This window comes from Maylandia zebra, linkage group LG19 (assembly GCF_041146795.1).
Source record: "Maylandia zebra isolate NMK-2024a linkage group LG19, Mzebra_GT3a, whole genome shotgun sequence".
NCBI classification, from domain to species: domain Eukaryota; kingdom Metazoa; phylum Chordata; class Actinopteri; order Cichliformes; family Cichlidae; genus Maylandia; species Maylandia zebra.
In genome coordinates this window covers 7,108,998-7,253,176 of record NC_135185.1, presented here as the reverse complement: position 1 = coordinate 7,253,176, position 144,179 = coordinate 7,108,998, and the positions used below count along the sequence as shown (strand labels likewise).

The window sequence follows — 144,179 nt, the reverse complement described above, 5'->3', positions numbered from 1 at the left end:
AAAACTACTGGAACTATGTCTTTTTCAGATTATGAAAACCAAAGCAGAAAGTCCAAGAGGTCATAGATTATAATTACTCTTGACCACAACAGGAATACATTATTTATGAGTTTTTTGGGTTTTTTAAATCATGCTTACGCTTTGTTTGATGCAACTGTTCATATGTTTGAATTTTAGTCATCTAAACCTGTCCACTCAACCTGTTCGTGAGTGGCTGCTGGAGATTGCTAGCAGTTGCTGTGGATTTGATTGCTAAACCACAGCCACACAAGGCTAGAGACTAGTCAGTGACCAACTGGTAACCACTGGTTGCTAGTGAAAAATGCATATTGCTCAGTTGGTGAGTGGTTATGGGAGGTTACTTGGTGTCTTTAAGTAAAATTTATGGCAAAGAGGTCTAAAGGGCTGCACTGAAATCTCCTTGCTATTATTTAGTTCCCTAACCGATTGCTACTGCCATCTTTAGTTTGCATGGAAGGCTCTTACTCTTCTCCAAGCACTCGTCAATTACTCGCTAAGCGGTAATAAAATTAGCTTCACCGCTTTACCATGTTTCAGCATTAAAGCACAACTTTTATTTTGAAAGGGAACATTCTAGTTGCACTAATTTGAACTTTTAATACAGTTTGGAGATAAAATGGCGAGCGTGCATACAAGTTGGCGTCATTCATGCACACTGTTTGCCAACCTGGCGACCAAGCTATCTGCTATCAACCAAATATTTTTGTGCTACACCCTCTTTGGCAACAGCCAGCAAACTCCAGCAAGCATTCACCAACCAGTCGGGGTATCCACATTTTGCAGAGAAAGGCCTATAAAGTGATTTAACATAAGTGACATTGGTTCCAAGTGAAACTGGATACAATACCAGTAGTAATGCAGTTCTGTTCAACTCGCAGAGCTTCATGTTGTGGCGCTGACACACAGTTTGGCTCACTCCCCCAGCCTGGCTGGCGGTGTGTATCCCTGTCTGAACAAGAAAGACTGGGTCCAACATTAGTCACTGATTCAACAGAGATTAGCGTGTACCAGAAGTGTTTATACAAAGAAACACTGTATATGAATTGAAAAGTTGAGAGTGTAGCTGTCTGTGACCGACAATGAAGCAGACACAAAAACCTGTGGTTAACTCACCGTGTAAACAAATGACATATTCACAGCTACTAGTGGAGCGCTTTCTCTGTGTAATGAGAGCTCACAGTTCACCGAGGCCCAAAACCTCGGGCAGAGGCTCTGCCAGGCAGTGTAAATATTTAGGGTCACCTGTCGCACAATGGAAAATATAAGCCATGACTTTCACTGCGCGTGTGTACGTGTGTTTGAGTGTGTGTCCAACAGAGATAGAGAGCCCTTAGCATGTGTGTGTTTCTCTGTTAGCGTATATACTAGAATCCACGTCTGTCTGAATTGCGTGTACGTGCGCGCATGCACGTGTGCGTTAGGTCTCTGTGGACAGAAACCAACAGCAGACACTTGCACATGTTCGACTAAAAACTTTGATTCCCCCTTTTTTAAACTTTTCAGCTCTTCCCTCCTGCTGGTACTTTGACAGGAGGCAGAAAACAGTTTGTGTGTGATGTGGAAGCCGTGACATTTGGGGCACCACATCAATCACTGCTCGAGAAATGCCTCTCCGCTTAACATAAACACCATCCTCCAGAAACAGATCATGACACATCGTAGTGCTGAATGCAACAATGCTCACTTTTGTTTCGTCACTCAGCAGCTTCCGTCCTTTGGCTCTCGTTTGAACTGGGAATTTTTACCTTGTATCTTTTTCTTGTGCATCTTATCATTTATTAGTCCTCTGGCGGAATTAAAGTGCCTTTTAGGTGTTATTAGTTAAAGCTGTAAGGCTCATTTTTTTATTTCTGTTTTTTATTGTTTGATCTGTTATTCATAAGTAGATGCAGCACATGATTATGTTTTACCAATAAAACACCTTACAGCTATGCTCAGATACATATGCACATAACCAGCTCTAATAGCTCTGCCATAATAACTGCCTTAGCTTAGTCAACAATTTTATTTGCAGATCATTTGGTTTGTGATTCCTGAGTCTTTTCCTCCTTTATGATTGTCTGTCTTGCCATCATCGGCTCCACTTCATTAGCTTTATGTATTTATACTCCTCCATTTCTCCTTGGTTCAGCGTGTCAGTTTTCTCTTTTGTTTTCCTGGCTGGTTAGCTATATGTGCTCCTTGCATCTTCTTTTATCTATGCTTCTTGTGTCGTTTGGACTGTTCTGGATAATTACTCAAAAGCCCACATTTTCAACTTTTCTGCCTCCAGGGCCCTGCGCTTGGGTCTTTATCTTTGTAACCCATGACAAAAAAAGAGGGTGAAATTGAATTGATTAGCTCATCCTTCACTGATGCTTTCACCCTTCAACCCCCAGAAGATCCCAGCATGGTGGGCAGCAGAACTAGATTTCTAATAAATCCTGCATATATGCAGCAGCTTTCTCACAGAGCAGATTTAAGAGCAGAAGGTTAAGTGAACAAACTGGGGGAAAAAACTGCAACTAAAGTTGAAAAAGGCTTGACATATTAGAGCACATAATACAGAAGCACTGTTAGTTGGAGGCGACGGCTGTGATTTGGGAGGACGGGGGCGACTTTCAGAATAAAAATCCAGTGTTGTCAGGGAACAGGGTTACACTAGGAGCATTTATAGGTGCTTTGAAAAGAGCCTCACAGCCCTTGCGACGAAAGAAAAACTAGCTGGAGACATGGGGGGATAAATATAACTTTGTGTGTGTGGCCTGCGGTGGATACCCTGCTCCTGTTTAACACCGAGCCCACAGGGCTCATTCGCTCGCCGAGAACAGACAGCTTTGACCCCACAAGGAGTCACGGCAACTCTGAAACCAGCAAGTCATAATGTTATCGTCACTCTGCCGTTTTACAGGGGACAGAACAAGGTTTCAGTCTCACATCTGCAACAAATTGAACTTGATAAATAAACTGCAGAATCAACACATGTGTTTGTTGCCTGTGTAACTATCCTGAATGGTCCATATTCAGTTTATACCTTAACAGGTCTGCCTTGTTCTGCGCTGTGCCCGACACTCCCAGAGACATTCACCCGGTTGTGATCCTCTCAGTCATAAGCAGAGGTGGAAAGTGCCTGATACTGGGAAGTTCTTTAGTTAGTCATCCTCCAGGATGGAAGTAAAGTGTATTTATATAGCACCTTTCTACTGTATATAAGGGTTACAAATTAATTCCCAAAAACAAACAGCAAATAAAACACAAGTAATTAATACAACAATCAAGCAGTATCCACAAGTTATTAGTTCTGTTTAATACTGCTCAAGTTCAATACAGGTAATTTCAACTAACTCAAAATAGCATTAATCAGTATTTTGGCAAAAAATGTAGTTTTTGGCTAAATGTTACAATATTATATTTAAGTAGCTGCTGCTCAGACTACAGCTACACTAATCTGGATAAATCTGAAATTTTTTCAAATTTTCTATCGTTTTCATCCACTCTGAAAACACCTACGTTCCTGTACTGTGCATGCGTGAATGTAAGACAATTTGACCTGCATCATTTCTGTCTGCCGTTTATTTACTTTCCAGTTCTTTGAAACGTCACGGCAAAATGTCGAGGAAAAGTGCCGAGTTTTTTAAATGGACTAACAATGAGGTGAAGTTGTTGCTGTGAGTAACACAAGAGTGGAAAGCTGCAAAAGCGAGCGAGAATATAGACTTGCTCTCTCTCTCTATATGTATATATATATATATAACAAAGCAACTGCTGTACAGTGCCGTCCGCCATCTTAGTTGAATTGGTCACGACTGCCTCATATGACTAAAATGCGTATCGTTTTCGAAAGCCTCCGTTTTCACAGTCCACACTGCGAAGCGGAAAAATGTATCCACTTTGAAGAGCTCAAAAGGAGAGAAAAAGATGCATTTTCAAACAAAAACGTCTTAGTGTGGACATGGCCTTAGTTAACATCACACCTTAGTTATAAACAGGAAGTTTGGGGGTTGCCTGAATTTCTTTATTCTGATTATTTGCATCCAAACTGAGATCATCCCCCAACAAGTCACGGCAGATGGCTTCTGGAGCTTTCTTCCTGTTAAAAAGGAATTTTGCATTCAGGCGACTGTTGTTGTGACTCTGCAATATACAAATGAAACTGAATTGAATTGAATGACTTACTTTCTTGATCATCCCCACTCCATAAACTCCATAAACAATCCCCATCAAATTGACAAAAAGTTGAAAATATAAATCATTCACCTCTGGAAATATCAAAGTTGTCATTCATTTCCAGTGCCTGGCATCTTTCAGGCTTCTCACAAGGAGTTTTAAGCAACTGTGACATAAAATATATTATCTGCAAAAGCTAAATTAGACTCGGGTGGAGATGCAGAGATACATTTTTCATGAGTTTCAGCAGACTCAGCTGTAATTTAGGTCATCCCACATCATTCTAACTGATTGGAGGCGAAATGCAGCCTCTGTGTCTTTGTCAGCAGCTTTCTTGCTGTAGCTGAAAATGAGAAGAAGCCTGGCAGCTTTGATGACTGATCAGGTTAAAGAGTCTGGAAGTGTTAAGAGCAGCACTGATGCGGAAAGTGAAAACTGTTTGACGTCATCGGACTTAAATACTGATGTTGAAGCAATGATGTAATCTTTTTTCCATTGTCATTTTGAGAATGTGACATTTAACACATTAATACGAAATATATATCTGAAATATCATCAGTTAGAAGTTTGAAACTTACCTTTAGCCTCTGGATTTGAGCAATGTTCGCATGAGAGATTTCAATTTTTTTCTGGTTAGTCTCAGTAACCCTGATTAGTGTTACCAATTTTTGGTATCGTTTAAAAAGATATATCTATAGATATATGGATTACCTTCCTTTACTAATTAATTCAACTAATTCAGAACTAGTTAGGGTAAACACCACTTTTGTAATCATAAAATTCTGGACCTGTACCCGTACTGGTAATCGCCAGTGCCACCCTTAAGAGTCCTAATAGACACACCTATGGTATCGATTTCAAAATCCTACGTTGCTTTGTTCTGAAGTTATCGCATTCACAAGAGTTTCAGAAAATTTACTTTGACCTTGAGGTCAGTGAGATTCAAACTCATCCAAGATTTTTAGCAGATTCACATCCGATGCGATCAATTTCAAGTCCAACGTCGCCGTGTTCTCGAAGTGTCACAGTTGCAAAATTTTCAGAAAATTCGACACCCGACCCTATCCTGGATGTCCTCTTCTGGCCAGTTGTGTTTCTGCCGTCCACCATGGATCTCTTGCACTTGTCAAAATAGCGACCGTAGAGCTGGAATTTCATTTAGTCAAAAAATGCTTTTCAGGAGTCACTGAACTTTCTGATTGAACCTCACAGCTCTCCTTTATCAACTCACCAGGTGTTAGGCTCTAAATAAGTCTGTGAGGAGTGGAGAGCCGAAACACTTTTGGAGGGGGGCAAATCTAATCAGCTCTTACGCCAGGGGAGATTGATGAGTCCTCGCAAAAGGAACAGATCTATTTCAAATACTAATAGCGGTTCAGCCTGGATTTGTCCATTAGACAGTGCCGAGCTCAAGTCTTCTATTAGTTTTTAGAGAGAAAATGTAAAGAGTCTGCAATATGGATTCACTTTAAAGAAACAGGCTAATATATCAGTCAGCCATTTAACAGGGGTGTGAATCAACATTAGTGACTCAAAGATTACTTTGGCATGTTGAAACGTCTGGCTTTAAAAATTCTAATCTGTTCTGCAACAAATGCTCCACGCCTGTTTTGATTTTTGACACGTAACTCAACAGCAACGCCACCCAGCCTTTTGACTGGTGATTTAACTGGCTGTGCACAAAAAAATAGCCAGCTCATGTCTCTCTCAGTAAGTGTCGTATAGGTTTAAAAGAGGAAACGTGCGAGGTGAGAAGAAAAGGCACCAGTCTAGTGGTGAGGACTTTATGTGCAACAAATAGATCTGCTGATGGATTTCAGTATGAAGCATTACTCAGAGCATGAATGAATGAATGATTGAATCAAAGTAAATGAGCACAAGATGACAACTGAGGGGGTTTTTGTACATTAACGCGATAAATCAACTGTCATTACAAAAATCACCAAAGTCAAATTTATTTATCACATGTGAAACAACAAAGATTACCAAAGTGCTGCACATTAAAAGTATATAGCCCCAAGAAAAATGACACACAATCCAGAAAAATTCAAAGACAATAAATAAAATAAGATAAAAAATAAAATCAGCCAAAAGGATGTCACACTAGACCCAAATGCCAAGAAAAGTAAATGTGTTTTTAATAAAGATTTGCGTGTACCACATGCACTGTGTGGATATGGAAAGGTCGCCTTGATCGCCTCTCTGCTTTGAGCACCACTGCAAACAGCAGGTAAAAACCTCTGCAGTCCCTTCAGTCCGTATGTTGTCTATTTATAAAATAATGTTTTTCAAGATGGACTCTAATTTTATCCTTTTATTTTCATCCACTTATCCAGGGGTCGCGTGGCACCTATCCACTATGTCACCATAGAGTGAAAGGACTGGTCGCCAATTTGTCAGAGGGTAGCACGGGGAGACAGACATAGCTTTAAACCTAATGCCAATTTCAAATCACTTAACCAGTTAAAATGCACGTTTTTGGACTGTTGGATGAAGCTGGAGTACCTGGTGAGAACCAACGCAGTGCTAACCAGTGTAGTTCCAGTTAACGACAAATTCAGATTCATAACAAACCGTGTATGACAGCTTTTTCATGTCTCTAAATAAATGTTGGTTTTTCAAATGGAACTGTTCCTTTCTAATGTGTCCTTTCCTCTTTGTTTTTTTTTTTGTTTTATTTTATGCCAACTGTCTACAAGTCGGTACATCTGCTGTAGTGGCCTCGCAGTGACTAAAGTTAGAGTGTTTTCCTTTTCTCCAGCAGCAGAGGTCTTTCACCCTCTCTAAGTTTTACTTTCTGGAGCCACACTATATAATTTTCTCTAAGCCAGCTGAGTCTCTATTTTTTTCCAACCACTAATTAATTATAATTCAGCGCAGTTTGATGCAGTCAGGCCAAAGGAATGCCGGAGCCTGCAAGTCGAGTTGGAGAAGAGGAGGCGGCTGACAGAGGGATGGATAGAGAGTGGGAGGGGAGGGAGGGAGTTTGTGGTTTCTATCTAGCTTGAATGCCCGGCCCATTGAAGGGAATTAATTACTTATATGACCAAAGACTCAGAGGCAAGGACATAACATACTGCTGTCTGCAGAGGTGTGACTATCGCGCCACAGACGATTACCGAGCCTTGTCTAACCTCGAGCGCTTAATTGCTCTAGTCCCGAGCTGGTGTTTGGATAAACCAGAAGAGCTGAGGAACAGACACTTAGCAACAGGTCTGAACTCTGACAAAGCCACTTAGCTGCCACAATACACTGTGTATGAGATTCATGTTTCCAAGCAATTATGGTGGAATCAACACATGTAAATGGACAATATACATATACATATGTATATATATGTACACAATTAATCCAAAACTGGGGAAATTTACTTGTAAATTTGAGACAGAAGAATAAATAAATAGAAAAATAGACACAAAAAAGCAAAAATATTGTACAAGACAAATTAGAGTTACAAAGTTACTATACACAGTAAAGTCCACTAGAATACATGTCACAGAGATTTTTATATGGACATAAAGTGCAGTGGATTAAATACACTTTTTTTTTTAGCAGGTGTTTATCAGATATGGTATTTTACAGTCTGACTGCTGTTGGTTCTACATCATCTGTTGAACCTTTAATCTAATGTGACGTCCCATGCCATGGATCAAACATAATTTACACAGTGATACCAGAAGAGAAAAGGTAAGAGTTTGTGTGTTCTTTGGCAAACCTTAACATTGCAATTTTTTTTCAGGTGTATTTCTCTCTGCTGACTTGACAAAACTGACGAGACTGCAGTTATTTCACTCATGTTACTTAGGACATCAGCTCCAGGTATGCAAACAACCCACCTGAATGTCAGGCAAGAACATCAATATTGACAAAAAAAACACCAATAAGAACTCCACATTACAGCATATGATTGCATTTTGTATGACCAAGGGCCTGCTACTCTTTTTTAAAGTAAAATATAGTCTGCAGCACTTGTGTGTTGAGAAAAATGATAGATTTGCTTCTTAGAACAGTGGATCAGTGTGTGATTGCAGAAAATATGAAAAGCATGAACAATGTGCAGCTGAATTGTGGAGTTAGACAATTCAAGTGTATTAAACAGTTTTGTTTGAAGAACTTTTTGGGCTGAGCAGAATCGGTCCACGATAACGTCCCAGGGTTGTTTCTCTGGCATGACCCGCCCCTTAAAACTATAACGTTATAAATACCAGAGCGCATTGGCACCAGTGGCTCCCGCTCCCAGCTCGACTACACGTATCGTTTACACGTCTAAATGTTAGCATTGGTTGACAATCATCAGGTGCCAAATCGCCCACTGAACTTTAATTCCTATGAATTATAGGCTGGATATACTAGTCGCAGTGACACTGCCAGTATTTCATTTCCAAGAGCAAAATAATGAGTGAGGAATACGATGTAAAAAATGGTGCGATGACCCACAGCAGAAAACAGATGTTGTCAGCTATATGTTCTGACACATTGATTTTGAGTTTATTTCCAACAAGATCTGAGTCAGTATGATTTGGGGAAAAAACATTTGCTATAGGTTTAAAGAGCAAGCATCCTTTAATACAAAAAACATATGTCCATTTTTGCAGTGCTTAAAGTGGTAATTTATGGATTTGATTTACTGGAAGACGATATTAATGAAATGGGCCGCTTGCACTGAGGTGTGAAACCACAGCGTGGACTGTTGCACATTCTAACTGCTCACCCTGAGAGTGCAGTCAGAGAGGACGTGAAAAGGGAGAGACGCAGTCCACGTGAGCTCTTTTCTCCTCGTCAGAAACAAAAAAAAATTGCATCTCCAAGAACCTACAGTAGCAAATTTTCTGTGATTTCTTTTCTCTGCACAGCCACGGAATCAGCAGTTTGCCAGATCTTTCACCAAGCACACGTGTCCTGTTCTGCTCAGTAAAAGCTCTGGCTGCTGTTTGTGCACGGTAGCAAGAAGTACTAGCTAAATAATAAATATTCAAACCCATTTAAGGACCCTCAAAGCTGATGATTGAAATTCAGATGTCTGAAGGATGTGCTCATGTGTTATTCAGAAATATGGCCAAAGAAGGTATTCCTGCATGATGGAATTAGTGCTGTCAAAATTAACATTATTGTTTTATGTACTTTTATTTGTATCACTATATTTTATTTATTTGCCAGTGTTGATGTCTAAAGTTATTTTCTTTTAAGAATTAAAACACAACTGTGAGTACTGCCTGGAGGACCTATATAATCTTTTAAAGAGGATGAAAATAATTTCTCTTTTTAAATGTTTTTGAAAACGTATCACTGAGGGTGTCAAAGAACAATTTTTAGATTTTGGGAGTTGCTGATGGAAGAGTTTTGGTTTTTTTTAACACCTCTGTGTTCCCACAAAGCAAATATCAACAGAAAGTCTTGATGTTCCAGAGCAGTTAATGATACATTAAATTTCACTTTGTCATTTTCGTGCAGTCCATTAGAGAACCAAAAATGCCCCCATTTCCCATGTTCTACATTTCTGCGGTAAGTCTTTGTGCGTGCACTTACACAGCCTCAATAAAAATTTCCTCATTGATTTAGCAGACGGATCTCAGCTTCAGCCTGCTAAATCAGTGAATTTGCTGATGTAGGCCCGTGTGGGTGGTCTGGCTATTCTGTCTTACATTACGACTTGTTCTACGGGGCCGACGATGTCATCACTGCCTTGTCTGCATTGAGTTCACACAGTCATCACACACTTAGGGGTTGAGGAATATGATGAGGAGGGGGGGAGGATGATTTATGAACACTTTCAGTGTGTTCCAGTTTGCTTTCACACTGTCACTGACTGTAGTGCATTCAAGCTTGAGATACACATTATTCATCTTTCGCTCTGTGTTCATGAGAAGAGCAGCAACCAAAGCAGAACTTAGCTGCAGGGCACTTTGGTCAAAGCAGACTTTAAATTGAGCAGAAGATTCTGCTTTGCAAATATTTTGTGAAGCTGAAGTGAAGTTTAATGAGACGCCTGCAGATCTTTGCTTTGTTTAACTGTATGTCAGGTGGGAAAAAAGAGAAATCAGCGCCACCGCAGACGTGGACCAGAATCCCTGTAGGAGAGCTGGGTGCAGAGAATGGGAGTGGATGAGATGGAGCCTCCTGCTGAAAGATCAATATTCTGAGCTAGAGTTGTCACGATAGTCACAGTTATTGTGACCAAAAGAATTCACAGAAATTCACAACTCACAAAAAAAGTCAAAATTATGCTTATTTTTTAGTTTCTTTGTCTTTATTAATTCACTATCCGGTCTTGAAGTGATGACGTGATGAATCCTGCTTCCAGGTCCAAACTCTACTCTGCGTTTATTAAGGCTGTTGTGTTGTTAACATGTTTTAATGCTTTGTACCTTGGTCTATTTAATCTGAACAAGTCCCTAAAAAAGGCAGTGATCACTGTCGGCCTCTCTCGGTTTTTATTACAACTGTTCATTTTAAAGCTCAGTTTTTAAAACCTTACGATCTAACTACAGCCCAGCCCATGCATAAATAAAAAAAATTATAGCCTGGTATTGTGGATGGATTATCTCAGTTGATCTCCTGACTGAAGTTTGGTCCGTTTACAGCATCCTGCCATACAACTGCATTTGTACCTACCACTGGGAACCCTCACGCTAACTTTTATCAAGTGGGAAAAAGTTAGCGTTCATCCTCCAGCTTCACTGTGCAATGTGTTTATATTATGCTAACCATAGCTGTGTAGCTAGCCACCACGTAGCACATCATTATATACAAGCTAGCCCAACTTCAGTAACCCTACAAACGTCACTGCTGTTTAGTTTCAAGTCTTCATTTATGTCAGAAGTGATAGCAGAGCTGTATGTTTTAATTTTCTCAGAAATCTCTCGGTCAGAACATGCTATATTATGTTTAGGTGGAAACTAGCGAGCTAACTCCCTGCTAACTCCGTTAAATTTCATTGTTTCTCATGGATGTTTGGATTTTAAACTTAATTGTTACACCTGGTGGAGCAGTAACAAGGTGAATTAACATGTCTGTTTTTTAATATGTGAACAAAGCAAACAAGCCCCACAAGGCAGTTTTTGCTATTACTACCCGTAAACTTTGTTATTTTTCGTTTTTGTCTCTTGTTCATGCAGGTTATTTCCTGAATAATTTGCTTACTTGAAATGACTTGAAAAGAATCGATATGATTGAAATCCTTGATCTACAGGAGGCCCTTCACTTCACAGAATTAATAACGTGTCTGACCTTTCTAACTTTACAGCAGGGCATCGGTAACAGTGGGTTGAATCCAGTAAAGTAGAGCCAGTGTTTTGGTCAGAGGTTACGGTAAGAAGCTCCCCGAATTGCCGTCCAGTTATAGCTCAGCAGTCTGAATAACATGCTGCCCAAATAACCCAACATACACACATAACACTCATAGAAAATACATGGTTAGCATCCTGAAAAACAGCAATATACTTTCACGCAAGAACCAATGCAGCTGTTTTACTCTCCCATTTTGGGGAAAGGCAGCTGTGCCGTGGGCATCTTCACCACAGGGTGGTTGTTTGCAGAGACCAGTTTAGACCTGTTTGTCTCACATCCATCCCTCCGGGCCCTCGGGTGGAAAAATTTCAGCCCCGTCCTATTACTGTTCAGCACCACAAAACCTGTACCCAAGTACTTGATCGTAACTTCTTTCAAAATGAGCCCAACAAGAGAAATGCTTGGACGCGGAAGTTTGAGATCTCTGACTCAGGCTGGGTCTTCATAAACACAGAGCTGTATGTTAGAGAAAGACTTTATCCGGGATTATTTTAAACTTGAGTTTACCAGAAATTTCCGTTGCTGGACTGTAAAACTTGCCGTTATCCTCGGCTCTGTCAGACAGGGCATTTAAGGGTACTGATTTGTTTCTGGCAGTGTACAGAGAGGACTTTATTTGAACACCTTCATTCACACTTGTCCACATTTCTCTGACGTACAAAATGTGCACGCTCCCCCCCATTTCTTTCTAATTTTTTAATAGATATAAATACACACCCAGTTAGTCTGTTGTAAACCAGCTTTTATTGGGACATAAAACTTTTTTCCATCAACACCACGCAACTGCTGCTGCACACAGGAGCATTTAGGAGGTTTATACTTAAATACCTCCACTCAGGCTCCAGAGGAATTTGTCCATCACAAATTCACAAGAATTCCTGCATCACAATCTTCTCATTGTTTTCCTGACTGGCTCCTCTGTGCTTAAACTCTCCTGGAGCTCCAGCCTCACTTTCCCTGCACAAATTACGCATTTAACCTATGAGAAGCGTGTCCTAAGGAAAGAAGGGAGAAAATAGAAGTTTGGCAAGGAATCAAGGAATGTCAGTGCAAACAGTGGTGTTGCTCTAGGCGAAACAAGGTGTGGCAATACAAGTTTCAGATTAAGATGATACTATAAATAGATCTAGCTTTAACTCTGATTGCTAATGCCAATCATGTGGGAAACCTTCAAAAGACATTTCCCACCAGAAATGGATTTTTTTTTCAAGTGATCAGACTGTTCTGAGCCTTTTTTAACTGACGATACGTGGACTCTGTGGAATTGCTTTTGCAGGATAATTCAAGAAACCCTCGCAGAACTGTTTAGTACTGAATCACCAGTAAATGCATTTTTAAAAGGATGTTAAAGGGAATCTTGAGTTGCATACAACTTGATCAGTTTTAATTATGAGTGGCAATTGGGGAAAGAGCTATATCGTGTCTTTCAAGGTTACCGAGGAGCGTCAAAAAACTGACCTTGATGTATATTACCAGACCCCCGTCATCAACGAGTGCCCAGTGGAGAGAGTGGACAGCTTCAAATACCTCGGAGTTCACATCACGCAGGACCTGTCATGGTCCTGTCACATCAACACCGTGGTGAAAAAGGCCCGACAGCGTCTCTACCACCTCAGACGCTTGAGAGACTTCCAACTGCCCTCCAAGGTGCTCAGGAACTTTTACTCGTGCACCATAGAGAGCATCCTGGCGGGAAACATCTTAACCTGGTTCGGGAACAGCACCATGCAGGACAGACGAGCTCTACAGAGGGTTGTGCGGTCAGCTGAGCGCACCATCCGCTCCGAGCTCCCTGACCTGCACTCAATCTACAGCAGGCGGTGCTGGACCAAGGCCAGGAAGATCGTGAAGGACCTCAGCCATCCCAACAACAGACTGTTCTCTCTGTTGAGGTCAGGAAAGCGATTCCGCTCCCTGAAGACCAACACAGAGAGACTGAGGAGGAGCTTCTTCCCGCAGGCGATACGGTCTCTCAATCACACCACCACACAGTACTGACCCACACATACAGTTCTTACACACACACTGGACTTTCTGGACTTTGGTTTTGCACAACACTGGTCACTATATTCTTCATTTCCGGTTAATACTTGTACAGCTGCTGTTATTGTGTATATATTTATTTATATTTAGATTCCTTCATACATTCTTATATAGTTCTATATTGTGTATGGTGTATTTTGTTGTACAGTTATTTTATTTTCAACTTTAATTTATATATTTATCTTTATCTTATTCTTCCCAGTTAAATTTACCCTTCATTCTAATTTGTGTTGTACAGTTATTTCATTTTTAACCTTAATTTATATTTTATTCCTTCCTAGTTAAATTTACCCTTTTTAATTTTTCATATTTATTTCCTATCTTATTCATAGCCTTTTCCTTTTTTCTTTTCTTTAGGTCACGAGCAGTTGTCCAAGCATTTCACTACATATCGTACTGTGTATGACTGTGTACGTGACAAATAAAATTTGAATTTGAATTTGAATATTCGCCATACCCAGTTTAAAACCAAAACCAAGCTCAATGGTTAATGACTTTTGAAGTCAAAAATTGTAAAGCGGTGAATTTATTAATCACTGACTTTTGATTAAGTCATTATTCAACGAGCACTCCTGTGAAATGCATCAGGAAAATGTTTACTGAGGTCACAGAGAAACAGAGCCGAGGGCTGTTAGACCTCCACACAACCCAAAGTGTGCTTGCTGCTGGAGGAGTTGCCCTCACGTCTGCCCATTAAAAATAATCCAGGTTTAAGGCGCTTTATTGTTGGCTTCTCTTTACTGACCCAGAAAGCTACATTATATTGCTATTCAACTAGTCGCGCACATCCCCAGTTTATAATATCTTGAACCATGGCTTTGTAAGTAGCCACAGGATAGCACCTAGCCCAATTTCAACAACCCTAAAACATTAAAACATTCAGTAACCCTAATGGAGTTTTCTGTGACAGAGTCAGTCAGAACATGGCAATTTATCTTTAGGTGTAAATTGGCAAGCTAACTTCCTAACAACTTCTTACACCATTTAACATGGTAAATCTTCTTTTTTGCGGATGCCTGGATGTTCAACTGTATTGTAATACCTGGGAGAGCAGCCACACTGGTCGTTCTCTTACAGATGAAAAAATTTGGACTGTTTTTATCTCTCATTGATGAACTCTGTTGCAAAAAGCATGTGTTTGATTGTGGAAACCAAAGAAGAGTTTGGACTCGAAAATGGCTGATGAAGTCAGACTTAAAAATCAGACACTTCAGTATCTCGGCCCCTCCTGTACCAGATTTGTCCAACATGTTGTTGTTGGTTTTTTTTTAAAGAAATGTATCCTGTGTCCTGTTCCGTTGTTTTATCCATACTGTTACTTTGTCATTTTAATCCAGTTGACGATAGCTTTTTAAAAGTAAAAAATAAATGAAGGCTAGTCTTAAACAAAAGGTTTGATAGCTGTCATCAGGATGTAGTGACCAAAATATTAGAAAGTATAAGAGAATTGCCTGAAACATAATGACTACAGGTGATGATTACATATTCAGCACAGTAGATGTTCATTTCCATATGACGCGGCATGCACTGCACCGACCGCTAGCTAGAGCGAATGACCAATAATCTGTGTTGCGCTGGTCGCTGCGCTCTGCTTGTATGTCGTTGTTTTTGTGCCTGCCCTATGTGTACTAGATGTCTCGTAAAGAAGAAAGCTGTGTAACTATCGCTTTCCACTATCAGCAAAGCGATAGGAATGAATGGGTTTTACAGTGCGTGGCCATGTGTGCTGCATCCTTCGTGAAAGGGGCTTTACAGATGTTTTCAGTCAGTCAGTTGCTGTTCCCTTGCGTAATTCTCACTGATGGCTAGACTAAAATAAACACCCACTCTTACTGTAGAAGCGGCCATTACTACAAAGGTCAGAAGTCACAACAACAACCCTCGGATTTACTGAGATAGCAGCTAATAAACATGTCTGTGTTTCGTCATTTATACTACACTTTTTTTTTCTTGTAAGACATGACTGATTACAGCAGTCTGAGAGCTGTTTGTGTTCAGCAGTAGTATAGTGTTACTGCTGAATTGTTCATTTGGCACCGTTAGTGAGGATCTGCAATATGAGTCACACCGTCAGTGAATCATGTTTTGCCATTTCCAGGGATTATCTAAGACTGGCACATGAAAAAGATAAATGTTTCCTTTTTCACCTTTCCCTCCTTTGTTTCGGTCTTTCGTTCACTGCCTCTACTGTGTTTTAAATTGTTTCTGTCACTTTTATGCCTTTTTTTTAACTTCACGCTCCATAGATGCCTCTCCCACTCACACTTGCCTCTTTCATCCTCCCCTTGTGGCCTTCTTCTCATCACATCTTTTTCTTTTTGCTGTTTCCTCTTTAGTCTCTTTTCTTCAACCTTCTCTTCTTCCACCCTTCTCCTTCATGTTTCTTCTGTCCTCCGTCCCCGCTCAAATCCTTCTCCAGCGTTATTTGTCGTGCTCCTCGCCCCATCAGCTGCTGCTGTGGTGGCTAGGAGGTAGACAGACAGCCTCAGGAGATATTTGTGGTGCCAGGAAGACATAATAAAAAATAAAACCGGAGGGACGGATAGGAAAATCTATTAAAGGCACTTATTCACGTATAATGTGGCAAATATTGCTTTTGGTATCCCTGAATAATATTGTTATTATCCAGCAAAAAAACATCAGCCAAAGACTGTCTAACAGGCGGGAAACAAGAAGAGGCATTTAACTGCTGAATGTCATTCCCAGCTTAAATGAGTCTCTCTGAAATAAGGCGTACAAACAGATGACTTATTCACACCATACAATGCTTAACGAAATATCTGTTAAGTTTGTAGATTGTGTAACTGATGGTGTTTGTTTGTATTTACCAGGAGAAGTTAGGACCTCATGGTTAAAATATGAGGCTTCTTCTGAAGTGTTTAGTGTCTTTTAATTTGAAATTGCACACTTTCTTGTAAAATCTAAAATAGGCAAAAACTTAGAATCGGACTTTCCACATGTAATAAAATCACTAAAACTATACTGTGATGTAATAGGAATCTAAGAGTCCAATAACTGACAAGCACAGTAACTGCCACACACCATTACCACAATAGCTTCCTGTTCAGTGCTGACCCAGAAAGCTCAGTGAATAATGTTTTAAAGAGTAAAGGAAACTAGTATTCCTTACAGGGTATTAGCTTTATCTGATATGAGATAAAGTTGACATCACACTGAACAACCTAGCTCTGTTTGTGCGCCTTTAGGCACGGGAGTCTTTTAAGCTAAGTGTTACTGTTAGCATGCTAACATGCTTGTAGAATGCTAACATGCTACTGTTAGGGGTGGGTTTGATAATCGATTTATCAATTAAAATCGATTCTAGCTTGGATAACGTGATATCGATTCATTAGAATCCTGAATCGATTTTTTAATATAAATTTATTTTGCCCGAAACACCAGAATCTCAGGTTAAACCTCACAAATTTTCAACAACCACCAAACAGCTAAAACAGTAAATGAGAGCACGTACACGGATTCTGCGCAGAGATGTAAACACAAAGCGCGGACCCGACGGATCAGAATCAGTGAGATGTCGCCTTTCTCACACGACGGCACGGACACGGTCGGGGCTGAAAGCCGACAGCTCGCTGATTCTGATGTTTCGGCGGGTCCGCGCTTTGTGTTTACGTCCTTTTTGCGCTAGATTCAGAAGTTGTAGCTTTTATCTCTCTCCAAACAATATTCACTGAACCAGCAGCAAAAGAAGATCCAAACTACGCTTCACATAAACATCGTCATGAATCCCCTCTTCCTTTTGCTGTTTTGTTTCCACCATGATAAAATCACACTTCATGCACAGCTCTCTCTCTCTCTCAGTATACTTCAGGAACAGTTTCCCATCTAAAAATCTGTTTTCTGCATTATTCGCTTGCTTGTTATGCACAAGTCTACCGTTGTTTACAGCGCTGTCGGCCGCCGTTTTTTCCTTTTACTTACTTCCGAAAAGAAATCCTCATTTCTGCTGTTCAATACTGAATAAAATTTAAACTTTAAATTATGCAAAATTACCAGGAAAATCACCTTCATGTTTTTCTGTGTTTTATCCTCGGCTACTTTGACACAAAGGCATCTGCTGTGATGCTTGCACCTTTGATAAACTCTCGCAAGTGTTAGCTTTCTTTTTATAGATATAAAAATATAGTAATGTACTGATGCATGATCTCAATTATAATATTTCGGACTGTCTGAGGCAAAATTTCCCCGATTCGAATCGAATTGAATGAAATCGTGGGTCGAATAGATTTGGGACCTTGTGAATCGGAATCGAATCGGTTCTACAAATCAGTGACGATACCCGGCCCTAGCTAGCGTGTACATATTTAGTAAAAACAAAACACCAATTATAGCCGAGGCTGATGAAGATGTGAGAATGTTGTATTATCCAGTTTATACTTTGCAATTTTGTTTAGTGATGATGTATAGTCTCCTATGGGGTGTGTATGACGAGTGTACTAACTGATTTAATATCTTTACTCAGCATGTTTTATCTCTTTGCATCAAGTTGTAACATATAGCTTCATGCTACATGCCTTCATGTTATTATTTACCTAGAGTGCAGCATCTGAAGCCTGTAAGTTCTTTGTATTCCCATGACTGTATGAAAGTGGTGACAGCACCAGTGGTGGCCGCCAAGGTGACGGGATTTTAATTTGTCTCGCTCAGCCTGCTGTCTGGCAGCGTATGTTAATCGCCGAGATGCCACTCTAACGGTTTAACAATAATAACGGACCTGTTTAATAGAAATGAATTACCATCATTATACAGCGAGGGCCTGCCGATCCCAGCAACTGTGAGCGCTGACACAGTCGGGGGGGTAGACAGTAAGCTGGAGCTCACTTCTCTCCTCTGCAGTAAAGTGATAAATGAGGCTGGTGGAATACTGAAGACCTGGCTGCATAGATAGGCAGCTGTCAGGGTGAAAATATAGCTATACGGTTGCTCTCTTCACCACTTTACTTTTCTTGTTATTTAGCAGGTAATTGCACCAATCAAAGTAATCTCTACTATTTAGTTGATATGATAAAAGTGACTGAATACGATCTAGTCACGGTCACTTTTAGGATTACTGGGGAAATAAAGTTAGCCAGTATTGATTTCTTTCATAGCGTGAAATGGTCCTTTGACAGGCAACACACAAGAGCAGGGCTCAAAATGCATGATGCAGAACAACAAGGGTAGAGGACAAAAGGCAGCTTTTTAATGCGCAAAGAGGGTTCAGTAAACAGGACATCAATCCAAATCAAGCAAAGAAATCCAACACAAAGTACAAGGACAGTCAGAAGACAGACGAAATACAAAGAGGGAAGGACAACTAAACACAGATGGCACACTTTAGAGAAGGGCAGTTAATCACACAGGTGGGAGAACACAAGGACAAGGAGTGGACAGTCTAAAACAAGATAAAGTTCCAAATTAAAACATGGAGCTGACAAACACGAACAGAGACAACACATGACTAAAGGTGGCAGTTTTCTTAATTAATTTCAAGTAACTAAAAATTCCTCTTGGACAACGAAAAGTTATAGCACACCTAAATCCTGATGAAGTTCACATTTCAGGGTTTTATCCTTGCTCTGCCCTACATGGATATAAAAGATCAAATTAAAACACTAAAGCTGTGTGCATTTAAAACCACAGTTGGCAGCTCATGGTGCTTAATGACAGCTTTTGGAAAAATCATCTTTTGTTGCTGTCTGTCAAAACAGCCCGGTGACGGGTGTTTGAAATGCTTCTGTTCAGGCAACATTTCATGACAGACAATAAAATTAAATTAAGTTCAAACCACAGATCAACAAAGCCAAAGACACAAGCGATACATTTAAAGAAGCCAGAGCACTGATATGACAAAGAAAGAGGATGTGGCACAAATTTGCAGGTAAACATTTATTTTTACCCTAATATGCTGGATAACAATGACTGGAAGACCTCCAGCTCGTTCCCCCAACACGCAGCGAGCAGGTTCGTGTGCCTGCACATTTATGGCACGCCACCCAGCCAAAGAACCATTGTTTTATTGTAGCTTTACACAATGCGAGTTGTTAAGCCTGAAAATGAACTCACATTGAATCAACAGCAGCTTGGGCTCGGTTCACTTTCTACGATTGCTGTTGCAGGGGAAGAATGCGTCCACTTTAACAGACTATCAGGAGCTTAAAATGCACCTGCAGAAGAGCTGGTTTAATATTTTTACATGTTTTTAGAAACTCTCCAAGGTAATTTTTCAAGATATCATGTCTAAAAAAACTATAATTTGGTGTCCTTTTGTGTTGGCAGCTACTTTGTCTTCATTGTCTCATTTGTAAAAGAACACTTTGCACTCCTCCCACATACCCTCATTTATTTTGCTGAAACTGAACCACTCTTTTTAAAAAAAACCAAAAAAAAAAAACCCAAGAGGATCATCTTTCATCATAAATTCCTGATGAGTGGAGCTGAAATTATCTCACATGTAATGTGGTCATTGTTATGTTCTTACTCCTACAACATTTCAGAACGCTTCCACTTGTCAAAAGCAGAAAGCAGAAGGAAACAAACCGCGAGAGGCTGATTCACAGATCCCACCGCTGCAGACCTGTCTGATTCCATAAAGTTGTATATGCAAACAACGTCCCGTGCAGCCAAACTTTTTTAGGTAACAGGGTTGAGTGATTTTATTTTTGTCACCTCTCGGGTATGTATCTAGGTTGTCGGAACAGGTTTGTGCTCTAGCGCTTGGCGGCCTGGCTCTTTCGGCTCAGCTGCTGGTGATTAATGAGCTGTCAGTGTGGAGGGAGGCTTTAAAAGACAGCCTTCCCCTGGTCAGAAAAGATAATTACTGTTGATCACTCGCGCCGTAAGAGTAATAACTGTCTGCCTGTCTCTCTGCACATCTGCCTCTGCCTACGTGACTGTGTGCCTGCTTTTCCAGACTTTACCTCCTACCTGTCTGACTGTTTAGCTGTCTGCCTGTCTGAATTCGTGCCAGGGGTGTTACCAAACGGGTCTTATTGAAATTTTGTTTCCCATCATTTATGATTAAGCATAACAAAGCCTGGATAATAGATCTGGTTGAATTCTCTCACTGAGCTTTAACACAGAATGCGGGGGCACTAGTGGAAAAGGCTAATCAGAGGAAACTCAGTCAGAACTTTTGTTTATTTCCACATACAAAAATAGAAAGGTTAATAATTTTGAAAAGTTTCAAAGTTACTAAAAATGCAAAAATTTTCAATGTTTTCATTTCAGCATTAAAGGAAATCTGTACATCAATCCGTATCAATACATTGCAATCTTTACACATTTTAAATTAGAGTAGCAGTGTGAAGATTAACCTCAGAGAAAGTTTCAGGCTAAGGTCCAAACTCAGACTCAGACAGGATGAGACAGAGAGAGAACGGTTTATTGGTACATATTCAAAGGGAGACACAGTCCAGACTTACAATTAGATGCAGAACACTTGCAAAAGCAAAATGCAGAAAAAATCGTTTAAAGGTTCAAACGCAGCAGGTATGTCAAAACAGACGAGGGTGAGGACGGGGAAGCAGGGGAGTCAGCTACTGAACTCGCACTCATGCTTTCTGCATCATCAATAATAAGTAATATCAGGTGAAAACAGTGACAGTCTTTTATAGTTTCAATCCAAAAGAAAAAACAGCTTCAGTCTTAGAGAGCATATTGCAACTGAGTTATATAAGGATATAATAAAAAAGGGTGTCTGCAACTCTGCTATTTATAAAATCTGTCTTTTCTGCTGATGCTGTAGGTTTAAAGCTTCAGGAAGCCTTCAGTCTCTCAGACTTTGTTCACAGTCTTTGTTCTAACTAGAAAAACTGAGAGCTTGCACATTGCACTGCAAAATATGTGCTATATTTTAGCTAATGCAGCTGTGCCTAATGAATTACTGAGCTATACTGTTAACTATTAGGTGACACCAGCAGCATACAAAGTGGTTTCAAACTAAAAATGCCATTGATTTAAAGAAAATAGCACAACTTAGCCTGAAAGTTTCCATTTTTCTATGTTTTCTAGAATTGCAACTATAGTCCAGTTATTGCGTTTCTGTCTGAACCCAGGCTACAGCCACACTCTGTGTGAACATACAGGCTTATGTGTGGCTGTAGCCTGTTTTTCCTCCTGATCCTGACTTTGAGATATTCTTACACTGTAAAACAGACAAATGTGGCAGATCTTGCCCGAGAAAGCATTTGTGTGTCTGATTGCCCTGACAGTGAACAAACGTAAAAGGACCCAGTTCCTTCCTGTGTTTCTGCTTCCAAACTATGTGACAACAGGTTCTTTTTTGTAAGCAAAAATCAGCTATGCAGTGCACGCTGCACACCTGGTGGCTGCTTTGAGCTGCTTAGTTCTGCACACACATTTGTCGGGAAAATATACTGAGCAAGTGTTTGTGAAGAGCTGCAAATGTGTAAATATATTATAAATTGATCCTCTGCAAACCAGAGGAGAGGTTTTGCCAGAAAAAAAGAGGCTGCTTTAAGGGTATGAAGCTCACAGACATGCAGTAATGGTCTTCATCTTAAAATATCATGTGCTGTAAATTTTGAAAATCCTAAATTTCAAGTTCAAAAATGTTATTCTTAAATCATTGATGATTGTCCGATGAGCCCCTCATCCTCTCTGGATGCCCTTTTTATAGCACTGATACTGGCACTGACCTTTATTAGTATTATTATTAAGCTTAGTGCCACTCTCCAAATTTTAAAAATGTTTTAGTTGCATCAAATTCAAAATAAGAACATGGACTTCTAAAGACAATAAAAAGACACAACTGATATCCTGTCTTTATACAATTTTAATTAAATATTTGCAGATCTTTTTTTTGGAAAGAGGATTGTGAAAATCAGTTTCATTTGAAGTAGTTGCTCACTGTCCCACTTTGTGCTTCTGCTTTTTCTTAGATTTTTCTTTTCCCTAAATCTTTTTATGTCCTCCCATTCAAACAGTGCCACTGTGCTTCATTTCCATTCTGCTCAGAAATATAAATATAGAGAGACAAAGATAAAGACCTTATTTGGAAAAGTGCCATTTATTCATTTTTGCACAACTGAGGCTTCACGCATCAAAATCCAAAGACTGCAAAGATAAAACTTTGGTTTAAAAGCACAAGTTGGTATTCCTCTTGAACTTTCAGTAAACATGCTTCCATGTGGCTTTTCTTCTTTGTCATCATTTCTCTGCAATCTTCCTTACCACAGTGCATATAGTAAGTTTACATATAGCTCTATGTTATGAAGCTTTCCATATATTAGCCCATATAAATCATCGCTCTGACAGCAAACTGCTCCAGCGTAATGACCCCTCTTTATGTGGGTTCTTCAGAGCCAGCCCTCGGTGCACATACAGATGCAATTACTTGAAGGATGACATGGCTTTCATGTGGTGCAAGCTTTCCCTCTATTGATTCACTTCATCTTTCAACTTGACTATTATCAGTTTGGATGTTTGTTTTTTTAAATCGTGTGCTCCTTGGAGAGCTCAATTCCTAAATGTATCGCCCTTTTGAATGCACTTTCTATAGCTGATATATAAGTTCAAGTTCAAAATGGCACAACGCTCTCTCTGGTTTAGGGAGAGAAGCCACCTCCAGTGGGGGATTTCACGGTCTCATTCATGTGTGATGGGAAGGCAGGGCATGAGTTGGACTGAGTTGGTGCAACGTCAGCAGTAATGCAGTACAGCAGAGTATTAGATGTTGCAGTGAAAGATTTACCAGTCCAGCTGCATTCCAACCCTCACCTATGGTCATGAGATTTGGACAATGACCGGAAGCTTAAACTTGCAAATACAAGCGGATGAAATTAGTTTCTTCTTTTAGATTGAGGAATTTGGACGGCCAGAGCAATCTCTGAGTTCAGATAATAATAATGGATTGGATTTATATAGCGCTTTTCAAGGCACCCAAAGCGCTTTACAATGCCACAATTCATTCACTCTCACATTCACACACTGGTGGAGGCAAGCTACGGTTGTAGCCACAGCTGCCCTGGGGCAGGCTGACAGAAGCGAGGCTGCCATATCGCACCATCGGCCCCTCTGGCCAACACCAGTAGGCGGTAGGTAAAGTGTCTTGCCCAAGGACACAACGACCAGGACAGAGAGCCCGGGGATCGAACCGGCGACCTTCCGGTTACAGATACGCTTCCCAACCCCCTAGATGAGTTATTTCGATCTGTAGTAGGCTACTGGTGTGAAGTCTTTGACCAAAGAATCAAAAACAGATTTTATGAGGGTCGCCTGAGAGACATGTGCTATCTGTCTGGCACTGTGGAGCCATAGAGTATCAGAATTGGCAGATCCATCACTGGCACCCTGTGCTTTTCACAGATGAGGGCAGGTTCACCCTGAGCACAAGTGACACACATGAAAGGGTCTGGAGAAGCTGGGGAGAACGTTATGCTGCCTGTAACGTTGTTCAACATGACCGTTTTGGTGATGGGTCACTGATGGTCTGTGGAAGCATATCCATAGAGGTACACCCAGACCCAGGCAACGGCACCCAGGTATCAGGATGTCCTTGTTCCCAATGTCAGACCCTACGCTGGTTCAGTGGGTCCTGATTTCCTCCTGGTGGAAGACAATGCCAAGCCTCATGTGGTGAGATTGTGCAGGCAGTTCCTGGAGGATGAAGGAATTGATACCATTAATTGGTTCCCACGCTCGCCTGACCTAAATCCAATACCACACCTTGGGGATATTATGTTTTGCTCCATCAGATGCAACCAGGCTGCACCTCAGAGTGTCCAGGAGCTCAGTGATGCCCTGGTCCAGATCTGGCTGGAGATCCCCAGGAAACCATACATCGTCTCATTAAGAGCATGCCAATCAGTGAAGTATCTATCTACCACACATCATTCCTTGTATTTTACTTAACACTGTAAATGATTGCAGCATGCCCCCTTCTCAAACAGCCTGAAGAGTTTTCATGTTTTCACTAAAGAGACTAATCAAAGTTTCCCATTAGGATCTAAAGTGCATGGCAGCTGCCAAACATAACATTAAGTCAAGCTGACAGGAATGCAGAAATTTTCTATATATCCAATATCTCAAAAATACTTGTTTTTCTTCTTGATTTCACTCTCACTGTGACCTCAAAGTATTCCTTTTTGAACATCAGGTCATCAGTTCAACACATGCCTCTGAAATTGGCTCCTGGCACCGTCCTGCATTATTAAGTTTAGGGTGGGAAGCAATATTCCTCCTGCCCAAGAGCACTACAGCTTACTGGGACATCCTCAGCTGCTGGAGCCATATTGGTTCATTTAATTAAGGGTGGCAATGAAAGTGCAGAGTAATTAGTCACTGCTCGAGTCTGGGGGAAGAATGCAGCTACACCTCCACGAAGACGGAAAGATTTAAAGCTGCAGACCTCCAATAAGATGTGTTTATCTTTGATTATGTACGGTTCTCCCTTTTCTTTGTTTTGGCATTTAAATTTCTTGATGCGTGAAAATGAGCACTAATTACCCACAGTCGATATGATAGATGTAGACAAAAGAGGTCACATTTTTAAAGACTATCTGCCTGCCTACATTAAAACGGCATTGAAGTAGCATTAAAACTTGATTACTGATGACCTGAAGGCTAGGGATTAACCTCCAGTCTTTGGAGCTGATAATAGTTCATTAATAGAACCTGATATTAATAGCCTCAGTTGCTGCTGCTGCCAACCCACATGCATGTGCAAGCAACAGTTTTGGCTTCTTACAGAGAAAGTAGTTGTCTCTGAGATATGCAGCCAAGAGACATGGATGAGTGTGGGTTGCTGGGTGTTGTCTGAGATGGTATATTAGTGTGTGGGTGTGTATATTGTACTGTATATTAGTGGTAGCAATGTGCACTTTTAGACATCTGTAGTGTTATGTTTGGGGTTCAAAAACCGAACCAGCCACTGCCTAAGGACTTGGCATCGTCTTGCTTTTAGGTGCAACAGGCATGGACTTGCAAAGTATGTAATTACAAAATTGGATGTCTTACCAGCAACACAGCGATTTTGGTCTACTGCAGGTCTGATTAGCGCTCAAAGTGATTTCTGGGATACCAGGATTTACAGATGCAAACAAGCAAAAAGCTGTATCCTGAAATGAGATTTGCTCACCTAAAAACTCTAATAGTCTGCCAACACCCATTAACCCCACAGATTTTTTTCATTAACATCCCAAGTTCATCTGCACTATTAAAAAAAAACATCTTAAAAAAACAGTAATGTTCCAGCAGCTGGGGCGCCAAAATAATACCGCAAAATAACAGAAAATAACTTCCTCATAAAAACACGGTTATTTTCAGTAATGACAATACAATTTGTTGCCCTAATTTTACATGGGATTTTGCCTTTTCCAAGTGCTTTTAAACATTAAATTTGGAACATTTTAATGTGATTAAACAATGAAATTACCTATAAACAAGGTCAATGAATGTGTCAATATGAATAATAATGCTTAAATTCACAGAAATATACAGTTAACAGTTGGGTTAAATAACATTATTTGATGTAAAAAAAAGTTGTATATTCAATTATATTTGATGTAATACTACATTATACAGCACAAAATAATTTGATTTATCTTTCAAAACATGTCAAAAAACTAGATATTGGCTTTAAAATTACAATTCACTGTTAATTTTACATAATATCACACGTAAATTTAGATTTGAAGCGTAATTTAGCATAAATTTCCTGAATATTTACTGGACTTTCAGTTTGAATTAAGTGTGCTCCCTGTAAGATTGTGGGTTTTATCTGTCACAAAACACCCAAAGAACCCTTATTAAACAAAACCCCTGATTATAATTACATCAAGATTATGTTAATTCTTTTTTTTTTTGAAACGATGATTTATTGATTTTGTCAGAACAACACGAACAGCAACAAGTCAGCACAGCCAAGCACAAAAAAAAAAAAGAAACAAAGCAAATGCAGGTATATGAGTTACCAGTACACACGCCTGGGACAAAATATGTAAAGCGTTTCACATTCGAAGTCAAGGGAAACAATAAATAAAAATAAAAAAAAAAGGGGGGGGGGGAAACACAGACATTAATCAGTGTGTTTAAAAACAAACTGCGAGTCCCCTTTATGTAATAGCACAGTAAGGTCATGAGGTAGGTGATCAAGCAGAGGCTGCCATATGCTACAGAATGCATTACAATTGCCCTTTATGATGGCACTGAGGCGCTCCATCGGCAGCACCCTGAGCAGTTCTCTGTACCACTGTGTAACAGTAGGGGGCCGTCTCTGAATCCATTGAAACAGTACACATCACCTCGCCAAATGTAAAAGTTTACTTAACAAAAGCATCTGTACAGAAGACAGAGAGAGCCCTTCTATAGATAAACCCAGAACGAACAGCATAGGGTTCAGTGGGATCGTTCGGTGGAAAATAGAGCAAAGCTCTATAGCAATATTCTTCCAAAATCTAGTAATCAAAGGACATTGCCATATGCAGTGGTAATAGGTCCCTACAGCCGTATTGCACTTCACACAAAGAGCAGAGATCTGAGGGTGAATTTTATTTAGGAACTCCGGCGTACGCTGTAGTCTATGTAAGATTCTGTACTGGCTTTCCTTTAGTCTGTTACAGGGAAACAATTTCATGGCAGATCTGAAAGTTTTGGACCATGCTTCCGCACCAACCTGAGCTTCGAGGTCGGTTTCCCACCGAACCCTGGCCTTATCAGTGGTTATAAAGTTCAAAGACAACAATTTCCCATAACAAAGAGAAATAAATTTCTTTTTTGTAGTCATTTCCTCGTTAACTTTGAGAAGAAAGCTTTCAACAGGGTTCAAAACTGGTTGATTGGCTGGAAATTTAAGGGAGTTCACATAATGCCTTACTTGCAGGAATCCAAAGAAGTGTTTCTGTGGTAAATTATACTTAACTTGAACTTGATTAAAGGCCATAAAACTACCCCTTTCGAACAGATCACAAATAAATCTTATACTTTTAGAATACCAATCATCAAATATATTAATGCCAATACCCGGGGGGAAAGCTTTATTCCTAGTTAGAGGCTGCAGTGCACTAGAGAAACCTCTTCTTCCGACGTGGGCAGTAATATTACGCCAAACCTTTAAAGTGGGCATCAAGACGGAATTAGTTCTGACACCAAGAGGGAGGTCCGCCAGGTCAGTGGATAAGAGACTAAGAGGTGAGAGAGGGTCACAGCACCAGGCATCTACCGATGGTTCGCCCCGGTGAAGGAAGGAATGTAACCACCCTGAGATTATTTGTGCATGACAAGCCCAGTAGTAATATAAAAAGTTAGGCAGTGCCTGACCCCCCTCATCCGTGGGCAGTTGTAAAATCTGTATCTTTAGTCTAGATTTCTTCCCACGCCATATGAATTTAGAAAGACATCCCTCAATCTCTATGAATGTTTTTCTGTTGATCCTGAGAGGCAACATTTGAATGGGGTATAATATTCTGGGTAGCACATTCATCTTGATTAAACTTATTCTACCCGTCCAAGACAGGGGGAGGTCAAACCACCTATTGAGGTCATTCTTGATTGAGGCCACAATCGGCTTGAAGTTCAACTTGTACAACTCCGCTGTGTCTGCGGACACCCTGATACCTAAATATGTGAAACCTGTGGTCGACCACCTGAAAGGGAAATTAGGAGGAGCGTCCCACCTCCCCCCGTCACCCAGTGGCAAAGCTTCAGATTTATCATAATTTATCTTATACCCTGAGAAGAGGCCAAATTGGTTGATGATATGTGTCAGTGCAGGAATAGAAGTTTCTGGCTTAGTGAGAAAGAGCAGCACGTCATCTGCATAAAGGGAAATCCTGTATTCAGTATTCGACAAGGTCACCCCACAGATCTCAGGATCAGTTCTTATAGCCTCTGCCAGTGGCTCCAAAGCAAGTGCAAACAACAGGGGAGAGAGGGGGCATCCTTGCCGCGTTCCCCTACCCAGTGGGAAGACATCCGAGACCGAGCCATTAACCAAGACCCTTGCAGCTGGGGCCCCATACAGCAGTTTGACCCACTTGACAAATTCAGATCCCAAACCAAACCTGTCCAAAACATCAAATAGATACTCCCACTCCACCCGATCAAATGCTTTCTCAGCATCCAAAGAGATCGCAAGAGCCCTATAATTGGTGTTCTGAGAGAACTGCGCAACATTTATGAGTCGGTGGACATTGGAGCGGGAGTATCTATTCTTGACGAATCCCGTCTGGTCAGGCTTTATCAGAACCGGCAGAACCTCCTCCAAACGTCTGGATAAAATTTTGGACAGAATCTTACAATCCACACTAAGTAGACTTATAGGTCTGTAGGATGTACACAGATCCGCGGGTTTATCCTTCTTTAAGATCAGGGATATATGGGCAAGGTTTAGGGTGGGTGGAAGCACGCCCCTCTCAAGAGATTCTGTATACATTCCCAACAAAGGACCCGCCACATGTTTGGCCATTTTTTTATAAAACTCTGGCCCAAACCCATCAGGGCCCGGAGCCTTCCCACTCTGTAAGGATTTAATTGCATCCAAGACCTCCTGCACCCTGATAGGGCTGCATAGATCCAATCGACTTTCCTCTGACAGTATAGGGAGGTTAACAGTGTCAAGAAACAGTTTCCTGGCGTCTACAGTATTTTGACACTCAGGGGAATATAAGTCGTGATAGAACTCTTTCATTATTTTGCTGATAAGTTTAGCCTCAAACTGTAAGACACCTGCCTCATCTTTTAGAGAGGGTATTGCATAAGAGCCCCGTTTCCCTTGGGCAAGTCGGGCGAGCAAGCGTCCAGGTTTGTTGCCTGATTCAAATAATCTATGCTTCGCATAGAATATTGCAGTTTCCGCTTTCTGAGTTAACAGTTGGTCCAGGGCCGATCTAGCTGCATCCAACTTCCGAAGCACAGAAATAGACGAGGATTTCTTAAACTCCCTCTCCAAGTCAGTGATATCGCGTTCAAGCACTAATTGTTTGGCTAAGCTGCTCTTCTTTTTTGCCGAGGTAAAAGAGATAACGGAGCCCCTGAGAAATGCCTTACCCGCCTCCCATAGAGTAGAAGCACTAACCCCCGGTAAGTCATTTGTAGAAAGATAGAGTTCCCACTGATCTTCTAAATACTTTACAAATTTAGGGTCACTAAGGAGAGCTGGGTTTAGCCGCCAATGTCTAGACGAAGGGTCATAATAAGGTGGTGATAGCTCCATTGAAACTGATGAGTGGTCCGAAAGCGCACATGTGCGGATCAAACAGCCCCGGGTTCTGTCAAGGACAGATCCAGAAACAAACATGTAGTCAATTCTGGAAAAGGAAAAATGGGGGCGTGAGAAAAATGTGAAGTCCTTCACATGTGGATTACAAACTCTCCAAGCATCAAAGAGACCAAGATCTGAGCAGAGGTCCGTTGTAGCCTTTGCCATTTTTGAAGATGGTTGAGATTTTGGTGGATTATAATCAGTTTCAGGATTCAAGCCACAATTAAAATCCCCACCAATTATTACGTGGTTCCGACACACAGGGGAGGTTTTTGCCAGAAAATTTGAATAGAACGATCTATCAAAAGTATTTGGTGCATAAACACTTCCCAATAGAATTAATTCCCCATATAGAAGCCCAGTAATCAAAATAAATCGTCCGTCCGTATCCCTTACAATAGTATGTAGCGTGAATGGTAGATTTTTATGGACCAATATTGCGACGCCTCTACTTTTAGAGTTAAAGGAGGAATAATAAATTTGTCCCACCCAATCACGTTTGAGTTTTAGGTGTTCGGAATCTGTGAGGTGAGTCTCTTGCAGTAATGCAATCTGCACTCTATCTTTTTTGAGTAAGGAAATTATCTTGCGCCTCTTAATGACGTGGTTAATTCCCTTGACATTAAGAGTAATAATTTTAGTGTTATTCATTACAAAAGTAATCTGTCATTGGACAAGAATCGTCAACCCAAGGCAAACAGAAAGAGCCATCATAATAAAAGACATGTGAAAGACTTAACCCATGGCCTGAACCGGCCGTGCTGACATGAACAAAACCATCACAAAAAGATGGCAACGGAACCTTCACCCACACAACAAATTGCATACAATAACAGAATCAAGATAAACGTCAAGGTATCACGGACCAAAAACAGACAAACAAGAAACAAACAAAAATGAAAATGCCACCCACCGGGTGGTGTCACAAGCCCAGTGCAGCCAAAAGAAGTTTCACTCCACGGGAGAGAAGGAGAGAGAAGACAAGAAAAAGAAAAAAAAAAAAACAAAGCAAAACCCCGCCCCCGCTCCCCAAACCTGAATGGAGTCGGGTTACTGTCAGTTGTGAATCAAAATTAGAGACTGAGTAAACAATTAGGCTATTTTCCCCGTTAAACCGTCTCTGCCTCCTCAAACTGCGTTAAACGCTGCGGACTCAGGCGTCCAATGACACGGTCCCAGTTAAGTCCGGCAGTGCCACAGTTTGTACGGGGCAAGCATCTATTAATCCAGCGCATTGATGAAACTTTGTGCATCTTTAGGCGATTCAAACTTGTGCTCATTGCCATTGTAAGTCAGCACAAGCGTCGCTGGATAGCGCATCCTAAAGCGGATGCCCTTGTCGATTAAGGCACGGCAAGAAGCATTAAATCCCCGTCGTTTCTCACGGATCGCGTAGGAGAAATCCTGATGTATGAAGATCCGCTGCCCGTCGTGGTGGAGTTCGGGGGCCGCTTTCACTGCAGCCATAATCCGCTGTTTATCTCCGGAGTTGTGGAGCTTGATGATCACCGGCCTGGGGTGAGCACCCCGCGGGCCGAGGCCCCGGTGTGCGCGGTCAATTTTAATGCGGGCTTTACCCGCGGAGCTGTGTCCCAGCCCGAGTGTGTCAGGCAGCCAAGCCTCAAAAAACTGAGTAGGGCTCTCACCCTCCGCACCTTCTTTCAGGTTAATGATGCGAATATTATCGCGCCTGCTGCGGTTCTCTAAGTCGTCCAAACCTTTTGCCATAACCTTAATCCTCCCCTCGGCTTCAGCCAGCCTCCCCGCGAGGTCAGTCACCCCATCTTCCATATCTGAGATTCTCTGCTCTGCCTCCGTGACGCGTTTGGAGACGTTTTCCAGCGAGGACGAGATTTTCTCCAGTGTCCCCGACAGTGCAGACAGTTTTTGGTCAATTACCTCACTGATGCTATCGGTCACCTCACGGACGAGAGTTGCGGTGTCCACCGGGGGCGAGGGCTGGTCGCCCATTGCTACTAGCATGTCAGTTTGGCTAGCATTGTTCATCACGACGGCCGTGGTCTTTCGAGATTGTATCTTCGTCTGCTTCGACATTATTTAACTTCCAAAAAGCGTATTTAGGACTGCTGAGTATTCCCAAAGCTCTCAGTCACTAGTTTAGGTAAAAATATAGACAGTAGTGCGCATTACACTGTGATAAGTACAGGTGGGAGCGGGAGCACAGTGAAAGCACGTCTTCTAGCCTACCATATTCACCGGAACTCCCAAGATTATGTTAATTCTTGATCATATGTTGTGTATGAGCAGTTTGTAGATGTTTATTTTACTTATAAGACATGAGACATTGTTTCAATCATTAACATGGATTTTACTGACAAAAGGATAACCCTTCTTGGAACAATCCAAGAACAACTAACACTTATGCATAAACAAAGGCACGTAGAAAAAAGAATGTAATGCAAACGCACATTTGAGCCCCAAAGAAGGGGACGATGCCACCTCGAACGTTCATCTGCCTCCCCACATCTGGAGCAACGAAAAGGGGTATATTTGAGGCACATAACCTGCAGGTTTAGAAGTAGCTCTAGCTTTCTGAAAGTCTCACATTCAGGGCTGCTGCTGGCCATTTGGGTTCCCTTGGAGAAATTTGCAAAGTAATCATATGCAAAGAACAACTCGAGTAAAACAAAAGCCTCATTGTTATGCTGATTATACTTAACTGATAAGTATTGATATGTTGTAAGTTGTCACTTTAACACAAACTTTTACCAAAATAACTGAACGAATGGGACTGTGTTTGCAGAGCAAGCACCACAAGTGTCAATGCCTGTTACAATGAACTGAGATGAAGATGATATTTAAGACAATGCTACACCTAAAGCAGGACAGAGTGACAGAGAGCCTGTCAGCAGACAGTAACATACCAACTGGCTAGCACTAATGCTAGCTAAATGTGAATAGGATTTGCAGCCTATATTTCACTTTTCCTCTCTCAAGCAGGCCACCCGTGCTGTTGACATTGACCATGAACCAGAGACCAGTGTTACTGAACAACAGATATAGTTATCCTCAGGATAAAAATAAGAACTTTTTATGCTCTCCACTCATAGTCTGCAATCAACGTCAGAACCTTTGGATTGACTGCAAGGTTTTTCTTAGACGTGTTCCACTCCACTTTGGATCCCTTGTCGGGGTTTATCATAAGGCATCTGTCGAATGAAAAACAACAACTTCTTTAAGAAACTGAGGACTGGACTGTATGTGTTTTTTTACATTTGGGCTACTGGATAAGAAATGTTCGTGCAGTAGTAAGAGCCAAACATCAGGATAAGTGCGTCGCTAAAGATAGTGATATGGCCATTCACAATTGCCTGGTCCACAGATAACATGAAGTTCTCGGCTGCCAAAGTAGAGTTTCCTGTTGTGTACATGAACAAGAGACAAGGGGACAAAAAAAACAAGTCCACACATGACTCAAACAACTAACTGCAATGTTACAACTGATGTATATCAATTACGTACACTGGCATGCAGTTTGGGCCCTACGATCAACTACAAGGTGTCTAAACTTTTGCTGAGGGCCTTTTCCTTTTCTGTTTAAAAAAGTATGAAAATGATTTTATTTAAAATTAAATGTCATCTATAACTTTAAGCCATTTGGAGATTATTTCATCTTCTACTTGCTTAACTGTTCACATGAACTTAAATGTTGACCATGGGTGCCCAAACATTTACATTAAAGCACCACAACTGCGACAGGTGTAATCTTTTGACATCCTTAAATGCAGCACAATACTCACCTTTACAGCTTACTGAATAAATTTGAGAACTCACGCTACTAATCTGCAGGGGAAGAAAAAAAACCTTATGAATCATGAAACCTGCCAAAATCCAAATACATGTATGCAATGTACGTTTAAATGTAGTCAAATAATTCGCCTCAGCTGCTTTAGCCCTACTTCCTTTCCACAAAATAGAAGGAAATACCTGGCTTACATGTTCATTTTATTTTACAGGGCAAAGCTAGCACAGTGGGCTACTTCTATTTCCTATTTCTCTCACTTCCTCTCACTTCATCACGCAGCACATCTTGGCACGCACGAGCTCTCTACAAGAGTGCAGGTGCGTTGCTAGAGTGGAACAGGTCGCCTCTTAGCTCTTAAGTTGCATACTTACTTTCACATTAAGACAAATGCATCAGTGGCAGCTGTCATCATGGGCCCCCTAACGGGTATTAGCGGTGTAGGAACTATCCACATAGCAACTGCTGTGTTTACACGGTCACAGAAAGCTGGCAGCTAACAAATTAGCGAACAACAACTCTGCTAGCTAGCAAGATAGCGGCTGGTCTAGCTGTATACTAACTGCACCTACACCTTTGCCTTCAAAGCTAGGGATTCCATGCTCAGTAAACTACGAGCCATAGTGGTCAAGCAATGCCAAGTTAATTCTACTAAGCTGAGTTTGATATACTTGCCTTGCAGCACTGCATGGATGATCTTTCAATCTCTCTCTTCCACCGCGCTTTCCACAGCCATACCCGCGACCTTGTGGTTGTCAGTTCTAATTCATTGGCCGATGTTTATGGTCATGTCGTTATGTGTCCGAACATCCAATGGCATGTCACATTGTTTTCATGACCGCGCCCTCACCCCAGGTGCAATGTATTTTCACAATCTAACTATGCATATGTACAGAGAAATATATTTGGGTAACAAGGAGATTATGTTTTATTACATTTACAGTGATTTTATGTTATTTTACATTTTACATGTGAAATCACAGTCGATTTATGTAAATTTGATGATATTGTGGAAAAACAGTACACAACTGTAAAATACACAGTAAAATAATTTGACATTACTATTTTTTGGAACAGTGTGGCTCATTGAATTGAGAATTAGGATTCATCGGTTACAACCATTTTAAAACCAGACATCTGCCCACTCATAAAGCATGGTAATAACTCGCAAATGTGATGGCAAACTCTAATCTGTTACTGAATAATGACTAACCAGCCCTGAAGTCTTAGTGGCTTTTATTCATACAAATATATTACATGATGTATGCACTTTTAGTAGATGTGTATTTTATCAGCTTTAAAATAATATTATCTGTAATCTGAGCAATTCTTAAAATTATTCAGCTGCTTTCAGATCTTTTCATGCCAAATGCACTGATGGCAGTGAAACTGTTACTTGGCGGCTCAGTAGCCAAAACTTTATACGACTGCAAACACATTTTTATGATTAATGATGCTTCTTGACTTAAAAATAAGTGAAAGTGCAAACAGTTACGTAAAGGAGTTTTACATTCAATCTTTTTTTCCCTATGTGATTCATGTACAGCAGAATGGACAATGCTGATACTGAACACTGTAAAAGTTTGATAATGAGATCCGCTTATGTGCAAATAATCTGAGTGTGTTAAAAACTCAGACTGACCAGCTTCAGACAGTTTTTTCTTACTCTTGGATGTGTTTGATGCCATAAAAAGGAAGCATCCTTAATATAGTCATCCAGGTCAAAGCCATAGCTATGAATGTAGAGGCCCCGCCCACCTGCTTTTTAAACCCACTGTTTATAAGGGGCAACCAATAGGAAGAAGCTGCTTATAAAAGTGGTTCTCAGACTTTTTTAGCGCACACCACTTCAGAAGCTTAAAAAAAAGAGTTCAACCTCTATCAAGATTAACTTTTAGTCCAATTTCTAAAATTAAAATTTCAGTTCATTTTCTCACCAAAAATAATGCTAACAGCTAACGTTTTCCTTGGGTTTATGATAGTTGTCTTGATGTATGCTCCAAGTAAGAAAATCCCAGAATTTTGATACGGTTCATCTGGACGTTGCAATCTAAGCAATTATGCATTTTAAATTTTCTGGGATTAATGTAGGTAATCCCCTGGTCACCAACACCCTGACTACAGTGGCTCTATGCCCCACCCGGTGGGACCCACCCTATCGTTTGAGGAGCACTGGCTTAACATGGCTTATTTCAGGCACTTCCTGAAGAGGCTACTTCAAATATAAGAAAATAAAGGATTATTTTGAACTGACTCATCCAACACCACTCTAGTAGAGTCCATAAATACAAATTTGGAACATAATAGCCACCTATTATGTTTTAAAAACCCAGCCAGTCACATGATCTACCTTATTGATGGGAATTTGCTCACTTGATGTGGAGATAACTTGAATTTTATTAGATGATATACTATCAGATAACAGGCATGTGAAACGACATATAATTGGTACCAACAGTGAAGACATTAATGTGTTCTTCGTTTCCAAACTATACACCAAACTAAAGCTGTTTAAATTAAACCAAGCAGCCAATGGACAAAGAGTCTTGAAAATTCAGCTTGTACTGTGCACAAACCCATCAGAGGTCACCATGCATCACTGCTCTGTTAATTGTTTCTCACCTCTGGTATTTCACACCTGCCGGGAAATGTCGGCACAGACCCAGCAGCCAGCAGCTGAGCCAGGGCATGATTGATATCTGTGGTTATTTCACTCGGTCCCTTCACCCGAAGGCGTGGCTGCACTGCGAGCCTCTTCGGCTGCTGTTGTCTCCCACGCGTGTTGCTATAATTCTTCACCGTTGATTGTTCTGGCACACCTTGAATGCTTTGAGGAAAGACAGATTGATTGCACATTTAAGTGCAAGAGTTCCCGAGCAGATATTCGGAGACACGCTGCATGCACAAACATACATGTGCTGCACGTGACCTAGCTGACACACTCACAGAAGGACTTCTTTGCCCTCTTAAATCTGCTTCAGTCATGAAAGGGCGGTGCAGGAGAGAAGGGTGTTTAAATGATTATTAATCTAGGACACAGTTCAGCCAACAACCTGATACATGGCTGCAAGCCAGCACTGGGAGCTGTAATGGTTTGTGTCTTGTAGAAAGTCGACTAGTGATATCCCAGTAAGAAAACAGGTTAGTCAGAGAATATTTTTCTAGTTTCCTGAGCTTCCAATACTCCCGACAGCTGTTTCAGTGGTAATCAGGTGTACACGTTGTACAGACAGGCTGTACTGAACACACCTTAATGAGTGGCGAAACCAGACTATGAATACACAATCTGCCATTAAAATACATATTTGTGTAACAAAATGAAACAACAACAGATGAAAGAGATTTTTTGAAGTGCATTTAACATAACATTTAACCTTAAACGGTCATGTGGCCACTTGTGCTGAATGAATCATGTTACGATTTTGTTTTGTCATGCAGTTCTTTCATTAAAAGAACATTGTGGTGGGCCTGAGAGGTCAAATACAGCAACTTAAGAAAACCCCAGCAAATAGAAACTGGAACAGAAGCACATAAAACACAGCGGTTTTTGTGTGTTTTGTAATTGAACAGCTAAAACATTCACAAACTACTTTCTTGTGTTTAGTGAGGGTCTTTTTGTGAGATTTACGGCACTGTTTGTTTTTATATTTCCGTTGTGTTTGATCCAGCGTCCATTGTGCTTTGTGTGCTTTTACAGCTATTCACTATTGGGTGTTTTCTTAAACCTGTAATGCCAAGTGTATCATATTTGATATATGAGTTTCTGTGAATCTGTGAGACCTATACATCTAAATTCTAGAATTTTTTTATATTTGGGAGAAGGTTCAATAAACACTCCATTTTCAAAAAATTTTAATTTCCTGGAAATTATTTCACGGTTCAAGCTTTACACACTTGTTTTAAGGTGGATTATATACAGGGGCGTAATTTCCAGGGGGGTTATGACCCCCCCCCCCCCCCCCCCCCCCAATAATCAGACCAAACCAATATAACACCCCCAATAAAATTATGAACTATCTTGCATAAATAGGCTGTTGATTTTCTTAACTCATTTCAGGTATTACCAGCAAAATAGTTGCATGTTTAATCATCTGGGAATTTACCCAGATGTATTTATTTAGAGATCTTGACGCCCCCCCACCCCCCCAATGTTCAGCACAAAGTTACGCTGATGATTATGTAACATGAAAAACTGGTGTCAATGTATTTTGCTTTTCTACATCCAGAGAAATACTTACTCCGCTAACCTGCACCCTTTGTCTCCACGATAACCCACTTCACTGTGATGCATTTTTCTTGGGGAACTGGTATATTCAGCAGGTTAGACAAAGATTATGCGACCACAGGGAGAACATCTGTCAGAGAAATGAGACTAATGTACCACTTATTGCCAAGACACTTTTGATTAAGGCTCATTTGCATTGAAACAGTGAAGGCGCATAGCTGAATTCAGGAGCTACCACAGCTGTTTACTGAAGTGTACTGACATGCATAGCTGCAAATTCATATTTATGAAAGACTGCACATTAGGAACACTTAACTTAAAGAAGACAAGGAGTTTGAAGGTACAGGGATGGAGACAAACATCCCTTTCTAAAAATAAAAAATACATAAACCTGTAAATTGCTACATTCCCCTTTGTGTTTTCTTCACGTTAAAGAGAGAGTCGAGTGTCTTGTTGCCCTTAACTCTTAATTGCTCTCTGACTCTGGCAGTGGTGTTGTTGTTAACAAAGCAGGAGAAATCTTCTCCTCCTGAAACAAAGATGGAGAAAATTCAAACAAGAAATTTTGCTCAAATGAATGTTTTTTTTTTATCCAGATATTACAAAGGCTCATTATAATCCTTCACTGATGCTCTTCTTGTGTTTTTCTTTCAATAGTTTGAATACAGTTCAGTCATAAGTGGCTAATTTATTTACTTAGAAGTAACATGAGTGAATCTGTCCAGTATGTACCTTAAATTTTAACCAGTTATTATTTAATTAATTAGGTGTTTGTAGTAAATAGTTTCATTAAACTTTTGAGCATTTTATCACACAAACAACATCAACTTGCACTGATTTCTGCTTTCTTTGTATCATTTTTAACAAAACCTCCCCTTGCGGTTTGAGAAATTGGAATTTACTACAAATTTACTCACTAATACAACCTTAAGTCACGACAAAAATACATGCATGCTCATTAGTTGCAGGTGTCTCAAAATCCCTGTCACTGTCTGTAGTATTGGATGTTAAGTTGCATATTGGATGAATGACAGAGAGTGTATTCTCAGCCTGCATGAATTCTTTCTAATAAAGGTACAGACGAGGAGAGACAGGTTAAAGATTCAGTGCAGATTCAGAGTCAGACCGGGCTTTATCTTTGAACAACAGTAGTCAACCGTTTCAGTAAATCCACCAGGAATGAAACATAATACTTTTGGGGTTTATTCTGGGAGGACTGACCAGCACTAACACCCTTTCCTCAAAGATCCTTTTTGTCTTAAGTGTTCAGTGGTGGACAGAGCAGAGCTAACAGGCGCTCCTAGCGCTTAGGCAAGCAGTTGTGAAAACACATGAACCCCGGCGCCAGGGATCTAACTGTGCTTTTTTGACCAAAAGCGAGAAGCTCTGGTTGAGATCACGGGGCTTGGAGGGGGCAGTGGGAAGGCCAGAGTGAAGATGAGGGGCTTGAAATTGTGGAAGATTATTGTCCGAGGCCTTAATCGGGTTTTTGAGGCAAGGCTCAGCGCCTTTAAAGGGGGCGGTTTGGAGTCAAATAATACTCACTCCGTCTGGAGTGTGGAACTCCTGTCAAAACAAGCTATCGTGAGAATGCAAGGCCTGGCTATTAGAGGGCACAGGGGAGGGGAAAAATCCTACCCACAAGACCAACAAAGGTGATTTATATGAAATAAAAGAGTGGAAGAGTGAATTCAAAACGGTTATGCAACGAAAAAGAAAAAATTATGGAGTGATACTTTATACTGGCAGTATTCAAACACTATCTATCATGGTAATATATGAAAAGGTATAAAATCTGCAAAAGAAATAATTGCAAAAAATGTGTTAGTACTTTACTGCTTCACAGTCTTCTCCATTAAACTGCTCAACAGAGAAATATAGTTTCATTAGAAAACAGTAGAAAACAAATACAACAAATTTACTTTGCAGACTAATCATGATCTCATTGCCCCATCCTTTTAGTTTAATTCATTTCAATTTTATTCATATAGTGCCAAATCACAACAACCCTCACCTCAAGGTGCTTTATACTGTAAGGTAAAGACCCTACAATGATAGAGAGAAGGACCCCTACAATCACAACCCCCTATTAGCAACCACTCGGCGACAGTGGGAAGAAAAAACTACCTTTTAACAGGAATAAACTTGAGCTATCAGCTACCTGCCACAACTGGTTTGTGGTGAGCGGAAATACAAGACGGGACAGGAAGATGTGCTGTAGAAGAGAGGCACAGAGGTGGTTGTAGCTTAGGAGGTAAAGCAGGTCATGTACTAATCAGAAGGGATGTGGTTCAAACCTTGGTTGCTCCAGTCTGCTTCCCAAATATCCAAATTCTTCTACTCTGCACCTACTGGAGTCTGAATTAAGATTAAAAAGCATTTTTTTTAAAGTGCTTGTGTGAGTATAGGTGAATGCTCAGGTAGAGTAGAAAAGCATGTCATTGGCTGGGTCTTTTGATCCGGCATTTTGAGTTTCATACCTTTTTGTATAATGATGTCCTTGCTTGTATAGTTGAGGCTGTAGTTAGTTCTGTTTCCCTATTTAGTTCTTGTCTGCCGAGGTTCCTCTCATTCTGTCTTCCCCACTATGTTAGTTATAGTGTTGTGTCTTCAGTGTGCAAGTCTGTCATGTCCCCTGTGTCAGTTAGACGCCCTTTGTGTGTCTCAGTGTGCCTTGGTCCTCTGTGTCCCTTTCTGTGTGTCTGTGTTTATGTGCACATGTCCCTTCTCAGTTTATGTCTCCATGTTTCTTGTTTTATTTTGAAAGCCTTGCGTTTCATGTTCAGTGTGTTTAGTTTTGCTTCCCCTGTGGCGTCATGTTCGTTTGTATCGGCTGTGTTTCCCGTGCGTTTCCACTTCCCTCATTACCCTGGTGTGTGTTTCTGTGGTTGGTTCACCCAGTTTATGTTGTTGTTTAGTTTCGCCTTGCCTCTTGTTGTGTATGTTTCTTATTCAGGCATCAATGAATCGCTCGCCCTTTGTTAAATCATAGTTTTGTTACAAGTGTCTGCATTTGGGTCCACCTCCTCTCTCCGCTGTATAAGAACCAGTCCATCTACCATTAATGTGCCGGACAAAGTGCATATCATGAGGTCTGTTTTATTTATTAGTCCTGAATATGTTTAAATTAATCTTCCTTTTTTCTATTGAAGTTCAATAAAATGCCTTTAACTTCAGTATGGAGAGAAAATATTTCTTTGGAATCACGGCATGTATTTATATCCAGACTCAAGATTATTCAAATGGCAAGCTTGGATGGTATGCACTCCTACTGCATTCCAGTGCTTAGCTCGAGTTGCTGTTTTACAGGTGTAGCATGTGTGAGCGAGCATTTCAGCTATACACAGACCTTAATGACTTTACTTATGATTGTATGAAATATTACTTTGCAGCATTAAACCGGCCAAACTAACAATAGAGTGAAACGTGAGGCTTTTAGATCAGAATTTGCGCCCTATCTGAAGCACTCTGCTGCTAGTGTTGTTCACGCTGAAGTGCTCTCAGAGCTCTTTCTATTACCATGTGTCATTTGCGGTCTTCTATTTTGGATGCGACCTATTTAAGAGTGATGTGTGTGTGTTTATGCAGTCCTTTCGCCCCCACAGAAACACTAAGGTTACTATGCTGCAGTAATTGCGCTCCCTGCTTTTAGCTGTCATAACACAAAATGTTTAGGCTCAGGGAGAACAGGCGAGGTTGTCAAACTGAACAAAACCGCTAACCAGACATAGTAACCCACGTTTAACTGCAGGGGATGGCTGGGCTGCTATATAGCATCACTTAAAGAGGGAGGGAGCATAAAAGTGGGCAACTGTCCACTCATACCAGACAATAAAAGAAGAAAAAGGGGAGGGAGACATATATATATATATATATATATATATATATATATATATATATATATATATATATATATATATATATATATATACACTGTATGAGAAGAGGCAGAAAGGAGGGAGGGCTGACTGACCGACTTTGAACTTACTCCCAAAGAATGCTTTTGAATGTTGTTTAGCACATTTTAGATTTTGAGAGGCAGACAAAGGAAGTCAGATAGACACAAAAGCAGATGAAGTCTGGTAGACACGCAAGCTGAAATAGATACAGACAGTTAAAAAACGATAGAGCTAGCAAGGTCAAACAGAGTGATAGAATTCCCGATCAGCATGAGCTACAGTTCAGCTGTAACCTTTTTTTATTCAGGCTATCAAGCCTGGTCCACTCTGGTGTTATTACTTTGCCAGACTGGGGCTTTTCAGATGATGAGTGATACTGAGGACTCCTGGCTTTGAGTTAGCTTTGACCAATTTTTTGTGCTCAAACAAAATTTTTAAATGAACCACAAAAGAGAAAATGGTATGAGCTTGGTAGCTGAGAAATTACCATTTCAGTTGAATATGATGGTACAAAATTCCATTTTGCTCATTAAAAAAGTAACAACATCCACTAATGTGTTACTTTTTTGCCTCTGACTCTCTGGCTTTCTGGCTGTATAAATAAATAAAGTTTTAGGGACATGATGTAGTCATCAGTGGATGTGTTCACATCCTTGGCCACAATCTTTCCATAACCTTGTTAAAAAAGTTTATTTATTTGCTTCATCCCAGCTTTATTCATTGACTTCGAGCAGCTCAGAGAACTGCCATGTGCCCCCCCACCACACACACACACACACACACTATCTATTAGAAAAATTTCTGGGGGGTTTTGTTTTGTTTCTTTTTTCTTTTTTTTTTACAATGGTTTGTTTGTTTGTTTGTTTGTTTGTTTGTTTGTTTGTTTGTTTGTTTGTTTGTTTGTTTGTTTGTTTAAAAAAACTATAAATTAACATAAAATTTCTGTTTTATGGTTACAGGACAAACTGTATTTTTTCACATTACAGGTGAGTCACGCTGACAAATTTCTTTAATTCATTACATCAGCATTTCTTGAAATTAAATGTCTTTTTATTATTTTAAATATTTTATTATAAATGGTCCTGGGTTCAGTTCTTGTTGTGAACTGGTGCTATAGAAATAAAACTGAACTGAACGTTATGATATCTCAGGAAATAAGTGTGTAATGAAACTTCTTTACACTGACAAAAACAGGCAGTTTCATTGGTCCTGCCCATTTAAGATTAAAGTAGGCCTATGTGGCCCACAATGTAAAATTAGCTTAAGAGGTTTTGATAATATTAGTGTACTATTAAACCCCTTGTTTCAGCTATTAAGGCCTCAGTCACACAGGTCTAGAGACCTGTCAGCGACCATCAGACATGAGGGAAAAGATGTATTCTCTATCTGGTGGGAAAGTAATTGGCAGGGCTAGAGAACAGTCAAAGGCCCCCTGGTAAGCACAGGTCTACAAGGAAAATTGTGTAATCTGCAACCAGTTGGCAAGTGGTTGTTGGAGGTTTCTTGCAGTTTGTAATAGCAGGTCACTGGTAGTTGGTTGCATACTGTAAACACTTGCAAGTATTTACAGTATCAGTATTGTTATGAAACCTAATATGGTCAGTTTTTTGGATTAAATATATAAGTGTAACTCTCTTGTAACATTGTGCAATGTTTTAAATGTAATTTAAAGTGGCTCTAAACATAAAACATTTCACGAGCACTAACATAGGTGACTGAAACCATCCATCCATCCATCCATCTTCATCCGCTTATCCGAGGTCGGGTCGCGGGGGTAGCAGCCTAAGCAAAGAGGTCCAGACCTCCCTCTCCCCGGCCACCTCCTCCAGCTTGTCCGGGGGAATACCAAGGCGTTCCCAGGCCAGCCGAGAGATATAATCTCTCCAGCGTGTCCTGGGTCTGCCCCGGGGCCTCCTCCCGGTGGGACATGCCTGGAACACCTCGCCCAGGAGGCGCCCAGGGGGCATCCTTACCAGATGCCCGAACCACCTCAGCTGGCTCCTTTCGATGTGGAGCAGCAGCTGCTCTACTCTAAGCCCCTCCCGGATGGCCGAACTTCTCACCCTATCTCTAAGGGAGAGGCCAGCCACCCTTCGGAGGAAGCTCATTTCCGCCGCTTGTATCCGCGATCTCGTTCTTTCGGTCACTACCCACAGCTCGTGGCCATAGGTGAGGGTAGGGACGTAGATCGACCGGTAAATTGAGAGCTTCGCTTTTACACTCAGCTCCCTCTTCACCACGACTGACCGGTGCAGCGTCCGCATTACTGCAGCCGCAGCCCCAATCCGTCTGTCGATCTCCAGCTCCCTTCTCCCATCACTCGCGAACAAGACCCCGAGATACTTGAACTCCTCCACTTGGGGCAGGAACTCATCCCCGACCCGGAGTGGGCACTCCACCCTTTTCCGGCTGAGAACCATGGCCTCAGATTTGGAGGTGCTGATCCTCATTCCCGCTGCGTTACACTCGGCTGCGAACCGCTCCAGTGCGAGCTGGAGGCCCTCACCCGATGAAGCCAACAGAACCACATCATCCGCAAAAATCAGAGATGAGATTCTGAGGCCACCAAAGCGAAAGCCCTCCGCCACTTGGCTGCGCCTAGAAATCCTGTCCATAAAAATTATGAACAGAACCGGAGACAAAGGGCAGCCTTGGCGGAGCCCATCACCCACCGGGAACGAGTCCGACTTATTGCCGGCAATGCGAACCAAGCTCTTGCAACGGTTGTATAGGGATTGAATGGCCCGTAGCAATGGGCCAGACACCCCATACTCGCGCAACACCTCCCACAGGACGCCCCGAGGGACACGGTCGAATGCCTTCTCCAGGTCCACAAAACACATGTAGACTGGTTGGGCAAACTCCCATGCACCCTCAAGTATCCTCGAGAGGACAAAGAGCTGGTCCAGTGTTCCGCGACCAGGACGAAAACCGCATTGTTCCTCCTGTATCCGAGGTTCGACTAGCGGACGAACCCTCCTCTCCAGCACCCTGGCATAGACTTTCCCGGGGAGGCTGAGGAGTGTGATCCCCCTGTAGTTGGAACACACCCTCCGGTCCCCCTTCTTGAAGATGGGGACCACCACCCCGGTCTGCCAGTCCACAGGTACTGCCCCTGATCTCCACGCAACATTGCAGAGACGTGTCAACCAAGACAGCCCTACAACGTCCAGAGCCTTCAGGAACTCGGGGCGGACCTCATCGACACCAGGGGCTCTGCCACCAAGGAGTTGTTTAACTGCCTCAGTGACCTCGCCCCCGGAAATCGGTGGGTCACACCCCTCATCCCCAGACTCTGCTTCCTCCCCGGAAGACGTGTCAGTGGGATTAAGGAGGTCCTCGAAGTATTCCTTCCACCGCCCGACAATTTTCTCAGTCGACGTCAACAGCGCTCCGCCAGCACTATACACAGTGCAGGTAGAGCACCGCTTTCCCCTCCTGAGACGCCTGACGGTTTGCCAGAATCTCTTCGAGGCAGTCCGAAAGTCTTTTTCCATGGCCTCTCCGAACTCCTCCCACACCCGAGTTTTTGCTTCAGCCACTGCCCGAGCCGCATTCCGCTTGGCCTGTCGATACCTGTCGGCTGCCTCCGGAGTCCCACAGGCTAACCAAGCCCGATAGGCCTCCTTCTTCAGCCTGGTGGCTCCCTTCACCTCTGGTGTCCACCATTTGGTTCGGGGATTACCACCACGGCAGGCACCAACCACCTTGCGGCCGCAGCTCAATGCAGCAGCTTCGGCAATGGAGACGCTGAACATGGTCCATTCGGACTCAATGTCCCCAGTCTCCCTCGGAATGCTGTTGAAGCTCTGCCGGAGGTGTGCGTTGAAGATCTCGCGGACTGGGGCCTCTGCTAGACGTTCCCAGCACACCCTCACTACGCGTTTAGGTGCACCAGGTCTGTCCAGCGTCCTCCCCCGCCACCTGATCCAACTCACCACCAGGTGGTGATCAGTTGACAGCTCAGCCCCTCTCTTTACCCGAGTGTCCAGAACATATGGTTGCAGGTCTGGTGATACGATTACAAAATCGATCATCGACCTACGGCCTAGAGCATCCTGGTGCCACGTGCACTTATGGACACTCTTATGTTCGAACAGGGTGTTCGTTATGGCCAAACTGTGGTTAGCACAGAAGTCCAATAACAAAGCACCGCTCGGGTTCAGATCAGGGAGGCCGTTCCTCCCAATCACGCCCCTCCAGGTCTCGCTGTCGTTACCCACGTGAGCATTGAAGTCTCCCAGCAGGACAACAGAGTCTCCAGGTGGAGCACCTTCCAGCACCCCCCCCAGGGACTCTAAGAAGGCTGGGTACTCCGAACTGCCACTCGGCGCATAAGCGCAGATGACAGTCAGGACCCGTTCCCCGACCCTAAGGCGCAGGGAACAAACCCTCTCGTCCACCGGGAAAAACCCCAACGTACCGGCAGCAAGCCGAGGGGATATAAGAATACCCACCCCAGCCCGCCGCCTCTCACCAGGGGCAACTCCAGACTGAGACAGAGTCCAGCCCCTCTCCAGGAGACTGGTTCCAGAGCCCAGACAATGCGTAGAGGTGAGCCCAACTATATCTAGCCGGTACCTCTCAACCTCACGCACCAACTCAGGCTCCTTCCCCACCAGAGAGGTGACATTCCATGTCCCTATTGCCAGTCTTGGCAGCCGGGGGTCGGTCCGCCAGGGCCTCCGCTCCTGGCCGCCACCCGGCTCACAATGCACCCGACCCCTATGGCGCCTCCTGCGGGTGGTGGGCCTGCGGGAGGATGGGCCCATGTCTCCTCTTCGGGCTGTGCCCGGCCGGGCCCCATGGACTAAGGCCCGGCCACCAGACGCTCGCCCTCGGGCACCCTCCCCGGGCCTGGCTCCAGGGCGGGGCCCCGGTAACCCTATCCCGGGCAGGGTAAACTGTTCCCTCGATATTCTTTTCATGGGGGTCTTCTGAATCGCTCTTTGTCTGGTCCCTCACCCAGGACCAGTTTGCCATGGGAGACCCTACCAGGGGGCAAAAGCCCCCAGACAACATAGCCCCTGGGATCCCTGGGACACACAAACCCCTCCACCACGATAAGGTAGCGATTCAAGGAGGACTGAAACCAAACAATTTATAATGCAGCCCTTTTATTTAATTAACAAGTTAATTAAATGCATTCATTATATTTAATTAATTGCTTTTAAAAGGAGCATGGATGGCTTATTTTGTTAAATGCCACGACTCCTCTCTCCTCGTACCCCTGTCTTACCTCCTTTGCTCACATCTCTGGTAGGAAGGACTAAGATGCCAAGAAAGGAGTCAAGGAGTCGAGGAGAGCTGTGCACCTTGAGAAATGAGAAAGTGGGTTACGGTGCAATCGATCTGAAGCGAGAAGTCAGAGATTTCAGGTTAAACGTCCCACTCAGAAGTTGGAGAAGCCACACCAAAACAGACTTCAGAGATGACAGCAGTGCATCTAAACTTATCAGTGGTGTTTTAAGTGTTTGAATCATTTCAATCAAAATCATTCGTGGATTGCATCCCACGTTATTCCATTATTGCACAGAAGCAGACAAAAACATCAGCGAGAGCCAAACATTCCTAGAAAAAGTGAATACTGCACTGAGGTATCTTAATCTATTTTCTTTGTTTCTAACTGCATTAGAGCCCAGTATCTACTCTCTTAAAGGACCATCCTCTTTTGTTTCCAAGGTAACCACCAACTGGCATCCTACTGAACCTCACCTACTATGCAACGTTAAAGTCCTTGCATGCTTTTGTATGGATTTCCAATTAAGGCTACTCGCCATTGTTAATCACACAATTACCCCCGGGACTGCAGAGAGCCTGTGAAATTGATTTTAAATCTTATAATCATGATTTTTAAATTTAGCCTCTTTGTACAATCAACAAATGAAGAATCTTTGTTGAAATAAAATTAACACTTGAGTTATTTGTGTTTGGTTTTGCGGACTGGTTAAGCACTACTAATTAGTCACTCTGCTGCGAGTTTGTTTTAAACATTTGAACAGTCTAATCATTCTTTACAATTACAGAAAGTTTTTAATCACCTGCCGTTTGCTGAAGAATTTAATTTGATCCACAAATTAAGAAAATGTTTCTGACGTGATTACTTTCTTTGTTTCCAAGTTCTTGTCACTGGAACGCAGGCTGAGTGGGTGTGTTGAAGGCAGTAGCTTATCCCCAAGGGAGGAAAGACAGGTACACAAAGAATGTAAAGACTGTGCCATATCAGATCTAAGCGTTGAGCTGTTACCTACCTCCTCTATGCTATACATATCGAGGATTCGGTTGCTTCGGAGTTTTGAAGAAAATGTACATATTTACATTGACAGGCTTCAAGAAGACCTAGATTCTCCCACAAACGTCAGCTGTCTGGAGTGACACTTTGACACCGCATTATTTTTAGCATGAGGTTTTGCATAATGTAAACATGTAGCCATACTTGTCAATGTGAATGCATATAAAATAGTACGTGTAAGCATGCTAGAAGTAGTTTAAGAACCATTTCTCCTGACTAGGTTTTTAGCGAGTTTTGGGGATCACATTTTTGTATATAATTTGTTTTTAACATTACAGATACAAATGCAAGTCCTGTTTGGCAAATATTTGTTTGATTGATAAGTCTGGATGGCACTGACATAGCAACATAGTTGAGGAAAAAGGGAAGGTAGTGATGTTTGCTATCTTGCTGTTAACTTCACTGTGAGATATTAGTTTCACAAAAAGGATCACCTAAAAGTTACAGTGCATAAATTCTCACTATAGATGTTGGTAGATTCCAGATTGTTTTTTACTTATGGCTCCCATTTCAAGTCCATTATCCTCGCTACAGTGACCACCGTAGAGCAAACAACTATAGCCTTTGCTGTAAATATGTCTACAGTGTCAATATGCCAGGTGTCTATATCTATTCTGTGAAATTTAGTGATATTTAGAAAACTCTGATGCAAGTCGATGAGCCAGTGAACATCCCTTCTGACCAAAGACAGTGATACTGAGGTCAGTTGTTGAGGATTCTGTCAGTAAGGACTGCTGTTTTTGCAGTTAGCTACTGTTAGCTGCTGTTAGCGGCTAACAGCAGCTAACAACATCCATTTCCTTTGAAGTAAATGTAACTTTATTTGACTGTGATGCTTAGTGAATAAACTCACATTTAAAATGAGAAAGTAATGAAACTGCTTATCAGATGAAAAGTGGGATTTTTAGGACCTTTAAGCCTAAAAATTATGCCTGTGGGCTGGCATAATGTTAGCTTATAACCAGTTGTTATTGTTGTTTAGCCAGCTTGTTGTCTGCAGTTTGGAGATGGAAGGATGCCATGTCCAGTCTTCTGACAATAAGTAACTGTGACAATATCTATAACAAATAATCCTTTTTATGCATGTTTTTGTATGTTAGGGACCTGACTCTAAATTCAGAAGCTCGGGCTTGAGGTGAGCAGGAAGAAGATAAAGTTTTAGTCAGATGTTAGTTGTGCTTTGTCTTTCCTTGACCTTTTCACTTCTTTGGTGAAGGGAACGCCATCTCAGATAATAAAATATAGGTACAATCCTTCAGTGTATCTTTTTGAGCACGTTAAACATTGTTTTTTGTTTCCAGTAACATTAAAAAAATGACTGATGAAATTATGTTGCTTTAGTCCGAGATAATTTGAAGATCCAGCTGATTAACTTCACTGACCAGAAGATTTTTGACATCTTGGTGAAGGCACTTGTTAGCATACACACATTCAAGACAAAACTGATCGCACAGTAATTGTGTATGCAGTAAATCTGAGACAGTAATTTCACATGTTTTCCAGGGAGTTCAAGTGTGAAGCCCACCAAAAATTGACCACACATATCACACGTCAACCCAGGCTGCATTTCATCTTCATCTGAAACATGCATAATGTATAACATTGATTTCCATCAAGCTTTGAAGGTTGCACATAAAAGGTTATATGTTACATAAATGCAGATCTAAAAGTGTTTTATAGAGAAATCTGTCTTTTTATTGCTCCCTGCTGCAATAATCATTGCACTGCACAATCATTATTCAGCTTCTCATGTGGTCCCTGGTGGTCTAATTTACTTGTCTCAATTGCACATGCTTGTTTTAATGCAGGCTTAAAAAAGACATGTCAGGCGTTGTGACCATAGCACAAGCTTCACAGGGTTAACAAAGAACTTAATACAGTTCTAATAAAGCCAGTGTTAAGTGTTAGAGTTACACTTACACCTGCCTTCTGTGTTACATGAAACCTGGTGTGAAAATAGACTTACTAAAGAAGCCATACATGTGTACATTTGTGTTGCACATCTACTGTTAACAAATCATGTTTGTCTTCTGGTCACTCACACTGAACGGCACATACGTGTGCATAGAGCATGTAAACGCTATCTATGAAAGACGAAGGAAAAACTTCGGTTGATGATGCATGCATTCACTTTGAACTCAACAAAAATAAACAATGTTACCGCAGCATGTTTTTCCTTCACAACCTCTTAACAACGTCTTTAAACTGTTTAAAGTTTTGTATTTGTTGTGTCACCAGACTAAGTAGGTCTGCATATAAAACACAGCAGGAAGCTTAAGTTGAGCCATTAAGTTATTCTTAGTTTAAGCAACACAATATAGTCTTTATGTCATTCAAGTTATTGTCTTTCTGATACCTTCCATGCGAGGCTCAATCCAGCTCATGGCGAATTACATTTGATTCTGTAAACTCTTTGCATATTTACTTAAGAAAAACTTAGGGTTACAAAGAAAGTGGTGTAACTGGCTAAGAAACAAAACAGACTCTCAAACCTGATTTATATAGAAACTGAAGGACAGAACTTTACTGTACAGCTCACTTTGTGTGATTGACAAGTTAACAAAGCAAAGAAAGGGCACGCGGATTAGCTCTTAGCAACAGCACGGTGACAAAACAAAGTCAGAAGAATACACAGTAACGCTTGGAAATGAATAGATGGCATTACGTGGAGAAATGTCTATTATTGCACATAAAATACGGTAAGGGCCCTACAGGTATTTTTATTCATATTTACACTATTTGGACAAAAGTATTGGATCGCACCTCTTAATCTCTGAATTCTGGTGTTTATTTTCATTGCCAAATGTGTATGAAATCAAGCATTCAGCCATGCAGTCTGTTTTACAGACGTTTGTCAAAGAATCTGTCTTTCTAAGGAGCTCACTGAATCCAAGCGTGGTGTTGTAATAGGATACCGCTTTTGCAATAAGTAAGTTCATGAAGTTTCTTCCTTCCCAGATATTAGATAATCAACGGCAAGTGGTATTCTTGGAAAGTGAAAGTATTTAGGAACCAAAGCAGCTCAGCCATGAAGTGGCAGACCACGTGACATTACAGAGTGGGATTGTCATGTGAATTGAGCCCAGTGGGAATTCTGGGTCCCACAGACAGGCTGTATGTCCATGTGGCACGCAGATTACAATCAATCAATCAATTATTGATACTCTGCATCTCAACCTGTTATGTACATAAAGCAAACCTGTCTACCTGTTATCTATTCCAGCATCTCCACCACCATGGGCAAGACCAAAGAGCTTGTCAGGGAACTTGTTAATGATCTGAAGGCGTTTGGGATGACGGTCACCAGGAACATTACTGGTAACACACACTGTTGTAATGGACGACCCCCTGCTCAAGAAGGCACGTTTACAACCCAGTCTTAAGTTTGCCAGTGAACATCTAAACGGTTCAGAGAAGGTTTGGGAAGAACAGGACAGAAACGAACAGGACAGGACGACTTCACTACATTGAGGGGCCAACAGACTGGGCTATGTACTGTAAAATTTTGTACAAGAGCTTCACTCCATCAGGCCATGTCCCACTAATATGTTTTTGTTTGAAAACGCATCTTTTCGTCTACGTTTTGGCCTTCCATCCACGTTTTCAGACGAAAACGCCGTTTTCAAATCTATCCAGGCTAGTGTGGACGTAGCCTCAGCCAGAACACTAAAGGTGGGTCATGGATAGGTCTAGGAGTGGCTAAATAAGACGCACATTAAGGTCATCGAGTGCCCTTGCCAGTCGCCTGACAGAAAATTTGTGGAGAGAGCTGAAGCTTCAAGTTGCCACGCAGCAGCCAAGAAGTCTAGAGGAGTTTCTCTGAAGAGGAGTGGGTCAAAATCCCTCCTAAGATGTCTGCAAACCTGATGACCAACTACAAAAAACGTCTTACTGCTGTGCTCGCCTAAGTCATGTTTTGGTTGAGGATCAAATACTTATTTCACTCAGTGACATGAAGATCAATTTATCACTTTTATATCATGTGTTTTTTGTATTTGGTCTCTCTGAATTAAAATAAAACTACCATCAAAAAGAGACTGTTTATCTCTTTTATATATATATATATGTGTGTGTGTGTGTGTGTGTGTGTGTGTGTGTGTGTGTGTAGTTGCTTTTTTTTTAACAATTTGGAATATTCCATTATAGTCCTGCACTTTCCCACAAGTTAGCCCATAACGTGGAGAATATGCTTAATCCCATGCAAAGTTATGACATATGGTCAGCGGCTTAAGTGATCTGGAGCCATCTTAAGATGTTAGTGGAATGCTATTCCCAAAGGTAAATAATGGAGACAATGCTCAGAAGATATGGGAAAATATTGACATGGCTGACCTCGCTACTTAACTGATTATGGCCGGTAACATGCCACAGCTGTTTATCTAATAGCTAGCAGTGTTTTGTTTTGTTTTTTAAATGTCAAAATCTCTGCTCACATTTTGGGGGGAAATCACAATTTTAAATTTGAAAACCAAGTTATGTGTTGCTGGTTTTGTGGGGACTATGTGGTTGTTAAAATCATTTTAACAACCACATAGCGTCGTTGTATTTATACACTTTAAATGCAGAAATACACCAACAAAATGAAAGAGGACAAACAGCCGGTGTAAACAGCGTAGATCTCAAAAGATTTTAGGTTTAGGTTTACATTGGTAATATAAATATAAATTAGCCTGTTTAAATGCTCTAAACTGGTACACACATCAATCAACACTCTTTATTCTCCCTCCTTTTCCCTCCGTGTAATCTTTGATAAAGGAACAGACAAACATCAGGAGACTTTTCACTTCACAAGTTACACTTCTGCACAAATAACTCAAACACAGTCAGAGGGCTAATCCTGCAGCCACAGGGCAAGAACTTAGCACAGCCTGCACAGGTCACCACAGAGACACAGATAACCATTCATACTCACATTCACACTTACAGGTTAGAATCACCAATTAACCTAACTTCACTAACCTTGTCTTTGGACTGTGGGAGACCAATATGACCCAGTATTGGACTGGTTTTAGCTGTCAGACAAAAGGTCTCGCGGTTGAGTCTAAAATACTTTGGTATGCTCAGGTCCTGTGGCTGCAAAAAACAAACCAAAATCATCACCCGTCCACCACTGTGCTAGACAACTGGTATGAGACGTTTATTCGGATATTCTGTTCTTGGTATTTCCCAAACGAACAGACATCTCTACCTTGGTGTCATCTGTCCCAAGGACATTATTCCAGAGGTGGTTTGTTCAGATGCAGCTTTGCAAACCTAAGCATGTTTTTTTAGAGAGAAGAGGATTTTACCAGACAACCCTTCCAAACTAGGAGAGGTTGGTTTTTCACACTGCTTTTGCATTTTGGCTTAGTTTTGTTACACAGATAATGATGCTGTATATTTATCTAAATTTAAGACCTGCTGGTGATCAGGTCATTTTTATCATGTGCAAAACCTTAGAACTGAAAATACTTTCTCTCACAACGACTGGCGGTCTGTTTAACTGAGATGGGTGCAGCTGTGTAAAGCACATGCTAAATTCTGATCGTATTATTTGTTCTTGTTCATACGTTCTTACTCATCTTTCTAACCAAAACTGGTCCAAGGCTGCTTCCAAGGCTTCCAATTACTGATTACCTGTGTGTTTCTCCTGACCCCACAACCCACACCATTACCGGGTTCCTCTAGTCATCAATGACGATCAATAGTCAATAACTCTGAAGGACACTCAGAATGTGCATGAGAATTAGGATTCAGGGTTTTATTTCAACAGCTATTCAGAACCAGATTTTAAGTGTTGATACAATAGAAAAACAATTATTCCGTTTTTTTGATTGGCATTTATCAGATAATTATGCTTGGCAACAGTTCTGCTAATTTAAATATGGGCTGCTGTGACAGTTCTTTGTTAGGCAGACATTGCTAAACTCTACTGTCTACATTTTGTCCTTTCTCTTAGTTTAATAGCGGCTGTGTGTTGTTTGGTAAGTTAACAACTGCAAACTGTAAAGAGGTGAGCACTGCAGGGCCCCCCTTTGTACCTTAGCAGAGCTGAATGGGAATTTGTCATCATCTGAATGAAGACAAACGACAAACAGTGAATAAAACCAGCCTGCAGCATGGCCACCTTCTCTAGAGCGTCATAATGTGCGACTGCAGATGTAACTACACATTTTTAAAGAACTATTGGGGGAAAATGATGGTGGTGGAGGTTTAAATTGTCTAAAAGCGAGAGAATAGCAGAAACTGAGCTGCACTGCGGTTTTAAATGAGACGTCTCTAATTGACAGCCTGCTCCTCCTCAGTGTTTCAGACGGCATCTTGTTGAGGGTTCTTCTCCGTTACGCCTGTTTTCTTTGCTGGCCTGTGAGTGATAACAAAACCCCCTCTTTAAAACACTCCTCAACACAACACCCCGCACCCACACCCCCTCATAAACACACAAACACTCTTGGTTTCACATGCCTGCGCACAGCGTGAGATGCAAGCAACACAAACCCCCCACATACATCATATCACACTGAGAAACGAGTGCAAGTGTGCACACGTTCACGTGCACGCACATGGACACACACAGCCGCATAATTTGCCATGCACACGCTCACACTATCTCACACACATGCACACACTCACTTACTCACATGCAGGGAGGGAGGAGTCAGCGCTAAAAGACTTGTAATTTGTGTTTTGCCAACAAAGGCTGGCTAATCCTGCAGTGGGCTTTGTCGCAGCTGCTATTTTGTGTGTGTGTGTGTGTGTGTGTGTGTGTGTGTGTGTGTGTGTGTGTGTGTGAAAGAGAAAGAGAGTTAGGGACAGAGCGAGAGAAAGACAACGTGGGGGTTAAAGAGAAGACAAATTTAAGTGAGGGATGAAGAGAAAACTCGAGGGAAAAAGTGTGAAAGAGAAAGCCAGTGTGAGAGTGTGTGCGTGTTACTCTTTGTCCCAGCTGTGTGTGCATATCTGTGGGGGGTGGCAGTGTGTATTTGTCGCCTCCTCCTCCTGCAGTTTTCTGCATGACAGAGCTCATTTCGGCTCATCTCCTTCTTATTCCCATGGCCAATCCTCCTCGCCCTAGCCCAGACCTCTGCTCCTCTGGCGGCCCATGGTGCCGAGGGGTCGTGGGGGTCATGGGGGGAGAGGAATGGAAGAGCGCAACGCTTGTTGGAGTAGTTTAGCTTAAGATGGAGATGATCTCTCTGATATCTGCAAGGGGGCCTCAGCCGAGTCCAAATAAAGTCACCAATGTGTGACAGGTGGAAAGAGAGGGAGCTAATAGCTTTGGAGAAGTGAGGGGGTTTTCCTCCTCCAGCCTCCTGCCCATCCGACTCCATTCACAGGCTTAAAGAAACCACTGAATCAGAGTTATCCAAAGAAAGGCAAACCAGCGGGAGACTAATCAGATTTAGCCAAATTCATCAGCTGCCACAAAGTGTCTTCAAGGGGCACAGGTATCCTAGTTTTCGCTAGTTTTTATACTTCGGTTTTTTCCCGTTTTAGTTCCACAACATTTTGTTGTGTCAGGTTTGGGTTTTTTTTGTTTTTTAAGAACTTGCTGACAGGCTTGTGCACTCGATCCAGTGGCCTGAGGGAACCAACTGACGTGCAATCTGTAAATGCTGCTCTTTTCAACGAGCGGCGAAGTTGCGAGCCGCTCTTGGCAAATTCCCTCCATGTTGGAGCAGAGATTGTAATCTGCGTGAGGGTTTTTAGTGTTTGTGCGCTGGTATGAGTGACAGAGTACACAGGTGCAGCTCTGTAACAGTTTTTAATCTTTAAAAAACTGACATGCAGCAATAAAGAGGAAGATGGGTAGACTCTAGCTCAGCGGTCCCCAACCCCCGGGCCTCAGACCGGTACCGGTCCGTGAGTCGTTTGGTACCGGGCCGCGAGAGTTGAGGCTCAGGTGTGAAATGTATGGTTTTCAGGGTTTTTATCGGTTTTCAGCGTTATTTTGTTATCGTTTTTATCGTTAACTCGGTTTTCCTGGGTCTTTTCACGTGTGTTATGAATAAATCTTCTTTTTTCGGTACCGGTACTAGTTTTATTTTGTTGTATTTATCCGCGACACCTTAAAGGCCGGTCCATGAAAATATTGTCGGGCATAAACCGGTCCGTGGCGCAAAAAAGGTTGGGGATTGCCATCTCAGCCACGTCATCACTTTTCTATGTGTTTTTTTTTGGGGGTTGTTTGTTCCTTTAGACCAATTTGAACCAGCGATCCCAAAAATATTCAAGCATATGTTGTGGCTCTGACAAATGCACACAGCACAATTTCACAGCAGTTTCCTCTGTGTGTTGCTGGGCATATCTACTTGTTACCAAAGTGAAGACAGAGGTAAGTGTACGTAGGTAAGTTATTTTTCTTGGCTTGTTACACTACGACATGAACTACCCTGGAATTTGTTCAAGAGTTCTGATAGGTTGAACCAGAAATCATGTTGTCACTCTTGATTGAAGGGTTAACAAAGTTGTGATGTTGTGAAATGTCACACACGTGGGGAGGAATAAAGCTTCGGAAACCTGATTGTAAGGCATCATACGTTTTAAGTGGTTTCTGTCAGCTGACTGTCTCTCCTCATTTACTTAAACCTAATGATCCTGACCATTGCCTTTATGCTCCAAAATCATAACCATGAAAGAAAAGGAAAGAGAAAGTATAGACATTAAAAGCATCATGACACTAAAACAGTAAGAAGGAAAGGTCGGCTGCAGTGATAAGGTTTCAGAAGCTCTGCTATATCAGCTCTGTCCACGTAGAGCGTTACTTGTTAGTAACTGAATTTTAAACTCCATTCTGAATTTCCCTGGAAGCCATTGAAGGGACACGAGAAGAAGTGTGACATGTGACTGGCAGCTTGTTTTTGTTAGCAGGATTTCTGCTGCACTCTGCAGTAACTGGAGACGAGCTATGGACAATGCGCGTGAAAAGTGAATTGCAATAATCAAGGTGGGAAAATACTAAGGTGTGAGCTAGAATTTCCACATGACTGAATGACAACAAAGGATTAATACTGAAATATTTCTGGTGTGAAGGAAACAAGGCCTTCAAGAGTGAGCGCGAATCACCTAACCAGCAAACTGAAAGGAGGTGAGCACAGAAATAGAAGGTCTGTGGGCTGGTTGTTTGCTTTGTCAACTTTATGTTTATATGTAAAAACTACAAGAAAGATCATATGTGTGTCCTGATTAGGAAAGGGATTTATGTTGGTGTGTGGGTGGTGAGTTTCACATCATTTTATGGGGTAACAAGAAAGTAATGTAACAAGTAGTATAAGGCGATTCATAAAGTAACGCACTGCACGTGTGTAACAAAGTACTTCTCTTAGGTAACGATGGCAACGCTGGTCATAGAGACAAAGTTTCAGTATAAAGCTGCACCTTCACCTACAACATACAACCGTGACGTGTTCGGTGTTTCTTTGCCTCTAAGTGACAGATCGGGGACGGGTGAAAAGCACTGATGATTGATAAACGCCGTGACATACCTCCTGTCTGCCAGCAGCACTCCTTCACAGGCTCGTGCACTGCTGTTTCACAGGAATGCAGCTAAAACCAACGACCAGCAGTCGTCTATATGCAGACGCAAGGCTTTATGAATCATCAAATGCTCTTTGTTACACACATCAGAGACAGATAAAGCTTTAACTGACAGTTGCATGGAGTCTCGTCTGGACATATTGTTGAGTTCATCAGTATTATGCAGTGGCACAAGTTCATATAAACTATTGTTGCCACATAGATATGTCTGGACAATAGTGCCAGTTTTCAAAGTCGCACTGGTTTTCTTTTATGGATCAGTAAAAGAGAAGAAAAGACTGCGATTGTGGTCGTGGTTCAAAGAAATCTGAATTTCCCAGATGTTATTTTTCCTTGGGAAGCTTATTCCTAGTACAGTCCCTTTGTAAGTTTTCCCACGTTTGCTTTTGCACAAATTCTGTGCAGCCCGAAATCATAAAGTTCAAGTGTGACGCACAAGTAAATCGGTAGCATCGAAACAGTTGATGGAGTACACGTGAAGTCACCGTTGATGTGCTCATTCTGTGTTTAAACAGATTAAAGAATAAGTGCAGAGCAAAGCATGTGTGCACACCTGTTTGGAGGGTGATGAGGTAACAAGGCCTAGTTTCACTGCACAGCAGATGAGATAACATCTAGCTTGACTGGCGGATTGTAAATCAAATCTGTCTAAAGTCAGTCATCAAGGCACTCTGTATGCCTGCTTTCACCGGGGCTTTACAAACAGGTCTGACAAGCAGTGTGAGTCTCTCCTCCACCTTCACCTCTCCTCCCACGCTGCTGCGCTTGCTGTACTGCAATCCAGTGGACGAGCCCAGTTCAGTGCGTAAAAACGAGAAACCCGGGGCACAGTTCCGCCTCTCCGCCCTCCCACTCAGTCATTAAAACAAGCCACATGCAGCCAGCGGAAAGAGAGAGAAACTATCTCGCTCCCGTCAGATGAAGGCAGCACGGATGTGCTCGTGTGATGAGAACATCTGAACAGATACCACACTGTATCACAACAAAATTATGAGGGAAGGCGGTGCCATTGTGTGTGCAGCCAGTATTGTTTTCACTGTTAAGCTTCATTAAGATCGCAATACCCACAAAAATTTCTACCCCTCCCCCAGCTCTGTGGTCATCCCTGCAACACTGCCACTCCTGTGTCGGTGTAATAGCATGGATGTGCACTGGATGCATATTCTGCTGCTCTGCGAAAACCCATCTCCTTTCCCAAATGTATCTTTCTTCCAAGGCTCTTGGTTGGAGCGGAGGCTTTTTGATGTTAGTAAAAAAAACAACTGAAGGAGCGCCTAAGAAGAAAATAGCGGGCTAAAAATAGCCTTTGGATGAGGCGCAGGCGGAAAATAGCCTTTCATCTGTCTTTGCAGCGTGCATTTTTATTTTTGCTGCTGTCCTCTTTGTCAATCACAGGGAAGGAAACCCTGATAATCTGCATGATAAATGATTTTTTTAGTACAGGTGAGATCAGTGAAAAGAGGTTCCAGCTGGACAGAATGACACTTTTTCTTTTGCAGCTGTTAAAATAAGTTGTTTTGTCAAACTGTGTTAGAGATTGTCTTTTTAATTGAAACTGAAAATGCCAATTTTACACCACGTTCCATGAATAATTGAAAATACTACTCGATTTATTTGGATGAAACAAAAGCAGCAACCCCTGAAGCTGCAAAAAATTGCAGTTCCCCAATTGGCCACTTGAGGCCTTGTCCAAAATATCGACTTCCATGTTAAAATGCCCAACTTTAAAGCATTTAAAAGCATTTCACATTCCAGTAAAAGAAAAAAAAGCAGCAGCCTATTCCAGCGTATCAAATTGTAACATTGTAAATGTAACCAGTAATGTAACCAGTATGTCTTTATGGCATTTTGGCTCTTGCTGGTAAGCCGAAGAATGGAAGTGCAGCATCTAATAAGGTTATTATTATGAAAAGGTCTGTTTTATCCACACAAAAACTTTTAAATAGAATAGAAACAGTAATTATTTTTTTAAACCAACTTAAAACTGAAGTTTTGCTGTTTGTGGCCCTGTTTTCTAACCATTTGTAGTCTTTCTCGCACAACAAAAATGATGTCAAATCTGTGGTGCTCAAATATGTGCACAGTATATCACAATGTGTTTCCCCCAGCTGTTATGCTGCTTAATTATTTTTATAAGAGGACCTTAAGCAGTTCCTGTACTTGATTCTGGCCTATTTCATCATCAGTTTCCACAATGACAGACTTGAAATGATTTCTCCTCCTATTACTGCACAGCAGAGAAAGTTACTCAGTCTTTGTTTTAGGGTGAGTGACACAAAACCAAACAAATTGGCATACAACAATGGTGCTGCTGATGTAGTTTCCTATCATACTTGCGCCATTCAAGCTCATCTCTCGCTATGATGCCATGATCCTCTTGCTTATTATCCTCGCTGCACGACCTCCACCTCCTTTCCACTTCTGTGTCACTGTATCAGCAGCAGCCTCAGTGAACATGCGACCAGATGCCTCTGTGCCTTTTAAAATGTAGCAACGGTGTGGCGTGATCAGAGCGCTGCCAAGGTAGAACTCAGATGCTCTGATAATGTGAAACTTTAAGGAGAGACAGCCAAGTTTATATAACCTCAATAGCAAAATGTACACACTGTTTTGGCTTTGTGCCCGCTCACCACTGTGCAGTGCATGTTTGAGTAGTGAAATGTATAGTCTGCTGTCTGATGTGTGTCTTGGACTGTCCTTTGGAGCCGAACGTGGAGTCGTTTTGAATTTTCATCAGCTTCGGAGACAAAAAAAACCCTCCAAGTTGTCACTTTAGTAAAAGTAAATAACTCACAGTGGGAAATGACTGCAGTGCAAGAAAGAGAACGATACAGGATAGCATGCATTCTGATAAGCATAGGTAGGTCAAAGAGGGGAACACATATGAAATAATGAAGGGACAGACTGTGCAGCAGTGAAAAGAAAAAGAATAATGGAAGGATATACGAGAAAGGCTCAAAGGATAAAAGAAAGGACAACATAACAGTGATGTGAGCCCATAAAATCCTTAAGAATTCAACAAAAGGTTAAAATCTGCCATCAGTCAGTCTCATTTCACTAACTGATTTAAGGAGATTGGGTTTGTTAAACTGTTGTACTTCCTGCTGTATTTCGGCTGCTGTGTGAGTGTGGAGACATACAACAAAATGTTTCTCTGTAATCCAAACACACAGCAGCGCGTCTGCCATCTCCACCTTGATACGCTGAAGATCAGTAAAGCTTTTTGTCACACTGGCTGGCTGGCAGCAATGCAGCTGGCAAACTTTAAAACACTCTACAGCTGATACACAGCAGGCAGGGGTGATTTTTCCATACTCTATTTTCTTCTACTCTCTGCTTCTTGCCAAGAACTTCCAACTGCCTACTTAACCGAGATATTACTTGACATACAAGGCTAACCATCGGATAACGTTACTTCCTTTGATCAGTTTGAAATGTTTAAGTGTGTGCTGGAACTTGAGAGAAGACTACATATCAATATGTAGAAAAAGATGCCTTCCTGGAAATTATTTTCATTTGTCTGATTTTGCTTTCTTTTCTCACTCCTACAAATCTACAAAATATATATTTTGCCATGCAAGCACGGTGAGAAACTCATGCTCTGCGTCACACTCTGGCCTCACATAGAGCATTCTCTGTTGTTTGAGTTTGCTTTAAATATAAATGAATATGTGTGGCGTAGCATTTCTTTTTGTTTGCTCCTTGTAAACAGCAGATTTTCTCTGAGTTTTCTTGGATGAGAGGTAGAAATTAAGCAACCTGCTTTTTGACTCTAAGAGGTTTTGGGGGGTGAGTAGAAATACAAACACAGCTGAGGGCTTGCTTTGTTTGATCTGTTGACTCTCTGTTTTACACCTCAGCTCGTAATCAGAGCAGAAGGGAGGTAAAGCCGAATTTGGAAATGGAGACACGCGGAGTGTGCCAAGTACCCGGCATGGAACAACCAGGCCACTGTACACTGGGATAACAGAGAGATTTAGTATCTCAGTGCTTCTGTGCCAAACTAGCATTGAATAGCAGTCATCAAGGAACTTATTTTAATTCACTCAGAGGGCTGTTTTTATCCACATAAGAACATTTGCAACCTCGCACCCTCAGCCTCAGGAAGCTCCACTGTCACGCAGAGGGAAATAATCAAACTCAGATTACAAATCATAAATTTGGCCATTAAAATATGCAGATTACAAAAAGTAGCAAACATCTATACTGAGAATCTGTGTGCTAAAAGTTCAACCAAGAGATGCGTTCCTCATAAATGATGTATTCATATATTCCATCTAAAACTAAACTACAGGAAAACAGTCCGCCAGATACAAACTGAATGTTCATTAGTTTTTCGACATAAGCATAGATGAGGGAGGAAAGTGAGAGTAGTGCTGACAGCAGGAGTTTCCACACTACTGTAAAACTTGTATTTTAAAAAAAAGTGCTTTAAAGATATTCTTTTCTAAATATTGAATAATAAGCAGCTTAATAAGTAAAATACAAAATTAATGTGGGTATTGTAAGACGAGGCAACAGAGATGAATCAGACGTTAGAGAAATGTGGTGCAGTTTCTGCACCATCTGATATTTGTGCAGAGGATAGTCAGGACCTGTTTAGGGCCAAATTTATTAAATGGGACAAAATACTATGTGAGTGAAATCTCCGAGCAGCGTTCATAGGTGTGGTTAGCTTTACAGGTTATTTACAAAAGATGCAATGTTTTTAACATCAAGCACAAGAAATAAGACTTTCTCTCTGGTTTTAAATATTGGTGCAATGAGCAGCAAGCAGAATGACACAAACAGGATTTAAATATTCTCCTAAGTAAGACAGGAACTCCCATGAAGTAATGATAGTACTTTTTCTATGCCATTAGTAAATCTGGCTCTTAACATCCATAAATGTGACATCAAGTCAGCTGATAGAGGAATCCACACAGTGTGATGCTTCAAGCTAATTTCAACCAGCAGTGATGGAAGAAAATTCTCTCAGCAAGTAATACGAACATATTTCACAGCTAGCCGTTGAATATCTGTGCCACAGAAATGTTCCTTTACAGTAACATGCTTGCAACTTATTAATTACAGCTATTGCAACCCATCCACATTTCTTCCTACTGCTACGATTAATGTCACTGTCCACCCTGAAGGTCCTGAAGCCAAGTATGGTCACACTGTGGTCAAGCAAGTTCCTTCCTTCGTAGCTCCCCAAAGGAAAGTCGACCAACAGAGCTAGCATAAAAATGGCTTGTTGTATTAAAAGATTCTGCATCTGCAGGACTCTACAGAAAAAATGCCCTTTTATAATGCTGTTTTCTACCTAAATAACACAACAGTAGCTCAGCTTATAAGGCATGAGTATGTCTTTGATGTAATTAAAACCAAGAAAAAAACCTTTAAACTAATTCTGTAGCCAACAGGTAGTCAGTGTGCTATAGCAAAGATGAAAGTGATACGTTTCATTTAGCTTGTCAAAAGTCTGGCAGAGAAGTTTGGAACAAGTTGGAACTGAGGGCGTAGTTTTGGCTGAGCCCCAGTGGAATTACAATAATCCAGACATGACAAGACAAAAGCACAGATGATGTTTTTTCAAGGTTCACTTAAGATTAAAAAAATATCAACTACAATAATACATTATTCAAGATCAATATAATTTTTTAGAGTTTGGTTAAATATAGATTTATTATAAATTTATTATAAATAAATAATAGATTAGTATAGATTTATTTAAACGATTTAACTTTCTTTGATATTCGTATGTCAGAACAAGGTTTAAAGTTAATTATTACATCTAAATCTAAGATCACAGGTTATATCAAGTCATAAAATAACAAAACATCTCTCCATTACTAACACTCAGGGGAACACATAGTTGAATATCATCTGCATAACAATGAACATTGATCCTATAGATTATTTCTCCCAAGGAAACTATAAATAGAGTATAAAATGGGGGTAAAAATGGGGAAATGATTTCTACTAAAATTACAAAAAGGAATGAAACTAGACAACAGCAATATGATTTATAACAACATCACAATCAGTTATATCAAATGCAGAACTCGTTCAAAAGAACATGATCTGATATCAGAATCTTCCTGTTTCTGTGCTGTGGGTTTGGAATCTGGATTGCTACTGCCCAAAAACATTTTACTTCAATAAATGTGTAAGTTTAAAATTGGTTCGTTCAGAAAAGGTTAAACTCCTGCAAAGGTTATAAGCAATAAAAAATATATTAATAAAAAGATTTTAATGGCCAAAGGTCGGGTAGGGTAAATTTTTAGTAATCAAAGTGGAAAAATGTGAATTCTCTGCTTTTTAATCAGGACAGTGAAAGGTCAAAATCAAGCAGATGTCTGGAGAAATATTAATTTTGACTATTCCATTTATGATTATCTCAATTATTCTGTACAGCATGCTTTACTGTTTTACTTTTTCTCTGTAAAATTGTGTTTTTAATTGTGTTTTTGGGTTTTGCACAGAGGAAGTTTACAAAATGCAGCAGTACCGAGCAACCACATTAAAGCCATTCACTTGCCATTAACAAGGCAACTTAATTTCTTTCTCAGCTGCTCATTTTGCACAAGTGACTAAACAAGAATTTTATGCCCATCCCAATCTTTAGCCCTCCTGCTGTCAATAACTTAAACATTGCCTGTTTGCTCTGATCTGTTTGCAAATGTGCAATAGGCACCCAGGGGAACGGAAGCTCAGTATGTCCAAAGTTTGTCTTGACGGGGCAATGAGTATAATCAAAAAGGAGATTTCATTTTTAATTGAAATTTGCAACTTCCAGCATAGTTCTGAAGTATCATATACTGCGTTGCCATCACAAATTTCCCAATTTCCTAGTTTTTGCATATTTTTCACACTTGAACGTTTCAAATCATCAAATAAGTTTTAATATTAGACAAAGATAACCTGAGTAAATACAGAATGGAGCTTTTAAATGAGGATTTCATTTACTAAGGGGAAAAATTATCCAACCCTGCCTGGCCCTATGTGAAAAAGTAACTACACCTCCCTTTAAATCGTAAATTAACTGTGAGTAACCATATTTTTTTAAAGCTGAGTTCAATTTCACTAGACACACCCGGGCCTAATTACTGTCAGACCTGTTGACTCAAGACATTCAAAATCATTTCTAAGGCTTTGGCATGATGACAGCCCTTATCTACAAATGGAGAAAAGGCGGTGAATGTTCCCAGGAATGCAGGTGTGACGTCACTCAGTCAAGGTCAGCGTTCATCATGAGACAATAAGAAAGAGACCAGGGCTGAAACCACTGCGGACCAAAGCGCACAAAGCCTCGTCTAACTGTTGCCAAAAAACATCCTGATGGGCCTCAAGAAGTTTAAGAAAATGTTTTGTGGACTGACAAGACAAAAGTAGCAGGTTTGAGTCCTGTTACATCTGTCGTAAAACCACAGCACTTCAAAAAAGAACATCATACCACCAGTCAAACATGGTGGTGGTAGTGTGATGGTCTGGGATCTTTACCGGCACAACCACCTACTAGGTTTCGGGGTAATTACTTTTTCACACGGGGTCAGCTACGTTAGAATAATAGTTTTTCCCTTAATAAATAAAATATTTTTTTAAAACAGCCTTTTGTATTTACTTGGGTCATATTTGTCTATTTTTGGGGGGGAATTTTCTAAAACATGCAACAAAAATGTAAGACTAAGGAATTAGAAAGGGGGAAAACTTTTCTCAAGGCATTCTACTATTAATTGTCAACCATATTCTTATATTATTTAGAGAAAGTGACAATCGAGGAGTTCGTCAAAGAGACCACAGAGTCCTTGTGCGGCTCAATGCCACATTGAGAGCACAGTTATGTTGTGATTTACTCTTTTCGGTCTTTAGATGCATTGCTCTGCACAAACGTCCAGGGGCTCAGACTCAAGCTGTCTGTTTTGCAACTTCACCAACAAGCTCTCCACTCTCACAGTGACGAAAACACTAGCCCATAGAGCGAAAATGACTTGCAGCTCAGTGGTCTTCTAGAGAGGTGTAATGGCAGTGACTGTGCCAAACAGGTGGACTGGCTGTGCTCTATAACCTTTTCTCTAAAAAGCTCCCATTACGCCCAGCAGAGGAGAGACAATACAAAACTGTGTGCTGGAACCCCACTGAGCCTCAGGAGAGTGTTCAGCTCACCTCACACTGCGCCTCAAACCTGTCAGCCTCATTTCGCTTTGAGGTGTGGGCACCCATCGCAATTTGTGGTTACAAGGGAGTCGCTGCACGCATGCACTCGCATCGACTGTTTCCCTGTGTTCTTGGGTTTGGTCACACAACTACTCGATTGCCAATAAGCTTGCTCTAAAAGATGCTGGGGGAAAAACGCCATACTAGCAATGCCCCAAATTATTTTGTGATCTAAAAAATAGTATTAGTATTATATTGTTGCAGGTGAAGCCCTATTGGTTGCACTGATCATGGTACATAGTAAATAGGTTGTGCTTATTATGAACCTGGCAAGCCTGTTTGTTTTATTAGCCTGGATTAATAGTCACCCATACTTCTTGAACTAATGTAAATTATGCAAATGCACCGACGTGTGATTTTGCTGCAAGCTGTCCTGTTTGCACTGAGATCTGAGGAAACAGAGCCTGATGACAAGCTGTCATGTTAGCAGCATAGCACCACTGTTTTCAATACACATAAATGGCCTCAAAAAACTCTGGCACGGTTTGCAGCTAGTGATAAAACCGAAGTGAAATCTACAAGTTCCAACAAGTCAAACAGATATCCAACAGTCGGGGCTGTGTATAAAATGTAAATAAAATTAAGAGCCAGTTTGTTTTATTGTATAACCTCGCTTCCAGATAATTGACCTTTTTGGATTGCGCCTGCTTGGGCGCGCTTGTCTCTGGTTTCACATACTTTGTGTCTGGGAACGTTTTCTCTCAGAATAAAACTGTTTTTTCTCGTTTCCAATCCCATCATTCATCTCACAGCCCCTGTGAGTCATATAGTGTCTCGCTGGAGTGGTCTCAACCCCCTTGTTGAGAGCCGCTGATATACAGTATGTTAGCGGGTGCGTGTGACGACAGCAGTTGGTCACTAGCGTATGTGCAGGACCAAGAAAGCACTGCCAAGTGGAGTGCGAAGTGACCTCGGAGATCGACTCCCTCCCATTGTGCTGCATCTTTGTCTGGCCCGAAACTCCGGTGTTAATGATTAGCCCTGCTGCTTTTGTGCACCTCTTACAGACAAAACCAGTGCGAGTCAATTGGCTGTTGCCCACACAGGCAGTGTGCTGCGACGAGGCCCAAAGAGAAAACAATCAGGGCTGCCTGCTACTCGGGGTTATCAGTGAAAATATGTGCCGTGATAAGCTGAATAATGTAATGGGTGAAAAAGAAAAAAAAGAGAAAAACACAGAATTTATTAAAGCTGTCAGTTTCTTCTGGGCATGCCAGGCTTCGGATAATCAAGTTAAACTCTACGGACTCAGCGTTGTTGTTGTTGTTGTTTAATTTTTAACTCCATTTTAAATGAAAAGGCCTCACCTTTCATCTCCTGCTGATCTATTCCCTCGAGGGGTTGGGTGGGGGGTGGGGTGTAAGTGTCTGTATGTGTATGTGTTTGGGTGGAGGGGGTGTGTTATGTGTGTGAATACATATGTTTGTGTGAGTTCATTAGAAGTTAGAGTGTCGTGGGGGAGCTGGGAGGAGTTTTGTTTACGTGTGTGCGTGTGAGTGTGTGTGTGTGTGTGTGTGTGTGTGTGTGTGTGTGTGTGTGTGTGTGTGTGTGTGTGTGTGCACAAAGAGGTCATTTGGTCAGTTTGCCCATCAGTACTTGAGCTGTCTGACTGAGCATTCTCACCATCTGTATGACCTCTCCTCCCGACCGACTGGCTTTTGTTCCCGAGCTTGCCTGCCTCCCACCAGCGTTTCTCACAGAGCTCTGTAGTACGAAGGGTCACCGGGACTGGCCTTCATCATTAGTCTGCGCTCTTCGTCTTCACCAACATTAATGGGGACCTCTTTGTTCTTTCACCATTTGACTTTCCCATGAGGTCGGGCACGGGTACAGTATCACCTGTATGCATGACGTATGTAGAAAAATACAAAATAAAGCAGAATTCTTTGTCTATTAAAGCCAATGAGCAAATATTAAAGCACCCAAACATCTATATCATGTATGTAATTTAGATCCATGTCTAAAAACCTTCATTCACTCTCACACGTATGTCAGTTCGTGCACGTCTGACACATATTGTCACAAATCACTGCCGAGGAGCCCACCTCTGCTGAACAAATAGCGGCACACTCCTCAACCTTCCTCGCAGCCACTTAGCAGAGGTCTGCTGCGCTTTATGGTGTCATAAAGTTGCCTTCTCAAAACACAGTTTAAGAGATGTCGGTAATTGGTGTGTTGTTTGACGCAGAGTCGGGTGCTATCGCCTCTGTCCTGACTGCGGTAATTAGCCAAAGGCTGCAGTATATGGCAGATTAAATGGGTGGTTAATGGTAATTTGCTCTTCACTCAGCACACTTTGGGGTCTGAATGGTCAAACGTTTGCATTGGCTGGTCTCAATCTTGAATGACAGTTCTGACAGATTATCGCATGACTTACAGTTTCCACAGTAAGCTGTAATTATTAGACAGCAATAAACCTACTTAAGGGAAAAGTACATATTTAATAATGTTTAACAGTGGAAAATAGAGGCGGTAAATTTTGAATCAGCAGATGCAAGACAAAGATCAGCAAAGCTTACTGAAAATGCATTGCTTTTGGCATGTATCCCTCAGCTTTAATGGTGCTTACACAGAGCTACGCTGTATGCACCATGCACCCCGAAAACCACTGGCTGCAACATTCTTTGATATTGAGAATCATAGAGAACAGTCAGGGAGACGAGCAAAAGAAGTGATGGCAGCCATCAGTATTACTTAGAAGCTTTTTGAACATTGGCTACACCAGAAGCTCACAAAGGTGGGTGTTTTAGGAGAGTGTGTTTTATTTAGTTCCTTTTTAAAAAAAAAAAAAAAAGATAAATAAGTTAAAAATATTTTACAGTGGGGGTTTTCTCATATTTGTTATATCCAGGACTTCAGATGGACAAAATATAAATTCAACAAACTTCTGATCCAAAGACGTTTTCTGGTGTAAGTTTTTTCAGTGAACGGAACTGGTTGAGATCCCCCTCACTCTTATAGATAACTAAAAGTCTGCGGTCAGTCACCATGTGCGGACACTGTATTCATTTCCATACAGCACGCTTGTCTTCATTACATCTCAGAGCCATCTACTGGTGCCTCTGTACCCACGCTGAGTGTCAGACTAAAAATTCGGGGCTCATAAAGCAGCTCAGGATTCTCAAGTTTGAAAGAAAGAGATGGGAGGCGCTTGGACCATCCATCACTGGCTGCCTCTAGCGGACCCCGGAGGGGCGGCGCGCCGAAATCTGATCGCCCTTCCCCCGCTGCTGCTGTTTGTCCCAGCGGCGCGCAGGCTGGCAGAGGGAGGCATCGTGGACTCAAGAGGAGTGATGAGCGTCACACAATCGTACACGCGATGGTTCCGCCTTCAAAATAAAAGCTTGATATCTAATCGCCTTATTGAATAGGACTCTTTTTGATGACTCAATTGAGTCCGCCAGGCTGATTTAATTGAGTTTGCTGCTAACGACAGCTAGCTGTGCTTCACTTATTTGTCTCCTCAGATGGCTCTGTTGGTATATCATTTTAACATATTTTAAATTTAAATTTACATATTCATTTATTGAAGAATGCATTCAGATTTTCATCAAATACACTGATTCACAACTTAACAATGATGACAGGATGTGAGCAATTAAGCAAAAAATACAATTAAAAACAGAAAAACATAATAAAGACTCTTATTTAAGTACACAGAAGTACTAAAGTGCATGAAACGATACGATATAACCATTGCTGCATTACAGAGTTCCTTTGTAGATGGCTCATAGGCTGGCGAGTGCTTTTTTTCCCTTACCTTTCCTGCATTTTCATAATTGAACGAGTGCCTCGGAGCAAAGCATGCGTCATCGGATCCGAGCCAAGGATTTTATTTTGAAAGTAAACCTGGAACTCCTCGTGTTTCCCAGCGGTGCACGGTTGACGGCAGCACCTTGCAACTCCTACTTCACAGACAGCGAGAGGAGAAGAGTCACCACTCTGCGTTGGTTGATCAGAAGCGACGAAACGCACCGAAACTGGCATCTGCGCCGGAGGAGACGCAAAGGAACCGCGCATCCCGCGTCCCCGTCCGCCTCGTCCACTCTGCCCCCTCGCAGGACAGGATGAAAGGACTTTGGAGGACTGGACACTTTGGACAACGCGGACAGCAGCGCGCGGCGGAGGACGGGATTTAGTGGAGAGAAGTTGGCGAAGACACTCGCCTTCAAGTCGTGAGGGGGGGATTTGTGACTCTTTTTTTCCGCTGTCGCTAAACTGCTCTCCAAGCGCTGGAACGTGAGGATTTAAAAGTAGTTTTGTGGGTTTTTGTGAAGTTTACCGGAGACTAGAGGCTATTTCACCAAAGGAAAGCTTGGTGCCATCTAAACTCTGAAGGCTGATCTTTTCTGTCAAAACGGGATACTGTGGGTAAATATTATTATTATTATTATTATTATTATTATTATTTACAAGCAGGTTGCGCAGACTCAGACACATAAGTCTCACAGCTTCACTTCCTTGTAGATGAGGACAGGTTAGAGCTTTGAGCACTGTGTACACTGCGTGAGTCGTGAAGCAGCCCCGCGGCTGTGCCACAGCACAGGTGGCGTGGAGGTCCCTGTTTGTGCGCAATTGGCGCATCTTGGCCAGTGTCAGCAGACTCTGGAGGAATCAACAGTCAGTGCGCAAATCTATTGCCACGGGTTCGGAGCAGGAGCGCAAAGCGGCTTCTGTTGTAGCTTGTGGAGGTGTGTGTGTGTGTTGCTGAAATTACGCACGCTGTAAGAAAAAAACGAGTGGAAAAAATACTGTAAAACATATTTGGGTTGGGAAACGTGTATGCTTTTTCCAGCAGTTGATTGAGTTTGGTTGATTTTTCAGTGAGGGGAAAAAAGTAATTTGCGCTAAAGCGTTCTCTCCACATCCAAAGTCATTCCCTTCATCCTTTCCAGTTTTTCAGTATTTACAGAAAAATCCACGAATGAGGGAAACTGTGAAACTGAGTGTTTTAGAAAGAAAGAGGCCAAATGAAATCACGCACGCTTATCCTTACACAAAGGGTGGTTTGTGGTGATACCTGCCAGATTTCGTTTGAGGTGAGCTCGCTCTTCATTCAGAAAGAATCGAACCTATCCTGATTTTATCTTGTTTTTTTTTTTTTTTTAAATAAATAAATAAATAAAATCCAGCCATCCCCGTGCTCGTTAGGATGGGCACGCCGTTTCTCCTCACCGCAGTAGTGACGTCTTCTCAGGTTTGGCGCTGAAATATGAATTGCACATCTCTTTCACAGAGCCGCACTCCCCCAAATCCTCTGATCATCTCTGAAGTTAGAAAGCGGCGGATTGTCCCCCCTCCTCTCCCTCTCAGTGAATGAACTGTGCGGTTCTCTCCCCTCAGCAGCAGATCACTCATCCCCTCTTCAAACACATGCGCATCAATGGGATTCAGATGGTGATTTTTTCTTCTCCTTCTTCTCCTTTTTGGCCACTCAGCTCGGCTTTGACTCCCACCATGTCAACTCCCAACCCGAAGAAAATTATTAGATTATTGCGTCCTGCGAGAGAGACGCTGAAAATGAGATTTGGGCTCTGTTGCTTTAGCTTATTAAAAAAAAAGAAGAAAAAAAAATGCTGTCATAAACAAGCGTGCGGCCGATAATAGTTGTGCTAATGCTCCAAATTAATTGTATCTATTGACCCGAGAAATAATGCGTGCCAGTGTGCAGCTTTTTCAATCAGAGGCGAGCCTCAGACACTTTCGGTTCCAAATGAGACTCTGATTGCCTCTTTTCATTAGTGAAATTGGCCCGAGACCATCGCTCTGCTCCTGGTTTAGTGCCTTTACGTTTTCCTTCTCGTTCATAAAGAGAAGGGTTCATTAATCTGCTTCAGCTTGTCTAATTTGACAGAGAAAAAGGATCATTACTTTCATGCACAAACACTCATTTATTATTTAAAGAAAACAAACTTATGTGACCTTATCTGAGCTTTACACTATACCTCTGATATAAAATTTGTGCCTATATATGTAAGGACTTCTAGTCTTTCTGTTCCCCTGTAATTAGGATTCTCACATGTCTGAGGTAGTAAAAGCTGAGTTTATACCAACCTTAGTACGATTTATAACATTTTAATGTCCCCCAGTGTCTGCTAGCAGCACTTCATGTAGTCTTTATAATTTCAAAAAGGACTTCGCTGTCCATCTGTATCTTCTGCTTTAACACAGAGGACAAAGCCCTGGCGTTCGGATCTTTTTCCATGTGCAGGCTGAGTCTCAGACGAGACGCCGCCCGTCTGAGTGTCAGCCCGAGGTGAGCTGAGCCCGGAGTCACCCCTGAACCTCTGACAGCTCTGAAGTGCCGAGCTCTCCTCTGCCTCTCAGCTGATCAATATCTCTTCTCACCCGAGGACTCGTTCGAGCGAGCTCTCTGAAGAGAGGGTGGCTCAGCTATGAAGGCAGGCAAGAAGTCGTGAAGGGACAGGCAGAAGGGAGATGGTGGGTGTGAGACATGCATTGCATTGCAAAAGAAAAAAGCTGGAGTGGAGAAAGGCGTGCTGCAAAGGAAGATGACCCACTTGTGTGTCTCTTTATTACCCATCTAACCTCCACTTGGCTCCACTCTCCAAAAAAAACCTCTAATCTCCCTTTTTTCCCCACCAGGAACACAAAGCTGATCCGGCCCCAGCCGCTGATTATCCGACTTAATTATTAAAGATTGCTGACACTCCATGGAGGTGTGACTAGCATGTGACTTCCTCACGTCGCTCCTCACTGAGGATAGAGGGGTGGCAGGGATTTGAACCCGGGTTGAAGCGTTTTTCCGCCCCTGAGCTATTACAATGTGAAGATAGTCCTGCATGATTAATGCTCATGCCTTATTCATTGCCGTAGTTGTGTTTCCCTGCCATGCTTTAAGAAAATATTAGCATGAAAATTTGAGGCTTTGAACTCCTCTCTCGGTCTTTGGGATCCATATTACCTCATGTTCTTCTTCTACTCAGCTATTTGAGGTTGTTAAGTGATATCAAAGTGTTTTTAGCTGGTTGTGCTGTATATGAGGGTTTCATTTTCAGTGAGGATATCAGGTAGTTGTGTGTAATAAGGGGCACACATTAATTACTGCTCTTGCACATGGCTGTCATTTATTTCACCCAAATGCATCAATTACACTGCAGCACTTTGCTGCTCTTCAGATTCAAACACTCGCCGTGGACTCTGGCCTAGTCTAAACCCCTACCTGACACCAGATAAGTCAATGCTGCTATTGTATTAGATCTTCTTCTCACATGGTTTGAGAGGCTGTCATGCTACTTGTCTAAACAGATCTACGGGTTGATATGAACCAACTCTGAAGCCCTGTCAGCTCTCCAAGTGTACTGCCTTGTAAAAAGCTACTATTTTATATATATATGTATGTATATATTTATTTCTGTGTGTGTGTGTGTGTGTGTTTCTGTGCCTGCCAGAGAAAACAAAAGTTTAGATTTAGAGAGGCCTGTAATCAGCAACCTCCACGGCCTGAGAGCGAAGGCCTTATTGTGCTATATAAACAAACCTCAGCAGCATGTAGGCGTCTCGTGTTGTAAGAAGGTGAGGATGGGCTGAGACGGGAATAGAAGGACTCCTGGGAGTTCATAAGGAGAACATTAAAGGCTGAAGTATGTTGACGGGTAAAAGGTGCGGTGGCACTGTTTAAATTAGGACACCGTGTGTGTGTGTGCTGCTTTATTTATCCACGTGTGTCTTGTGAAGTGTCCCCAGTCTGTGTTTTTCTTTACTGAAGCTCGATAACGTGCAAATGCGTCCTCGCACTTGTGCCAAGCGAGGAGTGGGTCACAGGTCCTGCAAGGGAAAGAAAACAGTACTGTTAAGACTTAAGACAACACAACCTTTCTTTTGACTGTGTGTCTGTGTGCAATACACCTCAGTGTGTGCAAGTGAAGCTCGTTCTGTAATGTTAGCATGTGTATTCAATAAACGTCTCCGTAGGAGTGTGTGTGTTAAGGTAGACGTCCCACAACCAAAGGTATTCAGAAGATTCACAGACCCTCTGACGTTTAGGTTAATAGTGGTACCATGTGTGTTTACGTGTGCTCGTGTGGGAAGATTTTTCTTTTACTTTTCTGGGCATTTCACTCACATCTCACTGGGCATTCCAACTTTTCCTTTCTCGGGAAAACTTAGGGGCTGAACACTCTGCTATCCCTTTCTGTAGCCACCATGCTGCAGTCTGATAATGGAGGGTGACTTTGTCGAGAAGAGTCCCCGGGAAAAGAGCGTCAGGCTGTTTAGCTCTGTAACAATGAGCAAGTTAACTGATTGATTGTTGAGCTTGTGATCTGAACTCACGGTAGGGTACTGAAGTTTTCACTTTGAGCTGTTCGTGTGTTGGAATTTCTGTTTTCCCATCCTAAGAACCAGGTGCTCAGAGAAAGTTTCTAAGAAAAAACTTTGAAGAGGGATTTCCCGTCTAATCTTTAAAATCTGTGTGGACTCTCAGGTCAAAACACGTTAGCATATGCACAGACCCCAAGGCGCTTTGTTGCACTGCGTTCAATGTACAGCCATTTGATGTTGGTTTTTTTTAAGTTTCAGACTGTGTTGATTTCTGTGTTTATAGTCTCAATGGACATCCTGGCTTCTCTTTGACAGATTCTGCTGCTTGTTTCAGGTCCGTGGTGGGGAGCTGTCGGACAGATTCTTGCGGCATCTGCGGCCGCCCTTCTGCTGGACAGTATGCGAACGGAGGATGTTGTCTAAGTTGGAGTCGGGCCTCGCTGCTCTGCGTCTGACCTCTTCGCCCAGAGGAATGACTGCTCTGTGGTGCTCACTCTGGCTTTCTCTCCTCCTTCCTCTCACCGTCGTTCCAGCCGGGCTGCCCACTGCTCAGCCCACAGGTAGGAGACAGACATCCAACCCCACACTGCTGATGCCACATTATTAATTGTCCTAAGTCTGCTTAAGACGCTGAGAAAACTCATTTTGAATTTTGTGCCTCAAACTTATTGCAACATAATTTTAGAGAACAATTTGAGCAAAGATGCCCTTTAATGCGTTGTGATTTATATTATTAGCTAAAAATACCAAACTCTGAGTGGTTCCAGCTCCTTTTTTTAATCGTGATTTGAATAATCCACATGTTGGCTTTACATTGAAAGGGTAGAAAAGGTCATTAAACAGTGCTTCTTGTGCACTCTTGTTCATTGCTTTCTTTTCCATGTTCTTTGAAAGACATTAATTTTTCTGTGTTCATCACTTCAAATAATGGTATTTAAAAGTCCCATTTACTGTTTATGCGAATGGAGTCCTTTCTCTTTTTCAACAAAAAATTTTTATGACGTTTTTTGTCCGAGGAGGATTTAATTGGCCTCTTCTCGGTTCGCTGAGCTTAGCGAGATTTTCCCTCTTTGTTCTCGAGGCAGGGAAATACCCAAAGATCAATCCAAAATAAACTTTGACTGCGTTTGCTTTAATCTCTCCATATTGCTATTAAAAAAAAAAACAACAACACAGAGTAATCTTTATTCGTAGGTGTTAGCCAACACTTCTTTCTCTCCCCTCCCTTTTTTTTCCTTTTTATGTGAGGGTTATTTAAAATGAGTCTTTGACACTCTTTACACGGTACAGCGCATTAAGAAAGACGAGGAGCCGGGGCGCCTGCTGGAGAGGGCCCAGCTGTCTTACGCAAGCTGAGACACTTTGTGCATGAGTGTAAAAGATTGTGGTATTACAGCTTTTCTAACTGCTGCTTTTGTGTGTACAGTTTGTTTTGGCTGTCGCCCAAATAACTGAGGTCAGAGCAGAGATGCAGACTTTGAGATTCAAGACTTGGACTTAAGTCACTAAAGTGGAGACTTGTGTTTGTGGGACTTAATCTGCTGATCAGTGATAATGAACACAGCTTTGAGAGATAACAGCTAAATAGCCACATTATCCTCTGCATCCAGCGACTTAAAAAGAGACTTGTCCCCCGCCCTCTCTCGTGTAAAACGCATAATGTAAGGAAAGACAATGTGTGATTCTGTCTGCCTGATTGCCTTCCCTGCTGGAAGCCATCACAGTCTCTCATGTGATTGGTCAGTTTGAATGTTGATCCCAGACCAACATTACTATGAAGATGCAGAAATACCAACAAGGGAATATCAGACACACCCTTACTTTGGCTAAGAGGACTACTCTGCATTCGAGGGTTGAAGCTACATTTTTATTTTATGTGAAACTATTAAAAATCCCCAAATTTCAGGTTCAAATTGATTTTTAAAAAAGTAAGAATCTCAAGTGTTGACAATTCATTGCTGTCCAGTTGGGACTGCTCCTCGTAGGCATCTCTGGCCTGCGTCTTGTCTCCCCCGTGGCCCTCTGGCCTCCAGGAGAGTTCTCCACATCCACAGATGGACGAGCAGTAGGGGTAAAATGAGTGTTGTTTAATGGCAGATGGCACAATTTCCCCTCAGCAACCGCAACACCGGGCTGCAAAGTTGTCACTTAGGTTTTGTGTTTTCCGTGTGTGGCACTGTGTGACTTTGGGGGGAAGTGTGTGGATTAGTGTGTGTCAGGATCAGCAGGTGTTAAGGACAAATATGCCCTTGAAGGTTTACAGCTGGCCTCTAAATATCAATTCAGATCTTTTTCAGTATGTTTAAAGTGTGTAGTTGTTTTGGTTGAACTCTGGTTGTGATCACTGACCTCTGTTGGCTGCTGGATAGAAGTTATAGAAGGAAACCGCTTTATTTTTAAGCATAAACATTTTCCACAATGCCTTCTTAACAAGTAACAGTAATAGATCATAGTAGAAAAAAAGGTCGTAATTACCCTTTAAAAAGTCATCTAATGGTAATATAGTGGGTCTTTAAAAATCCTGTTTAAAGTCAAGCTGTTTTCTGGGTGTTTATTTATGTGTGTGTGAGGTAAGCAGGCCTTATGGTGTGTGTTAAGTTGTGTCGGTGCGCAGCATTGTTTATTTCTCCAAGAGCTGGTGTCATTTGCTGTGACAAAAAAAAAAGTTTGAGAGGCCAAGTTGACTGATGTGAGAGACTGATGACATAGAACAGAGACTGTGTGTGTGTGTGTCATTCGTAACCTTCCCTGAGTATTTACTGACCACACACACCCCCTGCTGATATCCCCGCGGAGCTCTGATGGAAGTATACGGCACATGTGAATCAGCAGACATGCACATTCAGTTTTGCCATTGCATCGCTGTGTGCGCACATTTGTGTTTACGCGTGAGCAGAGTCTGCAGTTAATGCGACATTATAAATAAAAGAAGGCAGAAGAAGAAAATGTGTGTCCGCATGAGCGAGAGGAAGACGCACCGTGGTTGTGTGGTCACCGTGTCCTTCAACTAGAGAAGAAAGCAAGTTGTTTGTCCCGTTTAGAGACTGAAAATGTGTGCGTGTGAGCGTGTGTGTGTGTGGTCACGCCACCCCATCGGCAAGGACTGTAAATGTCAGCAGGAGGTGTTTGGGTGATTAGGCGACTCGTTAAAACCTCAGCATTTGCCGATTTACGCTCATGCTCTACAGTTCACACACACATCAGTACACAAACAAGCATGAGTGCACACACACACACACACTCTCGTTCTCTGCCTCTCCTTGTTTCTTACTTTTTTTCTACACACGCTCACTTCTACACACTTTCGAAAAACTTTGATGTGTGCTGTTAGTCTTTGATGGTGACAGCATCTTCCTGAAGGTAACAGATCTATACCTGCGTGCATGCATGCATGCGTGTGTGTGTGTGTGTGTGTGTGTGTGTGGACAGAGATAGTTTCCAGTCAGCATTTATGGTGTGGTCAGCTGTTTCCCATCTCATGTCTGGAGGAAGAGTTCTATGTAATCTTTGTAATGGATGTATTGATGTGTTTAATCAGGATGTTGCTACTGTCACAGCAGAAGCGCTTTACTGTGCTGCTGTAGTGCACGTTAGTTTCTTCTATATCCACCTCTAAGCCCTTCTTCGCACTCTGAGTTTGCGTCAAGCAAGCACCCCTCTAGTCAGATGTTTATTTTTATTATTATTATCATTATTAATACCCACCCACAGCAGCTCTTTCCTTTCCAGTATCCCTGAGTGTCCCTGAGACTTCTGGTCAGTCCGAGTTTCCCCTCTTTCTTGCTCAGATGTCCCTGTGGAGAATCCAGTTGGCTCTATCATTCTAGCACCATCAAGTCCTTTCCTTGTCACCTCTTACATGAGCTGTAAGTGATCTTACAGCTCATGTAAGAGGATTGTTAGTTGCCTTTGTGTTTACCTACTTAGCTCAAACGCTCTTATGTTCATAGGTCTGCACATGTTGCCAGCTGTGCAAAGTTTTCCTTAAACCTTCTTGTTTTTAACTCTTATTTTTTAGTCCTATTTCTTTATAGAGAGTGACTAAAAATAAATCATCTGATCTTTAACAAGCATCTATTTTAAATCACACCACAATGACACTGATCGTGTTGACGATTAGTCATCCGATGCACTTTCTTTCTTTTTTTAAGCCCTAAAGCAATACTCGTGTACCTTCTTGGTCTTATTTTGCATATTATTAGTATTTTTATTTCTAATTGTTTATGGTGGAGCAGTCTCCACATCGCTAGCCTGTAATTAGCCAGTTCTGTACATGTGTGGGCTCAGCGTGGCTGCCTGTTCATCACAACTTCAGCGTAAAAAGTTCCTCCGTTGTGTTGTGTTTTGGTTTTCACAGTGTCTGCGCGAAGGCTCATTTCCCCGGCAACATTATCGAGAAATCTTTCTGGCAAGTGGAGTAAATGTTCAGGCCAAACAAGCTTTGAATGATGATTTGTTAAACAATGGCACTTCTGTCCTCAGTCTGTCAGGCATTTAATCCAGTAGGCATTTCAGACACGTTTGTGGATGGGAATTAATCATTACAAATAAACTCACAAGGGATCATAGCGGGGTATTTCTCCTAGACTCTCTGCAGTTGTACAAACACTGGCACCAGTGTTCAGTTTTTACATCTGTAAACCTACACATGTTACTGTATTCACACAGTTTTTTAACAAAGAGTAATAAATGGTAGTTGATCATTTAAATCAACATTAAAACATGTTGTGTTGTCTCGTCCTTCTAAGCACGTTATGCATTAGGCGGCACTGTCTAGACGCAGTGTTTTTCCAAGGATAACACACAGCTGAGCATTAGTGGAAAAAGCCTGTTGCTTAGCAAAATGTTATTAAAGGTTTTCATATCAGATCACAGACTGAAGTGAAAATGCTCAGATTGAACTGTGCTATACTGTGAAACAAAAACCGGCTTGTATGTTGGGACCTCTGCTGTGTGAAAGAAAACCCGTCTTTGTCAGGTACGAGTTGGATGCACACCTTGGTGCACCTTCACTAGGTAGGCAAAAAAGAAACACAAAAAATTAGCAGACAGCTGTAGATCAGTAGGTCATTGTCTGCCCGCGGCCTTCGTACGAGCCGTGTCTGCAGGCCACAGCTATGCATGTATTATTACACCTCATTAATGCCCTTTGAAATCCTCTCTGCACACCGTTCAATGAATTATGGATGAAAAAGGCCCGTCTGTGTGTTCTGGTCACGTCTAACTCCCCGCCACCTTTTCTGCATTCTTCTTTGCCATATTTGAATGCATACATATATTATACAACATTTTAAGCCTTAAAGCCTCCTGTGTATCTGCTCATTTTTCTCCTCTCTGGCAAGTTTTCAAATCTCCATCAGTTTCTAAGCTCTGATTCCTGCATCCACTGCCTGCTTTTTTTGTTTCTGTTTTTTTTTTCTCCACCAGCACGTACGCACACTCGCCTGCCTCGTACACACCTGTGCATGCCCTTTGCTCTACCCCTGGCTGCGGTTCAGGGCGGTTCTTAGCCCGCTGGCTGACAGTGGCGTTGACATATGGTCGGACTTTTAATTACAAAGCTTCCCCTTAAGGAAATTGTTGAGATACTTAACAGATAAGGCAGACATGGAGCAGAACAAAAAGGCTCATTGTATCACATCAGGAAGACCGCTCTCGGAGGGCGCACGGGGAAAAGAGAGTTGGCGATTAGTCAACTGGAGCCACAGTTGAAGCTGACAAAATATTTTTGCACTGTGAAGTGATGGGTTGACAGGATTTTTTTTTAAGTTAGGTGTCTCACTCTTTCTGTTTTGCCTTCTGTCCTGCTGACATGTGGATTTATTGCCACCGTTGGTTCAATTGCATAATCTCACCTGAATCTTCAAGATGGATGATGATTGCAAAATGTACCCAATATACACCGTGCATGTCTAAACGTGTTTGTATGTGAACAACCTGACTGTAAGCGTGTGTGTGTGCGCGCGGTTTGAGCCAACCCCATTGGAAGAGGTAATTTTGTTGCTGGCAGAGTCAAACAGATGGCAGGTTGAGCGCTGGGCTGTTAGAAATCCAGCACACACAGACACACACAAGTACCAAGAGAGTCACAGTCCTGGCTTCATGTCCCACCCATCATTAAATAGTAGCTTACGTCTGTCTTTCCACTTTCTTGTTCTTCTATTTGCACCAATTACCATTTTTAATTGCATTTACTCCACCGTTCTCACTCATACTCATCCTTACAGTGATATGAACAGCACTCATGTCTTTATTTCCTCTATACAGAAACTCAACTCAGTGGTACTTCATTTGTCTTACAGGTCTCCGCTGTATCAGAGGACACGCTGTCTAACTTATAATAAAGGATCTCGTTAGCGGGAGTCAAAAGCATATTGAGTCATTAATAACGTGTATTTTCAAGATAATTAGACTAATAAAAGTCACATGGTGAGCAAGTTTACTCCAGGCCTCCCACGTGCACTGATCACTCTCCTCCTAACAGGTCCATCTCTCTCTTTCTTTCTTTCTTTCTCACTGACCACTAACCAGAAGCAGAGCTGTCTGGCTCTGCTGCACCCCATTTACATTTCTGTGAATGGAACCAGAGAGCCAACAGACAGTGTTTAATGCCGTGTGTGTCGGGGAGCGAGGGAGGGAAGCAGTTACTGCGCAGTATGAGATTACCTCCTTGCTTGTGATTGTGTGTGCGTGTGTGTGTGATTGTGTGTGTGTGCATCTCTTTCATATTCTTCTGTCCTCTGTCTTCCTTCCCCTTCATCCCTCCTTTCCCTGTCCCGGTCTTTGTGTCTTTCCTCTTCTTCTGTGTCTTTCCCTCTGCTCTTTTATTTCGTCTCCTTTACTTTAACAGGTGACTGTGATGCAGTAAGACTGAAAAAGGTTATACATGAGCAGTAGTTTCTTTCTTTCGTTCTTTCTTGGTTGAATCATCTATTTCCTGCCTTGATCCCCCCCAAAAAAACCAAAAATAAAAGACCTGGGGTCTCCACTCACACCCTTGCATGCGCTTCTGTTTAATGCTCCCTCGCATCCAAGGCAGCTGACACATCTAATATTGAAACCAAACTCCCTCCCACGTCTCGCTCTCTCACCCCTCTCCCCCCTCTCCCCCCCTTTATGTTATTTTGCCAGGAGAGCTAAAATAATAAAGCCTTGTGCCCTCTGCAGAGCGTAAGGGAAGCCTTTTTCCTCCCTGGAAAGAAGAGAGCGAGAGCGCTCGGTGTGCTGGCTAGCAGCAGAGCAGTGACAGAAGAGCTGACTCCAGATTTGTTTTTATGTTGGTTTTTTTCTAAACCATCAGATTTTTTTTCCTTTTTCAGAACTCCCATGAAATGTTAGTTTTGAGCGCGGTGGATGTGTTAATTGGCCGTCTTTTCGCCTTGTGCGCCGTCTTTCTCCCCGTCGCCCGTGCACCATGCAGTCAGTGGTTTATCTGCTGGCTGCCGTCACAATCAAACCAGGAAACAGCCTCACTTCATTTTTTATATTATTGATTCTTTGTTTTTCCAAATGTGTCTGCTCGCTGCATTTTGGGGCGTCACCCTGCATCAGACTTCGTTAGGAGCTATGATGTCATCGGTGACCTTTATCGACTTCCTCGGCTGACAAGGAGTAACTTCAACAACGCTGATAGAACTGAACCCGATCTTTACTTTTCTGACACCCTGCTGATTCGGTGGCCTCTAACTGACAGAATCTGTAAAGTCAGACTTCCACAAAGGAGAGCACAGCTCCAGCTGATAAAGAGGCAACACGGAGCACGGCTAAATACCAGCAACCTACAGCAGCGCTCCAAAAACTGTACAGCAACATGCTTCGCTCATATGACGATGCTTTGAAATACATTTTTTTATAAAGGCTGGAAGAGCAGTTAATTTGTAATTTTATAAACTGTTGAGGCATTTCTCTCATTTTTATTTTCGCAGATAAAAGCCGCCTTCAACCCGCCACCAGCAGCAGCTTTTAGCTATCATCCGTCTCTAGCTGTTTAACTGTAAAAATCAAGTTTGAATTCTTTGCTCAGTGACAAGTTGGTGCTGGTCGAACAAGAATGCAACTGAAATTTTTCATGTGTATGCAGTGCTGTGGAAACACCAATGGATGCTAAAGGAGCGTAGGCGATCACATGCAGGTTTCAGCCATCCTGATAACTGATTTGGTTACCGCAAGTAAATCAAGCTGTCTGGGCAACTGCTAAGTAGTTAGTAATATTAGCTGCCCATGTCTTGTACTTAGAATTATTAATAAAATCAATTTTTTCATTAGTGAGTTTAAAATGAAATCCAGGCTTTTTAAAATCATCCCTGGCTCTAAAAGCCTTTTTGCACGGTGGTAACAATGTAACAGTGTAGATGTCTTCAGACAACTGTGCTCCAGTTGTTCTTCGCCCCAAACAGAGGCTCCTCTCTACGGTCAGCCTGTGCTGTGAGTGGAGGCAGGACCTGGAGGGAAGCAGGAGGCAGGGATGATGGGATTAAAGGGCTTTTCCTGCCCCTGCCCTGCTCTCATAAGCTAACATACTCTAACAGTACTTCATTCAAGGCTTTCACCGCGCTCAGACAACGACCCGCAGGGAGCTGTAATCTTGATACGTCCTCTGTGACATGTTCCTCATTTTTCCTTGTCAGGTTAGAGTGAGAACAAAAAAACGACTATAGGGAGAGCAAGACGAGAAGAAGAAGAGAGAGACGAAGTGATGAAGTGGTCGGTTGCCCAGAAAGCTTGGGATGTTTTTGACCGTGTGCCAGGTGATCTGAACCATGTGGCTGAGCCCAGCAGCAGGTTTCAGAGGAGGCAGGTTGGAACCAGGCTGAGGGAGAGACCCGCACGGTCCCGCCGCACTAATAAACCGCATCATAAACAGAGCAGTAAACGCTTTCACGTCCTGCTGATCCCAACCCCAGGTCTCATGCAAACATACACCGCAAACCCCCCCAACCACCCTGGGACACGAGTTAACAAAGGTAGACCAAATAATGCTGATGTATGCGCTGCTTGATATCAGTTGAGTTTCAATTAAATTCCCCAAAGGAACACAAAAGACATCAATCTAAAGTTTACTTAGGACACATTTATCTCCTGCAACATGTTTCTGGTTCCAACTGTGCTTACTTGAATTCACCTAAACACGGTTAATGCTTGATAGGCTAATTACCAAAACCCCAGTTGAGGTTTTAATTTTCAGCTCTTTGTTAAGTGAGAGAGAGAGTAAATACGATTACTGTAGGTTTCTTCACCAGATGAATGCACAACGCCGCCATCAAAGTTTGCACCGTTGCCAAGGGGAACAGACTAGACACGGAGCGATCCAGGATTTAGGCTTGTTTTGTAAATGTGTGTCTGAGTGCTCGAGTTGAGTACTGTGATCAGTGTTAAGGCACACTTTCCTTTTTAACACACACGCACACACATCGCTATCATTGTCGAGCCAGAGATTTTGCGGGGGAGGGTCGTCGCCGCTGGAGAGTATCAGAAGTACACTTGCCACACTGGGAGGTCAGAGTAGGGTCCTGGTCGGGGTCAGTTGAGGTCAAAGTTTAATGTTTGAATCAAGCATCTCCCTGAGGTGTGTTCGGAGATGGTTTCCATCAGCTGAGACGCCTTCAGGCATCACTTTGAACCCTTTAAAACTCTGTTTCAGGTCAGATGTGCAGTAAACGTGTTTGTGGTCCAGATGTTTAGCTGTTCATGCGTGCATTCATTTGTCTTGTTGCTAATCACGTGATGAGTTGTTTTGTAAAAGACGAAGAACATTGATGGATTTAAGCAGGAAAAGAAAAAAAGTTCTCACACTACATTTTCAGTTCTTGCAAAAACGTTTGTTTTTCATGCGTTTGCTCAGATTTTTCGAGTTTTACCTTTTTTCCGATTTCCCACATTCACTAAGTGTTTTCCGAGTACCGGTCTGCCCCCCTCCTCCTCAAAGTCTTTGGGAAATCATGAGTGATTTGACTTTCCAGAAAGTGGCACTAAAATTACTACTACTCGACTACTCGCTCTATTAGGAACACTCGAGTAAGAAGCTGTGACGTATGAATTCAAAGCTCTCAAAGCTGTGCTGTAATCAGATTGGTTCCTCCGCGTTGTTCAGGGAAGGGTGATTATGTTGTTTAGTAGGCCCCCACACACACACACACAGACACACACACTCCGCAGACATCCTGGCCGTTGTGGGGCGAGCTTCTTACACTTGTCTGTTGAATTGAAACTAGGCCAGTTCGTCTTTGGAATTACAATTACCGTGGACCAAACCCCGGTCCTATTCTGAGGCTGAAGGGATGAAGGCGAGGTGGGGGGTGATGATGAGGGTGTGAAAGGAGCAAAGACGATTGGGCGCTGCCAGGATACCCTGTATGTACAGTAGCTTCCGATGCTCGTTAGCGCAACTGAGTAGAGGGCCAGCCACCGAGGAGGGATGAGGTGGAGGAGGAAGGGAGGGTGAAGGCTGGCACAGGCTGGGGCGGGATGTTTAGAGGCAACGTCTATCTTTAACTTGATTTTCGAGGCTCTTTTGAGAAGGCGCGGCTCAGGCTCACAGAAGAATAGAGGCAACAAGCTGGGGGAAACCTCACCCCTCTCTCTCCTCTCTTTCCCCCTTCCTCCTTGATCTCCACCGAGCCATCCCTCTTTTCTCTCCAGTCTCCTCCTGGCAGGCTTCTCCACAACGGTGTGAGGTTGTCAGGCTGGCCCAGATTAGGGGCATTGTCCGAAGGTATTTACATCCGGCCAAACCATATTAAAGAGAGATTAGCGGTTTTGCAGCACATTTCGAAAAAAGAGAAAAAGCAAAGTGTGGGGGGAGCTTTTCTAAGATGAGCAGGATTTACAATTGGCATAGCTGTGAAATGGAGGAAGAGAAATGCGCTCTTTATGGCGAGGGGAGGTGATGGTTGTTGTTGCTGTTGGGGGTGGTTTGTGGGGTGGGTAGGGGTTCCACAGATCCTGTTTGAAGGTCATGTGATGCTGGCTCGTCTGGTGGGGGTGTTGAGTTTGCCAAACGGTTGGCAGCCGGTCTGGATTTACAACATAGGAAGCAGAAGTAAAAGAATCTGTTGGCGGGACACAGTGAGCAGACGGGCTGCTGTGGAGGACATCATGGTCCGAACCAAGCTGTCCGTCTGCGTTCATCGAGCTCTTCGGGAAATATCTTTAGAGGGTAATTTAGTGTTTTTATAACTCAAAGTAACTTTATTTTTTTATCTTAGTGTTTATGATTTCTTTATCACGGCTGATAATTTAAAAAGTGAGAACAGTGCACGTAAAGCATCTGGCGGAGTCATAGCGAGCATGCGTCATGTGTCTTTCCTCCTGCACGCCCGACCCAGACAGGACCTTAGCCTAAATAAAAGTGATTAAAAGTGATCATATTAGTGTAATTTGCTTACTGAAGATGTGTTTTTATAAATTTCTGTCTGTTGTTTGACCTGTCCAGGATCTGCAGATTAAAATTAGCTAGTAGCTAAATTTGATACAATGCATCTTTTCTCTGAGGAGATTATGAAAATCTCCTGCTGAACAAATTGAAAACATGTCCTGATTCTGATCTGGGCTGACTACATCTCAGGAGGAAGAGCGAGTCATCCACTCATGGTGGTTCATTCCCTGGCTGCTCCGGCCTGCATGCCAAAGTATCCCTGGGCAAGAAACTGAACCCCAAGTTGCTCTGTGATGTGTTCATCAGAGCTTGGATGTGTGTGAATGTTGGATAGAAAGCGCTTAGGCATAGAAAACACCGCTTGTATGATTGTGTGTGAATGAGGGATCTTGAGTCTTAGAGTAGAGTAGAAAACCATTTTCCTAACATTGCACGTGCATATGTGTGAAAACAACTTAAGATTCAGCAAAAGTTAGTCATTCTCTGTGTAAAATCCTAAAACCTGTTTGTTGCCCTGTGATGTATTTGCTTAAAAAGACGAAGTCCGGCCTTTTTCTGCAGTAGAAGCAAACAACTAATTACCTTCTTGAAAAGACCATTTACTGCTAAATTGTTTGCTGCTGGTTTAGCATCGGCACGCTCCGCACATGTTGGAAACATGGCCTTGTTGTGTTATTAGCTGTAGTGAGGAGGAGGAGGAGGAAAAAGAGGGCGCTTGATAAAGATGAACGTCTCCCCGGCCCATCTGGAATCCATCACTTTCAAGAGCAGTTTAGAAGCAGATATGGTCTGAAAAAGTATGTGCTCCTGCTTTTGTACCAGGCTCAATAAAAGTACCTGTTAAGCCCTCCTTCCCCGAAGAAAGTGAGTCCTGTTATCGGTCACCATTTACGATCCCTCTTGCCTCTTTGAACCAGTTTGGATTCTGCCTTATGTAAAACAGCCCGACTGAAGCAGCTTCATAAATCAACCCGGACCATCATCAGCAGGAAGTTAGGAAGGGTACTTAAACAACCAAACTTTTAAAGGATTAGTCTCTCAGCGCTGAAAGATGAAACTCGACGTGTTCGCCTCCTTCAGAGCAGAAAATGAATTCATCAAAATGCAGCATCGTGATGCATCAACGTACTTGTTTACTGACGGATGTGAACTTCAGAAAATGCTCTCTTCACTCTGAATGTGTCAAGAAGGATACGTATCAGGAAACATCCCACCCAAATACAGAACGTAATATAAAACCGCATCTTAAGGATTCTTGCTCGACTCGACCCTGCTTGATCTTCCTCTTTTCCCCCATCGCTCAGACGTTGGCGTCAAAAGCTTAGATTTAGGGGGGGAAATCAGATCTAGACATGTAAACAAATATAGTGAAAACAGGGTGGCAGACCACAGAAACAGGAAAGCCCAGGGATGCACATGCACGCACTGAGAAGGCAGAGAGGAGCGTGCCTTATTCAAGACTGCACCGTTTTTTATATTTGTGATGTTGGCCTGCATTTGTTCACATCTCTATCAAAACCTCGTGTTCTTTCTCAGAGCGAAAACCTTTGAGATCTGCTGACAACTTGAGAATTTCCCTTAAAAAGTCCTGATATGACAGCGGCCACGGCGACAGCTTCTCGGTCTGGCCTACACTCCTTCCTGTTCCTCGGGATCCGTCGCTCAGTCCTTCAGTGTGTGCGCTCGAGTGGGAGAAAGACAGGCGTGGAAAGGTTCCCCCACATAAAGAGGCCTTTTCATCGAGAAGTTTGTAGAGGATAAATAAACCTCTTCAGAGGCGCAGAAAAAGATGGGGTCTGTGAGCGGCACGTTAGCGGACAGCGCGCGGTCCTATCTCAAAGACAGACTTTATATTATTCTGAAGGGCTATTTGTTATGATATTGAGCCGTGAGGGTTAGAAGGGCCAGGAGGGCAGGGGTCTCTTGATTTATGGAGTGACTGTCCAGCCTGTACTGCACAAATATACGCACACATATCAGAACCCACATCCACTCTAGCACACACACTCAAAAACACACATCACACATTGCTTCCAGCTGGCTGCAGGTTCCGTTGGGAGATTTCCACCCTCAAACACACACACAGACACACACGGCAGGAAGATCTAGATCAGGGGTGTCAAACACCAGGACCCAGAATCGTCCCTGCAAAGACGTCCAACTGGAGAGCTTCGGTAAATGTGAAAGAAGGCACTCATTTTCAACATTTAACTGTATTTTCGTAACTTTTATAGCTTTATCTTTACTGATAAAGACCTCCCATATGACCATTCATGCGGTACCATAGATTACACAGTGTATCTATTGGATACACTTCTTCTGTAACTCAACGCATTTGTTTCTTACAGTTTGAGAGTCGTGCTGACAGATTTCTTACTACAGCATTTATCATTTAAAAAAACTGAGGTGTACTGTTGAAATTGCACTTCTTTTTCTTTTTCTAGGATATCTCAGTGATTGACTGTGTTGTTAAACTTCTTTACACTGACAGAAAGGGGAGTTTCACTAATATGGAAGCCTGTTTCCGCCACTAAAAAAAAAAGGATCCATAACTCAAAATTTCGAGTTACTTTCTCGAAATTTCGACATATTAACTCGAAATTTCGATTTATTAACTCAAAATTTTGAGAAAAGCAACTCGAAATTTCGAGTTAGCGCTGCCAATCAGTAATCTACGTGAATGACGTCATTTCCTTGTTACCCGGAAGCTGAAGCCCTCAGCTACAAATGCTACAGCAAAGCTACCGGTATTACATCCAGTCGTGAATGCACAGATTGCTGAGTGTTTTCAGCCTGGCTTCACAAATGATGAAATCCCTGTGTTATTAGCTGAATCACATGGTGTTACTATCAGCAAACGTATTCGCAAAAGCGCCAATTTGTTGGGATCCGTTTTTGAGTGCGCGTTCCTCTGCGCGATATGCTTCCGGGTAACAAGAAAGCGACCTCATTCACGTATATTTTGGATTGGCAGAGCTAACTCGAAATTTCGAGTTATGGATACTAGCTTTTTTGTTTTTATTTAGTGGCGGAAACGGGCTTCCATTCACTAAGGATCAAAGTGGTCTGTATGTGAAATGAGTTTGTCCCCGACCCCTGATCTAGACTGGATGCTGTCAGCAGGATAGTTGTGCTCTGGATGAATCGCCTCTGGTTTGATGATTTTCCCTGCGTTTTCATCAGAACTCGTGTTTAATATCTAAATTTATTTTGAAAGTCTGCATTATGATTTTTTTTTCAAAGTAGCCAATTATTCTTTAGTCTGAGTAGCGCTGTACTTCCTCGGCTCCTGCTAAGGTTTCTGGGAAAGCTTCCTGTGGTCTTTCAAGGACTCATTTCAGATTATTAGGCCTCACTCTTTCAGATGCAGGGAACCACGTGAGACGCTGTGGCCGAGTTTTATTTCATTCTGCTGAATGAAATGAATCAAACTACCTTTGATTCGTTTCTTATCTTAACTTGTATGCAGGAAAAAAGTGCCCGAGCAACACCCTGCTTCACATTTAGTCACTTCCATAAGCACCCACCCAGACGCTGCCTATTAAAACCCCATTCTTCCACAGCTAGGCACACAGCAGCCGGATTTTTTTTTCTTTAGGTTATCAGCTGCTAATTAAGGAATATTTCTCTGTGACTCACCACCACGAGCACATTTTATTGCCGCTCAAAGAGCCGTCTCTTGTCAGTGTGATCAAACACATCACTTCACGTAGGAGAAGTTTCACTTGAAAGGTGCAGCGTGGAGACCCGGGTCTCCACCCGAGCTCACCGGCTGGTACATCTGTCCTGAGAGGTGCAGCCGGCACGGCGTGAGGCTTTTTCAAACCAAAAATCCACTTTTTATTCAAAGCACTTTCCAAATCTGCATTTCAAAGTGCAGGATCTGAGAAAGAAACACATATTTGGTCATTGATAGTGACTAAGAAAAGGGTTCTTTGCTCCTTTGTGCAACATCTGAAAAATTGAGGGTTTTTTCCTCCCTTAACGTCCAAGAAGTATATTTTTTCTTTGTTTTGCTCTTTCTGTAAATTGCATTTGTTTAGCCTCTGGTGGTGTAAACATCCAAGTGGTGTGCAAATGTTTGTCCTATCCATTTTCCCCAGGATCAAAGTGAAAAAGGAAAAAAGTATTGTTTTGCAAGCTGGATCACATGAACGCCTCGCCTCGCCTTGCTATTAACAAATCCTAATTAAATAAACTTTACTGCTTAATCCAGATTTTTCTCCACTAAAGCCATAATCTGCTTAGAGTAGATTTGTACACATTATGAATATTACCAGTTTTCTGGAAAGAAGGGCAACTTTGTGGCATGTTTTAAGCCTGTATGCTAATATTGGCCAATCCTTTTGTATATATATCAAAACTTTAGCACATAAAAGTGAGACTCTTTGAATGGTTGCACATTATTGTGTGCAAGGAATAAAAATGGTTCTAAACCAAGTCAGTGCCTCATACAAAGAAACACTTCTAGCTGCTGCTGCTGCTCATTCAGAGCTGCCATACGAGGTTGTGCTCGAGCGCTCGCCTTCCATAAAGCACAAGTGAGCTATGAGTCTCTGGAGATTATTATATCTATGTCATAAACCCAAATTTCCCATGTTTTAAGACCTGGAGATATTCTGTGGCCTGTATTCTGCCTTTGTTCCATAACCATTCATTCATTCATTCATGCTGGGCTTGGATTTATGCGTTCGGCACTGTTGCCTCAGTGTTTTTCTTCTCCTGAATGGACCTTTTTTTTTGTTTGAACAAAAAGCATTGTAAATGCGGCTGTCAAAGCCAGAGGCTACGCAGAGAACTGCACAGCGGCGTTCAGCACATTGACTTAATATCTCCAGGATTCTTTAATGGGTCGATGGATGCAATAAGACAGAGAAAAAGACGCACAAATCATCTGTCCCGTTCATTTTATTCATGATCCGCGCTACATGGGAGAAATGCGTTGGGCTTGTTGACTCCAACACATTTATCTAATGGCTGAAGTTGCTTTGTGCGTTACTTGTTTAAGTTTAATATCAGGGTGATAGTTAGTAAATTAATTGGCCTTTTTTTAAAATCATGGAGCGTTTCTCCAGAGGGCTGCGTTCACAATCGCTGCTTGAGTAACATCGTTGCCCTTTTAGCGGGTCAACAGTGGGTGTATTTGCCATCGCAAATCACACTCTTAACACACCTCATTCACTGTTTCCCATGGGTGGGTGGGTGTGCACTTGTGCGAGCAAACAAGTGTGCGTTGTGTACTCTGTTGCCTGAGCAGCTCATTCGAAGACTTTTACAGTGGCTACATTCCCGCGTGTGTGAAAGCGTCTGTGACGTCCTCGTAAGTGTCCTAAATGTGTGTGTTTTTTAAAGTGTGTTTGCTTAAATAAGCTAGTAAATAAACCAGTGGGCGCATAAGGCCATCTTTCTTGTGTCTCTGCAATGGGTGATGACGTGTGATTAAGTTCAGAATAAGAAGACATCTCTAATGAGGGGACTGCAGGAGACACGAGGGGAGCCAGAGTTTGTTTATCCAGACGTGTCCCTCCATGTCTCCACCGTCCTCCAGTGGAGGCTGGCATCCTTAGCAAGGCTTGTAAACATGTTGATTTTTCCTTGGCTCTAACCAAGCTGGCTCACGGAGCTCGCGGAGTAAATGAGCTGGTGTTTGACCAGGGCCAGCTGAGGAGGAGGCGTGGAGACGAGGGAGGGAGGGGTGAGGGTGGGGAGGTCATTTCCACACAGATCTGCATACTCGACAATTAAAAAAAAGTTGCACTTTTCTGACTCTCAGGGTCAAATTACTTAATTCTGCTACTTTATTGCTTTTTTGAAGGTTGATATGGGCAGAGGTGTCCGATCTTGCTTTATTATCAGATTGTTTTTTGACTTAGAGGTGAGGCTAAATACTGACCCCGTGCATGAAGTTGATTGCATTTATTAAAAATTTCTTCTTACATAAACCATTCCTTCTTTTTTTGTTTGCAGACCCTGTATCCAGCGAGACGGCCTTCCTGGAGGACTATGTTCTGGGCATCGGGGACACTCTGGAAATGTCATGTGACCCGGAAGAGCAGGAAGACCACACGGAGCCTATTGTGTGGTTAAAAGACGGCGCTGGACTTGTGCCTTGCAACCGGATACGGTTGGGCCAGAGGATACTCCGCATTATCAATGTGTCGTATGACGACTCCGGGGTCTACTCGTGCCACCTCGCCCGGAGCAACACGCTGCTCAGCAACTACACCATCAGGGTGACAGGTGAGAGCGTGGGGAAAGTGTGTAGAAAAGACAAAAGTTGTTGAGTATCTGAAAACTTTAAGTAGGGGCATCTAGCCTTATATTTAAATGCAAAAGTGGAAGGCAGATACGTTAACTGTTGAGCTTTAAATAGGATACGAGACTCACAATATTTTTAAGATAGTTGAGTTACTAGCAGAGCTCCAGCAGAAACAGGCGCTTTGGCTGCACCTCGCAGAGCTCTCTGAAATCCGACCTGTCTCGGTTGTTCTGCCTGTCTGACAGACAAACCGAGTCTGAAAGTATTTTCTATCAATAAATATACTCAAACAGTTACAGTAGCGCTGTCTCTACATGACAGCTGTTTATAGAGAAACACTGAAAACTTAGCTCAGGAGGAAATTTCTATTATTTGCTACTCCTGCTCAGTTTCAGCTCCATGTCATCTGCCTGCCAAGCTGCACACACACACACACACACACACCAACACACACACAAGCACATATCCAGCATACCGGTACAGGCTTTCACCAGCTAACACCCAGCCAAGCTTCACACAGATTCCCACCTCCTGATGCATAGTCAAAGGTGAAATTCATTATCCGGCGAGGGGATGGGAAACATTTTAAACAAGTGTGCGATGCAAGCGGAGCTCTAATAGGAATGCTTGTGTAGGGGGTGGGGGAGGCTCTGTGTGTGGGTGTGTGTGTGTGTGTGCTTAAAAGTGGAGCCGCATTTACCCGTAAAACTCATGGACACCAACTGAGCCTGTTATTGACAACTAATTAGAAAGCAATTAGCTTGAAACATTTCATCATTGAAAGCAGATGGGGTGGCAAGAAATGAGAGAGTTCACTCTCAGCTCACTCACCCCACCTCCTCTCACACACACACACACACACACACACACACACACACACACACAGAAGAAAATGGGCATTTTCGATTACTGATCAGAGGTGGTTCTCCTCCCGGATCTTCGTATCAGCTCCAGACTGCACACCAGGACACTGTGCAAACACAGTACCTTCATCAGTGACTTAAAAGGAAGAATAAGAGGCGTTCTCCTTTAAAATCTGACTTTTTTTATGAAGAAGTTGATAAATAGAGATAACTGAAGCTGGTTCCACCTCCACTTAACATGTCTCAGGTGTTGCACAGGCTGCCAGTTCATTTCACACTAATGTCTGACATTTCATATTGTTTCGGCTCTCCGTGCATGTTTAAATTACTCAAGAAGCCAGACTTCTTCCAGTATGCGTTTCAGTATCCTGTTTTTTCCCCCCTTATACCGCCGATTCTCCTCCCTCTACTTTAAACATAGAGCCTCCGTTTTATCTAAAACACACATGGACTATTGTGTTTTCCCTCAAATATTTGAGCAAGGTGTCAGAAATTTAGGGGCGGTATCAGATTTAGCACTTGGACAGCTTCCAGGCAGTAGAAAGGGGCCAAATCTCACTGTACACACACAGCACACATGCAACAAGTACAACTACAAACTGAGGTTTCTACAAAGGAGTGCGTGAATTACTTATTGACAAAAATTCAGTTTTATTTATAAAGCGCTAAATCACAATAAGAGTTGCCTCAAGGTGATTTATACTGCAAGCTAAAGACCCTACAATAATACACAGAAAACCCCAAGAATCTGGTAACCACCTATGAGTAGGCACTTGGCGAAAGTGGGAAGGAAAAACCCTTTTAACAGGAAGAAACCTCCAGCAGAACCAGGCTCAGACACAGGCAGCAACTGCTGCGACCGTTGGGGGTGATGGGCATGACAAAAGACTTATGACTAATGATTAAATGGTTTAAACTCTTACGAGTTTATGGACTCCATCACTTGTTTCAAGTGCTGTTTAATATAGCGTTAACAAAATCGATCCGAATACAGTAAAATAGACAATAAACTGGGATTTACGATGTGGCTACTTTGTCGGTCAACCTTTTCACGTGATGTCTGATTCCACAGATAACAAGATGGCAGCTGTCAAAATGTTTAAGGTGGTTACGTCCATCCTTTATGTCCAGTCTATGGCTACACTGTATCCTAACTGTATGCTAAAGCTAAACTAATCCTTTCATCTATTGAGGCAGAAGGCTTTAGAGCTTTATCAGTGCACTAAAATACATGTGCCTGCTTTTCTCTATTATTTCTCTCTTTTATTCCAAAGTTTTCTATTATGTAATTCATTTTGACAACCACTATAGTGTGTTAAATACTTGGTTTACTGATACAGTGCTGGCACCCGTCTGATCCGTCAGTCAACTGTAACTGCTGCCTTGCTTCTAAGGTGCAAAGCACTAGCAGAGTGGAGTTGTGGGCTGAGGTGTCCAATAATAGAAACAAAACCTGCTAGTTCCAGGAGCAGTTGAGTTGTCGAGGTAACAGCTGGCTCTCATTAACCAGACCCGTGGAGCTGAACCAGAAAACGTTGAGGTCACATCGAAAATAATTACAGCAGTGGAGTGAAAACGTGTGATACAGCAAACCTAAACAAGATGGAGAGCAAGATGGAAAGTAATTTGGCGTAAACCGGCGCGCTAACCGTTAGCAAGAGTTAGGGTCAGTGTGTGTTGCAGAGATAGCTAGAAAGAATAGTTTTTGTGCGTGTATCAGCACATGTGCGCACACTCTTGTGCAAGTGCGTCTCAGCGACACTAATGACCCTCTTATTTGTACCGTCTGTGGAAATGTTTGGATTGCAATATCTGAGAGAGCTGCCACGCTACAGAGAACGGTGGGCTCATTCATGAGTTTCTGAATGAACAGCTTTAATATGCATTCATGCATCTGTGTGTGTGTGTGTGTGTGTGTGTGTGTGTGTGTGTGTGTGTGTGTGTGTGTGTGTGTGTGTGTGTGTGTGTGTGTGTGTGTCTTTGTGCTTGTTTGTCTACTCGTGCTTGGTTGTGAACACCCCCTTTTCCCTTTATCTCCCTCTTGTTGCATAAAATACATTCTGGTCTACAAACTTTCCACATGTAATTTCCTTCTTATCCAAAATGCAAAATAGTTCAAGGAGTTGTATAAGAAAATACACTGTATTATGTGTTTTCTCATACAACTGCTGTATTTTTTAAAATGAATTATTGCTCATTTATATTATTTTAAATGAAATAATTTCATTCCAGCCATAAATTAATAATTAATTAAACTCTTTTTTTTGTATTTTCTTTCGTCAGATTCTCTGTCGTCTGGTGATGATGAAGATTATGATGAAGACCCTGAAGGTGCAGGTAATGAAAATGGTGAATTCTTTTCTTAAACCACATTTCACAATCAGAAAGTATGATACGTCTCTCATCAGGAAATGCAGTATTGTGCAAGAGTGTTGAACCAGTCCTCATCTCTTTATAGTTTGCAAGGAAAATGGTAAATGGGTACAGCGATTTCTTGAAACATGTTCAAACATATGTGGAAACACAGAACATAGGTCAACAATAGAGTTTGTAGAATGATAGCTTAAGTCCATATTTATTATGAACACCTTTACTCTGCAATGCCGATTGAACTCTCTTAGTCAAGCTTTCTTTAAGCAGTCTTCATAAATAGTTCTCCAGGGTTCTTCAAGGACATTTAAGGTTCTTCAAGGTTCTTTGGTTTGTTCTGTTCTCTGTAAAGATGATTCCACACTGCTTCAGTAATGCTGAGATAAATAACTGATAGGGGTCTACTGTGTGTTTTTATATTCAGGCATGTTTTTATTGGATTGGCAGTGTGTTTGGGTTCATTGTCATGCTGAAAATGAAGCTGTTGCAATTCAGACACTTTTCAGATTGCACTGCATGGTGGGTCAAAACCTGATGGTACTTTTCTGCTTTTAAAGCTCCATCAATTTTGATAAGATCTCCAACAGCACTGGTTGAAATGCAGCCCTAAACATGACAGAGCCTCCACCGTGCTTTAGCTCTACACATCCCTCTGTCCTCACCTGCTCCATATATATGATGTAAATTTGAACCGAAAAGTTTTAAATTTGGATTCATCACACCATGAGACCTGTTGCCACCGACTGCCAGTAAAGTTCTTGTGTAATTTGCCATACCTCAGTTTTTTCCTCTGTTTCATTCCATAAAAATTCAATTTTATTCAGTTTTATTTATACAGCGCCAAATCACAACAACAGTCGCCTCAAGGCACTTTATATTTTAAGGTAGACCCTACAATAATACACACAGAGATAAACCCAACAATCAAATGACCCCCTTTGAACAAGCACTTTGGCGACAGTGGGAAGGAAAAACTCCCTTTTAACAGGAAGAAACCTCCAGCAGAACCAGGCTCATTGAGAGAGAGAAGGAAGAGAGAAGAGAAGGAAGACAGGATGAAAGACATGCTGTGGAAGAGAGCCAGAGATGAATAACAAGTGTGATTCAATGCAGAGATGTCTATTAGCACATAGTGAGTGAGAAAGGTGACTAAAGAAGAAATACTCAATGCATCATGGGAATCCCCCAGCAACCAAAATGGCATCAGAAATCAACACCATTTCTGATGAGGCTTGGAGGAACTGAAGGGCCAAATGCATCTTTAAGGTCCTGTGTCAGATATTTATAAAGTTATAAATTCCCTATGTCGTACATAAATGAGCTCTTCATATTATTTACACCACACTTGCACTTTTATCCTCAGAAGTTAATGTGCAGTTTACAATTTAAACTCATTTCATTTGTCATAGTGATAAAAGAGTTCATCTGCAGGAGCAACAGCACGTCCCCACAAAGTTGCTTTTATGGGCCACTGTGTGACTACAAATGGATTTATGCAGGCTTGTATGAGCGTAATCAGAGTTGTATATCTGTAATTGACATTATATGGCTCTTATAATCGCTCGCATTAAACCTTCCCCCCACAAGCACAAAACTAAATGCCACTGTCGCACAGATCAAAGGCTGCTGTTTCTCCAGCAGGTAACAGCCCCTCTCACTGCTCTTTTGTGATGTGAGCTGTTTTGGCATTCAGAGACCTGCGGAGTTCAGGTGTAGGTGAACAAAGAACGAGGAGGGATGGCTTTCACTGGCTGCACACACTTTACACGCTCTATTCTGTCAGCTAGCATGACTCCAGAGAGACAGAAAGCACCTCCACCCCTCTCGGCAAGCTCTCGACCAGCCAGACGCCACACTGTGCTGCCTTTGTTGTACCATACGGAGCGAGACAGCAGAAGGTGAGGTGCTGACAGTCAGAGACGAATCTAAAAAATGAGAGGAAAGAGTTGATGGAACTACAGTAATAAAGGGAAGACAATGGGATGTAAGTGAAAGGTAAAAGATAGAGTGTAGGATGCAGAGACGAAAAAAGGGGGAGTCAGCAGACTGTATAAAAGTGAAAGCCCAAAACATGCTAACGATGTCAAACAGACCATGATATGTTGAACCAACTCCCAGTCCACCCTTAACCACTCAACAAAATTGGTGCCAAAAGCAAAATGCGCAACTGTTTCAGTGACAGAGCGACAGGCGCACGCCCAGCCGAAATCAAAGCCCCTTTGTGAAAGTCGCTACAAAGATCCAACCAAATCAAACGTCGTCACACTCAGCTCAAACTAAAATAAAACTGAAGCTGAGGCAATGATTGTGGGAGATACTGCCGCTCCTGAAACTCTCAGTGCCCCGTGGTCATCATTAACAGTTCACCCAATCGTTTGTTATCCAGCTACAACGATTGCATGGCGAGAGATGGATCGGGAAGGGGAGATGAACTGGTGTTCAAGAGAAACAAGAAATTTTAAATGTTCTAAAATCATGTGAAAAACAAGCAAAGCTATTCCACGGAAATATAAATGTGGCCACTCCAGAACCAACAGCAACTAGGTGTGTCCAAAAATAAATAAGAATAAGAATAATGCTTTTTAAAGTGATCTGGAATTAAGATGGTGCTCATTTAATGATTCTGGGGAACTTAGTTGCATCTTATACCAGTTTCTAAATGTTTGATCTGAGGTCATCTTACAAATGTTTTACTTCTGTCAATATCAACATTTAAACTATTCAACCTACTCAATATGTGTGAGAGACTCAAACCTAATATTGCTTCGTTTTCATGTTTGACTTTTAATCTTTCAGACTTGATTCAGTTCGACTTCAATTAGAATTGATTTAATTGATTGCTTTTATCCAGAGAGATAGAAAAAATGAACAAAATAAATACGTTTTCTTAAAGAAAACTTCCCGATGCGGTCTTTGTAGTGCAGGCCGCTTTGGAAAAGCTTGCTAACAGCTCCAGCGTAAAATCTCTGAATGCACAGCTTCACGTCGCAGTGAAAGCCTGCAGTGTGTTTTTTCTAAACAGGCTGAAGTGGCAGAGGCGGTAACAGCTTACGGCAGACATCCTGAATGCCGGTAAATAGCCTCAGACTGCCAGACTTAATCTCTTAAAGTAAGTCTACCTCATGACATATAAGGCTCTGATTTCCTGACCAAAAGCAGAGGGATTAGCCCAGAAACTTTAAACCCCTATCGCCGCTTAATGTCCGCAAAGCCAATGCTAATTAGCCAGCTGTAGCAGGAAGGAGCCATGTGACAAACCACACAACCAGACAGAGTCCCCGAAAGAAGATCCACATCTACAAGCTGAGCAGACGATAACAGATATGTGGAGATGGTGAAAATGTCGGGGTATTAATTAATGAGAAGAGAGGGCGCAGGAAACAAGGAAAGGAGGCAGCATTAACCTGACCACTTTAAGAAAAAGTTTCCAGCTGGGGAAGTAAAATATTTACTGAGTAATTATTCATCAATGAGAGTTGCATTGTTGCTGTCGGTAGACTTCTTTTGTTAGCCTCAGCAGCATTTTGAGATATTGAGAGTGAACAAAGATATCAGGGAAACAGGTGGCCTCCTCTGTGCAACACATGTCCAAATTAATTAGCGGTACCTTTGCAGCTGAAACAGCGTGGTGTGCATTGTTTTCAACATGTATTTCTGTGTTTGTCATCTTTGCAATTTTATGGTCTTGGAGACACAAATTTAGCAGAAACCAACACAGAGACAGTCTTGATTCATTTGCCAGGTGCTCGTATGAGAGGTTTTCTCAATAGGATGTGGATGTCGTCACGCAGTTTTGCAGGTGGATTTCAGAACAAGCTGAAGGTTGCATTCAAGGACGAGTGCGGTCCGACCCAGGAGTTAAGAGCGCTTGAAGTGGGGAGGAAGAGGCCCTACCTGTATGATGACCTACATGATCTTTAGAGCATGGCCCTAAAGAAAACTGTTGGAGAGCCAAGGTGGTTTCAAGGACTTTGCTGTCTGTGGACTATTTTTGCAGTCACAAAACTTGTGTAAAGTGACCAGAGCGATGCCAACTTCAGCAATGAGTGCGCAAGAACCTACCACTCGAATCTCTCAGACCTGACGTTTGATCTCTCAAAATATGCGTAAAAACTTGAAAAAACATTTTAAAATGGAGTGCCCTGAAGATGCTGCGCTGACAGATGGGCAAATACAAAGTGAGCAATTTTTGAACAGCCGTCCGCCCTCACACGATGAATGCGAATTGAGTGTGTGAGTATTTTTTGCAGCATGGAAAGCAGCGAACACACTTGGAGCCTGTGCGAACTAAAAGGGCAGCGTGTATGTGAACGAGGGTGGGAGGGTTAATCTGTGCTGTGCTCCTGAGCTATGCAGCCTCCTTGTTTACCCTGGCAGGAGAGCAGAGAGCTGGACGCCGGGCCACGCTACGCTGCTCCACAGCCGCCATTCCTCCTGCTCTGTTTGCCTTGAGTCCCCGCAGGCCCTCCAGGGCAGTGTGCCTTCAAAGAGCCCCAGTGTAATCTGTAATGAAATCTGCCTGTGTGCTCGCAGGCGTCAGTGAGGGCAAATTATACAATTACACAATTAGACCCCCCCTTTTTTTTCCCAGATCGGTGTCTGAGCGCTGAAGAGACTTGTGCCGTGGCGATCAGCACTGCACTGTGTCGTGCTCCAGCTAATTGCTGTTGTACTCAACATAGCTGATAGAGGAGCCACAGTCATGCTTCTCCAACCTGCAGCACAGATCCATGAGCCAGAAAGACGTGAGCGCACTAAGACGTTTATGAGAAAATCTTGAAAATTCCAATTCAGTTACGTTTTATTTAGGCGCTTTATATTGTAGACCCCAACAATCATAGGAACCCCTATGAGCAGGCACTTGGTGACAGTGGGAAGGAAAAACTTGCTTTTAGCAGGAAGGAACCTGCAACAGAACCAGGCCCATCGAGGGGCATGGGGAATGGTTGGGGGTGAGACAGACATTAATAATGACTAATAATGAAATGTAGAGCAGTGTATAAACACAAAGTGAGTGGAAAACAGATGAGTGAAGGAGACTCACAGCATCATGAGAAGCAGCCTAGGCCTATTGCAGCGTAACTTAAGGGAGGATTCTGGGTCACCATATCCACCCTAATTAGAAAAACAATATAATAATAATAATAATAATAATAGGGGAAATCCCAGCTCCAGACCAAAAAGTGGACGGTCTTCCTATGTTAGCTTGTGCTTTTTGCACAATATTTTGCACCATATCACTGAGTTTGAGTCTTACCTTAAGGGCTGCAGCCGCAATGGGGAAGAATATACCTGCTGACAATGTGACACTTTGTGTGCCTGCGGAAACAACCTTCTTCCTTTGACTGATCTCTACCCCGTCTGTGTTGGTGGGATTTCTCCAGCCACACTTTGAAATCTGTTATCAAACATGAAGCAAGCAAGGCGGATCACGCTCGTGTATTTATAGGCTCCCAGAGAGATTCCCCTCGCAGTTAGCCTCCGTGTCTGACAGGTGGGCATGACACTGTAGCTGCTGAGTTGTGCTAAGATGTTATTGTAAACCAGTTTCCACTACAGCGACTGCATATCCGTGCAGGGCAGGGTTATCTGTCGAGTCCCTTCTAACCCCCCTCTGCGAGGGGTTGAGGGGTACCAGCCCTCCCCTCCTCCGTGCCTCCTCGCCTCCCTCCCAGAAAATCCCACTCCCCTCTTCTGCTGAGGAAATACCATCCTGCCAATTAGACACGGGATGGGATTCCTGCGTGTTGCTGAGCATACAGAGCAAGGCTGCGCAGTAAATCAAAAGCATGCTGAAATCAAAATATCGACGGCTTTTTCTGAACTGGAAAAGGCTGCGGCTCTTTCACTTTTTTCCTTCTGGTGGAAAGTGTCTGCATCAGCTCTCTGAAAAGTAAGCTGTTTTAAGAATCGGCAGAGCCAGCATATCGTATTTTTGAAGCACCAGAAAGAAAGCTTTTCAGTCTCGCGAATAAAAAAGATTTTTTTTTTAAACTGTTAAATCACCGTCCCCGCTTAATCACGGCATAATTTCACGTGGAATAAACATTTGTTTCGGCAAGCTACTAATTGGCTTAATGGTTCACAGGAGGTGATTGTTACATCTGGAACACGTTGAATGAGAGGAGACTTGCTCGCATGAGCAACAAGTACAACAATGGGCAACAAATTACGAGAAGATTTCAAAAGCTTCATCCAGACTGCCTGACTGACGGCTGATCTCCTGATTCCACAGAGGAGAGCGTCAGTCAGAGCAGCTGAAGGTCCGCGAATAAAACAACCTTCGTGTGTTATGGTGACAAAACCACAGAGACTCCTTTAGTCCGTCCTGTGAATCCACCTAAGCATCTATTTTGGGTTATAAGCGTCATTGTGGCTGAAGGATCAGCAGCAGGAATATGTTTTCAGGCCCAGATGAGTTCAGGACCCACAGCAGCAGCAGCAGGGGAAGGAGGAGGATGAGGAGAAGGACCACACATTGGGTTAGAGACTTGTTTAAAACCTCACTGAGCGTTTCTGTTTGACTGAGTGTGTGTCTGTGTGTCAGTGTGTGTGTAGGGTGGCTGATTACCATGCCAAAAAACAATGTGTTCAGACTGCTTTTGGAGGATTGTCCCAGTGTGGAGTGTGGAACTTCGCTCCAGAGACAGAAAAAGAGAGATGGAGGGAGAGAAGTCATGAATTCAAACAGACACTTCCCTTTTAAGGTGGAAGCTGTGTGTGTGTCTGTGTGTATGTGTGTGTGATTGCACGTGGAGGGTGTTTGTCTTTGCGAGCTGGGGAGTCTCTAAGTCAGCCAGTGGTCTGTGTGCTTTATTAGCAGACACACACACACACAGTCTGTTTAGAGGGTTCAGTAACATCCTGTTTGTTTGCTTTCTAAGAAGATAGGTAGGTGTCTTTAATCGCTGAACATCTCTCTCAGTCTGGTTGCAATTACTCTGTGAAGCTGAAGCCAGAGTTTGATGGTAGGAGCCAAAGTGTCAGAAAAGTATCAGAACACCCCAGACATTTGATAAATAGACACACAGTAGATCAAAGGCATTTATAGGTAGATGTTATATCGAACGGTGATTGACATCTCACCTGAGTTGCCAAGATGAGACGGGAATTTGCCCGTTCAGCGCTCGAGGGTGAGAATTACTTTTTAACTATTGCCTGACTCACTCAAATACACACACACACACACACACACACACACACACACACACACACACATACACACACAAGCGCGGCTATTGAGATGGTAATTAGCTCCACTCTCTCCTGCTGCATTTAGAAAGTAAAAGAGACATCTGATGACCGGTCAGCCAACTCCCCAGCTTTTGTCCTGGGAAGCACACACACACACAGATTATACCAAGAGGAGAGTGAGCAAGCCATGCCTCGTTGCTCTCACTCTCCACACCCACACAGCATGGACAATAGCCCTTCCTGACTCACTACGCTCTCTTTGTCCACCGTCTTCTCAATACAACTCAATAAATCGCCCTGACAGGTTTCCAAACTCTCAAGATCTCATGATTCAGACCAACTCCTCATCTTGTTATAGAGGAAAGATGGTAAGATGGTTTTGTCTGGTCCCCCCGTGACGCTTCATGCGTCCGTTTTGAGCTCTTTCAGCATCCGTCAAACTGTGTTTTACACCGCTGGCGCATCTTCAACTTAACTGTATCTCTGTGGACAGCGGGGAAGGGCCGACTTGGAAGAAAGATTGTTTTATCAGTAAAAAATGAAAAGGTTTCATTCAAACATCTATAAGCAACTCTTCCTTTGGGATATCAAAACAAAAGCCTCATGATTTACTCAAGAAAAACATCTTGAAATCACAAAAAAAAAGAGCTTAAAATGACTGAAAATGAATCACAGAAACCTAACAGTGTACATATGTATTAGTCTCTGTAAACACTGCAGGTACTCTGTGTTGTTAGATGAGGGAAGACCTCTGGTGACACCACATCTGTTCTGGTATAGTGCATAACTCATCCAAGATGAAGCACTCGTTTAAAAAAAAAGGGCAGAAGAGCAACTTGTCCCATCTGTGCCGTCTTTTAACAATTACAAAAACATGTAACTGTAAATTCCTGGAGGGTCTTTCCCCAAATGTTTTATGATCTAAGAGTAAATGGAAAACCGTAGACAGATCTGTTTGGAGAAAAAAAAAAGTGGCATCTTCGTATTGCGTGAGTCTGCCTTATCTATTTAATGTCTTTGAAATGGAAATATTTAAAAGTCTTAAGAGTTTTCAATGAGTCTTTTGTGTTTTCCCAACAGAAGCGCCATATTGGACCAGGCCAGAACGAATGGACAAGAAATTATTGGCCGTTCCTGCGGCCAACACCGTCAAATTCCGCTGCGCTGCGTCTGGAAACCCACCACCAACCATACACTGGCTGAAGAATGGCAAAGAGTTCAAGGGAGAGCAGAGAATGGGAGGCATCAAGGTGAGAGCAATAACATGTTAACACCTAAAGGTTAAAGGAGCAGGACTGTGATTTATAGATTCAAATCTTCACACAGCACCAAAAAAATCTGCTTGGCGGAGTCTCATGTTCTTCCCTGTTTGAGCTACTGTCAAAGTGCCTTTTAGCAAGGCATTTTAATCCCCTGCTGCGTGTCCATCAGTAGATCAGTGTGGGTGTTGCAATGTTCCCTGGTGTGAATGTCTATAACTGGGAGACTGTGAAGCAGAGTGCTGAAAGAAACTCACGCTCTGTGAATCTTCTCACGGTAAATAAAGGTCAGGAAACACGCCATAGTCGAGGACACCCCCGGCACTCAGAAACGGATAAGCTGAATATGAATTTAGGGTCAGACCGCTGTGCTGAAATCAGAATGGTTCACAGATACATGCATGCTCGCGTGATAGCTCAGTGTTGACAGTAACCCAGTGCAGCAGACAGCTGTTGTGCTCAGTTTTGTCATCGGATTCACTCTAAACACTAGGCTCTCGGGTGGAATGGCACTGCTTAAAGTAGCGGGGCTTGGTTTACTTTTGTTTTCCCTTAATGGCCCTGAGCTGCAGAATTAAAGGACAAACTTGGTGTGGTAAGACCATCGGAATTCAAACAGTAAAAACGTGTGTTTTGGTTCAAAATAAACTTCAACCTAATGGCACATAAATTCTAAAATTATGCCCAGAGATGTAAATTCTTTTGAGGGTCATTCAGCCTGTGTCTTGTTATTTTGTCCTTCTCATTCTTCTCAGTGCTTTCCTAAAATGATGGTGGGGAGACTGTTTTAGATGCTAACATTCACATATGTGGTGAATTATGTAAGGGAGAGCTGCATTAATTTGTTACTTTCTAACCTGAAATTGCTGTCATTTCAGCAATTATGATTTATTAAAATGTAATCAAGTCATTACTAATGTTCCAGAAAAAAATGTACATGAGGTTTGCCAACATTTAGTAACATTAGCCACCCTAAGTTAATGCTTTGTCTGCACTTCTATACTTAAACTCACTAATTTCAGAGTATTATAGCGCTCAAATTACTAACTGTGGCTACACTGAGGGCTCTAGAAATATCGAATAGTGTCTCCTAACAGTCACTGTACACGTGGACAAACATTTTTCAGCCAGTTAAAGGAAGTATATATTATCAGATAATGACGGCGTTGTTAGCTAGCCATTACTAGCTAGCTAAGAGCTAGCTAACAAACTTTTTCATTTCGAGGCATTGCAGTTAAAACCCAGTTAATAAATGCAATTGGGTTTTTTATAAGCGTGTTAAACTGTCATCTTCACTGCTAAAGAATTTAGTATTATGTTTTGTGAAAGCACCACAGTTGTGCTAAACGTTAACGTTATTTCTAGATAGTGTTACAGTAGGCTGTCAGAATTCACATACTACACAAGTAGGTATGTAGAGGACATAGTACACTAACTGAGAGTGTATTTGCAGAATAATTGCTGAATTAAAAATGAGAAAGAGTGAGGTTAAAGAGTCAACTGAGACAGGTTTTTTATTACAGAAGAGAGGGAAAGTGTCCATTTGAGCTATTTCCTATTACTCTAACATTTCATCTTCCACTTTCAGCGGGGTAATCATGTGTCAGACTGCTATAGAAGCAGTGAGAGACATTTGGCCTTTAAAGAGTTAAATGTAATGAGACTCTTCAGCTATTAACAGTTTACAGAGATCTTCAACATCTGCTCCCAGCAGACCAACAGCAGTTGTCTCCCTCTCTCTGTCCCCACTCTGACACACACACAGATTCACACACACCTGCCACCAGTCCTCAGGACGCTCCAACTTTGACTGGAGTGGTTCCCTGACAGCAACTTTTAGCATGTGTAGTACACATGAAGATTAATGGATGAGAAATTTTGTTGTTAGCAGCAAATTAATCCCAAACTGAGCGCTCAGAGCACTTAGATGTTTAATCCAACTGTTCAACAAATCTCTGAGTTCTCCAAATCCCAGAGTTGTTCTGTACTCACCAGTGTCCAGTTAAAGAGCACAGCGGAGGTGTTTTTAGCATTAAGGTCTGGTCTTAATGTCAGCGCCATCTTTGTATTTTCCTCACACAAACTCAGCCTATGCAGTGTGTATAGCTTGGTGTGTTTGCCCCTGAAGCAGCAGTAACCATTTTGTACACCTTTATGCTTTAATACATGCTCCTATGGGATGCTCCATGTATAGTTAGAGGTCGATATGTATAGCTGCCTCTTCATACTAAGCCTTTACGAAGTATGTAAAGTCACATTGACCTCGGGCTGGCTTTATTTGAGTGTGAGCTGTGACACTAACAAGTCATTAACACAAATTCCTGTACATGCTCTGCTCTGTGTAGCTTGAGCAAAACAACCACTGCTGTGGGTTTAATTGTATCTGTGGCCACTTGTACTCTAAGGATAAAATGATCCAGTGGAATGGGACGTTGTAGTTGCAGTACAAGCGTAGGGACTGAATAGGTTCTAGTAGTGGCTTGGCCATTTCTGCACACTATGGCCTCAGTTATTTCACTGTTATAAATGGTTAGCATTAGCACACGTAAGAGCACGTCCTGTGATTATTAAGACATTCCTCTACGTGTCTTTATCAAGACGTTTTCACACGCTCCCCTCGTCCCTCCCTTCTTTCCCAGAGATGCTTCGAAATCCATTTAGCTAATCACCATGTGACCACTGTTGGCCTTAAGGGAGGTGAACAGAGAGGTCATCCTCTATAAAATCACAGTGCCGGGTGACAGACAAGTCTGTGACCCAGCTACGTTTCAGTGAGGTCAAGGGTGACAGCTTCAGTCCATCTCAATGCCAAGAACTGCTGCTCGTCATGTTATTCTGCTACTATGCACGCCACAAATAACGCCCTTCTTCAAATGCAGACCAAGAAATTTCCATAATGGCTTAATTTGCACTAAAAGATATTAACACTGAAAATCTAGTCACATTATCCTCGGTTAAGTTGATTGATGTGCCTGATAGTATCTAATATAATTTAATTTGCCTTTTTTTTGTTCCTGCCATATGCTTGAAGTTGTTAGTCCACAAACTACTTTTATGCTTTATTCCTTAATCCTCCATCTCTTATTTTTTTGTCATTTTAGACACAGTAACTAATGCCGGTCATGTTAAACATGATCTATTGAGGATACTTCTTTTCTCAAAAAAGTCTAAACTTGTAGCACAAAATGATATTTACAGGTAATAGTCATTAGTCTTTCAAACTAACAGCTAAAGTTTGAATAATAGTTGTGTTAATAGAAATATATTGGTTCATCTTAGTGGGCTGGGGGTGGTTAGGGGGGTCTCGGAGTCCTGACAGCCTGACAATGGCCTCTTAAAGACTCTATTCCTCCAACAGGTCGTCAAGGTGAAGTCGCTTCCTCCAGCATCTATACTGAAATGACAAGATCATTTTTGATGTGACAGCCATGGTTAACTTTGGCTGAACGAATTGGCTTCGGATGGGGGGATGAAACGACTCTGTCGCACATATCTCAGGGCTTGGAGTGTGCTGGTTGGGGACTGACTTGCTAACTGATCCATGCTGACGGGCACAGTGGAGTCCACTCCATGTAAGCGCTGCCCACCAGCCAGTTTGTCATTTTCTCTTGAGTGCCTTCAGATCTGCGGACGTGTGAGAGAAAGGCACTGACTGAGTGGACCATTAGGGTCCATTAGCCACCTACAGAAAATACGTCCTGTCTTCACGCCAGAGTGCTTGAAAACAGCCTTTCCGAGGATGCACTACGTTCACCTTTGTTGCTTATAGACTTCCGCTTTAACAGAGGGTTTGACAATCGCTCTTTTCTTTTGCAAATATGCACACGTCTAAACTAGTCTCCGGTTTTACTTTTCTTTTGAAGAATTTATTGAAATGTAGGGGGGAAAGTGGCACATTGACTCTTTTGTCGATCACCATCAAAACTCTCATATTTTAAATACAATTAAGATGTTGACATTGAGCATTTATCCTGAAGGTATCTCAAAGCAAAACAGCTTACGTCTATTTTCAGTGGTTACAATGTAATCAGGGATAAAAGTGCTCTCTTGAGATTAAGGGTATCTTTTACAGGAGGCTGAAGTAAAATGATGGCAGAGATAATGTCATCTCTGTGGTAAAGAGATTCAAAGGTGTTATTGTAGGGTCTTTATCTTACATGAAGTGCCTTGAGGCAACTGTTGTTGTGATTGGGCGCTATAAAAATTAACTGAATTGAATTTCAGAACAGGCAAGAAAACAAATGGCAGAAGGCAGGATTGTATTAATATTCCACCCATTTTGAAGCATTTTTTCTGGCCACACAGCACTTTTTTTTTTATTAGATCAATGGATTTTATACTTTATTTTGCATAACTAAACTTTTTAAAGCTCTTTCTAGATTTTTTATTTTATTTTATTTTTTGTAGGTCAAGCTGCATTTACCAGCTGCTGACAACGGTATTATCAGACAGTCTGGCTTTCAGTGTTAATGTCTTTCACATGCTTTCCATTCTGGAAGGTAATGTATTTCTGGGGGAAAATGCTGACTACAACAAAGGGATTGTTTAATTTACAGAAGAGGATCAGCAGAATGATCCGTGTGTTAGCAGCTCCAGTGTCAGTATTTGATAGTCTAACCCTACAGGCCTGTATATTTGTACACTGACACCTTTTTCCCCATGCAAGCTGGAGGCTGTTTCAGATATTCGCTTAAAATTTTGCAAGCACTTTACAATTCTGTTGAAATGCAACCGAGAGAGCTAAGCGGTGCATTAGCTGAAAACTAAAGGAAACTAAATAGGATGTGTGGCTCATTTATGAAATGGAAAATAAAATTCCAGCAGTGCGATGTGCCAGAGCATTGTTCGCCTTTCCAGACAACTGCGGCGCTCCTTATTGTGAAGGCCAAGCCCTAAAGGTTAAAGTTCAGCCGTCTATTGAGCCATCAGATGGACGTGGCAAGAGATGGGCGTGTTGTCAAACCATTGAGCCAGCCCGAGCCTTCGACAGACAAAGTCATCGCCGTTGTATGATGCCACATATGGCGGATGGGATTTTGTTGTGCTCATGCTAAACTTCGGCAGCACAAGCGAGGCTAAAGCTGACAATGTAATTATTGTGTTTCATTCCTTCCAGGTCGCTCAGCACTTAACTGATTTTTCAATCCCTGTTTTGACAGCTTTCCAAGACGGGGCTCTTAAACTGGCTCCACACTGTTGCTTTTTAAGACTTTAAGCACTTTAAATCCTTGTTTTTTCCACTCCGGATTTTAACACAGCCTGGATTGTGAGTCTCAGTAGGCCACGCAGGAATTTCTACACATTGCAAGATTATTTTTGGACTCCTTTTTTTAATTTTAGACCAGCCGCACGTCTTTTTCCCCTCTCGGTCATTTTAATCAAACACATCGCAGATATCAAAAGATAGATGATCCAATTTTTTGTTGTTTTTTTTACTCATATACTTCCATTTTTACAGCCTTCTGCTGTCTTGCAAAGCTAAACTTTACCAGCTTTAATAGCAACCCCCTTAGGGCTGCATCTCTCTGTTTCTACCTTCTCTATGGGTCAAATTAGACGGTAGCGCAGATCCGGGCCACTGGTCCGCTCTGACACACTCATAAATTCTGGTAACTGGCCCCGCTGGTTCTGACAGAAGCTATTTTGTGAGGTGAAGACGGAGAGTTTGGACTATAAAGGGAAAAGAGCTTCCTGTGTTTTCTCAGACAACTAATACACTGCAAAAAATGTCAGCATCTTTGCCAGTCTCTCAAGCTCGCTCAGAGTCCAGAATTTGATGAAAAGACGTGAGAGAATCTGCCCATTGGATGAGGGAACTGAAGTGTTTTCGATGGCAATCCCGGTGAAGCAAAAGGAAATGCCTTGAAAGGCAGTTTACTTTGTCCCAAAATATTTCAGAGAAAAAATTAACACAGAATACAAATTTCAAGTTGTTTCTCTGTCCTTCTCAGACTCCTGAAAAGCTGGTAATGTCTCTTTCAAAGTGCACTTTTTGCAGTGTAAAACTGCCTGTCCATTCCCATGGCATGCTCTGTGCGCTCCGTACATCCACAGCCAAAGCCTTAAAACCTTTAAAGCCTTGTATGACTCTAATGTAAGCTGCTTAATAATTTAATTCTGGTTGGAATCTGGCATGATTGGAATGGATAGGATTATCACATTTGGGGACTAATGCTACGAGTTCAACAGGGGTTAGCCAGTGTAACATGGTAATAAAAGCCAGTGATGTGTGTTTAGAAAATAATGAAAAGTGCCAGGAGGAATTAAAGTAGAATGGCACTCAAAGTTAATTATTACCGCAGACAAGAAGTTCGGTTTCAGTAGCCACGATATTAGTGGCAGTTAACACTTTAAAACCGAGTGCGTGTATCAGACACAGATGTCTCGGGCTAGGTGTGAAATCAGAATCTGCAATGTAACAGCAGCTGTCGTATAAATGTAGTTGCGCAAAAGCTCCATCTGAACTGAAAGTTTGCAAAGAGTTACAAAGCAAAGAAGTCATGCTTTGGATCGCTCTCTTTCTGTATCTCCTGGTGGTCTTGCCCACTACTGAGCTTGAACTTGTTCTCATATTTTACCACCTTTTCGGTTCCCCCTGCATGTGTCGCCTGTTTTCTGGGGGGTTTTTATCCCTTCACTCCCCTCTCAGCTCAGCTCAATCCCAGCCACCACAGCACAAGGCGTCACTCAGCTGCTCATGAGAGCAGCCATTGACTTCGGTTTGACTCCTGTCTCTGAGAGGGGTAGACGGGGTGGAGCCAGCCCTTCTGAAGAACCATTTGCCAGCGTCGAGCGAGCCTATGTTACCACGCAACTGCAAAAAGCACACACAGGCATAATATTTACACTGTTACATTATTTTCCGTATACGCCTCCAAGAGTGGGAGTCAAGAAGTGTATACTGTAAGACAGACAGAGGAGAAGAAGAAGAAGTAGGGGAGGAGAATTTGATCCTCGGCATACAAATATATACATATATATATATATATATACCTTCTGTGAATGGCTGGCTGGCCACCAAAATGTGTGGGGTTAAATGTTTACAAAAACATTAAACCTTCTCTGGGTCGGCACATTTTCCTTTGCGGGTGATGTTAAGTGTTCCACCCTGAAAAGCCTCCTTGTTGACATCACTCACTCCCGTCGTTAGTAATTCTGACCTCTCGCGGAGTTCACTCTGCTCCTGTCTCGCAGCGCTAAGCGCCACACGTTTCCACTTAAACCGTGGAGGTCATTCCTCTCGGCCCGTGGAGACTCTGCTTATCGATGCGTGGCGGGTTCTGTCTTCGCGCCTCGCGGTGCCGGACCGCTCGTACGTTCGCTCTCCCATCCGATAGACTTCTGAATCTGTCAAGTTAGTATCTGTCTGCTGCTGCCATCCAGCCACACCTGGTTTGAATTACTACACACAATTCAACACTCGGGTCTCCGGGGATGGCTTGCTCCTGAGTGGCACAGTGGAACCACTTTCAGAGGTGCAAAAGAAGAAAAAAAATCCTTCTGCCCTCACTGCAGGCGGAGAGAAGAAAATACTTCTCTGCTATTTGAAAATGTCATATTTCATCAAGTCATGATTCCAGTTAGTTTAACTGGTTTCTCAAACATATGGCGTGTGCTGCGTTCTTTTTCTTGAAAAGGCCGTTCCTTGTGATTTATTCAAAGCGATACCTGATGGCACCACTCTCTGCAGCTTCCCTGGCCGCTGCGGGCACGCGGAATAATTTCCCATTAAGACGTTTACACCACGTCAAAATATTGCGTTCTGCTAATCACATCTGTTCTGCATCAAGCGGGATGCAATTAATAAAAAGAGGTTACAGTTGTGTTGTCGTTTGAAATGTTTGTTCAAAAGGGTTTGCACCTCAGTAAACATGCACTGCACAAAGGCCTCTCCTGTTTACCGAGCGGTGCGCTCTGTGATGTTTTATACCAAAGGATATCAAAGGAGGGAATAGCTCTGACAGTAGAGAGGACGCTTTTCTATAGCAATAGCTGATATTTATTGGAGCAATTTCTCTATGGTGACCGTCTTATTAAACGTAGGAATATACTAAATGGGTATTTGTGTGTTGCTCTCTTGAAAATATGAAAGCAAATTCTCCCAAAGACTTCTGCACCCTTGTCATTTTTTATGACATATACTAAATATTCTCTCCTCTCTCATCTCCGTCGTCCCTCCACCCCATCCAACCCCAAGCTGAGACACCAGCAGTGGAGTCTGGTGATGGAGAGCGCCGTGCCGTCAGACCGGGGAAACTACACCTGCGTTGTGCAAAACAAATACGGCTCCATCAGCCACACCTACCAGCTCGACGTGCTCGGTGAATGTCTTTTCTCTTCTGCTGTTTTAACAACACATAACTTAACACACAGCAATTATAAAAGAGCTTATTTTTAGCTGTACCTTAAGTCTAAATTTCCTGCAGCATATTATTGCCACAAATGAGTTGTGGTAATGACTATAATTTCTTTTTCCTCAGAGCGTTCACCTCACAGGCCCATCCTCCAGGCTGGTCTGCCAGCTAATCAGACGGTGGTGGTGGGCAGCAATGTGGAGTTTCATTGTAAGGTTTACAGCGACGCCCAGCCTCACATCCAGTGGCTCAAACACATTGAGGTGAACGGCAGTCGCCTTGGCCCCGACGGTGTTCCCTACGTCAACGTGCTGAAGGTGGGTCTGTAGCTCAGAGCTCTTTGTTTTACATCTGTAATGAGCCTGAGTCTCACTGCCTGGAGTCGATCTCAGTCTGCGATAATTCTACTCATAATTAATCTCTCCTAATAGTTCTGTTTAATGAGCTTTTACAGTAGGTGGGTCTGTGGGGCCCACAGGCTGTTTTCGCTGCAGCCTGAACCCGAAGAGCTCATTCCTCAAACACCATACCTTCATTATGGGGAAAAAACACACACCTGCATTTTGCGACATACCACACCATATAAAAATGGATTCTCATAAACCTAATAATAGCCCTGTAAATAATTTTCTCCACTTAACCACGGCACCTGCACTGCTTCAGTTTATTCTAATGCTGGCCTGAGCAGTGTGGTTCCATACTGGTGATGATGGAGCCAGTTCACTTATAATTACAGTGTTTTATTTTCTTTCTCCTTTTTCTTATTTGTTCCTTTTTCTTTTTTTCTACTCATTTATGTCATGATGAAACAGTAAGAGGATATCATTTTTAAGATTGTCTCAGACACACAGCTCTGGCTGTCAGCACAGACGTTCTAATTCAATTCAATTTCAAATCAGTTTTACTTGTTAAGGTCCAAATCGTAACCGTTGTCACCTCAGATCACTTTATATCGTAAGGTAAAGGCCTTACAATAACACAGAAAAAACCTAAACAATGAGATGATCCCCCCGTTAGCAAACACTTGGTGACAGTGGGAAGGAAAAACTCCATTTTAACAGGAAGAAACCTCCAGCAGAAGCAGGCTGAGGGAGGGGCAAGGGGAATGGTTGGGGGGTGAGCACGTATACTAACTTAGTGCAGGATTGTACCCAGTGATTGCGCATTGTGTCTCTTCCACCACTCTAAATGTATTCATGTTTCTTTAATAGGCTAACAGCAATTAATCATGCTTAACCAGCATTTCCACAAGCCAATCAGTCGAGTGCCGCTTACTGGTTACATTCGATTTGAATAAAATATGTTAGGAGGAAGTGCACGAAATAGGCAATAGCTGCATTTGCAGAGAAATATTTGTTATTGTTGAGATAAATGTCATGGTTTATCCAAATATCAGCTGTTGGTATTTCAGTCTCATTGCAAATCCCAGATTTGTTTATTTAACCACTGGAAAGGAGATTGCCAAGGCAGTCATGTTTGCATTGTTTGATTCAGTAAGTGACAGACTGACAATCACAACAACGAAAAGGTTTTCTTTGTCAGATTTCCTAAAATCTATATTTGGTTACAACATTATAGAGAAGAAGAGATACTTGACTTTTTTTTTATTGCGCTTTATTTCGTATTGAGTCAAACCGTAATTCAACTAAAGAATGTCAGAAAAACAAAATACATGAATAAAGTGAATCAAAAATCCACCCTAAAGATTATAAGTCTGATCAGTCAAGGTGGCCCTACGTGTTTACTTGCTTGGGAAAGAACTATTTAATTATAAATCGAGCTGGAAAATGATGTATACGTGACTTGCATTTTCAGATGTCCCTGTAGATTAATCACAACTTTTCTGAGCTATTCAGCGTTGCCCGTCTTCAGTTTTTGTCCTTGCCCTGATGAAGCATCTTTTAGTTTTTAAAAAGATATTTTAATCGCATACTTCCTCATGAAGTATTAGGAAAGTGTAGATAGGATTGTCCTCAATCAATCGAAGAGAGGGCAACAACCTTAAACCCACTTCGAGGCGTGTTTTTAGATCTGGGGTCTAGAAAGGAAGACTCCCATCCACATCGCAAAACCCGAGAGGGCTTAGCTGTCTCATTTTGACCGCCCCCCCTCCTTTTTTTCTTTTTTCTGCCTCTGGAGAGAGAAAGAGGAGAGGGTGAATAAAACAAACATCTGGTTTGGACTAAGTTAACTGCTGTGGTGGCGGCAACGCAGGGAGAGAGGCAGGCTCTGCTAACCGCCACTGCCGTCAGATGTGCTGCGTCGCGTGGTTTGAGGAGGAGGAGGAGAGAGGAAAAAGGGAAGAGGCAACCAAAAAAGCCATGGAAAAAATTAGTGGAGGAACACGAGGAAGGGCAAAGTCAGCAGGGAGAGGGAGAGAATGTGTGACAGATTGGTGGGCAAAGATGGAGAGCGAGGGCGAGAACGAGTGGCTGGGGTGTCAGAAAAGCAGCGAGACGGGCGGGAGGAGGAGACGAAGGAAATAAGATGCAAACGTGAAACAAGAAGAGCAAGAGATAGAAGCTGAACAAAGCGCATGGAGAAACGTCACAGTGTTAGCTTTTCACATATGAAAGTAACTGTCCAGGTACAAGAGTGCTCTCAGGTTGCAAATAGATTATTTTGGAGCTGAAGCCTTTAGATGATAACCTTCCTGAGTTGAAGAGATGCTCAAGGCCTGAGTTTCTAATCTTCTAACACATTATTAGAATTATTATTAAAATTTTTAAATATCTTCACACTATGAGTCGTGAGCTTGAAGGTCTGGGTTACTCCATCTTGACATTAAAGTTTCATTGACTTTTAATGTCAAGTCATTTAAATAAATAAATGAATACCTTCACTTGTTACATGAGACGCTCTCCTATCCGCACGTTCAATATGAGGCTATATGAGCCTGGTAGTTTAGCGAGGTGTCCTAGGTGCTCACTCATTTAATGTTGAAATGTCACTTTAAATCTGCTGGATTCACAGTTATTTTATGACTTATTAAAACACTGACTGTGCCGAAGCCTTTTACATCAATGTAGTGTCATTTAATTTATGCTTGAGCTGAAACACGTGGGTCGTTTGTGGATAAGAGATATGGTTGTGGGTGCAGTATGTTGTCTTCGTAACTTCACGACTTCAAACACAAGATCAGCATATAAAGTGTCCAGCAAATCTTTAGAAATGTACGTCTGAGAAGGTGGAGTAAAATAGAAAGCAAAAGGACTGAGAGAGTGAGAGTAAGACAGAGCGAAAGAGGAGGAGAAAGAGAGAGGCCAACAAAAAGAGAGAGAAAGAGGGGGGAAAGCAAGCCTGTCAGCCCAGACTGCGGCTCCACGCTCTATTTTCGACTACCGCATAATTGAAACAGTATTTACTGAGATTTGTGTGTGCCTCCCTCTCTCTCTGTCACTCTCAGTCTCTCTCTCTAGGCCCACCACAGTTCACTCAGACATGATATGCTCTCTCGTGTGTGGCATATACTGTAGAAGTTAAATACAGCTTAGGGTGAGACGAGGGGGTCAAAAAAAGAATTTTTCTTTTCTTTGTTTTGAGAAATGCCTGAATCGTTCTTTTGATGCCTGGAAAAAGAGTTAACGATGAGTGACTCGCCCCGCACGGGGGAGGGAGAAGGAGACGTCTGGAGCCAAGCCGTGGATGTTCATTAAGCAACTATAAAACATGATATGTTTTCTCCTTTATGCGCCGGGCCCGTTTAATAATTTAGCAGCAGTTTCTCTGCGAGCGAAGCACCCAGTCAGATCGTGAGTGTTTACACTCACAGGTTTACACCCTTATAGGACTGACATACTGTAATGCCTTTAAACTAGCAACAGACAGCGCGGATTGGTGCGAGTCTGCAATGTATGGTTCGTGTGTGTTCCTGTTGTTGCGTGTTTATGATCTTACAGGTTTGACATGTTGCTTTTAATCAACAAAACTGACAGAATGACACTATGCCTCACTGTATCACTCTCACGTCATGTTAGCATAGCTTAGCATAAATCTGTAAACAACTGGAAAGTCATAGCCTGGCTGTCTCTGTTTTTTTTTTTACAACAGCAGCTTATAAAGGATTTATTCATCATGCTTTTCATTATTTTCTATCACATATATACTGTTACAATAGTGGACTAAATGATGAGGATGATAAGACTTCTTTAAATGTTCAGTTTGAGGCAGTTTTTTCCAATGATGGCTCTCTGTGATGTATGAAAACACACGGATCGGCCAATCAGAAGAAAGTTTGCCTTAAAGGGAGAGAAGCTGGATCGTTTTTGAGCTGTGAAGCACGTATAGCTATGTGGAGATAAGAATGAGCGTAAGAGGTCTCCTTTGTTCACAATAAACAATGAAACTAAGCTAATAACACAAAAAAATGTTGTAAATGTAAAAACCAATGTGCAGTGCTTCTTTTAGATGTGTGTGTAGTATGTAGGTTTGCATGTTGTTACTATGTGTTTTTGCAGGAGCTGTGAAGGCCTCACTCTGCCTTTCAATTTTCCCTTTACAGAGTGTTGTCAGTAAACACATTGAGACCCACAGTAAGTTGAAACTGTCCAACGTGACAGAGAAAGATGCCGGGAAGTACTGGTGTCGTGCTTCAAACTTTGTAGGAAAGTCAGAAAACGCTTTCTGGCTTAACATATACAAACCAGGTAAATTCTGAACTCTGGGCGAGAACCGTCGTCACCACATTTGATCTGCTGTGCCTCTTCCTCTCTGCAATGTTCCTCTTGGTTGTGGGTTTTGACTGGCTCGCTGGCTTGCTGACACCTATACACATTCATCAGTGAGGTTTGAGTTCTAATGCTCGCATTTAGTTAGCTAATGGCCATCATCTATTTTAGCTCCACTTTGTCTTCCTTCCCGGTCGATAAGAGAAAGACAATATTGCGCCATTAATTAATGCAAAAACTTCAAAAGTCTCTCACACACACACACACACACACACACACACACACACACACACACACACACACACACACACACACACACACACACACACAGATTAAAGCCCACATAAAACCTTTACTGACCAAAGCGTACCCGTACACAAACAAGCCAGTATTGATTTCTCTGGGAGAGCATCCTCCTGCTATATTAATGTGCTTTTATATGAGAGCATGCAGCAGGCGTCTGGATGTCAGTGTTCATTACTGAGGCACGGGGAATAAGTCCTCCACCTCAGCCTTTACTAAGCCACATCCAGCACTGCCTTTGAATCAAACTAACCTAGCGGTCATCACACCAAATGATATTTGAAGAAAGAAAAATCGCAACTGCAGTGATGCACTTTTTAGGCTGGGCTTTGGTGCTTAAAAAAAAAAGTTGATGTTGATGATACTCTTGATATTTACAAAAAGTGCACAGTGACAAGATGGCGTGTAAGAGGTGGGAACTCAGACCCTGTTGTATTTCTGTGAGTTCCTTTCTCAAGGCACAAACTATTTAAGACTAAGACTGTTTAAATCAAGCGTGCAAACTGATTTACTAACGTTAAATATCTGCACAATTTAAAAAGCTGGGGGAAAAAAAGGGTTTTTTGTGCTTTATGGCGCTTTATTAAATCACCCATAAAACTAACCAGGCCTCTGAGCTCTATTTGGGGATTGCGGACCATTTAATAAATCTGGCTCTCTAAATTTTACTTGTAAAAAATTCAGGTGAAATCCCATTTTGGTAATGACATCTTGCAGCAGTAATCTTAAACTAAAAATATCTTTTTAAAACATCTTTACAAAACCCGGTGCTTATTTGAATTTGTTTTCTTTTAAAAACATAAAGGATCTAGGACTGATCCTTGAGGCATTCCTAGAAAAACACTGATCCAAAGGCGCAAATCACTTTCCTCTCACAAACACACAAAGACCTTCATAAGCAAGTCCAGAACCAAAGGCAAGCTTTGTCATCAGGTCAACTGTACGTGGTTCAGTTTAAACTCACGGGTGCATTTGGAGGCAACAGAAAACTCTCCTTATCAAAGAAGCTTACAGAAGTCTGTAAGAAATATTTTGTGTTAGGAAACTCTGTTATGACACTTCTGCCTGTTCTAAATGTGGAAATGGATGCCTGTGTCTTACGATTCCACATATGAAAGTAAATCACTGCTACAGTCTAGAAAATTCTTGATAGGAGTTCATTACATCAAAGAGTGCCTGTGGCGTTAGGCTGAACCAACGAGCTTGTCTCACAGCGTGGTGTAGGTGCTGCTTGGGTGTTTTCAGGTGTGGGTGATGGTGCTGACAACAGTAAACAGGACTGTCCTTTCCTCCAGGGTGCATTTGGTGTTTCTTCTAAGAAGCTTTCGCCTTACGATATATCTTCTCTCTCTGTCTCTTTCTCTTCCCTCTCCTCCCTCTCATCCTCCACAGACGGCTGGCATTAACACTACAGATAAGGAGCTAGAGGTTCTCTTCTTGACCAATGTGTCTTTTGAGGATGCGGGCGAGTACACTTGTCTCGCGGGGAACTCTATCGGCTTTTCTTACCACTCTGCTTGGCTGACGGTGCTTCCAGGTATACTCTTCACTCTGTGGGTCCATTTTCTCCCACCTGTGTTACCTGAAATGTTAGAAACGCCACGAAACTTGTTTTGCTCTGCAGCACAATATTTAACATCAATTTTCAAACCTAATTATCATAGATTGCTACTTGTAAGCACATATTTTAAGTGCGTCGACGCTCTGTCACCATCCCTTTAATTTAACCAACCGAACATGCAATCCATCCTTCACTGAAAGGCGCTTTTTAATCAGAGCAGATCGTCTGCTCAGATGTCTCTGGGCTATGAGGCAATTTAACGACACTTCAGCTTTTGCTTTTCAAGACAATAATTGCCTCCCTGAGGAAAAGCGTATCACAGGTGCAATTACCTGCAGCAGGATAAAACTACACGATGATCACACCGTGGGTTGCTGCCCCAACCCACGGTGTGAATGCGAGCTTTCAGTGAGGAACAACAAGTTTCTGATCTGTTTCTCTTTTGATTTATGGATATTTCTTCACAGAAAATGCTCACTAAAAATCCATTTGGTTGAAGTGTGCTACTGAACAAAGCAAGCTATTTTTGAGTGGGAATTAAAACAAAATGCTGTGTGAATTTGGTGAATTTCAACTGACTTTTCACATTTTCCCTCCTAAAGCAGTGAGTCCACAAAAGGAAGACTACTACGCCGACATCCTTATCTACGTGACAGGCTGCGTGCTCTTCATCCTCGCCGTGGTCATCGCAATCCTCTGTCGTATGAGGATGACCACGCAGAAGACTCTGCCCACGCCTCCCGTGCAAAAACTGTCAAAGTTCCCCCTCAAGAGACAGGTAACAGAAAGTAGATACAAGATTTGCACAAGACTTTCCCAAAACCCTTCTTCTCTCTGCTTGTCTGTTTAATGCAGCTTTTAGTATATAACCCAGGTCAAACTAAGAAAGGAAGAGTTTGGGGTATCTGTCATTTAAATAATAGAACAAAGTATAAATTGGTTAAAGAAGGTTTCTACGCGTCTGTCTGTCCTGTTGTTTAATTGGCGCTGTGTTGACGATGGACGGCAGCACACTGGTGACATGTGTTCACATTTATCTTGGAGCAGATTTGGTTCAGGGATATTTATGCGCTCCTGTGACTGTCAGTGTTGGTTTTAGATTTCACTCTGAGTGTATCACACACTCTCTCTCATCAACTGTTTGCGAAGAAACACAGAGTGGAGCAGCTGCATTGCCGCAGCTTTTAGTCCGAAGAACTCTTCGTGACTTCAAGCTTAGATACAGTATCTACTAAGATCGGGCTAATCATGCTCAGTTTATTATCGAACAGGCTGTTATTGAAATTAAAGCAAGTCTCGAGGGCTGAAGGAATAATTTATTTTGTAAAAAAATTGTTGAGCACTCTTCCAACAAGAGTTGAGACAAAGGATTGATCATCTCTTTATGTAAACACAAAGCTAGAGCTAGTAGCGGGTTAGCTTAGCATAAAGAGTAAAACCTGGGTACGCTAGCTTGACTTGTTAGTAAACACTCAGAGACAGACCGACAGATACAGGATTTTTTTTTAGACTGATGTTGATATTTTAACCCTTCAAGCTCTTTTTCTGACCTTAGTGGTTTCTGTCATATTTCAGGACTGCTTATAGAACAAAATTATTGGGTGCACATCAGACGTTAGCATAGCTGGTCTCTGCTTATGCAGCTACCCTTGAAAAAATAACAGAAACTGCTTCTAATGGTCATCAAACCACATCCTTATTGATTTATACTGAGATGCTAAAATTCGTCATTATCTGTACGGGGGACGCTGTCAGATGTCATCTTTTTGGGGGTAGAATTAAGACTAGAGATGGCACGATACCACTTTTTTATGTCCGATACCGATACCGATATCATAAATTTGGATATCTGCCGATACCGATATGAATCCGATATAGTGTTTTTTAATCAACAAAACTGTTTTTATAAAATATCTTGCTGCATTTTGCAAGTCTGCAAGTTCATACTCAAGTTTAAAACAACAACTACACTAAAGCTATTCTGTTATACCTGTATACAAAAAAAAATTTCATAGTTCAGCAATACTGATCAATCTAATAAACTTAAACCTACACCATCCTCCCTATTCTGGTATTTTAAAGAGTACTTAGCGTAAATATTAAGCAACCTAACTAATAGGGTTCCAACTCCCAGCAACAACAAAAATAAATAAATAAAAAATAGGGAACCACCCCTCACGCTCCACCTCATGATGCTTAATCAACGTAATCAACCTTAATTTGATGCAGTGTGAAAAAAAATGCACAGAAATCAATTATTTTTCAAGAAATATTAAATAGATTCAACATCTTTCTTCAACAAAATTGCAGACTGCACAGATGGTACCTTCCCAAAGGAAAATGTACTATAGCTTACTAGGGTATATATATTAGACTTAATAGTTACTATATACAGTAATGGACTTCTATTCATTTTACATCAAATTAAAACTTTGGGTGTCAGATAATTATTTATTAAAAGCTAGACATTTTAAATGAGAATAAGAAAGAAAAGTATGTCTTTGTGCCCCCTTTTCCCTGTTCATGCCCTATCGGCCCCCCTGGCTAAACTTTGCTAGATCCGCCCCTGCACAGTTACCAGCTGTCAGCTACGTAGAAAAAGATCCTGGTGTAGAAAGTAATATTAAATAAATTCTAACAACAGCTTATCAAGCTTAAACGTGCTGCTGTTGTTCAGCCGCTGGTTTGCTCTTTCTGGTGCAAAGTGGACCAAAAACAAACAAGAGAGACTCACGACAGAAAAGCCGATCAGCTGATCATTAGCAGTTTCACGATTGAAGTAGCAGCCGGAGAGCGAGAGGCAGTCGCTCGTTAAGCTTAACGCAGGGATGCTTTACAAACATTCAGAGATGGACTTACACACTTGCTTTACTTCTCTCGGGGATAACTTTGTCGGAGATGAAATGCCAGGTTGCTAGCGAAGCTCCAAATGCTATCCAGACCACCGACAGGTCCCGCATGCCACAGCTGCTCTATCACGTGATGCATACTGCTCCGACGTTCTGAGGCGAGTTACGGCGTGTTGCAAGTTTTGTGAGGTGCTTTCGTGATATTTAATGGATCGGATTAAATTTTTTATTTTTCTCCGATATCCGATCCAGTAATTTAGGTCAGTATCGGACCGATACCGATACGTAATATCGGATCGGTCCATCTCTAATTAAGACGCACGAAAAAACATTTCCTCAACATTTGTTATGCAGTTATTTATTCATGGATCATTTGCTAAGATCAGTTGCGGATCGGATCGCGAGTCGTCGTCACCATTTTACGCTCTGTTGTCATCAGTTGCAGAGCGCCCTCTTGTGGACTAACTATACAACGTCAGCACTGATATAATGGTTAAAGTGTGTTTTCTTTGTCTCTTCTTTACTTTTTTAATTGTTATTTATATGCCGTTATAAATGCTGATTCTTATATGTTGCCAAATAGCTAATATAAACCAATTTTTACTGTGCTTTACTGTGAGCAGCTCTAATGCTAACTTTTAACAGATATATGAAGGGGGCTTTCAGTTTTTAGGTTAAATCAAGATAATTCTTCTTTTTTTTTTTTTTTTTTATAATTTCTGCTACAAATAGCATTTTGTGCAATTTATTGTTCACGGTTTGTTTCCCTTAAACAAGCAAAATCATATTAGGAGAAATGAAAACACACTGATGAGGCTTCAAAAAATAAGATATCAGATATGATACACTTGGCAGTACGGGGTTAAAAGGGAACTATTACGCTCTTTTATAAGTCCAAGTTATTATTTTTGGACTCTAGCTTTGCATGAATCACAGTTCAAGAAATCCTGATTTATCCTACGTACTGTAGTTTATCTTCCATCTGAAAAAAGCTTTTTTACCTTCAACCTTTTCTCTAAAGAGAAGGTCGAACAAGAGGTGGGACAAATAGGCTTCTGTGCTCAGAGCCAGAGCTGTGAGTCTGGGTTGAGCATATTAAGGATAGCCACTTTGAATGACATCACAGAGAGCCAAGAACAAAACAAGACAGTCAGAAACAGATTATTTAGAGCAGTCGCACTAATCCCTGTGAGCCTTTAGCTCATTACTTTTGGTCTCTTACAGTAATTATAATCCAGGTAGGGATGTGCATCTTACCATTTCTCTCTGAATGCCAAGATTGTCTGAATGTCTAACATGTAGACGAGTTTGCGATTATCTCTTCGGCCCCACCCTGCTGGCTCCCACTGTGTGCAGGACATAGCCACTATGTGTGTCTGTGTGTTTTGTGCAAAATCCAGCTTTCCGACTCCATAATTAAAGGGTTGTGCATCTCAAAATGGAAACGATGCATTTTTAGAAAAGAAAATATTATTTGAAAGCCATAATGCAGTTCTTGGAAAACAAACAGACTTTTAAAACCACGATAAGGTTTCAGCTGTAAAGGCTGTTATACAGTCTGAGGTTGGGTTTTTTTTTGGTACATAAAGAAGTATTGTTAGGTTATATCAAGTAGAAACCTCAACTATCGAAACATTTTTTAATTGTAGCCTCTAAATCATTTCTACTTGTGCGGCGCTCATATAAATGGTCTTATAAGGTAGTGCAGGGAAAGTTCTTATTGCATTTTTCTATAATCTTTGCTTCGTTTTTGTAAAGCTAATCTCCCTGTTCTCTCCTTTTTTTTTCATAACTCTGAGTAAATCTCCTGTAAAGCTCCTGGCATGTTCTATCAGATATTACTTTTCATGCCTCTGAAATTGTGGTCAGGGCCCTTTTTCTCATTTTCCTCCAGTCAAGAAGTCTGGTAAGTGGACATGTTTGTTTCAGGACCCCACCTGAAGGGTCTGAGCCGGCAGACCCTGACATAAACAGATCTATCAAAAAGCAGACCCGAGCCATCGTTTTTTTCCCCAGCAGTCAGATAAATGGCGGGAGGATGCCGAGCCCAAGGGCTCAGCGGAATGACCGCAGATCCAGAAATGGAGCTTGTTGATGGATGGAGATGTCCACCCCACCTCGCCACTCACTCGCCCACCTCTGCATCCTCCTTCATTCATCTTTGTTACCTCTCGCTTCCTCCCGTGCGCAGCCACAGGCCTGCTGTTTGTAAAAGTCACTGACATTGGTCTGGTCCCGAGATGTGTGATGTTTCCCAAAAAGGGTTTTATCTCAAGTCACTGAATGTTGTTCTTTAAACTTCAAAGCGGTTTTGAATTTGACTGGATTTTGCACTGGATGTATTTTTGTCAGTTTTTGTTTTTTTTCACCCCCCAAAAGAGTGTCAAGATTTTCAGTGTGTCACGAGAAAAGATTTCTTTTGAATATATTTTATGTTTCAGGGGCTGGTTCATTTTCAAAAACATCAAAAATATTAGGACTGTTTGAATAAATAATAAAGAGTCAAACTGATCTGAAAAAGGAATTACTTATTCATTATTTAGTTAAAAAATATTTGGTCAAAGATCACGGTTAGATTTCTCTTTTCCCTCTGTCTTTATTTGAATGCCTGTCACCAAACTCTTTTTCAGAGACTATAACAGTTTATTCTTTTGTACCCAAGCAGGTGTCCTTGGATTCCAACTCTTCCATGAACTCAAACACGCCGCTGGTCAGGATCGCCCGTCTGTCGTCCAGCGACGGCCCGATGCTCGCCAACGTCTCGGAGCTGGAGCTGCCGTCCGACCCCAAATGGGAGTTCCCTCGGACACGGTGAGGAAAAAAGCACACTGCACGCGCTCAAAAAAAATTATTCAGTCAAGTAAATTATATTTCACACTTTACATTGTGCTTATGTGACAAAATTACATGTGAAATTTACATGTAATCAAATTACTTAAAGTCTTATGAGTATACACACTGAACTCCAAGTCTGAAATCTGGCCACTTGTTTCAGGCTAACTCTGGGTAAACCTCTGGGAGAAGGCTGCTTCGGTCAGGTGGTTATGGCTGAGGCTGTTGGCATCGACAAAGAGAAGCCCAACAAGTCGCTCACTGTTGCTGTGAAAATGTTGAAAGGTAAGTAATCACTGTGGCTACCCTGCAGGAATGAATACATGACCTTGGCAGTGACAGTGCTACCATGCTCGCTGTTGTTCTGTTTGTCTTGTGTACTGGATTTGCGTTGGTTTGATTGCTTCGGTTCGTATTTTCGTCAGTACAAATGCTCCATTGATTTTCTTATCTCAGATGACGCCACAGATAAAGATTTATCAGACCTGGTGTCAGAAATGGAGATGATGAAGATGATTGGGAAACACAAAAACATCATCAACCTACTCGGAGCCTGCACACAGGATGGTGAGCGCAGAGTGCAGTAACAACAGAATTAATGCAGGACTTAACCATTGCCATGAAAGTCATATTTGTTCTCTGTTTCCCGTGCAGGTCCTCTGTATGTCCTGGTGGAATACGCCTCCAAAGGCAACCTGAGGGAGTACCTGCGTGCACGGCGGCCACCGGGCATGGACTACTCCTTCGACACGTGCAAAATCCCCGATGAGCAGCTCACGTTCAAAGACCTGGTGTCCTGTGCCTACCAGGTTGCCCGAGGCATGGAGTATCTTGCGTCACAGAAGGTTAGCCACGTTGCTTCACTTTAACTCAGTTATCATATAAAAGGATGCTTTGGCCTGCACTTAACTTCTCAATCAGACAACCCCCTATGAGCAAGCACTTGGCAACAGTGAGAAGGTAAAACTCCGTTTTAACAGGAAGAAATCAAGTCCATTACAGCAATGTGTTAATTGCGAAATTGAAAGATAATTAGATTAGTGAATTAAAACTCTAAGTTTAAACTAAATTTGAGGCTTTTAAAGTTCAGTTTGTGCGTTTCATAGTGCAAAATAAAACTTGTCAACTTGCATCAGTGTTTCAGTATATTTGCGTGTATGCGTGAGTGCAATGCGCCGTGTGTTTGATGCATTTGTTCTTCTTCCCTCAGTGCATCCACAGAGACCTGGCAGCCAGAAACGTCCTTGTGACGGAGGACAACGTTATGAAGATCGCCGACTTCGGTCTCGCCAGAGACGTGCACAATATAGACTACTACAAAAAGACCACAAATGTGAGGCTCATTCCTTCAGTGCTGTCCTTTAGGAAAATATTATGTGTTTGAAGCGATACGATGGGATGGTATTGAATACAGCAGCAGCTTATTACATATGGCTGAAAGTCTTTTCTTTCAGTGTCACGGTCGGGTCGCATCTCAAAAGTAGAATTGAGCAGATTGAGCAAAATTAAAAGTGTATACGCGGATTCCACAGTGTTGATATGAATGTGTTTTCAAGCAAAGGCGTTGCTGCGAATGAAGCACCGAAATGGTCATCAGATTTCTGAAGCTAGCTGAAGTTCAAGCTGTGGTGGTGGCAGCGTGACTAGGCTGAAGTTTGTGTGTTTGTGTGAGTGTTTGGTTGTCAGCTCCGTACAGAGTGCTTCTGCTGACCCAAGCGTTTCTGTCTCCTTTGTTTCAGGGTCGTCTCCCCGTGAAATGGATGGCTCCAGAGGCTCTCTTCGACCGGGTCTACACGCACCAGAGCGATGTGTGAGTTTGCACAAACTAACCGTCACATACCAACTGCCCAGTCGCGTGTAAGCGAGTGCACCGGCGGAATCCGGGTGTTGAAATATCGTGACTGAGCGTGTTAGCATCAACCGTGTGCGAACATGGAATCATAACATTCCCTTTCCAAATATCTGCGGTTCACCTGATAACCCCCGAGGTTCTCGCGTATTAGCCGCGGCGCATTCCTGCATTTGTTCTTTTAATCTCTATCCAACGACAGCAGAGAGAGATAGGAACACAACAGAGTCCCGACATCTTAGTGCTGTTTTATCAGTGAAAATCCAACCTGCCCCAGAGCAGGAGGAGATAAAGAGGGTCAGTGGATTTATCACAAGGTGTTCCCTCGGGGCACTTTCCCCACAGCACTTCAAAAGGAATCTGGGCAGCAGAGACAGTTTTCACAACCTCTGATTGCTTCCGTGTTGGCCACGATCAAGAGAAGAAAGGTGAGGAGGCGAGGCGGCCTGCCTTGCAGTAGCTGTAACATACCACCCCCCACCCCAAAACGTCTTCTCAACCCCCAAGCCCCGCCGGCTACAGCCAGACGCCGTGTCCCCAGCACAGCCATCCAAGCCAAACACAGGCCCCTGTCAACACTGGCTCGCCGTGTGATTACACTAGACTGGGAACAGGCCGAGGGGAGAATCAGGCTTCTCTGTTATTTCAGCAGGTCTGGATTACACAGTCAATCCTCCCGCCAAACCTCCTCCTCCTCCTTTTATACAGTAGTCGCTCTGAAGCCAGTTTACTCTCACACACCCTGGGGGACCTTGACTTTTGACTCGCAATGATTTCTTATTTTTCCCCCTTTTTTTTATAGGAAATATGATGGCGAATCAATTAAAAAACAATGAAAAAACTGTAGTGCATATTGTTTCTCCTGTCAGATTCATGCTTGTTGAAACCCTCCTGGCTCATTTACAGCTGTAAAGGCAGAAAACACAGTGGCAACATTTGGGAGCCATTTTTATAGGATTTTTGTCCTTTCGCACATTTTTCATTTTTCAAGAAAACGTGTAAGTCGTCATTAACATCACCAGTTCTCTTTTCGACTTCAAACACCAGAGTTATTTAGTGCAGATAGAGGCTCAGCCAGCACTGCGGCCGCTGCCAATGTCACGGAGGTGAGGATTTTATTTTGGACAGCTTCGGAGGTGTCAGCCTATAAAAGCTGCAGTGGAGAAATCTCACTGCAGCTTCACAGTGACGCACTAGCCCATTAAAAGCAGGGAAGGTGGGGAAGGTGTGGGCCAAAAGCAGCTGGGTTGTAAAAGCAGGTATGATTAAGACTAAAGCTTTTGGCACTGACACGTTTGCAGAAATGATTTTAAAGGGAAAGAAACTTACCTGTAACTAAATAAACGAATTAATGTCCAGTAGAACAGTAAATGTAATGCTGGTAGGCTTAGAGCAAAGATATGGTCACAGATAGAGTAGATGCCATTCTTTTCATTTAAGCCAGGGGTGTCCAAACCCAGGCCTCGAGGGCCGGTGTCCTGCAGGTTTTAGATGTGTCCTTGCTCCATCACAGCTTTAAATGGCTAAATTTCCTCCTCAACATGTCTTGAAGTTCTCCAGAGGCTGGTAATGAACTAATCATGTGATTCAGGTGTGTAGACCCAGGGTGAGATCTAAAACCTGCAGGGACACCGGCCCTCGAGGCCTGGAGTTGGCCAAGCCTGAATTAAGCAATGTCAATATCTTTAGATGAAGATGCAATTCTAAGTCTCCCTATGAAACATTTTAGCACAGCTTTTCCAAAAACCAAGGCTTGCTTTGGATTAAAATTATTAGCCCCCATGATGCTGATACTCAATTGTATATGTCCTCCTGAGCAGTCCCAGCCTATTCTTCTTTTGTGAATCTCTCGAGCTCCTCCAAACTTCCTGCACAGACCCTGGTCGTCAGTTCACCCCACAGTCAATGACACTCACTGTAGACTTCACCAGGACTGGGACACTCCTCAGTGACGTGTGTTGCTGTTTTCTTTCAAAATCTTCACATATCCTTCCTTTATGATTCCTTCTACTGTGAACATAATACTCCCACCACCGTGTTTGACTGTGAGGACGGTGTTCTTGGGGTTGGTCGCCTCTCCCTTCTTCCTCCAAACACAAGCAGTGCCTCTATGATCAAATGGCTTTATTTTTGTCTCATCTGACCAAAGCATGTTTTTCCAGTATGCAGTATCTTCCTCCAGGTCATCCTTAGCATAGTTGAGTCTGGGTTGATGGTTTCTCTTCTGCAGAAGTGGACTTTTTCTCGCAGTCCATTCCTGTGCAGAGTTTGTGTGCGATTGTCTTCTTTGCGTTCTGGTGTTCTGGGATTATTTGACACTTCTCTCAAAGAGTCTTTGAAATCTTCTGCTCCCTACCTCTGCCAGGCTCGTTCTGTACGGTGTGGCTCTCTTTGAGTTTCTTGGTGATACTTCTCACTCCAAATCTTGACACTTGGAAACCCTCTGATAACTTTTTATGTCCACCTCCTCTAAACCAATTCCCTTTTTGTTGGCACGATGCTTTCACAGCGACAGCTAAAAACCCTTACTGAAGTTTTTATACTGTATATAAATAGAAAGATACATTTTACAAGCGTTGAGCATTACAGAGTTAAAGCACATCCTGTAGTGGTTTATGCTATAGCTCAGTAAAAGTAGTATGTTTAGATATACTATGTTAAAAAGACACATGGGAAAAAGCCTTTCAATAATTTTGCACTTATCTGCTCACAATATTACTCAAAACTTCTTTAACAAAGTCGGTCATTATATTGCGACGCTGATATATTCTAACAGCCTTCATTTTCTTAATTTGACTCATGCCGCTGCTTATATGAGTGGCTGACGTTTATTAATGTCTGCTGTAAGAATACACGATCAGTGGTGTGTTGATTGGTATCATGTGCAAATATTCTTTATTAAAAGTGTCTACAGGACTGAAATCACAGATGGATACCATTCGTCAGAGTCTATTATTAGCCCCAGAAACAGATGATGTTGTTTTTCCGTATAAGTCACGAAGAGAGTCGGTGCTGAATATGAAAACAGCAAGAAGCAATGCTTGGGCAACAAATAAAGCCAATAAAGTTGTGGCTGACTTTTCATTAACTCTCGTCTCCAACCACCTAGCACATGCAGTACTGCCAGATTGTCAGTAACAGGTTTGGTATGATTGGTGAAGAGAAAATCCAAGCAAATAACGAGTTCCCCACTAACGAAATTAGTAGTGGCAGCATGGCCTTTTTGCTACTAAGGCAGCGTTGTTCCTCTTCGTCTGTTCGCACATGTACTTTCAGTGGCTTTTCATCGCCCAACAGGGCTGATTGATGAACACATTTGAAGTCGATAGATATTGCCACAGCTATCATTGAACCAGCACACCAAATGCAGGATTATATTCATTCCTCCCCAAAGTGATTATCCTTCTAAATCTCACTAAATCAGCCATCGGTGATGCTTGCATTGAGATTCCGAGACTGTCAGCTCCCGTTGCTGCAGGTGCCCAAATGAAGTGTTTATATCTTCATTGCCTTCTTCTCCTGTTAGTCACCTAATAGCCTGTGAATATTCATTCCTAGCAACCATCAATAAATATAAGCAGCCTCTCTTTTCTGCTCTTCCTTCTGATTCCGACTATCCTGCTGTGACACTGAACACCTGATTTGTTGACATGTTTCCCTCTCTTTGAATATTGATGTCTCTTTTTCACCACAGTCGTCTCTCAGGCTTTCATCCGACTCTCTCCCTCTCTGTCTCAGGCGTGCGCCGTATTCGGATTTAGGACCAGCCGGCTAAGCCAGTGTAGCGGCCGTTTTTTCATTTATTCACCCTCTGGACCAGAGCGCGGATAATTAGATTAGACCTAGCGAGAGCTGCAATAGAAGGAGGGGACTCATTCTGATTCACTGGACGAATAGCCAAACAATAGTATGCTGAGTTAATAGACTGCCCGTTATATGATTACTGTCCCTCATTTTTTAGACATTAAGAAATAATACGGGGGTTCATTGGAGCTGCTGCCACCGAGAGACAAAGAAAGAGAGATGATGGCTTGGTTTAGATAGCAGCTGCGCTTTAACGCTAGATGCTGTATAATAAGTTTTCCCATTTATCTCTGCTTCTCCCTTCAGGTCAGGCCTGTGTTGGTGTTGTGGAAACATCATTATCTGCGTCCATAGTTAATAGCTGCCTATTTACCACAAGATTTTTGTGCACGCTTCGTTTTTTTGTGTTGTTTTTTTTCTTGAGCCATCAAAACAACGAACTGATGATTACATCTCCTTCTTTCGTTTACTCGTCTTATTTCTTGCTTGAGGCAAGAGAAGTAGATTTTTTTTGTTTGTTTACAAATATTGACCAGCTGTCTGAAACAATAAGAATTTCAAATGGATTTTTTCAAATTGAGTGCAGTTAACATTACCGAGGATCGATTTTTCCTTCAAACAGATCGATCGGTGGACAGAGCGCATCTGTGTGAACTATGACTGCCTTAGACCGCGGCGTCGCTACGACCTCTGATCTATATTCCTCGTGTGTTTGCGCTGCTGTTTAGGTGGTCTTATGGGGTACTGCTGTGGGAGATCTTCACCTTGGGAGGCTCGCCGTACCCAGGGATCCCAGTGGAAGAACTCTTTAAACTGCTGAAGGAAGGACATCGAATGGACAAGCCTGCCAACTGCACCCATGAACTGTAGGTGTCTGCATGAGTATAAGTGTGTTGCCTTTGTTTACAGGAGGCTGTCCAGATGAGCCAAACAACAGCAGGTTACACCAGGGCCCTGTTATGTTCCTCAGTAATATTCTGTTTATCTGTCATACTGTCATACATTTGCTGACATTCCCAGAAAGCCATAACTTTATACCTCTTTTTTGAAGTGTTTTTTGTTAGGAGGGTTTCGATGTTTTAATGAGTTGTTCTGTCATTAAAATACTGTATTCATAATATGTTTGTATAAGGCAGGGGTGTCCAACTCCAGGCCTCAAGGGCCGGTGTCCTGCAGGTTTTAGATGTCCCCGTGATCCATCACAGATAAATACAACAAAATAAAATGATATGATAGGACGAAAACTGTGGTATTTTGTAAATATAATAATAAACAAGAATTTACTGTGTAATTGTGTAACTTTATTAGCAGCGTCCCCTTTTGAAATGCGCCAACAAGAGAGTAACGTCCTCCTCTCTGCCCCTTAATGCTCTCTGGTAACACGTAAATATTTTTTTCAAAATAAGACACACAACTACAACACGGGAAAAGATCCAGGGAATCCAAGTTAATGATAAAAAAAACCCTGAAAACCTTAAATGGCCCTGTACAATATAGATATGAGATCATTTTCAACTGTGAATCACTCAAAGCTAAGAATAAAAATAAGGAGCTGGAAATGAGCCTAATAGGGACCTTTTGTGTTATGTCTAGTCTGCTAAAAAAACCGAAACAGTAAAAACAGTCCATCTAAGACCGGAGAATGTAGTGAACGAGATGCAGTGTGACTAAATCCTCGCTGTTGGGATTCCAGGTACATGATCATGAGGGAGTGCTGGCACGCTGTGCCATCGCAGAGGCCGACCTTCAGACAGCTGGTAGAAGATCACGACCGGATTTTATCAATGACCTCCACAGACGTAAGTCTCCCTGCAAAGCTGCAGAACACACACAACACCAGAAATAAAAGCACACGCAGCTTATTGCGTCACCCAACCATAAAAACACTGCTAAAGAGTCGCAATGAGAGATTCTTTAGATGTTTGGGTGTATTTTTAAAGTTGCATGCGAGTGAACAATGTAAAGCAGCATAACATTTCCAAAGTATTTCATATTCTGAAGACCTGGAATAATACGCTAAACTTTTTTCCAATCATCTGACCACCAAAAAGTGAAAAAGTTTGACTGTGACACCAGAGTCTAACCTCTGACCTCTCCTCTGACAGGAGTACCTGGACCTGTCGGTGCCCTTCGAGCAGTACTCGCCCACCTGTCAGGACTCCAACAGCACCTGCTCCTCAGGGGACGACTCCGTGTTCGCCCACGACCCGCTGCCTGACGAGCCCTGTCTTCCCAAACAGCTTCCCAGTAACGGGGTGATTAGGACATAAAACCTGTGCCGGAGGAGGTCGGACATTAACCTCTTCTCACAGTTTGTGACAGAAATATCACCGCTCACTGACTCAAGCACCTCAAGATACGGAGAGGGACAAAAAAGAAAAAAAAGAAAACTCAGCATGCAATACTTCCACAGTGCTTCAGCTCTTTTTGATTTGTCTTAAACTCTCGGACAAAGCTCTGTTTCGTGTTTTCTTTTTCTCCTCATCCCCACGAACTCTCTTTAAACATTGAAGGATTTTTTTTTTCTTGCCGTTGAACCATGTTTGTGTTCTTCTTTTCAGAAATGAAATTATATTTTTGTACTCGGGCCAGTCTTTTGTTACAGACAATCTGTGGGGTGAAACCATTCCGTGCCTACTGGGATTAAACCTCCTGAGACTGGATTTAGGAGGAGGAAATGAAGGGCATTGATGAGTGACTTGTTGGTGATCCAGTGGGTGGGGGTCCTCCAATTTTCGGTTTGTTTTTTTTTACTACACGGAGCCCTTTTATCGCAATAAAGCGATGTGAAAGAAAATTGATGAACGAGATACCAGCAAAGCCAGCGTGAGCTCAATGACAGGATTTGTTCTTCCGCAGAGTTACTAGAAGACGTTCAGCAACAGAGAGGATCACGTGAGCGTTTCCTCGTGAACGTGTACGCCATCATCCGCATTTTAGCTTCCTGGGAAAAAGAAAAAGTGATAATCATGGAACAAATTTTCCTCATCAAAGATGAGGCAAAGCTTCAGGGCCATTCAGTAATAAGAACAGCGAGGTTATGAGGGGTTTTTTAAAAATGTATCTACAAAGTGATTTATTGTAAATATATAAATGCAAATATGTATCATAATGCTGTCCACAGCCGTGTACTTAAAAGACAAAAAATGACATTTTTTTAAGATATTGTTTTAGGATTGGAAACTTTGCAATCTAGGAGACACTGTCATGAACGTGTAAAACACTTAATCAGAAAAGGTTTATTTGAGTAATTAACGTGTATATTTGTAAAGATATTTATAGACTTAACATGTGGTTCTTAAGTTCGAAAGGTCTAGTTTAGGATTTTTAGTACTGTACGCAAAGATTTCTATTTCAATGGGTTTTTTCCTTTTGTTTTTGTAACTTATTTTACAACCAAACTGCGATATTATTTTCACAACTGGCAGACTCCTCTGGTTTCTGATCCATCTTTTTATTGGTTTGTTTACAGTTTAGAATGTATGACACGAAGATGATTTGTTTTGTTTTGTTTTGAGAGCGAGAGAGTGCGATTTGACTGCCGGAGGAGGACTCATGAAGGCTGAAGGCTCCTGCTGAGGAGAACCTGATGTTTCCAATGAGTTCTGAGTTCTGGTTTAGAAAAGTTAGCGTTTGCCGTATCAAAGCGACGATTCACTCTTGCTGGGCAAGAAAAAGCAGGAGATGCGTACCGGGGAGACCTTCTAGTACTTAAACACATATTGAACATCAACAACAATGACTAGCTGTGAATCATAAGAAGCCTTCAGACCCTTTGTAAGGGAAAAAAAAATCCTCCTGTTTGGACTGTTTTACTGTTCAGGCCATGAAAAGATTAATGTGTTTGCTTCTATTATTTCAGTTCAATTTATGTAATCACCAAATCACAACAGTCTTCTCGAGGTGCTTTATATTGTAAGGTGAAGAAACTACAATAATACAGAGAAAAACCCAACAATCAGAGCGAGCATTTGGCGACAGCGGGAAGGACAAACTCCCTTTTAACAGGAAGACTTCTGCTAGATCCAGGCTGAGAGAGGGGCAGCCATCTGGATCAATTGTTCTTCCAAGTTTTGGCATTATAGTCATTTTTTACATCTGACCACAAAGGCTGGTGTCAGAGTAACATCTCACCTGCAAACATGAAGGTGTTAGCCTGTATTGACAGTTTTCTGTAGAGGGTTAGGGTTAAGATTAGCAGCTACGATGAGGGTTAGAAATGGGCTTCTTCATGTGTAATTGTTAAATGTCACTTGTTTCGTAGTCTAAAAATGACCAAAAAGAGGAATTCAAGTTGCATCGCCTGTAGCTGGTGTTGTTTGAAAAGATTTAACGTAATTATAGGGGGATTTTTTTTTTAAACATGCTTCTGAAGGCTTCAATTGCTTAACTCGTAAAGGTCACAGGGTCAGCGCTAACAAGCTTCAGTCTCAAAACTCTGAGCGCCTGTGTACACTTTCACGGATGAAAAGATCAGCTTGAAGGCAGAAATGTAAAGCTGTTGTCCTTTTGTGCTTGAGTGTGGGGGAAAAAAACACTCTGCCCAAACGCTTGAGATTTTATCGCTGCTCTGTAGTATTAATACTGAAATGAAGGCATGCTGTGCGACTTACAGATCACACGGCAACAAAAGAAACTATATATACAGTATATATATATATATATATATATATATATAAATATATAAATATTGGTTTGTTGAATGAGACTCTGTGGTGGGTCCTTCTTCAATTTCCATTTGTTGAGAAAAGTGCCAAATTAGTCTTAAAAGTGTATTTTATCAAATTCTTCATATCTCTGAACCAAATACTGCACTGGTGAATGTAGGCGGGCAGAGGTTTACACGTGCAGGGAAGGATCATGGGATTTCCAAGATGGATGGATCCATCTTTTTATTTTGTTTTTGTTTTTCTTTCTTTTTTTTAATGCAGTCATCTGTCTAGCCGACTCCTCCCTCCCCCAAAAAAGCAAAAGCGTTGAAATGTTTACAGGATCTGTTTTCAGAAAAGTCACAAAAGGGAAAGCGACGTTCAAGTGGCATTGAAGGGTTCACTAACACATTTTACTCGCTGCTAAATGGAAAAGGTGCAGACACGCCGCTCTGCAAAGGCCTCGCTTCAGTGTGTGAGATGACTTTAAACATGTGGTCATCCCTCACCTCACCTGAAGTACTTTAAAGTGTGAAAATTCATATTTTAATTGATTGCTTCACTGGTAGAGCACTGAAACAAGGCCTTTGCATAGTGAGCAGCCACACAAAGTCGTAGTTATTTCTGTTTTCAGAACAGTTTTTGGCCCTTTTCTGTAAAGTGCCTGGAAATAATTTAGGACATTGGTTCATTTTGATCACATTTTGAATGTATAATTACCAAAATAAAGTTCTCACTAGAAGCGGGCAACTATTAGCCAGATTTTTTTATTTCGTTTCTTTCCCAAGTGAACAAAACAAACAAAAAAGGCACTTCGGTAAAAGGTTGGATGGATCTAATGAAACAGATGATGTTTTGTTGTATTTATTCTTCCATGCTGGGTAAAAGCTTTCCCTATGGTGAGAGTATTTTTATTCTTAACTATTTCAGTTTTTCAGTGTTGTTATTCATTAAAGAGCCAGAAGAAGAAGAAGAAGATGATGATGTAGAGTAGTAATTGTACTAGATGCTGATGCTCCCCATCAGGATTTGCTCCTGGCATAGTTTATCTTTTATTTTTCATGTTATTTCTGTGTCCATGTCGAGCTTTTTACTCTTGACACTGATGGGCTCTCTCTGTTTCATCACTCTTAAAATGAATGTGTTGTATTTAAGACGTGTCCCATTTTTGGCAATAACCAGGACCTCGTTTCCACGGTTTTGATTTTGAGTCATGTGATTTCAGCAACCTGTCAAACACATCTATTAAAGATAATAAATCTTCTATCAAATGTGACGGTGTTTCACAATTCAAATAAAATCGGAATCGGGAGTTTTAGTGGAGACGTTTCCGTATTATTGTGCAGAAGTATCTGCGACACATTAAAAACAACACATATATTTGAGTGAATATGGTTGCTTTGCTACTAAACTGAACAACCCCCACAGCCTCAGCAGGGAGCAACTCTTACTGTACTTACAGTCACGCGTTGACCTTTAAACGCTTGCGGTCACTGCTCGGATTTATTTATTTATTCTCCCGTTTCCGATCAGGAGGGGAGGGAGAGGGGTGTCATCTTAAGTATACGTCTTTCCTTCCCTATATTGCACGACTACACCCAAACATTCACGTCCTTTCTCACGTGGATTGTTTTTTTTCAGTAAGTTGTCAAGCAGCTCCGCACTATTTTCATTTTTCTCTACGCTTCATATAGTTCTAACCTCGCGATGAGTTAGTCCAGCATAATTTATAGTTTGAAATGCGCTTTTACGTTGCTTAAGTATGCACGAGTAGAGCTGTTTTGTAAGTATCGTTTTCATGCATTTGTTTTATTGCCGCCATTTTGCATTCTGCAGGGTTTGTTTGTCGGGGGTTTTGTGTTTTTTTGCAAAAGTTATCCTCAGATTTATTTTTGTTTTCACAATCCCGCACTATTTATTTTTCCTCCCTCTGTATTCATGTTTCTAACATAGAAAGGTGGAACTAACCATTTGGCATTATTTGATTTTTTTTTTTTTAGCGTGTGTGTAATTCATAGCTTTTGTTGTAACGTACCTGTTCTGCTCATGGTGAATCCTCTGTAACATTCCACCATCACACCCCCTCTGAGCAAACAAAACAACTTTCCACAACTCTCTCTTTATGTCTCTCTCTCTCAGTTTCTCTCTCTCTCTGTGTCTCTGTGCCTGACAAACTATGCTGTCAAAAAAAAAAAAACGTTTTCAATAAACAATATAATAGCATTTGCTGTCAGCAGTGTGTCTGTCGCTAAGAGTATGAATTTGCAAAAACAAACTGTTCCTGTGGCAAAAAACGAGTCAAACATTAAAAAAACCCCAGACAGATTTTATGATTCATGGTAGAAGTTTGGAAGTGTATGTCAATGAAATGGAGCTAAAATACCACAAAAGTACAAATGTCAGCATGTTTGTTTGCCCGCTGTCTCAGGTTGTTTCGTCTGAACGTTGTCAGTACAGACGCAGATTGCGGGACTTTTCCCTTCTACGCAAACTTACATAACTGAGGGATGAAATGCAAGACTTTAACAAAGACAAAGAAGTTGCTGCAAAGAAACACAGTCACTGGAGACTTTACTACATCCATGTCACTAGTACCCAGTTCAGCCTTATTTTGTCTTCAGAACTGGCACAGATTCTTCAAAGTCCTGGAAACATTCCTGACAAATTTTGCAGACTTGTCGGTTTACGTCCATGATATAAATCTTGTTTTCTACCACATCCCAAAGGTGGACTGAGACCGGATCACTGCGAAGGCCAGTTGCATTCAGCGAAGTCATTGTCATGCTTGAGAAACCAGTTTAAGGTAATTTGAGGTTTGTGACATGGTGCCTTATGTCAGGATAACACTGTGGTGTAAAGGACACTGTAAGCGATGCTCATTTAAACTGTGGCATTTAAACGATGCTCACGGGGTCAATTTGATGGCAACTTATCAACGATGAGGTAGCCATCATGGGGTAGCCAAGCTGATTTTACTCTAAAAGGAAACATAATTTACAAAATGACTATCATGCTATTTTTTATTATGAGATCATGAAAACAAAAATGTGTTACAAACATGAAAAGCCAACATTTTTTGTCATTTTTATCACTGATTTCTACACAAATATACTTGTTTTTGCATGCAGAGGAAAATTGTCCAACAAAGACTTCAGCATTAGATATACTCAGTTTGTAGGGCCAACCCTTCAGGCCGTGTCACAAGCATGGCTAAAAATAAATATCCATGCATCCATCCTCTTCCATTTATCCAATTCAGGGTCACGGAGGGTCTGTAGCCGATCACAGGTACCATAGGTCGAGAGGCAGGGTACACCCTGGACAGGTCACCAGTCTGTCGTAGAGCCAACACATAGAAGCAGACAACCATTCTCACTCACATTCATATCTACGGGCAATTTAGATTAACTAATTAACCTAACCTCACTAACTGCATGTGCTGCAACAGTGCTAACCATTGCACCAGCGTGCTGCCATACTGTCTTTAGCAATACCTAAACACGGTTTTTCAGTCAAGTAAAAAGCAACTACAGATAACTGTCGTTACTGGATGGTATTGTTTCCTTTGATTCCCGAATATCTCCATCGACAAGTGGACACATTACTGTGTTATTATCTTATTTAAAGGAGCTTGAAGAGAAATAAGAGACCGAGCGTTTATGCCACTCTGCATAAAGAGGCTCTTATATGTACAGAGGAGGATTATGGGAATTCGACCAACACAGAGACACACTTACGTTGTCCAGCAACAATGGCGCTGTGTGAAAGTCAAATGCTGATTGATTAACAAGCCGAGTCAGCAAACCAAGGATGCCGAGCAAAGACAGTGACCGTACTGGTTATTGTGGTGATATTTAATTTGTAATAGAGTGCGTCCAGTTAGCTTTATGACAAAGAAATTCTTTGTATATTATGACCTCGTCTCCTCCAAGGTAGGGGCTAAACTTAAAGGTCCAAAACCAGTACATGCAGGTATGTAAATCAGCTGAATGTGAAGATGTGTTATTACAATTTAATTACAATAATTAATTGTTTTCTTCAGTAAAATGTGTATATTATCATGACATGGTATGTGTACAGCATGCAGAGAGGGAAACTAAAGATGCTGAGAATTTGAATAACACCTTTAAAGTGCAACAGGAAATGCAGTGAGCAGAGATTTTGTTGCCCCAGTTCCTGTTGATTCTGTCACGCAGTGAACAAATTAGCCTCTCATAGCATCTTAACTGCTCTTTAATCAAGTAAAGTCTTTGCCTCTCTGTCTTTGTTTGCTGAGCATGGTTCCACGCCCTCCCTCGCCGCCTCACTGGCTGCAGCTCAGTAAATGGCTGGTAGGAGGGGAAGATTTTTTTCAGAGGGGTACTGAAGGCACGGCCAGGGTGGGAGGGCAAAGCTGGACAGTGACAGAGGGAGAGAGAGGGGTCTATGTATTCAGGCTTTTGGCCCTCAGCCCGTCTCAAGTGCGTCCTGAGGGGAACATCCTGCCCCTCGTTGGAACTTCCTCAGCCTGCTGAAGTGGCCCATTCATGGAGGTCTTGTGAGGGGGGCTTGTTTTTGCTGCTAAATGGATGTTTCTGTTTCAGAGGTGTTTGTGCTACTGGACGCTTTCCACTCCACGCCATCCCCCAGACACACATACTTACGCACACACCCTCTACCCCCACTTTTCTCCTCCTCCTCCTGTTGACTTCCCATTTCCCCTTCTTCTCCTTCTCCTTTTCCCTTCTGTTTCTCCTCCCTGCTCTCAGCTAACTACAGTCTCAGCTGCAGTTCATCAAACTTACACTCCCACTTTAGGCTCCTGTTAGACCTTTAATCCACCTCTCAGCACAGGAGGAGCTGGAGTCGAGGAGGGGTAACTGCAAAGCAGATATAAAGGGATGGATACTTGTTTCACTTCTCTAAAGCAGAAGTGGTGAGTCTGCTAATCAGCCAGCTACACATCTGTATCTTTTCATGTAAAACAGTGCACATGTTATCAAGTGTAAAATGATGAGAAACAGTTGCTTCAGGAAAAAGCTGCATTAAAGAACTGCATCTGTGGACTTCCAGTTTGGGCATCATTTACGTTTTGTTCCCTGAGACTGTTTAATCTGTGAGTCTGATAAGTGCTGCCGTCACATTATGGGAAACAGTGGTTGGAGACAACAACAAGATCAAAAGTGCAATGAACTTGCCATTTCTTTGTCTTTCAAATGGCTGCTTTGAAGTCAACTTTGGTCACTCAAGAAGATAAAGCAACAATAACACAGTCAGTCTACTACGTGTCTATTAGTTTGTGATTAAAAACGGTCATATTGGTCAATTACAAGTAATCTGTCTGCAACAATATGGTGACGAACGGCAAAATCTGTTGCCGTCTACATACAATTTATTTTTCTGTGAATGTTCTGGCAAGACATTCAGAATCTCGCCAGAACTTCATAAATGTGAAAATAGTGATGTAGTTACTGTGTGATGGCAAATTAACTGCAAAATGGCATAGGCACTTGGCAAGCTTTCTGTTATATGGATATATAAACAGAATAGAACCATTTGGCAACCAGCTGAATTCAGTCCACTGTTGCAAAGAGATGTTGCACAGAAAAGTTGCACTCATTGGCACAGACTGACTCAGACTGTAACGAGTTGGCAGTCTTTCTCCATTTATAAATTAGACAATTACTCATTAACCTTTTCCCACTGGTCTGAGACCAGTCGTGGTCAGTTTGAAATGGCTATGACAGGTTGCCTCTCACCAGGCAAGCTCTGCAATTGCCTTGCTATCAAATATGGCTGCACAGAGCAGCGAGCAAAATCTACTGAGGAGAACTTTGAAATGTTACTAAAGCCCTATGATAAATAAATCATTTACCCCAATTACATTTTTTTGCAGGTTTCCTATTTCAAAGGAGGCAGAAAGTTACCCGACATCAGGGCAATCTACCATGGTGACAAACCCTTGAAACTTTTCAAGAATTTGAGGGAAGTGCACCTCGGGATTGTTGGTTCACTGCCATGGAAACTGCTGACATTGTGAGTGTGTCACTTGGTTGATTCTTTGTGCCGTGGCTCCTGACTTCAAAGAAACAGCAGCGTCATCAGGCACGGGGATGCCCCAACCTTGATTTTGAGCATCATCACTGGTGTTACGAGTCGGTTGTACAGCTATGACACAGCTACCAAACAGAAACAGAGCCCATAGTCTCTGAGGAAAAAGAAGGCACACTAGTTAGGAAGGCAACAAACACATGAATTTGTACTCGAGGGTCAGTTTATCCAACCAGAGTTCTACTGTTGCAACAAACGCGCTCGTAAAAATGCACTGAGTGGCAGCGCATTAAAAACACGGATTTTTCCAAAACAAAAACACACAATCGTGCTCTCCGTCAGCTGAGATTTAGCTTTTCATCTTCCTCAGAAGAAGAAGCTGGAACCATCTTTCTCTAAAACTTTGCATTAAAAAAGGACCCTGCAGACTATTAGACAATTCTGCACACAGCTGTTTCTCTGGCAACACATAAAACCAGTTTCATTATGATGGATTCCAGATGTTAGAAAATGTTGAAAAGTTTATGTTGTCAAAAATTTCAATAGAATCGTCCTTTCAACAACTAGAGCAGTCATGAGGCAGGTCTTTGCAGTGCATGTCAACGCTCATTTAAATACCCAGGGTTGTCAATGAGCCCTCACAAATTTGCAAAGCTGAAGTTGAAGCAACCACCTTGAAGGATTAATTAAAGCCTCGGCGTAGGCCCAGAGTAGCTTCTAGTCCCCATCTTGAGACTGGATCTGTTTAATCCAGAACAGGCTAAATCTAGAGCTATTTTAAGACAAGTCTTTGCAACTAGGCTTGAACCTTGCCTGTGAAACCTTCCCAAAAAGAGATTAATCACTGCACAGAAAATATTCAATACGACAGTCAGATTAGTTCACTTGCCTCAAGATTTGAAGGAGACCACTGGGAGTCTCTAAAAGACACATGAATGAAAATAGCATAATAAGTCATGCAGTTACAACGTTACAGTGGCTAGCTACAGCATGATTAATCCCTTTCACGTAAATTAGCTCTGATAACTAATATTTAACAAACGTGAAATGAGTACAGCAGCAGAACTTTTGTATTTTTGTCCCTAAATAATGAAACCCAGGGAGACCAGGAGGAAAGTTTTCTGGAAGATTCTCAGACCTCCTGACAGGCCAAACTGAGAGGCCTCGCCCGTGCTGAAAAGCTTGACCATTTTTATCGCTGTCTGGCTTCATGTGCTGCCAAAAAGTTCTTTAATTGTTTCCCATTCAGTCAAAGCCACAAAGCTTCACAAAGCGTTCCAGTATATACAAACTGTGGGTCTTTTTTTTTCCTTTTTTTTTTTTGCAGGCAACTGAAAATAATTGCACGTTTCAGGCTGGCTTTGAAAACGCAGCCTTATGTGTTTCGCACAGTTTGACTGTGAGTCAACATTGGGAGGAAAATCAAAGATGTCTGCGGAGCAGAGGGACTGTTTGTCTCATCATGAGGTCTCAGTGTCTGTTACATACGCTGTGTGCCTGTGACATTAGCATAATGTACATGTTTCTGCAAAAGTTTTTGAATTGTGTGTGTGCGTTTATCTGTGTGCATCCAAGTCTGAAACACTACATGCGTGTGGGAGACTATAAGAATGACAGTTTGTTTTGTGAGTGCGCGACTGAGTTCCTGAAACTGGACCTTGGTATGTTGTCACTGTAAGTGTGCCAAATCAGCGATTAACTGCGCTCCCTCTGAGACAAGCGCGTAGCTGAGTGACATTTTGAAACAGGTGTGTGTAAAACAATCCGGTTTTCAGCACTCCTTGGAGAACTGCTGTCCCACTGAAAAGCAGGAATAGACTTGATGATAGTTTAGGGACCAACACAGGTTTGTCTTAGCTAGATGCCCTTCTAAAAGCTGGCTTCTAGAGTGGCGGGCGCAGAAGCAACAATTGGTTAAAGAGGTAAAATAACTGTTTAAGTGATTAAAGAGCATTAAATGACAAAAAATCAAGAATCTGTATAATATTTCAAACAAATTCAAATTGAAGTCTTACTGTGTGACTGAACGTAGCATAGATTTCGTTTTTGATTGTGTTTTCTATTTCAGGAGAGAAGCTATCAGAGCTCCGCCCACAGTGCTTGAGGGACAGGTGATAATGAGGTAAGGACACACAGCCTGAACTTAGCTCATTGTAAACAGGGGTGAATGGATGGCTGGAAAGGTTTTTTGTTTTTGGAGTGCACAAACATTTGTGTTGGCATGTGTGTTGATCTGCCAGTGCAAAATTACCGATCATGATTCTGAAATTGCATTACCGCATTGTTTGAACTGTGGAGAACTGTTTTGTATTTTATGTCATACATTATGTTTATATGACGAAGTATAAAGAGAGGCTCTCAGTCTTACCACAGAAAAAGTGTGTCATCATTAGGACAAAAGAACATGTTGTACGTCTCCAAAACTCTTGGTGGATATGTACTAACCAGTGCTTTGTTTAAAATGGATTAACTATTCAAGTCAATTCAGTTTTATTTATAGAGCTCCAAATCACAACATCAGTCGCCTCAAGGCACTTTATATTGTAAGGTAGACCCTATAATAATACATACAGAGAAAAACCCAACAATTATATGACCCCCTATGAGCAAGCACTTTGGCGACAGTGGGAAGGAAAAACTCCCTTTTAACAGGAAGAAACCTCTGGCAGAACCAGGCTCAGGGAGGGGCGGGGCCATCTGCGACAACCGGTTGGGGAGAGAGAAGGACGACAGCATAAAAGACATGCTGTGGAAGAGAACCAGAGATTAATAACAACTTCAGTGCAGAGAGCACAGTGCTAATGTTGCTAGCTGGGAAAGACAATACGTAAAATTCACATTATTTTTTTTAGAAAGCTACACACTATTTTTGTGAGGAAAAAAACTAGCTGGTAGCTGTCTCACTAGAGCAATAGATAAGCACCCAACAACTCCAAAAGTCTGTTTAGTAACACTTTCACCAAAGTGACCAGTGGTGGACTGCCTGTCCAGAGAACCAGGACATTTCCCAGTGACGTGTCAATCATTTTGGCCTGCCATGAACAGTTAACACAGTGAGCAACAGCAAAGGATGCCATTGATTGACATATGGCAGGGTGATACAGTATGTTCATCAGATGTTTATCTACGCAAGTGGTGTCCACTAATTACCAACCATCAGCTACAGTGATATACACTGAGCAAGTTGCTTCCTGTGTGACCCCATCTGTATGTGCTATTCCTAGTAAGCACTATAGCTTCACTTTGGATACTTTGAAAATCCAGTGTTCAGGTTAACTGGTTTGTACCAGGCCAGAAGCAGCTATCCACTGCTGCTAACGCAACACCCACAAAGTGTTGTGTGATACATTCTTTCCTTGCAATCCCAACACTAGCCAAGTAAAAGGGCAAATAACACTTAGGTAAGTTAGATTATGCTTTTGTATAAGAGCAGCGTTCTGTATATTTTTGTGTAACAGTTTTCCGTGTGATGTGGCGTCATTATGTGGAGCAGTCACAGATATCCACACTGTGTTCATCAAAGCTAACTTTTTTGTGTGTGGAACCTGTTCGGTTATCTTGCTCTCCACAAACATGTGGTTCTTTAGTTTTGTTAGTGTTTGATGAGGTAATGACCAGTTCCTTTGTTCTGTCCCAAAGGCTCTTTCCAGTTGAACCAGATGCAGCAGAAGTCAATATGTGAGTTTGTAGCCATTACCATGTACCTTGCTTGTTTTTAGGGGTGGGTTCCCATTTCTTTTGACACTGTTTGCTCCTAGGCAAGGAGGTAGTTTGCTGTATTTCAATTTATTTTAGTTAATCTACCATGGCTGTGTTCCTTTGATGTGTTTGTTGGCCTGAGTTTGGCTTGAGTTCATCCTAAAGCTAACTTAAATATATACCTATGGGTATGTAGACAGGATTTAGGAAGCAAGTCGTTATGTGGCTGCTTGAGAGGATCAGTTACGTTAACTTTCAGGACATCGCTTCCCATACCTGAGAAAATACAATGAGCAAAGAAAGAGCCCAATCCAGCGTGTACATGTTGTGCACAGTATGCAAAGTACAAAGCTAAATTTAAATCAGATAA

At 42.1% G+C, this 144,179-nt stretch overlaps 1 protein-coding gene across 7 annotated transcripts; it reads left to right on the top strand.

The window, feature by feature from the left end:
* The first annotated feature begins 69,529 nt into the window (after positions 1-69,529).
* On the top strand, positions 69,530-136,302 carry fgfr3 (fibroblast growth factor receptor 3). Of its 7 annotated transcripts, none has more exons than XM_076877261.1 (18): positions 69,530-69,981; positions 74,228-74,453; positions 91,235-91,507; positions 94,673-94,738; positions 103,034-103,203; positions 111,410-111,533; positions 111,693-111,883; positions 116,068-116,212; positions 118,703-118,875; positions 123,609-123,757; positions 123,942-124,063; positions 124,235-124,345; positions 124,433-124,623; positions 124,989-125,111; positions 125,518-125,588; positions 130,160-130,297; positions 131,125-131,230; positions 131,537-136,302. In XM_076877261.1, exons 2-18 carry the CDS (start codon positions 74,306-74,308, stop codon positions 131,699-131,701), a joined length of 2,466 nt encoding a protein of 821 aa, XP_076733376.1. In that variant the 5' UTR covers positions 69,530-69,981; positions 74,228-74,305; the 3' UTR covers positions 131,702-136,302. The 7 variants fall into 7 exon arrangements, with proteins under 7 accessions (XP_076733376.1, XP_076733374.1, XP_076733375.1 ...); XM_076877259.1 differs by lacking the exon at positions 116,068-116,212 and adding an exon at positions 117,929-118,073 and having other exon boundaries at positions 69,531-69,977; positions 118,700-118,875; XM_076877260.1 differs by lacking the exon at positions 116,068-116,212 and adding an exon at positions 117,929-118,073 and having other exon boundaries at positions 69,531-69,981.
* The last annotated feature ends 7,877 nt before the right edge of the window (positions 136,303-144,179 follow it).

Excerpts from the sequence above, each read along its gene's own strand:
- fgfr3 (XM_076877259.1), top strand. The coding sequence starts at position 74,306 with ATGTTGTCTAAGTTGGAGTCGGGCCTCGCTGCTCTGCGTCTGACCTCT. Across the intron at positions 111,534-111,692 it reads CTACCAGCTCGACGTGCTCG|AGCGTTCACCTCACAGGCCC; the intron begins GTGAATGTCTTT and ends CTTTTTCCTCAG. Across the intron at positions 125,589-130,159 it reads TACACGCACCAGAGCGATGT|GTGGTCTTATGGGGTACTGC; the intron begins GTGAGTTTGCAC and ends GCTGCTGTTTAG.